This window comes from Athene noctua, chromosome 22 (genome assembly GCF_965140245.1).
Source record: "Athene noctua chromosome 22, bAthNoc1.hap1.1, whole genome shotgun sequence".
In the NCBI taxonomy this organism is placed as follows: Eukaryota; Metazoa; Chordata; class Aves; order Strigiformes; family Strigidae; genus Athene; species Athene noctua.
Genome location: NC_134058.1, coordinates 9176681 through 9317597, shown reverse-complemented (window position 1 = coordinate 9317597; position 140917 = coordinate 9176681). Strand labels below are relative to the sequence as shown.

At 52.3% G+C, this 140917-nt stretch overlaps 4 protein-coding genes across 6 annotated transcripts; all 4 read right to left on the bottom strand.

The window, feature by feature from the left end:
* Nucleotides 1-1844: 1844 nt before the first annotated feature.
* On the bottom strand, nt 1845-4409 carry C1QB (complement C1q B chain). Of its 2 annotated transcripts, none has more exons than XM_074924850.1 (3): nt 4239-4409; nt 2911-3070; nt 1845-2558 (listed from the first exon to the last, which is right to left on the bottom strand). In XM_074924850.1, exons 1-3 carry the CDS (start codon nt 4407-4409, stop codon nt 1984-1986), a joined length of 906 nt encoding a protein of 301 aa, XP_074780951.1. In that variant the 3' UTR covers nt 1845-1983. The 2 variants fall into 2 exon arrangements, with proteins under 2 accessions (XP_074780951.1, XP_074780952.1); XM_074924851.1 differs by having other exon boundaries at nt 2911-3073; nt 4239-4322.
* Nucleotides 4410-5366: 957 nt separating this feature from the next.
* C1QC (complement C1q C chain) lies at nt 5367-7552 on the bottom strand. Its single transcript, XM_074924849.1, has 3 exons — nt 7449-7552; nt 6589-6778; nt 5367-6352 (listed from the first exon to the last, which is right to left on the bottom strand). The coding sequence occupies exons 2-3, from the start codon at nt 6767-6769 to the stop codon at nt 5796-5798; spliced, it is 738 nt and encodes a 245-aa protein (XP_074780950.1). The 5' UTR covers nt 6770-6778; nt 7449-7552; the 3' UTR covers nt 5367-5795.
* Nucleotides 7553-8724: 1172 nt separating this feature from the next.
* C1QA (complement C1q A chain) lies at nt 8725-10957 on the bottom strand. Of its 2 annotated transcripts, none has more exons than XM_074924881.1 (3): nt 10845-10957; nt 9908-10076; nt 8725-9763 (listed from the first exon to the last, which is right to left on the bottom strand). In XM_074924881.1, exons 2-3 carry the CDS (start codon nt 10068-10070, stop codon nt 9195-9197), a joined length of 732 nt encoding a protein of 243 aa, XP_074780982.1. In that variant the 5' UTR covers nt 10071-10076; nt 10845-10957; the 3' UTR covers nt 8725-9194. The 2 variants fall into 2 exon arrangements, with proteins under 2 accessions (XP_074780982.1, XP_074780983.1); XM_074924882.1 differs by lacking the exon at nt 10845-10957 and adding an exon at nt 10626-10711.
* A 44991-nt stretch (nt 10958-55948) lies between these two features.
* EPHA8 (EPH receptor A8) lies at nt 55949-108183 on the bottom strand. Its single transcript, XM_074924497.1, has 17 exons — nt 108012-108183; nt 95543-95607; nt 85288-85951; nt 71982-72137; nt 70594-70929; nt 68195-68319; nt 67849-68011; nt 67285-67381; nt 66539-66606; nt 65868-65993; nt 64821-65006; nt 64132-64193; nt 63524-63733; nt 61468-61617; nt 60150-60340; nt 59613-59768; nt 55949-58210 (listed from the first exon to the last, which is right to left on the bottom strand). The coding sequence occupies exons 1-17, from the start codon at nt 108094-108096 to the stop codon at nt 58096-58098; spliced, it is 2955 nt and encodes a 984-aa protein (XP_074780598.1). The 5' UTR covers nt 108097-108183; the 3' UTR covers nt 55949-58095.
* Between the last annotated feature and the right edge of the window lie 32734 nt (nt 108184-140917).

The following is a 140917-nucleotide window of genomic DNA, read 5'->3' as shown; positions in this document are numbered from 1 at the left end:
AAACCAGCTCCACTCCAGGGGGGTCCTGAACAAAGACCTTTTCAAAAGTCAAAATTATTACAGCAATTACTCGGAAAGGCAGAAAGCTTTACCTTGCTGACCACCAGCATCCCAGATCCCATCCTGCAAAGCTTCCTTCTGCCCCCGGCTGCTCCTGTTTTGTGGGGTTATCCCATGCCAGAGGAAGAACTTTTCATTTGTCTCAATTAAACATCAGTAGTTTCCTGCCAGCTTATATCTCCAGCCTGTCAAGGCTCTTTGAGTGCCAGCCCTGTCCTCCAGCGTACTGACTGCTCCTTGCTTTGGCGTCTGCAACCTGCTGGAAACTGAACTGGTGTATGCTGCCCAGCCTCTGTTTTGGGGGTCAAATACCTACTCTTTTCCTCTACCCGCCCTGCTGATCCGATTTTATTTGGGATGCTGCGCCTCCACCTGCAGAACAGCATGAGCATTTCAGCTGCGTTTTAAGAGCAGCCCAGCACTCCCCCACAGGGGTGCGACATCGAACATCTCTGCCCTGACTTTCTGATAGGAGATAGAGGTCTGGGGACATGGGGTGACTGCGTCTCTGGGGACAGAAGCCGCAGATTTTGCTGTGTGGGAAGGACGAAGCAGTAAGGTGGCGAGGACGAGACATTAACCCAGGGCCGCAGGAGGCGGCACTAATCCTGCCCGGTGCCTCCTCCCAGACCTTGCAGGCAAGGCAGAGCTGAGCCTCGTAATTCTGCCCGGTCCCTGCAAATTTTGCCTTCCCAGCCGTGGGACAATGGGCGGTTGGGTGAGGGCTGATCCGGTCTCCAGTGCCACCTGCCGGCACATCATCTCGGACAGAATCTGGAGCCTTGGAGCTGGCCGCACCAGTGCCAGTCACTGCCCTGCACCAGGGCAGGGAGACCTGTGCAGCCCAGAGCTCTGGAGCCCTGGACCTGCAAGCAGACTCCGAGAGCTTAGTGGCGATGCTTCAAAAAAGCCAGTGCAAACCCCACGACCCCGCCGCCCCAATTATCATCATCCTCTTCATCTAGCCCCTTTCAAATCCCAGATCCCCACAAAAACTTTCCTCTTCTATGTCCTGAACGCCCCGTGTACACCCCCATGGGCTTCACACCGCACAGCTGCCACAGCCACTCCCCCACCCAGGTACACTGTCACCTGCCCCAGGGACAGGTACATCCTTGGGGTCTTCAGCTCTTATTCATCTGGAGGTCTTTGGGTCCATCAGCTCTGCTCTTAATAAAGACATCCCTGGGAGGGCTTGGCTGTGCTGTAGGACTTACACGTGCTGGTCCTCTGCTGGGGTTATGGGGCTGCTCTGGGCCCTGCCCAGCTGTGCCAGGGGACAGCCGTGTGTCCCACTCCTCTTCCATCGTGGCATCAAACTCTTCCTCACATAAGCCTGGCTCACCTTGTCACAAGCTTTGATAAACTTCTGTGGATATTCTTGTCACCACAACCCCAAGAAAAAGTCTGAGAGGTTGGTGTCCCCAGATCCTACCAGCCTCAGGACTCTCCAGTAGAGCACCATCTCCTGCATCTCCCCATCTACCACCAGGACCCAGTGGCCTCAATATTCCCACTATGTTGTGTGTCCCACCCCCTGCTAGACACCAGGCTTCCTCTCTGTGTTTTCCTAACCTTGGGCTGAGACTTTCTCTGGTTGGCTCTGGAAAGAGATACTCAGCAGGAACTGCATGAATTGTCTGGCTCTTCTCAGCAGTAATGAGATGCTAATGAGCCTAGGCTGCACCCAGGGGTGCAAAGGGCAATGCCCTGGTTCTCTGGGCATTATTCGGGGGTAAGGAGGCAAATCCAAAGCAGAAAGGAACCAGCAGCACAATGAGCTGTCATTTAATGTGCAAGACCGGCAGCAGCGTGCTTAGGGAACCAAATCCGGAGCAAAAAGTCATTTCCAGGGGTGTCTTCAGGCCTGCAGAGACCAACCAGCAAGAGGAGAAGGGCTGCAAGAGGGACCCATTCAGCAGGCTAAACCTCGGGGAAGATGAGAAAGCCAGTGAAGATGCTGTCGGACCCTTCGATCCCCACCAGGGAGTTCTTCTCCGTTGGCTCCAGCCAGACAGACTCGTTCTCTGCCATCTTGAGGACCACGCCGCCCGTGGTGACCTGGTAGCTGCTGTGCACATAGTCACAGAAGGTCACCACCTTGTCACCCCTGCTGCCACCCCGGCCCTTTTTCACATTGAGACACAGGTTGCCCCTGGAGGTGACGTGGTAAGTGAAGTAGTAGATGCCCGGAACCCGGCAGGTGAAGCGGCCGTACCGGTTCTCGTAGTGGCCTTTCTCATTGGTGATGATGCGGTCGAAGCGGATGGGCACCTCCCGGCGTGGGTAGGAGCTAATGGTCCTGGCAGCAGAGAAGGCGGACTTGAGGGTGGTCTTGTAGTCACCGGAGTCCCCCTGAGGGCCACGGGGTCCCATGGGACCTGGTAATCCCCTTGAACCTGGGGCCCCCCTGGGGCCGACCTTCCCAGGGTGCCCTGGCAGTCCTGGGTCTCCTTTCTCCCCCCTGTCTCCTTCATGTTCCACCCGGCCAGGGGGACCTAGAAAGCAGGAGGAAGAGTCATCATGGTTGCAGCTGAGCCCCCATGGGTCTGCAGAGGGCCACTGGGAATGAAACAGCAGGTACCTGTGCTGGAGTGTGGGTCAATGGAACCCCCTGCCCACCTGGCAGATGTGACACCCCTTGCTCTTGTGCAACCTTCCTCCCCAGGTTCCTCAGGGAACTCCAGCCTGTCCCCGAGCATCACCCCCACCTGGTAACACCCCAAAGGGACTAGAGGAAAATGGATTGCGTTCCCAGGACCATGTGTCTGGCCTTGCCTTTTCCTGGTCCTTCCTGTGTCCTTGGCATTCACAAGACAATGTTTTCCCCACCTGCAGCTTCCTACTTACCTTGTTCACCCTTTAGGCCATTCTCTCCATCTCTGCCGTTGCTGCCAGGCTGTCCTGGTGACCCTGGGATGCCTGGGATGGTGCCATAGGTCTTGCAGAGTGTGGCACTTGCAAGCTGCCCTCCAGCCAGGCAGATCAACATTGCCCACACAGTCTGCATCTGCTGGAGCACAAAAGGATGTTGAGAGGCTTGTGTTGGGCAGTGGGAGAGATGGGAAAGCACTCTGTGCTGCTCTGGAGGACAATGACTAGAATCGTATATACCATCAGGGAGAGAAAACATGCTGCTGCAGAGCTAAATCTGCTTTCCTGATAGTCTTGGAGGGACCAGCCCCTTTGAACAGGGGAGGGCTTGTCAGTCTCTTCTCACTCTTAAATTACTAGTTTGCAAGTTCCCAGAGCTTCAGCCACATGAATATCTGGGGACATGTTAGCCTGTCCCAGGGGTCTGATGTCCAGTCTGGCCGTGCTGCTGCCACGGGCATGGGCTGCAGGTTCCTACTGCTCTGAGTCCCCACTACCCCCTCAGAGGAGAAATGCAAGGGGATAGCTCTTGCTTTCTACCAGCATATCTGAGGGACAGCTTTAGTCTTTGCAGGTGGCAACATAACTTCCAAACCTGCCCTCCTAAACCCTGTGGGTTCCCATTGTGCACTGCCACATGCCTGCTTCATCCCAGCAGCACTGCTGTATCTGGGGACAATCATCTAGGCTTCCAGACCCAGGGTCCCACCTTCCTTCTGCCTTCCCTGCATCCCACAGCTCAGCTCCTTCCCCCAGCTCCCAGACAGGTGCGTGTGTGATAAGCACTGGGCATTGGGGGCTGTATCTGGACGTCACATCACCCCAGCCCCACTCCCCGGCCCCAGGTGGTCTTTCCCAGCACGGAAACTCTGGTGTCAGCAGGAAATGAGGTCAGTGAGTTGGATCCTCTAGCCCACAGCATCTCCAATTTGGATGTGGCAGGTACAAGGACTGATCTGCTGGCTCCCAACCCAAGTCCAGGCAGACAACAGGAGCATCTCAAGGCGGGAGATCACCCCCAGGGCACCTTTCAGACTGATGCTCAGTCCCTGATCACCCCTCCTGGCCTTTGACATCTCCCTATTCCCTCTCCCCCTTCCCTCAGGCAAAGCAGGAGGTGTCGGGGTCCCATCAGGTTCCTCCACCACTCCCAGCCCAGCAGCCTCCTTTCTCTTCCACCCCAAGCCACAGAAAAATGTCAGTGATGCAGAGGCTGACTGTCACCCTAGTGCTGCCTCGTTCCCTGTTTGCTCCTGTCTGCAGTGGGGAGCTGGGGCTCAGCTTTGCCGACATCTTGCTCTTACCTTGAGCTTCTCACTGCATGGATGGGGAGATGGAGCGGGATACACCAGCGTCCTGCCTGGAAATGACCACGAGATAAAGCAGAAGTTTTCTACGAGGGTTATTGTGAAAGGATCTGGGCCACATCCCTTTTTTATCTTTAGCTCCCACCCTTTCTTCAGTGGTACTTTCATATCCTCCACGAATGCTGTCCATCAGCTCAGCAGAACATGGTGTCCGCAGACACCACCCCGGGTCCCCCTAGGCACACAGCTCTGGCCCTGGGGAGAAGAGGGATGTCTGCTCTGCCCTGCAGGTGCCCTGGGCCCTGCTCAGGTGTGCTTGCTATGCGGAACACTGCCGTGAGCTTCAGACAAGTTTGGGGTAACCTCTTAGGACTGCAGAAATGCACACGCACTTCGCTAGCTTACCTCAGTCTTCTCTGCATGTGCCCTGCTCAGCTGTGAGGTACTGGCAGGCCCAGAGGATGCTACAGGGTGTTGCAGATGGGAAGTGATTTCACCCTGTGGTAAAAGAATTTCCAGTCCTGCTTTCTGCTGATGCTTTGTGGAAGGAAAGCACAGGCTGTTTGGGAGAGGTGACCTCCTTTTCTGCTGTACAATTTGTGACACCAGGAGGAATCTCCATTGGGTTCTGGTGGGCTTTGTAACTTCCACAGCCACGAGTCAGTTTGGTCTGGCTCTGGGAAGCCAGTGCTCCCCCTGCCCTGTCCCTGGTGAGGCTGGGACTCTGGAGATGTCCCAGCCACAGGAGGCATGGCTATAAGGCTTGCTGCGGGGCCTGTGGCCCTCTGCAACTGAATCATATCTACTTGGAGGGGAGTGGATATCAAAGCCCCTGCTTGGAGGAGTCTTAGTCCCCTTTAGGTGGGGGCTCTGTGCATGGACACAGGAACCGTCCCCTTCCTGCAGTCAGACGGGGCTGTGAGTGGTGTGTGGTGCCCACTGATATTAAGCACGACTGGGCCAGTGAGGGCTCAGGGATGTTCTGATGCCACGCAGATGTCCAGATGTTGTGCACACACACACATGCACGTGTGCACAGCACATCCATCTGGCCACACGTGGGCTACACCTGCAGAAAGACAAGTCATGGAGGAAAAAACACACTAGGACAGGCACACTGGGGATAGTTTTATTGACACTTTCCACAGGCAGATTGTGGCAAAGGTGCTTTGGCAAGCCTGTTCCAGGACACTTGGCTGTCCCTTGTGCGACACAGGTGGGAAGGGGAGAGATGCAGAGAGATGTCTGGCTCCAGCAGCAGAAGGTAATGTGGGGTTAGTAGGGTGAATGCATGTGGCAGTGCCAGCAGGATGCTGGGGACTTGTCACTCTGGGTGAAGATGCATCCAGATGTGCCTGTCCCCTCTGTTCAGTGGCTGCCTGCGCTTGGTTCCCAGGCCAGGGGGTTGTGTCTGGCAGCTGGGATTGACCCCCTCATTGGGGTTTCCCACCCAGCAGAGAAACCTGAGGCATCAGCAAGAGCCTGGCAGTGAGCAGCAGTGTTTTCAGGGCAGGGTGAAGAGGCCGGCATGCTAGGGTGGGCTCTGGAGGTCCTCTAGTCCGGGAAGAGCAGGAACCCCGAGAAGATGCTGTCAGAGTTGCTGATGCCCACCATGCCGTTGTAGTCATTCACCGCCAGCCACACCTCGTTCCCAGCACCCAGGTGGAAGAGGACCCCACCAGAGCTCACCTGCACGGTGTTGATCTTGTGGTCACAGAAACTGGCCATTTTGGTGTCATCCTTGTACAGGATGACACAGAGGTTGGCTGTCAGTGAGTTGTGGAAGACAAAGTAATAGAGGCCAGGGATCCTGCAAGTGAACTTGCCCGTGGTAGTGTTGTAATCGTGGTTGGTGTTGGTGATGACGTGGTTGAACACCACAGGGACGTTCTTCAGAGGATGCTCATTGGTCTGTCTCGTCACTGAAAATGCTGACTGGTGCTTCTGCTTGTAGCTGCCTGGTATACCTGGCTCTCCAGCCATGCCCATTATCCCAGTGTTTCCAGGGGGACCAGGGGGACCAATGGGGCCAGTCTTGCCTGCCAAGCCAGGGATGCCTGGTTCCCCTTTCATGCCCTTGGGCCCTTGTGTTGCAGGAGTGGCCGGGATGCCTGTGGGGCAGTGGAGAGTGAAAGGGAAACAGTGTCAATGGGAGGATGTGGGGAGATGCTCCTCCAACCCCTTCCTTGGGTCAGGAGAGGGTGGTTGCCTCTCTCCAGCCTCCTCTTCTCCTGCCCTGTCCACAGAGGATGCTCTCCACAGCCTGAAAACCAAGGCAGACTGGCCACAGAGGACTCAGTGGCCTCCAGTCCAACAGCCTGTGTGGTTCTCCTCCTTGCTCACTCACCTGGCTCGCCTTTGGCTCCTTTCAGACCATCCCGGCCATCCTTGCCCGGCACACCTGGCATGCCAGGCAGGCCTGGAGCCCCATAGCAGTTGTGAGGGGCATCTCCAGTCACAGCAGACTCTAAATTCAGGAGTAGGAGGGTGAGGCCCAGACCGAGCTGCTCCCAGAAGCTCTGGCCCATTTTGGTGCTCTGGAGCGTGGAAAAGAAAAGAAAGTGCTTAGGGTGAGGGGCCACAGGAGTGTGGCTTCCAGGCTATGGGGCAAAGGAGGTACTGTGCTATGAGACTGACTGCACCAGGAGCACCTGGCTGCAATGTTTGGGCCCTCTGTGCCCCCCGCCCCCCCCTCCCCGCCCCATGCCAATTTGCAGGTGGTGGGGAAGTGAATATGTGGAGATGGACCCTGAGCTCATCATCAACCCCAGGGCAGCCCCTGATGGCACAAGGGTGGTTGGACTTTCAGTCTGGATGGAACCATGAGATCCTGTGGCCAAGCCCAAAGCTCTCCCAGTCCAGTGTCCCGAATGCCGCGCAGATGCATATGCCACCGCAGACTGTTACACCACACAGCACTGAGGCTGGAGATCCCCGGACCCAGAAGATCTCCCCCCACTTCCAGCAGCAACCTGACGTTCCTGGCTCTTCCAGTCAGCTGGGGATCTCCCAGGACAGTGCCTGGCCCAGGGGACTGGGTCTTCTCCCAGCAAGGGCAAGAGTACATTCCCCTGCCATGACATGTGTGCAGCCTGGCAGTGCCTCTGCCTCCTTCTCCTCTCACATAGCCCAGCACTGTGCCATGATGCTGGACCCCCGCCCCCATGCAGCCCACCCAAAAGAGATGGACCCTGCAGCACCTCTTACCTCTGATGGGAGGAGCAGGCTACGGGATCCTGCTCTGCTGAGCCCTCTGGCTGCTGTGGGCACTGCCTGCTGGCACAGCACAGCGCGGGTGACTCTCCGTGACACTCTCCTGGAGGAAGTTGCAGAGTTAAGAAAGGGCCCTTGGGGACTCAGAACACCCAGTTGGCCCCCAGCCGAGTTTCGCATCCTCCTGCCTGCTTGTTTCCTCCAAGCAAGCACTTTTGTGGCTGTCCAGTGAGATCTGCACTCATGTCACTGCGGTAGCTCAAAGGACAGAGGTGGGATGAGCCTCTGCCAAGCGATGTACCACAAACCCTCCAGCCACCACAGAGTCTAGTGCTCCACAAATCGCCATCCTTAACTCATTTAGGAGGAGAAGGGCAGTGAGCAGATGTGGAGCAGAGCCTCAGGACAGCTACACTGAGCCTAGGCAACAGAGGGCTGGTGCGAGGTCATTGCCTGGCTCTGAAGGGAGATGCTGCACCCCTAGGCAATGGGACTGAAGGGTGTTTCTCCCTGAGGGTTTCTGACCTGCAGACTGGCTGGCCTCTCTGCACCTTGGCCTGTGCTCATCCAGCTCTGCTTGGTGCCGGATTTGCAGGGACCCCAGCACCCCTGGTTCAGGGTGTTGCCCTTCGCACCTGACCTGGCCTCCTCCTCATTGCTTCTGGAATCAAGACATTTGACTGCCCAGCATGCGTGTAGCAGCTCCTCCAAGTAGAAGTCCCAGGGTATGACATCTGTGTGGCTTCTCTTATACATTTTGGCTGCCTGATACCTGCCCAACCTGCTATACAGCCCACTAGTCTCACCCCAAGCCAAAGAGAGAAGAGCATAGTCTCACAACTCCACCACCATCACCCCACAACCCCATCAGTCACCCTGATATCCCCGCCCCTCCTTGTGGAAAGGCTGGAAGACCACAGCTGCCTTTCCTTTTCCTGAGTGAGTTTGGGTACTAACAGAGGGCCATGCGAGTGGGTAATCTGATCTACTGCCTGTATTTACCCTTGTAGAGGACAGCTAGCATGGGGTCATGAGAGAAAGGACACACACAGGCTAGTCCCAGAGATTTCCCGTTCCTCCCTGTAAGTGCCAGCTCTGCCTGTACACTCAGTTCCCTCCTGTCCTTCTGCCTTTGCAGTTGGGGTCTGTGCTTGGCTAGGGCAAGCTGGGGTTGCGCTTCTCCCTGGGCAGCTTGGACAGGGGCCCTGGACATTGGTGGTTTGGGGAAGATGCACAAATAAGAAAGAAAACCCAAGCAGCTGTTGTGGAAACAGGGTTTATTTATACTGATGGGGAGGATGTGAGAGGCAGTAGGGGCCCAGCACCAGCAAGGTATTGGCAGTGGTTAATGTAGCAGAAGCAGTGGCATGCAGTGACTGCCCACTCCGGAGCAAAGAGCCACAGCTGGTGAATGGCTCCAGTGACAACTGGGCCCGTCCGGTGTGGGGTCTGAGCACCCAGGAGCAGAAAGGACTGCTGGGGCCAGGAGTCCTCTGCCTCCAGGATAGAGCGAGCAGGCTCAGCATGGAGGTAACTGCTAGCAGAGGTCTCACTGCTGCAGTGGTGACCCACAGCCTGGCCCCTTTGTGACACCGGTGGAAGCACAGGACCCATCTGGTGGCTCAATCTGGGGCCATCCCCTTTTGCTGTGGTACTAAACCACACACTCACAGGGGGAAAACACATGCAGACACACCCCCTGCAATGCTCTGGTGCTAAGCAGGTCCGGACTGTGGTCCATCAGCCCATCTGCGGGAAGAGCATGAAGCCGCTGAAGACGCTGTCTGCCTCAGAGCCACTGTAAATCATGCTGCCCCTGGCACGGTCAGTGCTGATGGAGACCTGGTCGCCCACAACCAGGCTGAGCACACTGCTGCCCGAGTTCACCTGCAGGATTTCACGGCTGTTGTAATCGCAGAAGCTGACCACGTGCTCCTGGTTCTTGGTGATGCTCAGGCAGAGGTCCCCGCTGGAGACCACCTGGTAGGCAAAGTAGTAGAGCCCAGGGACGCGGCAGGTGAACACCCCAGTCTCGGGACTGTAGGAGTTCTCCTGGTTGGTGATGATGTTGTCGAACACCACTGTCCTGCCCGTAGATGGTGGGGACTTCCGTGAGGCAGAGAAGGCAGGACGTGGCTGCTCCAGAATATTGCCAACTCTCCCCTTGTTCCCCTTCAGCCCAGGCTGCCCTGCGGGCCCAGGGGGGCCAGGAAGGCCAGGGTAGCCCCGGTTCCCTGGGATGCCAGGAATCCCTGGTTCACCTGCATCCCCTTTGGGTCCCTGGATGCCCGTCCTCTCTGTTGATTTCCCTGGGGAGAGGTGGTGAGGAGGAGCAGTTCATGCATATCTCACATCTCCTGAGCTGCTCCCACATCCCATGACCCTCCTCCTACCGAGAGGAGGCTTGAGGATGCCCGGCCACCCCCACCACACATCCCCAGGCTCCCTCTTACCTGGCTCTCCCATGTCACCCTTCTGCCCTGGCCTCCCATTGAGGCCAGGGATTCCCGGGAAGCCGTCCTTGCCATCTGGTGCCCGACACATGTCCTGCAGCAGGGCCATGCCCAACACTGCTGCCAGGGTGCTGGTCGCCAACCAAAGCTTGGGTTTCATCATGCCTCCCTGCAAGTACAAGGGTGGGAGCATTGGGGATGGAAACAAGCACACAGCAAGCACACAGAGGCACCATGGACACAGACATGCAAGTGCTCTCATCAGATGCATACACGGATCTACCACACCACCTATATGTTGTCCGATGCAGATAGCTGGACACCACATGCAGTGGTGAAAATAACTTCATGGAAGGATTTTTTTGAGGATGTTTCTTTGTGTGATATGAAATCACTGATGTTACTGAAAACCTCTCACACGTGCTCATGACAGGGCTGTGGAATTGGAAAGCCCAGGATGTGGAGAACAGCATAAACCCTTTGGTGATGTGTGTTCACACATCAGATGCATGCAGAGGATGCTGCTTCCAGTGGTGGGGGAGCAAGCACTGATGTACAGGGCAGTGGTTGTGTATGAGAGAGAGCACAGATGAGAAAGGGATGCAAAGAGACATGACAGAGGAGGGATAAACAGGAAAGGGGTTTAAAGCCAGGCAAAAGGGATCTCCAACACACAGAGCTGGGAGAGAGGATGGATGTCCAGAGCTCACAGACCTACCCCAAAACCCGAGGTACTCAGCCTGGGATGAGCCTGCAGAGCCCAGTGATGTCCACAACCACATGGAGCAAGGACAGATTCCTGCAGCCCCCACCTCCCTGCAGCACTTGCTCCCCCTTTTCCTGCTTTAAACCCCTGTGGAGCGGGGAAGTGAAGAAAGCAGGGGGACAGGGTGGTGTCAGAGGAAGCATGTGTCCCCAGCTATTTGGGGTGACTTACCTTCTTGCTGGGGGTGAAGACAGACCAGTCTGAGCAGCAGCTCTGTTTGCTGGAAGCCCTTCCCTAGGAGCAGAGGGGAAGAGGAGCAGGGTGGGGGGCATCTACTTGCATGCACAGTGGTTTGCCTGGTTGGGAAAGAGAAGTGCCAAGTTTCACTTTGTCTACACAAGAGAGAAACTTGTTCCCCTTTCTGTGCTCGACCTTGGCTGTTTCCAGTCAGGGAAAAGCTTGGTCAGCAAAAATGCAGGACCCACAGCAGGGACTGGTGGTGACAGGGCACAAAGCAACAGAAAGGTGGAAGTGCCCAAAGGCACGCCACAGCTTTGTGGTGAAGGAGGGGACAGGTGACATGAGCAGTAGGTGGCATGGCCATCCAAGGGATGCTTGGTGAGGCCCAGGGGTAGCTCCTGGTCTGGGTGATGGGCAGAACGTGGCAGTCACCAGTACCCCGCCTTGTCATCGCGGCTGCTTGGGGCTGACCCCTCCAGATGGCCCCCTTGGCACCGCACCCTGATGGAGCAGGGCTCTGGAAAAGGGGTTGTCGGTGCCTGTGTGGCTCAGCAGGGCTTCCAGCATCCTTGATGAGACATCTCCTTCCCACTCACCTCACTTCCGTGGCTTGGGAACCATGTCTCTGTAATAGAGGAGGAGAAGGTGGGGGTCTCTGGCACTTAGGTTGCTCCCAGTTCCCTCTGAGTGTCTGTGCCTTGCACTAACCAGATCTGTTCAACCCCAGGAGCAAAACCCTCACCCAGACCTGCAAAATGTAAAAGCCAATCCCTCATACCACCGAGCCCAGGAACAGTGCCCAGGGATGTGCATTCAGCTCCGCCACAAAAGAGCCCCAAAATGCTGCCAGTATCCAAGCTCCACCGCGGTGGGGAGCAGAGGGATGGGACGTGCCCCGGTGACCCCAGCAGGTGAACATCCTTGGGACCCTGGGGACAAGCCAGGCCACCCCATGGGGGACGCAGTGTGTGGCTAGGAGGGGCTTTCTGATACATAGCCACTGCAGTCTCCTTTCAGGAATCCTGTGGCAGCTGAACTGACCTTCATGAGACAGTGGCATTTGGGTCCCCAAAGCAAACGCAGCAATAGCTGGAGCTCAGGGGAGGATGTTCAAGGAAAAAGAACGGTGTGCAAGCCTTGGGATCAGGGTGGTCCCAAAGCCAAGGGGGGCTGGAAAACCCTCTGTTCCCCCTGCTTGCTGCCTCTAGAGGTCACAAGGAAGGTGTTGCATTGTTTAAAAAACAGCTGAAGAAGGGAATGACTGGTGTGAAACCAAAAATCAGCCCAGAGACCCCAGCCAGATGAAACTTCACTCACCAGTGCATCTCCATTAATAATTACCTTTGGAGATTTGTCACTGAGCTGGTCTTTAATTTATTGAATATATGCCCTCTTAATGCAATATAATACACATTTTCAATCAAAATGTCACCCCATAATAAATCAGATGCCCAGAAGAAATGCAATTTTATTTTATCAGCAGAGTTCCTCTATCAACCAGACCTGTAATCGTGTCAAGAAAAGATGACAGGTGAGTTTGAAAAGACTTACCTTCCACAAAACAGTGTTTCTGGACAGTAATTGTATTTCTGCCCTATTGCCCTTTCTTAACATACAGCCAAAATGAGACCACTCCATCATTTCATCCTGGATTGATCGATGGCTGTGTCCTAGTGCTCCTGTGTCCTTTGTCCCTGACCGTCCTCCTAACCTTATTTAAATGCTGAGTTACAGGGGGCTCGTTACTGATTTTCAGCATCTCCTGGAAGCTGGTGTTGGTCCAGGTGGCACCTCCTCCAGGTCTTTGAGACTCCTGAGCTTTGACTTTCAGCGTTGCTGTGTTCAAGCCAAGCCTTCCTCTCCCATCCTCTGAGCATCTCCTCCTCCTCCTCCTGACCCGAGGCTGGAATGTCGGCAGCTCCAGGGGGCGGCTGCCTGCGGGCAGCCGCGGATGAGCCATCCCGGAGGCTTCCGAGGAGCGGGTCTGCCAGCACCCCCCGCTCCAGGCTGGCCCTCCCCGCGGGGTGGCTGCGGGAGCGGGGCTGCGGCAGAGCCGCGGTGACACACCGCGAGGTGGCACTGCCGCCCCGCAGCCGCCGCACCTCCCGCGCCTCGGCCGCGGGTACCCAGAGCCGGGATGTCCGCATGCACCGGAGCCCACGGGCACCCTGAGATCACCCGGGGCAACGCAGCTGCCTCCTGCCAACAGTCGCAGTGGGGCCACAGACACCCTTCCCCAGGCTGGGGGCGGCTCGGCACCCCCCGGGATTAGGGGAGATGTGGGGCTTCCTCAGTGAGGACCAAGAGACCGCGGGAGGTGTGAGGGGTCAGGGAGGCCTGGCGGGTTCTCCCTGCTGCGTCCCACCCGCACCACCCTCAGCAGGCTCCAGCAGGGAGAAGGGGCAAGGACACGGTGAAACAAAGAGCTTCACTCTGCGGTCAGAACCGAGTAGAACTGCTCAGAGGATTCTTTACTCGCAGTGCTGGGCAGCGCTGGGGATCGCTCCACCGCAAGTGCCGCAGCTACTGACAAAACTCTCTGACTAATATACACAAAAAGCACACATATGCATCAGATCTCTTAGAAACGGCAGTGTTATGCTAATGGTTAGAATTCATTTACATAGTCTGAGTGTGGGTAGTAAAAATTGAGTGAGGGTCTTCCCCCCTCCTTAGGGGTCCCCACAGCCTTTCTCACACCGTCCCTTAGTGAACTTTAGGTTTCTAGTGTCCATCTCTGGTCAGAGAGTTACTTCATCCATCCTCCAGCTCCTGTTTGTTCCAGCTCTCAGCACTTCTCTTGACACTGGCATCTTCTTAGGCCCTTGTTTTCTTTAGGTTCCTTCTATTAGGGATGTACTCAGGGAGTTTTTCAGAGTGTCCAAGGTCTGTCTTATCTTTACTAGGCAAGGACTTAAAGGTTTTAAAACATAAGTGGGTAACTGGGTAATGACTACAGAGGGTAGTTAGGAAAAAGTATAAATGAAATTATATACATTACAGTAAAATACAGGAAAAAAGAAAAGCTAGTAAGTGATGGCTAATGGTAAAACTAAATGTCCCTGTACATGAGCAATTTCAAGTATACGTGTAGCAGCTTCCCTTCAACGGAGAACACCCTCGATGACATGAAATTGGGCCAGGCCCAAGCAGAGGGGAAGGTGGATGTACGCTGGGGGAGCCAGAGGATGTAGGTGAGCTGCAGAGCCCCAGACAGCATCAAAACCAGCCCCAAAGAGGACAGCCCTGGGTCTGGGGGGAACCTGACCACTCTGATGAGCAGCCACGTCATTTAGGGCAATTGTCGTGGCCTCCTGGCTCTGCTGCAGACCCAGGACCAGCCTTGCTCTGGATGGATTTTACCCTGAGCAGCCAGGATGGGCCATGGGGCAGCTCCTGCAACTCCTTGCTGCCCTCCCACCTGGTGGTGCCAGGCAAGATAGGTCAGTGTCATCTCAGCCTTGCACCCCTTCATGGAGGAAAAGTGACCCCTGCAAAGCCTCCTCCCTGCATCGCCAGTGCCTGCTGGCACGCAGGAGCTGTCTGACAGCAGACAACAGTGAGAGATCCTCCTCTTCTGCCTTCCCTGCTGGGCGTCCCCTGGGGTGCTGAGCGGTGACAGGCAGTAGCTGCCAGAGGAGGAAAAATCAAGCGGCTAGCACCTACCTCTCACTGTACAGGAGACAGTGACAAAGGCAGTGGTGGGAGATGAGCAGTAGTGGCAGGTTCGGCACACACCTCTGCTGCCAGTCACCAGCATCCCAGTCTGCCACCTGCACCTACCAGGAGGTCAGGACAGCTCAGAGCATCAGTGCTTCTGCAGTCACTGGTGGCTTAATGATGCCTGAATAACCACAAAACTGATCTGGCAGCTGTTGAGCTGGCCTGTCCCAAAATGCTCAACCCATGCTGCTGACCACCAGATAAACTTCCTGTGCAATGCAATGGTGTTTGCATGAATTCTGGAGTCTCCCATGCTTCTATCAACAAAACAAGAAGCTGGGATGGTTCAGGTGACCCGGAAGGATTTCCTGAGACGTCAGCTACTTGCCATACAATGTCTAAAATGTTTTAATAGCTGTGGCAGGGAATTTGTTATTCCTATGACAGATGCTTGCACAGAGCAGGTGTGAGGAGCAAAGATAGGTATGGGGTTTAAAAGCCAGGATTTCACTCTCCAGCCCTTGCTCACTGTCTCCTGGCATTGATGCACTTCCCTGATGGCTCATAGGATGAGAGGAGATAGATGAGTGTTGGCCAGCCCTGGACAATGCTGGGAAGGCTTGTCCCATCCCTCCTCCTGTTGTTCTCTGTTCAGGATGCCAGGGCTGAGATGTGCCTGGCAGTACTGGTGTTGCTCTGAGGCTGGTTCCCCCAGGGGAGAAGGGCAGGGGAAGCAAAAGGCTTTTTGGAAATGGTAGGATATGGCTCGTGGCCCAGGGCTAATCACACCGGCCTCTGAAGAGGGCTGGTTAGCCCAGCATGGTGAAAAGTGTGAGACACAGGACTATGGGCTGCCAGGAGCATCTGGCCTGTTGAATGGGACACTGATTTGCTTGCTACCATGGCTCATGTTTGCCTTTTTCCCACTACTCAGGGCTCTATCAAAAGTCAATGGATGCATCCAAGATGCAATTCTGTCCATCTTAGTCAGTAAGAGAGATGACTCAAGATAAGTAAAAGAGATCAAAGTGCTGTAATCCTCCCTGCAGGCAACAGGCACTGTGGCTGGGTTGAGGAGCAGGGAGCCAACCAGGACTTCTGCAAAGCTAGGGCAGAGGTGCATGTACCACTGCATGGCAGGGCACTCCTGGCCTGAAGTCCAGCTGGGAGAAAAGTGATGGTCAGCAGGCACAGTGCTGTAAACCCCGGCAGGGCTGGTGAAAGGACCTCTGGGATCTCCTGTTCATGGTAGGACTATTCCCAACACTAGATCAGGGTGTCTGTGTCTTTGGTTACCTAAGTCTTGAAGCTCCCCAAGAACAGAGATCTCTCTGGGCACCTGTCTCAGGACCGTGCCATGCTCAGGTGAAGTCCCCCGCTCTGGAGTGGGGACTCCTGTGCACTTGTTTTGCGGCAATGCTGTGCTTTCCACTGGGCTGAGATGACCAGCACGGACCCTTCCTGCCAGATCCTGACAGCTGCCTGAGCACCACGTGCCCTTCCCAGGCTAATCTCCATGCCATGGTCTGGTTTCCATGATATAACGCCTCGAAAATGGAGTGGAAGTTTCCTGCAGGCAAGTGTTAGTGTTAACTGGGTCAGTGGCAGCTGGAGGTCGGTGCCGCCGGGAGACCGTTACAACTTATTTCTATTACAACTCACTTTCCACAGTGACTTCTCTGGGAACTCATCTTCCCTCTAACTGACCTGGCTGCTGGATCGATCCCAAGTTGCAGACTCACTTCTCACGTCTGGTCAATTTGGAGGCTGGCTGATTGCCGCTCCGAAGGCTTTGATTGCCTTCGCTTCTGGCCGGCGGGACCTCAGCAGGTGCCTCGCAGGTGCCATTAGCCAACCTTCGGCTTAGCAGATTTGCCAAGGAATATCCCAGCCAAGCTGCAGCACCGCCATGCAGAGCCAAGCCTGATGTTTTCAAGGTGAGGGTGTGTTCAGCCTGAGGTAGGCTGGAGTCCTACTTGTCCCTCTGGCCCATGCTTGCGCTCCTCAGCAGCAGCAGACAGGACATGATTTCAGCAGCTCTCTGGGCTCTGGTCCCAGGGCAGGCAGAGGGCAGCAGCACCAGTACCCTCAGCACTCGCCCGATCCTCACCCATACAACGTCCTCTCAGGCACTTTCATTAGCTCGATAGCTCATTACCTCTGTGGGCAAATCCCAAACTCTCTGCTTCTGCTGTGCTTCCTATGAGTTCACCCTCCTCAACCACCTCCACTGCTTTCCAACGAGGAGACATCCCCTTTTCCCAGCTTGGACGGACACTGTTCCACCTGCACTGGCATTAACTGCTCAGGATCCCCTCCTGTCAGCGCTGCCTCAAGTCCTCTCCCTCCTCTCCTCAGGCAGAGGTCAAACCCGTGTCCTTGCTGCCAACTCAAAAGCAAATCAATCAACATCTAGGAGGCAATTGCAGTCCTCAGTGAGTCTCTGTGTGGGGGGCAATCACGTGGCAGCCCCAGCACCAACTCTCTGTCCTGGAAGTTATTCTTCACTCAGACTCTTAATTTCAGAGCTGCACTGAGGGATGGGAAGACTCACGGCTTCTAATTAATTACTGAGTTCCCTGTAATTGATGCAATTTACAGCCAATGTATCTGTTTTATTGCACTGTGGAGAAGGTCATTCTGTGACACTGTTTTGTCAAACACCCTAGTGAGTGGCCATAAGCCATGCCCTGAAACTCATCTCTAAACCTGGGGGAAGTTTGCACTGGGAGGCAGAAGATGTCTGCGGTCCTGTGCCCTGTGCCTATCATCAGAGATGTCCACCCAGGAGATCCCCGGGGAACCACACGTGGCTCCAGAGGAACACAGCATGGTGGAAGGTGGCTGCCTCTGGACAGTGGGTCCTGGTCCTCTGGGTATGGGCTTGGTGAACACAGAGGTCCTAGCGTGAGGATGAGCATAAGCTGACACACGCAGGACCTTACAGCTGGGCTTGATGCAGAATTTCATGTTACACAGACTGGGCATTTTTATTTCCAGTTCAGATTCATCCTATAATAGGACATATTTATTTACATTCATCTTCATGAGGAGGTTTCAGGAACCTTGGGATGGGCAGATAAAGGCAGTGGGATTTCTAGGGAGCTCTTATCCTTCCAGTAATCCCCAAGCTTTTCAAATTAATTAATTTGAGGAAGCCAAATGGAGCCTCTCATTTGCCGCAATACTACAGAAAGATTAGCAGGTTGCCTCCTGTTCTCAGTCCAGAGCTGGACGGACCTCCCTAATCCCCTAAAAGCCCATATTGGTGTGACCGTGCATCTGTGTCTCCTCTCAAGTGTCACGGATCCTGCTCTGGTGTAGCATCCCCTGGTTGAGCCATATCCTTCCACTCGGAGCCGTGCTGATGTGCCTTGCTGGGGCTTAAGAAGGGATTTTACTGAGCCCTTCAAATTGTCTCACTCAGTAATTAATGACCAGGTTTCAGTTTCGGAACATGCACTTAGATAAACTGCAAAAGCGCATTTCATTAATCTTAATTAATGATTTAAATACTCAGAAGCCTCTGCTAAGGCCCTGTGATTGATGGCAGCTAGCTGGCTGTATCAGCATGCTTTGGTCCCTTGGCATCCTTGACTGTACAGTGGGCACTCACCCTCCTTGCTTTCCCTTTGCCTGCTCCCTTCAGATGGAGACAGGTTACCTTTCTGGAAGGTTTTAGCTGGGTGCTTGATCGGAAAGTGAATGAGTGACAATTCATACCTTGTGCTAGACAGGACTTCTTCCCTGAATTTAAACTGCGTGTCTCTGCGTGTGCAGCCATAGCAGCAGTGCATGACAATAGCCAGGGCCGGTGGAAAACAGGCTTTGGGAGGGAAGAGCTGGGCACGCTGGGCAAAAAATTGCACTTCAGGGTCCTGCAAAACACCATCCCCAACCCTGCAGTCTTGGACAGCAGCACAAAGGACATGAGGCACAAAGCATGTTGCATGCAGGTAGCACCAGGAGCGTTTCCCAGTGCTGACACTGAGGGAAGACCTTCCTTTAGATGCACACACGCAGCTGTGAAATTGCTCATGGAAACGTGAATTAAGGGGAGGAAAGAGCCTTCCTGCAGTGACAGAAACCTGCTTCTGAGCCTGAATTTGAAGATGGCACCTTGCTGCACCCTGCACCTGCACCCTGCCTGCTTGCTACTTGCTGGAGGGGGTCTGCCCGAGGTGGTTGGCTCACATTCCTGGCTCCTGGAGGAGTTAAGATAGAAGTATCTATCACACTTAAAGATGAGAGTATGCAATAAAAGCTCATTTTCACACTCACAAAAGAGCACAAAGAGGCAGTGGTAGGAGAGGGAGCCCAAACAATACCCTGGGGCTACTTGTCACAGGAGAGCCATCAGGCCATCAAAGGCCAATCTCCACAAGCCCAGAGGAGCACAGGGACACAGTGCCAGGTGCGAACCCAGATTACAGACTGCTGAGGAGCAAACACCTTGTCTGGGGCCCCTTCCAGCCCCAGTGTTGAGGTGTGAAACCCATCACTACGATTCATTGGGAGCAGCTCCCCAGGACACCCTCGACGAAGGAATTTGCTGCCTAGGGGCATGAGATCCATCATGGGATGCAAGGAAGAGCATTTTTTTATTTATTATGAGCAAACTGTGTGTCTGAGCCCAGCTGCTGGAGGGATCCACATGTTATCAGAATAGATACGTATATATTTTCTCAGTAGCAGACCTCCATCCTGCTCAGCCAGCCAGGAGAGCAGGATGAAGCTGTTGGTGCTCTCAGTGTTTGTGTGGGTGCTCTGAGTGTCTGTGACCTGTGTGGCCGGACAGGTATATAGGTGTGTAGGTATACAGGTATACATAAAAAACACGTGTGCTTTGCATGTGCGTGCCTGCTGGGAACACACATCTTCAGCCTCACTACTGGCTGGACCTGGGACAGGGGGTTGCAGCAGCCTCACCTCTCTTGGCTGTTGGATACAGCATAATATGTTTCCCACTAACAGTAAATACTGAAACCAACAATTTCATGATGAAGAGATTAGGAATCAGCGTAGTGACCACCTGCACTTGTGAATCCCACTGCAGACCCCGAGTGCTGCATCTGCTGGATATACAGACAGGGAGAGAAAAATCCCCTTTTGAAGACAAGACCAAGAATCTGCCCATGATGTTGTTTCTTCCAGGAGCTGAGCATCCTCCTGCTCCTGTGGGATCTCCCTAGCTCAGTGCATGACACGCAAAGCCTCTTTCAGCATCCCAGTTACGTCGTGGTTTGGATCTGGAGGTGAGGAGACTCTTGTCTGCACATCTGCGGTGATATCTGCTTGTCTTTTCATTGAGACCTGGCTCCTCAAAAACAAAATCATTTTTCCCTCTCTGGACATCCCCTTCTCTTAGAGGAGAATCGGGAAGGGATACCCCCTTTCTTTCAGGTCCTCTGATAAAGATGTATCTTTTAAAGACCCACTTCCTCATTGACATTAAGCATAAAACTTAATTAATTTATTACATTAAGCATAAAACTTAGTTTCCACCTAAAACAAGTACATTTTTGCCCGTCTGGTGAAACCCAAAAACGTTATGAAAAGGCTGCTGTCAGTTTTGACATCAATAACTGAGGATGAGAACCCAAAATCAATGATGGTTTTTAAGCCAGGCCTGGTTTGGAAGTCTGGAATAGATTTGGGGCAGAGCAGGGGGTCCACCAGCACCCCCAGGGTGACACTGAGGAGCATTTTTAAATTTCTGGGAGATTTAGGGGCATAGACTACAGATGTCACTTGGAGTGGCAACATTCCCCCTGTGCCTCTGAGGTCCAGACCTGTGCTGAGCAGCAGCTATGACCTTCTGCATGCCCTGTATGCCTGAGGCTGTGCCTGGGGATGGCGAGCCTGCCCTCCTGTTACGCCTCAGGTCTCAGGGCTGCAGAGATGACAGCCTGGCTCTTGGGCTGGCTGCGCTGCATATCCTCACCCTTTATTAAATATCACACTTTGCTTTGGATGCTGCTTAATTTCTAATCAAACCTGTTTGCCAGTGGTGGTTCCCAAGCCCCCAGGACTGTACTGCTGAGGGCTCCTGTGTTTCTGGTATCTCCAAGGCAGCATTTCTCTCGTGCCTTTCTGCCTCAGCAGTACTCTCAGCAGAGCCGATCCTGCTGCTTTCTCATCCAGCTCTACAGGGTCTTTGCAGGGGAGGAACAGATTGGAAGCACCAGCAGGACATCCACGCCAAGGGAAAGCTGGCAGGACTGCAGGCTGGAGAGAAGCACTCTGGGACATCCATCTTAAACCAGGCATCTCCCTCTTCACGAGCGCTGGTGATAAATTTGCACCAGTGCATTTCACTGTGCCCTCTGACGGCTCAGCCCTGCTGGCTGCACAACCCCAGAGCCCTGCAGGGGTGCAACTGTGGTCTGCACCTAGTCCTAAATGGTCCTTCATGGGATGACCCCTGCGAGTGCAAACTCTCACTCCAGTGTCCTAACAGCAGGCTCTGGAAGGAGGAGCTCTTGCTGTTTGATTGTGCTTAGGGGGGTGTTATTTGGATCAGACTGAGGACAGATAAATAATCTGCATGCAAAGTGCTTTCCTCATGCACAGCTGGCTCACATGACAGGTACAAGAATCAGGGAGACGGGAAAGGTTTATTATACCTGGGATTATAGAAGTGTCTGACAACTGCTTACTGTAAGACAGCCAGAAGTAAAGGATGCTCTGCATTTTGATGAGACCCCTGCATGAGTGCACAGCAACAGCAGCCAGGAAAAGGCACTGCTGGGACTTGCTTTCCTTGAGGACCCCAGGGCTTGACAGCATCAATGGGCCAGCCTGCAGCCTGCACTGAGTGGCCCGGGGAGAGCGAGGGAGGTTGCTGGAGGATGGGGGTAGTGCCTGCACACACCTCCCAGCCTGGATGGCTTGTGCTGAGGATGCTGTTTGGAGACATCTTTGTCATGGCTGTGTCCCATTCTGCGCCTAGTGCATGAACACTGAGTCACCTGGCTTCGGCACCTTTCACGGGTCTCCCAAACCTCAGCAAGATGCTGCCCGCACTCCTCCCTGCCTGCTCTCTCTGTGCAGTAACCCTCCTGTGACAGATGCAGATGCATCCTCTGTGATGACAACAGGGAGAAGAGCCAGCTCCAGCTGGGTGGAGTGGCTGGAAATAGCCTTTTAAGAACCATTTTTAGCAGTTCATTTGGAGTTGCGTTTTGCCAGCAAAACTTCCTCAGGCTGTTTATCTCTCTTAGTGGAAGGCTGTTATTATTGCAAAATGAAGCAGCATGTATGAAGTTCCTTGGCAGCACAGAGCCAGTCGTACAGCAGGAGGGATGCAGGCAAGCACAGAGAGCGTCTTCAAAGTGCCATTATTAATTCACGCTCACATTCATTGTAATAACACCTTGAATCGTGGCAGATTCGTCTGGTGTTAACCACTTGGTGCAAGCGGCTTGTGCAAAGGGGCACACAGGCTTTGCAAGTGCAGCTCCAGGCTTGCTCAGCAAAGCGAGAGTGCAGTAGTACTGGTTTGACTGGGTCCCTGGCAATGATGGTGGCTTTGCTTGGGCTCAGCCGCCTTCACATCCCCCAGAGTTCCAGCTGGTGGGCACAGAGGTGGTCATTGCGATCCCATAGGCAGAGATGGCCGGTGGATGTGGATCCTCACTGAAAGTCTCAGTTTATCTCCTCTGAGCCTCCCTCAGCTCTCATTTCAGGCACTGCATTAGAGGCATGGTTTTCTTTTTGGCAAGGATGGATTTTTTAACACACACCTGGCACTTCAGCCTGGCCCCTCCTCCTGTGTAGGCTGCACGGAGAGCAGGGTGATCCCCGCTACCCGGTTTGCAGGGCAGCGCGCTCAGCACAGCACTTTGTGGGAAAAGACAGATGCATCCTGGTCCTGTGCTGACCCCAAACCCCTTGTGCCTTGACTAAGGGATTAAAAGTCACTGGCAAATTGAAAAGCAGGGGAAATGGGAAAGCAGTGTTGTTTTTCAAGCTTTTATTAGACTTTGAAGCTCAATTCCCTACTCTGGGTCTGCTGGGAGGACTGGTCCTGTGCTGCTGGGAGGACTGGTCCTGGCAGCCATGGATTGCAGGGGGAAGAGCTGTCTGCAGAGCACACGCGTGTGCATCCACACACACACACGTGGGGTGCGGCAGCTCTGCCGCGCACGGCACCCGTGCAGGGCGCATACAGGCACAGGCAAACAGGGGGAATCAAACACACCACCCTCACGCGTGACTGATGTGTACACTCTGCACACACAAGCGCTGTCACCTGCGCTTGTGCACAGGGGGCACTATTCGTCCCCCCTAGGTGTAGGGCACAGCAAGAAGGGTTGCACATGGGCACGCTGTGTGGGCACATGTATGATGGAAATATGAAGAGTTGTGGCGTGCAGATACATATGTGTGCTGTATAAATACAGGTACAGCAAGGACAGTCACACACTCCTGTGCATACATACACCACACGCTTTTGTCTGGATCTATGACTCAAAATAGAATTGTTGGTTTTTTAAAAAAAAGTGTTACACCAGGGGAAAATGCACCGGTGACTGTGGGTGTGTTTGGCACAGGTATTTCTGCACCCGACCAGCAGCCTGTCTTCCTGACTGATTTCTGGCTGCTCTGCCAACAGATCAGGCTGAGGAGAGCCAGTCTTGGTGGCTGTCAACAAGTCTTGGAGAGAAAATTTAATGGCAGTGCTGGGAGCCAGGCTTCCTGGTGCTGGGAGTGTTTCTTGCCTGCTGCTGGGGCAGGATTATGGATAGTGGCAGCAGGGTGTTCATGTCCCCCCTCTCCAGGCCAGCTGTGGAGGACATCTTCTATGCATGCTTTGTTCTTTTTGCCTGTAGTATCACCCCAACAGCACTAGGGATGACCTGACCCGGTGTCCCATTGTCAGCAGCAACATCAGCATTGTAAATGGAAAGGGAGGAGTTTCTGGTAGGAGATTCCCAAACTGGTGGTGACCAACAGGACCAGGATTGGTGATCTGAGCAGAGGTATCAAAGGGGACGACCCAGCCAGAAGAGTGACGCAGCTTAGGGAGAAGGCAGAAGGAAAGGACAGGAAGCACCTTGCAGGCCCTGAGGGGTTAAACCTGTAGCCCCAAGGACACAGGCCTGGGAGCACACGTAAGCCACACATATAGCGGGGTTTGGAAACAGGGGAAGGGGACAGAAAGTCCCCCGGAAAGGCTCAGATGGAGCCCACAGCAGAGCTGAGTGCAAAGAGATGCCCTGGACCTGGCATAGCCAGGCGGGGACAGTAACGCTTTCTGAAAGCACTGACTGATCAGAATATTCGCATTGTTTTTCTGGCCTTTTCTGATGTACTGACGAAGTGCTTTGAGGCATAGCAGGAGCGAATGCGCTTCCTCAGCACGGCTACTCTGGGCAATGTCTGTTAAAGGAAGACTGCTCTGCGTGCTTAGTTATTAAGATACATTATTTACAGGGAGACAGAGAGAAAGCAAGACGTTGGATCAGTAATGACGGTGTAATGCTGCATCCTGGCTAAGGCAGGCTCATTTTAGAGACATGCATTTTAACAAGGCCAGAGGCAAGGTCACACATCAAAGGCTGAGAAGGGTAGGCCCACTTATCAGATGGAGGCTGCATCCTGGAAAGCAGCGTCCTTGAAAGAGGATTGGGGGTTGCAGCAGGCAAAGGTGCTGTTAGCTGTGGCTAATGGAGGAAATGTAGTGCTCGTGTGAGCTGGGGGTGCTGCGGAGGGAGATGGCCTCCCTGCCCGCCTGTCCAAGCCCTTGCAAAGACATGATGTGGCCACCGGCTTTTCTGGCATTAAGGAGAGGATGTTTATGGTGTGAGAGAGCAAAGGGGTGCCTATATCTGTGTGCTGTATGCAGATGTGCTGGTGAAGGTCAGGCACGACTGACTTTGTCAAGGGAAGGCAAAGACAAGCCCCCCAGACCCAGGTAGATGTCTTGCATCACCTGAAGTGTCACTTACTTAGCCACCAAGCCCACAGAGGTGTGATTTGAGACCCACTGCCCCAGCACAGTCCTATCAGAGGTGCGATTTGTTGTCCCACAGCACAACCAGAGCATTTCTGTGAAAGGCAAAGCAGATGCTCATTGATCAAAGTTGTAGCAAAAGGCAGTCAGGGAGAGGCCCACGGACCAACAACTAAAATGTGCCCAGGGGAACAAGGCATACAGTGCAAATATGGATATACCTATCTTTAGATACATCTGCTCATACAAACCCCATGTGCTAGTCACCCACTGCCACAGGTGGATGTGCTCTCCTCCCGATCCCACCACTCCTGCTCCACAGGCTGCCACCACAAACAGCTCTGCCTTGGGTGGGTGAGGGGAGGCCAAAGGGGCAGGAGTGAGGACAGGGAATGAGGGCAGGGGACAGCATCACCATGGCCGGATGGATGCAGGGAAACTCCTTCCTACTCCTTTATCTTCCCTGTGCCTGCGGAGGCCACATGCTGCGTGTGGTGGAAGGGAAACCATCTATGTGGCCAGTTGAGCATGAACGCAGCATTGAGCATCAGGATGGCCTCGGGGGGATGTGGGTGATGCTGATCAATGACTGTGAAGCTCTGGCTTGGCTTGAGCTTTGTCTTGAGGCACCTGGATCTGCAAGTACCCATTTGTATAGAGGTGCTTTGCTGTGGCGGAGTCCTTCCTCTGACACCAAGAAGGTTCTGCATCTATTCCTTCATGTGGCATCCATGTTAGGTCACTTCTCTCTCAGACCTCAGTTTCTTGCTGCATGAACTCTGCAGAGGTCCAGGTCTTGCTGTATGGCAATATGGCAGAGCTCCACTGCTGCACAAGTGGTGGCTGTCATGGTGAGCTAATTCCAGAGTCACTAATTTAATAATGATTAATGACAGGTACACCACCCTTTCCTTCCTCCTTTTATCGATTAAAAGAAAAAAAAACAGAGTGGAGCTGGAGATTAATTAATTCTCTCAAGTGGAGGGGAAAGTAATCAGACTGAAATCAGCCTGAATTTAGGACTTTTGGGGAAGCAGGAGGATGTGCTGAGTGACATGTAAATGAGAGATGCCCCAGCCCATGTTGGGTCAGGAGAGATGCAGCTGCTGTGCAGATTCCCCAGGAAGGGCTGGCAAAACTGTTTTTGCAAATGTTGCAGGCAAGGCTGCAAGGGACATGGCATCCAGGCTGAACCTGCCTACCTGGGGCGTGCAGTCAGGCCCCCAAGCTGGACCCGAGTGGCAATGTTGGTAATTCGGTACAAAGCCTGGCACTAGCGTAACCAGGGTGCTCAGGGCTTACCGCCTGCCCTGCCTCCACCCGGACTCCAAAGGTGTGTTTGTCTTTGCAACAGACTGCATTGCAGCATCACCAGAACTGGTTAAGACCTGCCACAAAAAGTTGCATTCTGCAAATCTCTATGACTGTAAATGTTTTTCTTTGTGTTTTTCATGTTTGCTTCACCTGGGAATCCCAGTGTAGGGCTAATCAAGGCTGTGGGGGTTAACCTGTCAGGTATCTAGCTGTATTAAAACTGCATATCCTCCAAGAACATCTATTTCACCTTGAGAAAATATCTCCTCCCCTCCTTTCCTTCAAATCAGTTCACTAGTAGGGCAGAATTGAGTCTTATAGCTCGCTAAGGCTCAGGGCTCCAGCAATCTCCCAAGTATTTAAGCATGACTAATTGGCTTGTGCCTACCAGACCAGGGATTTAAAACCTGTATCGTATTCAAGTACTGGTTCAGGCCCACAACTGCTTAATTTCTAATAGAGTGCACACTCAGCCATCAGCAGGTGAGATATTCCAGAATGCTTTTCCCTTCACAGTCCAGTGCAATGCCATCTCATATTAAGAATGGGACCACGAATCCTAAACCTGTGACCTCAGTGAAGCAGTCAGGGATACCGTGTCAAAATCTTTTGACATGATGATTCAAAAAAGAAGCTTAGAGAAACCAAACTGTCTTAAATGCAAATAAACGGTAATTTTCAATCATGAAGAGAGGTTACCAACTGGTCCCATTCTGGGGTGTGAGCAATCAATGTGTTCAAAAAAGGACCAGAGAAAGTTTTCTGGGGACACAGGAATCTCCAGTTTGGTCAAGGCTATGTGGGTCAGGTCAGGTTAGCCTGAGCCAGAAATGTACCTGTCAGTGATGAAGGCTGTCCTCAGATGGGCTACATTAGAAATACCACACCCGGCTGTCCTGGTTCAGCTAGGATAGGGTTAAGTTTCCCCAGCAAAGAAGGGGGAAGGGATCTCCAGGCGGGTTATTCGTACCATGCTGATGTCAGGTCCGGGCACGGGAGTGCGGGAACTTTTTCCTTTGTGGCTTTGGTGATGGGGAGCACGGGGCTGTCTGTATCCATTGCGGTATTTCTCTGTATATCTTTTGTCTTGTTTACTGTTATTACTGTTTATTGTTGTGATCATTGCTACTGTTGTTGTTCAGATTGCTTATTACACTGTTGTATTAAATTTCTTCTTATTTTAACCCGGGGTTTGTGCCCTACTTCTGTCCGAGGGTGGGAGAGGGACAACGGCAACGTGGTCTCTGGTCCCAGCAGGGCTTAAACCAACACACCAGCACATCAAGAAAAGTTGTTTTTCCCTCTGCTCAGCAGTCAGGGAGGCACAACTGAGCCCAGTGCCCAGTTTTGGCTACACTGCTGCATGAGAGATGCCAAGTCCAATGGAGGCCACCAAGAGCGTCAGGAGCTGGAGCACAGGACATATAAGGAGACCAAAAGAACTACATCTGTTCAGCCTCAAGAAGGGAGAGATGGGTGAGATCTAAGTGCATCTTTCACTGCCTTAAGTGGAGGTTTTAAAGGAGGCAGAGCCAGAGGTGTAGAGTGAAAGACCAGGAGGACACGAGGACAGCATCCAGCTCAGTGGGACATAATCAAAAACTTCTTCCCTGTGAAAGTGTAGCCCCAGGACAGGTGCTCAGGGAGCTTCTTGAATGTCTGTCCTTGGAGGTTTTCAAAACTGAGCTGGACAAGACTTTGATGCTGAGAAGCAATAACACCAATGGCTCTTGAGTTAATGGTTAGATATAGGTGAGATCTTAAGGACAACTGGACAACTCCAGCTCTGGGGAGGAGCACAGTCTTGAGAATGGTTGGAAAGAGAGGCAAGGGCAAGCCAGCAACCTAATTACTGCTTCTGTATGATCATCAGAGACTCATTTACACACTCACTGCCTTAAATGTCCTGTAGACAAAGATGTGGGAGTTCACTGGAAGCCTGTTGGGAGACCTCGAGGACAGGACAGGGAGGGGACAGCAATCAGGTGGGAGCACTTTCAGCAGGCAGGAGACAGGCATGAAGATGAGGAGAGAGGCACAGCATTTTGTAGGCTGGTACAGCTGAAACCAGGTCTGAGGCCAGACCCCTATGTCACATCATTTGATCTACCACCCTCAGAGAATTATGCAATATTTAATTAATCACTTTCTCCCATGTTTTGTGGCAAGAGCAGAGAAGGGTCAGCTTCCAAGCCAAATGCTGCTGTCCAGTCCCCAGACTGGCTCTGGGGGATGCTCACTGCTCTGTGCCACAGGGGATTGCCAGAGCAACCCTGACCTGCTAGCACATTGGCTGCTGAAGCAGGAACAGGAACTAGCTTTGAACTACAGTGCTCTCTGAGCCGCCTCACCAAGGCTGTGCTAGGTGACTTCAGCTGTAGGGTGCGGAGCATCCCTCAAGGGGATGCAGACTGGCATTGCCTGAGCTGGACCTGACCAGGAGGTGAGGAGGAGGGAGAAGAGGAGAGGATGGGATGAAGCTGGATAGGTGGAGAGAAGGACAGGAGGACCATCCCTGGTCCTTGCCAGAGATCCAAGCCTTCTGTCGAGGGAAGGCCACTGGAACCATGGCACTTAGGGGCAGGAGTAACAGCCCTCCTGGCTGCCTCTTGCAGTCTTGCCCTGATTAGGGGCAATGCATATCTTAGCAAGGCTAGCAGGGCACATGTGTCCCTGAGGCTGCTTGAAACCCAGTTCTGAGAGCTAGTCTAAACCCAGCTGTGACCAGTGAAGCTCTCTGAACTGGGACAGTTCCTCCCCAGCCAGCCTGTGCTGCTCCCTCTGCCCGCAGCACCATTTCAGCACGCTGTGCTGTGCCTACACCACGGGCAGGCAGGGCTGCCTTCCACCCAGGTCTCAGGAATAGCAATGAGTTGTCCCCAGCACTCACAGAGCAGCTCCTGCCTGTAAGAGCTGCCAGCCTGATGGGGTGCAGGCAGGGATGAGCAGCAGCTTCCAGGCTCCTGCTGGGAGTGACTGCTGCCTGCCCAAGCAGCCCAGATGCTCTCCTCCAAGGGCTCAGTTCCCTGGGGCTTGGCACAGAAGCTTTGGCCCTGCTCAGAAGGAGGATGAGTTTATCATTTATTATTGATTGTCAAGAGTGGGGAGTGCCCTGCACAGCACAGAGGACACAGGGAGGAACACCAGATCTCCCAGTGCTTCTGCAGCAGTGCTGCTTTGTGATAAAAGTTTAATAAATTGAAAGACACAGTTTCCATTCCATTTGTAATTAACTTCTGCTGCTGTGTTACCTCCTAATTGTCTCTATTACTCCAGATAAAACTGAGATCAATAGAAACCAAAGTCTGGAGGCTGGGAAAGTTGCAATTAATTAATTATCTCTCTCGTGCGTGCATCCTCCATCTGCTGGTAATCAAATCAGACTGGCTGTTCCTCACACAGGTCCTGGGCTCTCTATGTCCCGTGAGGATTTTGCAGTGGGCTGACTAGTGCATCCTGGAGCAAAGAAGGCAAAGGGACAGACCTTACTGTGCCATTGCATCCTTCACAGGTGCTTTGTCTCTCCAGGATGGTCCAGGATGGATTTCACAATGGAGCTCTTCTCCCAGGGTGGTGGCTGCACCTCCATCCCTAAGGCTCTGCAGTTTGTGTGGGGACACAAGAACTAGAAAACAACTGAAGACAACAATGCTGCCAAGTTCTGTCAAGACCCATCATTGCCTCTGGACTGTGACTATGAACAAGGCTGAGGAGAGCAAGAAAGTCTGTTTTGCAGCATGCTCCATGACACAGGGACTAAACCACCTTGCTGCCAGTCCCTAGAGTGAGCAGATCTCTGGATCCTCTTTAAAATCTGGAGTATTTCTCCCACTCCTCCTAATCCTGCTGCATGCAGAGTGCTTCTCCTGGATGCAGACAGCCCCACGCAATTCATGTCTGATCAGCTCTCCCAGCCGAAGCTGTGTCTGCTCAGAAATGCCCGGCTGTGAGCGAGGCCAGCAGCAAGTCAGCTCTGCACCCTGCACAGCGTTGATCTGGTTGCCAGACTTCTCCGTGCCCTGTGTCTGAGGCTCTCGCAGTAGGCAGCCTCAGAGACAGCCTGATATTGAGAGTCGACACTTGGTAAGGATTTGTATTTATACTGGTGTTCAGAGAAAATACCTTCCCCATGAGAAGGTGATCACAACAAACTTATGCAAGAGCCAAGCCATGGACACAATCCATCAGCATGTGGAGAGTCACAGATGGTGGGTCTACATGACCCAGACAGTGAGTCCTGCTACCTCACTGTCATGCGCTCCTTGAAAGCTGGTGGATTTTGCCCCTTCATGTACTAGTGGATACCGTGACGTCTGCAGACATCCAAGCAGACCTGAGCATCTTTCTCCATGCTTTGAGTTGCCTGTAGTTCAGGATGTACAGGCAAGCTCTGTGGGAGGGGTGATGCGTGGTTCCTTACCCCGACATCCCATCTATATTCTCCTTGTAGATCTGCTCACTGTGGTTTTGACATCATTTGCTAGGATGTGGGTGCTGCTAAATTGAGAATTTAAAAAGAAACACTCAGGTGTGCTGTACTGAATTTCAACACATCCTTCCCCTTCTACCATGTGCTAAGGACCTGCCTCAGCCACCTCTCAGGACTTCTCCAACAAAGGTCTTTTCAGGATGTGGCTGGCACAAAGCTGCTTTAGATCAGCTCCACAATGCCCTGCAGGGCCCTTTGCAGCATCTTCATGCCCAGACCATACCCATGGGTGGGGTGAAAGGTTCAGGAGTTCCCTGTTTTCCAGCAATCCCCCTGAGCTCAATCTGTGGTCTTGTCCTGTGTTTGGTGTAGACCCTTTTAGACAAAGCCAGTCTTGGGGTCACCCTAACTGTCTCTTTTTCCTTTGACAAGGCATCCCCAGCAGTATCAAGGTGATCCTTTCTAGTCCTGTGTGCTCATTTTGCTGTCTAATGGAGATGTGAGATGCAGACAGATGTTGGCTGGAGATCATCCACCCTCCACCCTCCACCATCTCTGGCTGTGAGTTGTTCCACCTTGTTGTCCACCTGTTCATCCCTGATTGCTTCATCCAGGTCCCATAAAGTCATCCTTTGCCCTCAGAGGTCCCTACATCAAAAACTACCCTGCCAGAAGAAAACAATGTACCTTGACCAGGGGGTCAAGGAGAGACTGGACCACGTGAGTCAATCCCAGCTCTCTACAGTCATGGTAATCATGGATGTTTGCTCCAAAAGCACATTCACTGCACATTCCCAAGACTTGGAAAATATTAAGGCAAAGACAGGGTATTTTTGCAATGCTAGAGAGGTATCAAGGAAGAGAAGTGACAGCAGGCAATCCCTCTGGGGAAAATTCCAGCTAATCCTAGGAGAAGGTAAACTAAGCCTCTGTACAGAGGGAAAACAACAGCATCTCTGCCTCTCTGGCTGGGGGACCTTCCCTTCTGACCTCAGTTATGGTGACAGATGTGTCAAGTCTGGCTGGTCTTATCTCGTACATTATTCCAGCTGTTTCTGTGCTCCTGCAGGGAAAACCAAGAGATTTGAGTTATGGGAAAAAGAAAATTATTAAGGAGAAAAATGGTTTCTGGCCCTGCAGGTGGTCAGCAGCACCTGACAAAGAGGTGCTTGCAGGCAGTGATGGACCATCCTTTTCAGCCTCTCTGGGGGATGCTGTTATTCTGGCTGCATAAGTACTCATGATGCAGACCTGCATTTCCAACACCAGGCTCACTCCTGCCTTGACCCTTTGCTATGGTATTAATCCCAAGCCTCTTTGTCCCCTTCTCCCTGCTTGGGAAACCATTTCCCTTTGTGTGTTTATGAATCTCTTAATTTTCTGTGTCAACGTTGTCACAGGCAGTTTATGCAGATTTTATGTGGTAACAGAATTGTCACTAAAATTGGATAATCCCTTTCCATATTTAAAAGATTGTGATCTCCTTTCTTGACCCTGGTTGCGTCAGGCCAAGGTCTCTGTGCTCCTCCACTCCCCAAATCCTCCCAGCACTGCTGGCAACTGCCGTAGCTGTAGATAATAATGTAAGTAAGATCTTAACACTGCCGTGTACGTTCCTGTCTCTACTGCAAATGCTCTGTCTGGTGCATTGTGTGCCTGCATTAGCCACAGACTATTGGGAATCAAATTAGATTAGAGGAAAAAAGAGATATCAACTACCCTTGATCTCTGAGGTTTGAGACCAATTGTTTGTGACTAAGATCTTTACTAAGCCTGATTTGAGAGGCACATATAATTTGCCTGGAGTGAAACAAATTAATGGAAAAGCCTCTCAAATGAGGTAAATCAATTTTGGGGTCTTGGTCACACTTGTTAGTCCATAACTGCCTCTGCTGTCTTCCAATATGATAAACCATACTTTTAGGGCAGTACTAGACTACTTTGCGAGAACCTAAAAATGTAAGTACTGTTTAAAAATTTGTAAAACTTCTGCATTGCCATCAGCTGTATATTAAGCTGGAGAAATGCTCTTTTAAACACTGTACAACAGCATTGCTAGGTTTTAGAAGTCTCCTATGGTTAAACTGCAAAGTGAACCAGTTTCTTGGAAACAAAAAGAAAGTAGTGTCCAAATGCAGAAAAGAGAAATGTGCCCAGACCCTGGCAAATTAAATATTTTTTAAGAGCAACTTGCTAGCAGCTTTAGGAGGCCACATTGTCAGGAGGTTCTAATTTCTCATAGATGACAATGTATTAAGGAAGACAGGAGAAGCTCATAGCTCCACAGAAAAATAAAGTTAGACATTTGCAGTGTCGTTTTGTACATCTATGATCAAGCAGGTTCCCACACCATGAGAGCTTTTCTAGGGGATAAAGCTGAGAAATTGCTTCAAAGAGAGATGTTAGAGCAAAGTGAGTGCCTGAAGAGTCGCAAAGCGCCGGGACTACATATAGGACTCAGACGTTACTTCCAGAAGAATCAGACCAGGTACAAACTCCAATGTGTAACCTCCAATTGGTGTGTAAGGTGTCAGATATGACATCAATCCATACAAAAATCTCTGTGACCATCTGGACAGCATGTAGTCAGTGGGTCTGAACACCACACCAAGCAATTGGGGCAAACTACAGTGTGGAACAGATTTAATAGACACCTGGATAAATATAATTTATTAAGAAAGTGCCCTGAGATTTTCTGTAAAGGGGAGACGGATCTTTCAGACCTTGGAGTGATCTTTAAATGGGTCAAAAAGGATGCAGAGAAGAACTGCATGGTCAACATCAGGTACTTGGATCTCAAAAGGCTGTGCCTGAGGTACCTCAGCAAAGACTCTTATGGATGATAAGGTGCCATGGTTCAGGTTTGTGGGCTGTTGACCAGCTTAAAGGAGAGAAAAAAAAAGCTAGGAATAGATGTCCAGATTTCATGATGGAAGAGCTGGTCACCAGAGGCCCAGGGATTTAGGCACTGTCCTAGGCTTGTTAGCATGTTTGTAACACCTAGAAGAGATGGTGAAAGCTGAGGCAGCAATGTAAATCTAGTTAAAATGTTCAGATCTGAAAATGACCATGAAAAACTGCAAAAAAAGTCAAAATTATGACTGAGAGATAAAATGATACCCTGAGTCCATGCCAAAAGACACAAAGTAAATCAGATAGAAAAGAAACCCAAGCTGTACACGATAATGGGCTCCAAATTGGCAAAGGCCACACAGAAAGGATCTTGCAGCCACATGGAGCTCCTTGATAGTCCCTTGAAACTATGCCCAGCAGAAAAGAGAAAGGCAAATTTATTAAGAAAAGTGTTGAGAACAACACAGAAACTTTGGTACAGCTCTCATGAGTTGAACAGCACAGGCAGTTCTGGCCTTTGCACCCAAAAAATGACATCTTACAGCTAGAAGCAGGGCCAAAGGGGAGAGGTGTGATGGTGGGAGAGACAAAACAGCTATGAAGAGAGACTGAACGGATTAGGGCTGTTCAGCCTGGGAAGGTGAGGGTGAGAGGGATGGAAAGGAGATTTGTACAGTCCTGCCAGGTGTGGGGTGATGGAGGGCTGGCAGTTGGAAATGGGAAGGGATGCATTTCTGGAGCACAGCTCTGCCAGAGGTGTTGGGCTGGCTCTGGGTGTCCTTGTCCTGTGGATTGCTGTGCTGCCCTGGGTACCTGCAGTGTGCACTGCCAGTCTCCGTGCCATGCAGAGCCCAGGTGGCTCCGTGCTGGTTCTGGGCTTGATCTGCACCACTGCTTCATGTGAGACAGGCTGGGCAGGCAGCTACAGCCTCTCAGATGCCACACCACGAGTTGGAAAGGGCCTGGGAAAACACATGCCATGACCAGGAGACAGTCCAGGCCAATCCATCCACTGAGTTTGCTAGAAAATTGTTTCCCTGAACTGCTCATTTGCTGCCAATAATGAAAATTAGAGAAGGGTTTGTAAATCAGTAACAAGCCAGGAGAGAAGGTCTAATTTCTTCTGCTTTTGATTGATGGAGCTTTCCAGCCAGCCTCCATCTCCTCTGCGTGATTTGGGAGTGCACTGGCAGCAACCTGGACTGGCAGATACGTTTGTAGGGCTCCACATGACAGTGGTCTGATCCAAGCTGAGTCATTGCCAGCACAGGACAACTTCTCACAGGCTGGAAATGGGTTCCTCAAGGACCTCCTTCAGCACGTAGATCCTGATCTCCCCTGGGCCAGGGCCCACCCCACTGAGACGCAAGCCAGGAGGATATAGTGGGATGTGATACATCCTGTGACTGCTGTGCCCACAGACCCTGGTCTGCTCAGGACAAGGTGCAAGGGTAGCACAGGAGGTGCTCCCAAACTTGGGCAGCTCCAATGGTCTGTACAAACCTTCCCTAATCCTGCCCCCATCTCTGGCTCTGTGCAGCTGGGTGGGCAGCAGCTCCAGATAAGAAAGAGAAATCACACATTTAAGACACAGTTGCTAGCATTGTGGGTTTTTTGAAAGCTTTCTTTATTTTAGTTTTATTTTTCTTTATTTTCTTTTTGAAAGCTCATATTTTTTGTGCTCCTCATTTCCATACTACTGCCAGCTGTACCCTAACCCCACCCAGCCTCTCTGCTCTCCCAGATATGACACAGGTGACAAGGATGCTACTGTGGCTGGCTGTGCCTGTGACCCCAGTTTGCATTATCCAACACCCCATCTCATCCCTGCTGACTTTGCTGGGTACTTCACCTTCTTCAAGGAAGACAGTGCAGAAACTCACTGTTGCAGCCATTCGCAAGCCCGCTATACCATACCTGTGTCCTTTCCTGGTCCTCTAGCTCTTCTCTCCCTGTATTTGCACTAATCCCCTCCTGCCCATCTGCTGCCAGACTCTGAATTCCTCCTTGTTCTCTGTTTCCTCTTCCCCTACGGATGCTCCCTCCTTTTGTCTCACACCTGAATCACAACCTCCTAATTACTCCCACTGTGTTCCCCACCTCTGATCTCTCATTAAAACACCCTACCCATGTCATCTTCTTTTTCTTCCTCACACTTTCTCCTTCTCTCCTCATACCCTTCCTCCCTACTGCCCCTGACAGATATTCCCTTCAGACCCTGGAGGTTTTGCAGGGTTTGCTTGGCCTTAACTCTCCTGTCCTCCCCAGCCTCTGGCTGCATGCATCTCTTTGGGGCCATCCTTCCTCCTGGCTGCCCTATCAGCAATTGACTGTTGCTCATTAAAGAAGTGGAGCTACACCCCTGTCAAGAAATGTCACGTAAAGAACAGGCCAAACTCTAAGCAGCTGATATGCTGGCACATGCACAGTGGATTTTGGAAACAGCAAAGCCCTTTGTTTTGTTTCAATGCCATAAATTGATTCCAGCCAGGGGCCTCTTGCACTGTTCTCCCTTTTCCACCACCCAGCCAGCATCTCCCACCGCACTCATGGCCCTGGTGTGTGGAGTCCCGTAGAGTAACACAGCCACCAACCTGCTGGGGATGCCACAGCATCCCTTGAGGACCCCAAGCCATGGTGCTTAGTGCTAGCTTAAAATGAAGTGATTCATCTCACAGCTGAAAACCCTCCACATTTCATCTCATTTTGCAAAAAAATGCTGATGAAGCCACAAACTGCACAAGGAAAAAGGTTATCTTGACAGTCAGCCTTATTCACTCTCTTCCCAGCAAACCCCCTCAGGTCTCTGGCAGGGCAGAGCTACATCTCCCCTGACACAAACATTTTCAGCCCTGTGGGAAGCGGGTGACTGGTCCCATCATGCCACTGACACCGTGATGACATTTTCCCTCAGTGTCAGGCAAGGCTGGAGAACTGTGGTGACACCCAGCCGAGCCCCTCTGTGTTGACAGGGAAGATGAAACCTCTGCAGCAAAACCAGGGTTGTTTGTTCACAAATATCCTAACAGCCTCCTATTTTGCAAAGGAGCTGAGCGGGGGGTGGGGGTGGGAGTACATGAAAAGCAAATGAACTTATGTTTTATGCTTTTTAAGATGTCTAACAGAGTACAAAAGTTCATCTTTAATAGGAGGGCAACACAGAGTGCTTAGAGCTGCGGTTTGACACAGATACAGAGCTCACATGCCTTTGAAGTATCTTCTGATTCCTCATTCTGCCTGAAGTAACTTTAGATTTATGCAGCAGATGGGAAATAGTCCCTCGTTACGTGGCTCTCTACTCCAGCACTGACTCCAAGATAAGGCAGCCTCACTGCATCTGCGCTCCTTAAAAGAGCTCTTAGACAGTGCTTTAGTCTTCAGGGGCCTGAATCTGTAGTTTGCATATTTTTTTTCTGTTTTTCTCTAAAATTAGTCTTGATAAGTCCAACATGTTGTGAGCATCTTCAAAGGAGAACGAGGGGGAGAAAAGTTTGTCTGTGGAGTAGAGGTGATTCATTTCAATTCGTTTGAAAACAGCTTTGTGTGTTTGGGGGAAGAGCTCATGGAGAAGCGATAGGGAATGGCCTCGCTGTGACCCCAGCCTCAAACACACTGGCTTTGAAGAAGTCGCTAAAAAAGCTTTCCTGCAACTCTCACAACTGCAAACCACACCCTGAGCTGCGCTGAGGTCCCTCGGAGGGGCTGCAAGGCAGGGGATGCTCCCCGAGGGGGCTGCAGGGAGAGGCCAGCGTGTGCTGCACGTGCTGGGGCTGGGGCTGGCTCGGGCAGCCAGAGGAGACGATGCTTTCAGCTCCGATTAGCCATGTGCCTGGATGCCAGCAGGCAAAGCCTCCCTGCCTGCACACAGGGGCTGCTCGCACGGTAGTGCGCACTCAGCAGTGCCAAAATCCATCTTTCTCCTCTCCAAGGGCAAGTGGGAAGAAGCTGACATACATCAGCCTTGTGGGCTTGATTTCTCCACCTGGACCTGACACCAACGTTTTCTCTAGGGGCTTCAACCCTCCCAGCCCTCCAACTCTTCCTTGCAAGGTGAGATGAAACCCCTCACTCCCCACCACACATTGCACGTGCTTGTCTCACCTGTTTGAACACAGCCCCTGCAATGTTTTCATGCACTGAAGCACTCCTTGTTTCATCCAGCATGGCCAGGACAAGGCTGACGAGTCCCGGGGGCTGGTCCCTGGGTCCCCAGTCCTAGCAACTGGTCCCAGCAAACCAGCCTGGCTCTGGGTGCCCCCATAAGATGTTGGCTGCTCCCAGGGGTAGTTTGGGCCACTCCTGTGCATCCCCAGCAGCCAGATCAGATCATGGTTGGTGGCTGCTGGATGGGGCAGAGCAGTGATGCTGTGCCAGTTGTCACCAGGAAACCTTGTATATTATATCACAAATTAACTGAAGTAATTGAGGTTGTGCAAATACAATTTATCCTAGCAGGATTCACAGCTGTGACTGAATTGGCTTTGTTTTCAGCTTTGAAGTTTTCCCCACTGACCAGGTGCTGAGCGTTGTCTTGTTTACTCTCCTGCAGAAAGGCATCATTTTACAGACAGCTTGGCATTTCTCTTTCTTGCAGATTTCTCTGGAATACCCCATGCTGGAGCATCGCCCTTCTCAGATCCTGCCTTTTGAAGTCTCCTAGCCCCTTGCCCCTGCAGGCACCCATCCAGGTATGTGAGTCCCCCTGAGATGGTGCTGGAGGAGCTGCTCAGCCTGACCAGCTCAAAGTGTCTCGCAGCCTCCCGAGGTCCCCAGGCTCAGTTACCACTGCGGAAAGCAACTGGTGCTGTCTGGGAGGAGGCTGCTGGGCGCTGGTCCTCTGGGGCATCCGCTGGCTGACCCCTCTCCTGCACAGCTTTGCAAAAACTCCAGTATATATGGCATGACATCATGCCCAGCTGCATGCCCTGGGCTGCAGGATGGTCACTTTTCCTAGTTATTGCTACCTTGTTCCTGCCTTCTGTATTTGAGCACCACAATGGAGAGCTGCTCAGACCAGGTACCCCACAGGCGTCCCTGAAATTGCTTGTGTGAGTGCCGGAGAGGATGGAGGGACTCACATAATTGAAACAATCCTCTCAATCCATCTTCTGCGATGTTTATGTCTCACGTTTTGTCTCTGATGTTCAGAGCAAGCTGATAGCCGCAGTATTAATAACTTGTGCGTACAATAATTGCTGCTTAAGATAAATGATTCATAAAGTCTTACCATAGTCTTGGAAATGGTGTAAACAGGGAAAGCAGCTGGAGGACAGCAGTGGGATGCTAATGAGGGACCACCACGGGGAAGTAAATGTATGAAGACTGGGAAGGAGGGGGATTAATCCAGCCCTTAATGCTGGAGAACATCCTGCTTCCAGTGCTCACCTGCAGAACAGGGACAGAGTCTGGGCTGTCCAGCCAAGCAGGGCATCAGTCCTGAAATAAGCTGTTTGCAAGAGCCACTATAAACGACGAGGGGCAGGAAGCATACGAGTACTAGAGCCAGAAGACAGTGTGAGCAGCTCTGAGATCTCAGGAATAAGGAAGGAGACAGAGGGGACAGGGCTGGATAACCAGCCCTGGGTAGCAGAAGGTGAACTGTCAGCTGGGACTTGCAACATCTGGCATGGGGGGGATGACCCCACCGACCTCCCAGCTCGGTTGAGTCCCTGAAGCAGGTAAGGAGGTGGCCTGCTGTTGGATGGGAACACAGAGACCAGGAGCACACAGGCCATCTGCTCCGCCAGCTCTGCGTGGCTGTCACCAGCTTTACAGCTCCAGGCTTAACCCTCTGCATTGCCAGAACACAACAGCTCGGGGTGGAGGGGCAGAAATAACAACCCTGGTTTCCAGGTGACCATAAAAAACTTTGGGAGGGGGAAATTGTTATTCCACATACCAGCATACATAGTCCTAGCACAGCTACTGCTAACAGCATGAGCCGTGGTGGATGTTGGGTGGGAAGTGCTCTGTTCCAGCCAAGGAGTCAGTCTGAGGACAGGCTGCAGGAACAGCCTTCTGGGGTTGTGTTCCTTTGGCAGGAGGCAAGAGCAGCATGAGGATGGGCTTCTGACTGCCTCTGCTTCACTGCTCTCCTCTGAGTGCCCAGGGAGTGTGGGCACTCCTGGGAGGTCTCCAAGCACTTTCTTCTGAGCACCACTTGGAAAAGACCAGCTGCAGGGCAGCACCTGAAGGCAGATACTGGAAACAAATTTGCAGGGCATTTACATGTGCTGAACATCCCTGGTGGCCCCCGTCAGCTCTGATGCAGATGGCACCCTGTGGGAAGACAAAGGGCTTCCTCTGCCCACTGCTCTCCAGGCACCTGTTTACTAATAATGCAGAGACCTCAGGAACGCAAGACGTGGTATTATTCAGCCTCTCACTCGAAATTAAAAGAGCTGTAACTGGTCACTCTCCATCTCTCATAAGAACATTAGCAGAAATAGATCCCTTTACTTCCCACACAATAACTTAACAAGGGCTGAAACAGGTAAGCACAGTCCTCTGCCAGCATCCATCGCTTTGCTGGATGTTGATGGGAAGGCAATGAAATGTTAGTGTCCTAGTAGCTTTTTAAGGCAAATTGCTGTTGAATAGCAGAAGTTACCACCTGAGATCACCTGGGAAGAGTAGCTTGGAAGTGAGGCACAATGATGAAAATGGCAGTGTGTGCACCCCCCTGACATCGCCTTTGACTCAGGCTCTGTGGGGCCCCTGTGGAAGGATCCTTGTGGGGTGTGAGTAGGGTGCTGCACTCAAACGCAGCCAAAAAACCTCCTCAGTGCTCACGCCTCTTCAGGCTAGCCCAGTGGCAGGATAACTGAGGGTGCAAACCAAACACATAGAGAAAGCAGGTGGACTACAAATTGCAAGTTCTCTGGGACACCCAAATCAGCGATACAGGGTAGCGCACCTGTCCTGCTGCAGCAGAGGACCTGTCTTACCTTGTGCTTCTGGTGTGGGGCTCCAAGAACACGATTTTGGGCTGCATCCCAACAGGAGGCCACACTCACGTCCCTGCAGCACCATCCTCTGATTGCACTAGATCCAGAAAGCTTTCAGTCCCAAAAATCTCTGTGCTGTGGCCCTTGCAGAGCAGCTGGTACCTCCCATTCCCAAAAAGAAGTCCTTGAAAGCTGCTGAGGCACTGAAAGAGCCAACAGGGATGATGACACTGTGTGTTTAACAGAGGGCACTCCTGGGCTGTTGTAGTCTACCAGTTTGGGTCAGGACACAAGCAGAGGAGAGTAGCCAAGGCACCTCTTGCAAAAAAGATCTTGCAAACCTGACCGGGGGATGGAGCTTGTATGTAGTGTAAGAACTGAAGTCACTTAAACACTTTCAGACTGATTCCCATTTTTAAGGGCTCATGCTGTTGGACAAGCATACACATGTGAGGTTCAAGGCAGAGGAGAGGGGTGAATCACAGGGTTGTGCTCCTGAACTGTGCTGGGACCCGATCTGGGAAAGGCTGAGACAAAGGCTTTTGATTTTGGGGTGCTCTGTCCTATGCCCATCTGAACGTGTTTGACCTCTAAGAACACAACTGCTCACTGCAGGCTGCATCCCCCTGCCAACACCAACCCTTCATGCCACCAGATGTGGGATTAGGAGAGGACAAGAGGTGGCAGCAGCCCTCACCACCACAAGGCCAGACTTTGTGGTCTCAGACTCTCCAGCCCCTCCAGGCTAGAGTAAAGGTGGAGGGGACACTGCGGAGGGGATGCCTGATGCAGGCAGGCACTGAGGCAGCTTCATGTCTCCGTGCCTAGTGCAGTGTCTCTTTCTGAAGGACTGGAGCTGATGCTGAGCTAGAGGAGCATCCATTACCCTGGGGCAGCCCTGGCCTGCAAGTTCAGGACCTGGCTGAGACTCCAGGGATCTGGAAAGCCAGGTGCCCAGACAGCCACCAGGATTTGGCCCAAGGAGAAGGGACTAAGCATCTTGCTTAGGACTGGCTCTGCTGAACCCCAGGAGCCTTGGGACAAATGAAGAAAATGACAGACTAGAGGGAAATTAATAGAGCAGAAAATTTGAAATGATGTGGAAATAATTCCCCCAGCTTAAGGAGAGCTCCTTGTATGCTTAATTTCAGAATGCAACTGTTTTCGTGTTGCTAAATTACAGTATCAAAGCGAGGGGCCCTGACTGGAGCTTATGGGACATGGGGCATTTCCAGGCATGTGGCAAGCTCTCCCATCTGGAGCAAGGTAAGGGCTGGGGTGACCTTAGTTTGCCACAGGGTTAGGGGCAAGGGGTGGTGGTGCCTGTCTTGGAAAGCCCAGTGTGCCTTACGAAGATTTGTCCCATTAACTTTTTGTCCCTAATTTGGGCCTGCCATAAGCATCTGGAGGGGGAGGACAAGGGGATGGGGGGGTTGGTGAGTTGTCTGCTGGCCCTTTCTTCCCCCACCTCCAACAAACTCTGCTCCCCCCTCTCCATGGGGGTTTCTCTCCCCTGTGCTGAGAGGCTGAGGCACAGCCAGGTTTGGGAGCTGGATGAACCAGGAGGGACGGAGGGAGCAGCTGTGATGGGAAGGGAGGAGAGGGACACCTCGATTTTATGGAAACCTCCAGAATCCACCTGCTGTGCAGGTCTGGTCCCAGCTGTGGGTATGCTGCTGATGCCCTAACCTCGCCCTCATCCCTGACATTTCCTTGGTTGGTACCTGGGACAGGCAAGGGCTGAGCTGGCCCTGCAAAGATTTCCCACTGCTTGCAGCCATCTGTGTGCCTGATCCTGTATGGCCGAGACAAAGAGGGAGTGAGCACCGGGGACCCTGCTCTGCCCCTCTACCAGGAACTGTAGGACTGGGATGAAATTCTCTCTCTGGGCACATTCCCCAACCAGGGGCCACAGAGAACATATACTTCATCCGTTAAAATGGTGCCCCCTGCACCCCAGCCCAGCCCAAGAACCCTCTGCCCAGGGCTTGGTGGCAGCCTGTGGACTGTGTTGGGGGAAGTGGGCACAGGGAATACGTTCTCTCAGATGCTGGAAATCTGTTGGGATGTCCCCAAGGAGCTCCAGGGAGAGAGAAATCAGCTTCTTTCCTGACAAAAGAAGTTTTCAAGGTGTCCTTTAGGCTTCACAGCGCACAGTGAGATTGATCTGTGCTCAGCCCCCCAGAGAAAATCACCAGTCTATGTTTTCTCTTTCCTCACACATAAATGGGCAGGAGCTGCCCACATGTCCCTGCCAGCAGAGCTGGGAGCAGGCAGCCCCAGGCAGCCAGGAGAAGGAAGGAAGGCAGGCAGGGCCAGCGTGGGTCCTGCACAGCCCTACGCCAGGCATCACAGCCACATCCAACTCTGCCCCAAAGTGAGGGCTTGGTTTCCCCTTCTCTTTGCAGCAAACACAGCTGGCTACAGACTCCTGATGTGCGGAGTGTGAGAGGCATGGGCAGGGAGAGACACAGCCCTGGGATGTGGGCAGAGGAGCAAGGGCATCCCATCCAGAGACATGGCCCCAAACTACCCTGGGGAGAGCACTGGAAAGAAGGAAGTCAGGTTCTTGCTGCCAAAGCATTGCAGACCTCTCCTGTGCATTGTCCAGTGCAGCCTCCACCGTGCAGGTGCGACCATGCAGACCTGCATCCCTGGTGGGACACTCCCAGTGAGGAAACCAGGGCAGCAGCTCCTCTGCTCAGTGGCACTGGGCATCCAGGAACCACATCTGCACAGAAAACTAATATATCACAGGGATGCTACAAAAAGCCCTGACTCAAGTGAGCAATGCTGGAAGGACCAGCTGGAGTGGCCTTTGTCCTCTTTCTGCTGAACTAGACCATTCCTGGTGTTCTTGTTAATCAAGCTGAGTGGAGGTTTCAGACTTCCTGGGAAATACCCGGGCTTCCCAAGGCTGCATCCACAGACCAGTTCATCCCTGCCTGCCCTACTTTCCTCCTGCTCACTGCTGAGCACTGACAGTGCTGTGTATTCCCCCAGCGCAGGCAGCTTGGTGCAAGCTGGGGAAATTTCACTTTTATTACAGCAGATGGAGTCTGAAGCCTGACGTCTGGTAGAAGAGGAGCATGCCCAGCATCTCCCACAGCCACAGTCTGCGTGGGGCTTGCCAGCCACCCTACTGGGCCACACCAGGGCACAGAGCATCTCTGGGCAGGGGATCATCCCTCTGCATGCCCCCAGGGTCAACGTTTCTGCTCTGATAACCTTGACATTGGCAACCAGATGTCTCCCCTAATCATCCTCTTGCACACATCAGCTATTTTGGACACAAATCTCAGCAGCATGGGATAGTGCTTCCCCTTCAGTTAAAACATTCCCAGTTCCAAAAACTCTAATTTTCCCACCTGGATTGAACCTTCTGGATGTTGTAGGGGGAAAGGCATCCCCACCCCCATCAAGGCTTCACTGGTGGCCTGCGGCTACCAGGCAGTGAGGAGCGGAGGGGCAGAGGAAGGCAGAGCAAAAGGAGGGGAGATGAACCTGCTCTGCCACTGTTCACCCAGACTCTGATGAGCACAGCCCACTCGTGACAGAGCAGCACCTGGTGGCTTTCGTATGGTGGCTGGGAGAAGAACGGGGCTGGAGAGCTACAGGGGAGCATGTGTACCAGAGAAACCCCTGGCTCCTCGCTGTGTTGTGCCAGCAATAGCGTGTAAAGCGCTGTCTGTGCGAGAGGAATCGCGTGTCAAGTGCTCCCCGGGGCTGCAGGATCGCTGCTCACCACCGCCTGCCTCCACCCCTCCCCTTCTCACACGGGAGGCAAAGGCAGAGCAGTGGAAAGTGTCTGGAAGGAGCGCCCGGACAGGCAGCCCACCCGCCAGGCAGGGAGGCAGCAAAGGCTGCTGCTGGGGAAAGGCTGCACCCCTGGGCACGGCCCAGACTCTCCCAGGCTGGTGATGTGCTCCCAAAAACAGCCACCTCAGGATTCAGGGCTAAGAACTGGGTCAGTCCTTTTGAGGCTGAAGTCAGGCCATTTAGGCTGTTTTATGGCGTCTCAGCTCTTCTCCCATGGCTGCTCCATTTATTTCAGCAGACTGGCCTATACCTGTTGTGCTTTGGAGGTCGTTCCTGCTCCATCACGTTGCCTCCCCTCGGAGCGTGGGCTGAAGAGCATGGAAACCCCCGTGCCCTTGGCTAAGGGCCAGCACAGAGGAGGCACGGAGAGCTGGCATACGCGATCCACCCACGTTAATGGTGCCACTACCGTTTCTCAAACTGCACCCGAGAAGTCACACCACATGTGGGCAGACAGAAAAATTAGCTCTGGAGCTAATTGCACCATCTCCTGAATTGCACCTGTTGAAGGTCAATGAGTCTCTGGCCGGGAACAGAGCCGGCGGTGCGTGGCTGTGATTGAAATCCACATCTATGAAAGGACAGAGCTTTTCCCAGAGCAAAGCAACACTAGAGAGAATGGACTGGATTGTTCCAGCAGGGAAGGAGCAAAACCACACAGCCTGGAGGGTTTGAGTTGCCAGGCCTGTCATGAAACAAGGCTCAGCCAAAGATTTAGGTTGGAAGGGCTCTCTGGAGGTCCACAGTCCAGCCCCCAGCTCCAAGCACAGCTGACTTCAAAGTTAGATCAGGTTGCCCTTGGCCAAATGAGAGCTGAAACTCTTCACAGATGAAGGTTTTTTGGCCCCCACCAGTACTGCCTGGGAAATTTTACGTGTGCAGATGATTAACAGCACAGATGCAATTCAGGGATGCAGAAGGCAGAGGGAAAGTTTTCATCTGCAAAATTACCCAGCCCTTTCCAGATACTCAAGCATTTAATTTTGTGCAAAGTTCTGGTACCTTTGATGCCTCCTGCAGCTGGTTGTGTGGGAAAGAGACAACCAAGATCCTGCCGAGCGTAAGCCATGTGCTCATGTGTGCAGATGGAACCAGGGAAGAATAGCTGTTCTCGCACAAAGAAAACTGAGGCAAGTTGGGATGCACAAAGTTTTAAAGCCAGTGGTACATATCAACTTCAAGGTTATCTTACAAAAACCACAGGGACAGACAGACAGATGCACTATGATCTTTGCCATGTCTCCTTCTCCCTGCCCCACAGAGCAGCTCTGGGGAAGCCTGTTACTGCTCATATTATCCCAGGTAACTGAAAAATTTGAACAGTAAGAATGTCCTTGCTAGGTACAATTAGCTGCCTGAAATAACCCATCTGAATTCTCAGGAGCCAGGCTTATCTTGCAGGCCTGGTCATTAAGAGAATCATCAAGATCTTGCTGAAGAGAGAGCATTTATCAGCCTGTTCAGGAGCCAACCCCACCTCTCCAGAGCAGAAGCAGAAGCTGTGTCCTTCATGCGGGATGTACTTGGTTGCACACCTTGAAGCGTAGCTTCCACACCAGGCAGGGTCCCACCACCTCCTCCCTTATCAGCGCTGCTCCGTGTCCAGCCATACCCATCACACTGTGAAAGCAACTCTGTGTTTGGCCTAGGAAGGACCCGTGGCGAATGCCAGCCTAGGAAGAGGGAGAAAGCCAGATGCTGGCAGCAGCGGCAGGAGCAGGCTGCAGGCAGTGGGGCTTGCTCCAGAGCGGTAGGAGGTGGCAGGGGACAGTGGCGGGCAGGGACAGGGACAGGAGGGAGGGAGTGGACGGCCAGCAGGCAGGCAGGAGCAGCAGGCAGGAGCAGTGGCAGGCAGCGGGTGGTTAATCAGCCGTCTGCTTCCGTGACTGAGCTTGGTGTTTGCAGCAAAGAGCTCCGGAGACGAGAAAGCCTCTTGCTCATGAAAGAAACATCAGTGCTAATCGAATCAGGGTCCAGCCCAGCAGCACGCGACAGGCCACGGTGGCTCATTCATATTTCATGCTTTGCTCCACTTTGGCAAGATAAAGGCCAGTGCAAAAGGTGGGGGAGCCCTGCCTGGCATGGGTGGGACCCTAGAACCATGGAGGGAGGCCAGGGGAGAGTGGAACCAAAGGCTGAGCTGCACACGGGTTGGGGCCAGGCTGTGGGAGGGTGGCTGGGACTTGCCAGCAAGTCAGTGATGTCCCAGGTAAGCTCAAGTCAGCTCTCACTGCTTTTCAGGTTCTGTCCTCTGAAGGTCAGCAAGGGGTTGCATGGGGCTTTGCTCCTTCCCTTCCACAGCTCCTAGAGGCTTTTCTTGGCCCCTGGTTGTGGGGCTGTTGCTCCTCAGTGCTGCTAGTGGTGGGTGGGAGCCCAGGGAAGCTCAAGGTAGTTGTGGCCAGCAGGATGAGAAGACAGCACCCGTGGCAGACAGCGACTAGGGTCTGGTTGCCCCCCAGAAACATCTCTTTAGAGGCTTTGTTCTTGTGTGGAAGATTCCAATGACTTGGGGATGGGGGTGTGGGGCACAGATCCCATCAGCAAGCTACACAGAGATACTGCCAGTGTAAGAGAAGCAGGTTGCAGGTAGGGTCCTCAGCCTATGGCAGGAGCTGAACCAAGGTCTCTGCTGCAACAGCAAGGGGATGTGAGCAGCTCTGTGGGGTACTTTGCTGCAAAGCTCCCAATAGGGATGGTGGAGGGGGCTGTGCAGGAAAGGGAAGGCTGATGGAGCCCATGATCAAGGCTGATAAGCAGGAAAAGATAAAAACAGGATTAAAGGACAGGCAGGCTGGGAGATAGACAAATGGGCGGGAAGCCATCTCTGCTCCTCCTGGAGCTCTGACAAGGGGGACATAGGACCAAGACAGGAAACTCCTGGTTCAGATCCAGAGACTTGACCCTTTAGTGCTGCCCATTCCCAGCGTGCCCAGACCAGTACACCGGCTGGCAGCAGCTGGTGAGCCTGTCACTGGGGGGAGCCCGCTGCCTTTCCCTTCCCTGTGTCAGGCTTCCATCTCCCAATAGCGCTCTCTGCTTTGGCCTTTTACGTGGCTCAGAGACCCAGCATGAAGAAGTAACTGGGTTTGGTGGGGATATCACGAGTGCTGGCTCAGAGCAATCTATGGATGTCTGAAGGATATTCCATCCATCCCACCACCCTTCCCTCCCTGCCTTGTTTCCACTCCTCCTCTGAGACCATCGACTTTGTCAGGAGCACCAAAAATAGCAGCAGTTCAGAGATTCTCACGCAGTTCAGTGGCAGCTGGTGGGTCCTGCCCTCCATGAAGCACGGCTTGGCCGCAAGCCAGTTGCCCTGACTGCTCAGGCTGCACTCCAGGAGGGCACAGGCTGCCTGCTGTGGCCAAACAGTGGTGCAGGTTACAGGAGCAGAGTGCAGGCAGACGATAGTGAAAAATATGGGGGCTCCTGCACCCCACTGCAGGCATCAGACACTGCTGGCTCCTCTGGACTGCCCACACTGCACCCTGCTTTCAGCCAGAAGCCGTATCCTGGACTCCCAAAACTTTCCATCTAAAACTGGTAAGATACTTCATCATCAAATAAAAAGGACTGGAAGCATTCCCAGGCATGTACCCCCCAGCTCTGTGGTGCCAGAAGGGTCACCAGAAGGGAAGACATCTCCCCAGAGCAGACCTGTCCTACCCCAGGAAGATGTGGAGGCAGGAATGTGGCTAATCCAGGCTCGAGTAACTGAGCCATGTAGAAGCAGAGCAATGCCACCATGGAGCAAGAGCGAAGGAGGGACTGGCAGCACAGTCACCGAGGCTGGGGCTGGTCAGGGATTGCCACAAGGCTGTGGTGCCCCTCACCCTCCTTCCATGGCCACAGAGGATGCTAAGATGTTCTGGGCTAATACCAAAAGGGTGAGACACTGATCAAACCTGACAGGCTCTGGGTCTCCTGCAGGGCTGGGGTGTAAGACAGCCTCCTGCACCGCTCAGCCCGCACAGCACTGTGTGGACAGCAAGTCCCACCGTGGGACCTGTCACAAGGAGGGGTCCAGACCTGGGGACCACATGTAGCCTAAGACAGCAAGGGGCTCAGTTGAGGGTAAACCCAACCTCCTGGAGGTGACCCAGGGCGGGACATACCTGTCTTGGCTCCCACCAGCGGGTTTGCATACCTGCTTCTGCCCACGAGGGAAGATACTGAAACCACAACAGGGAGAAGAAAGGTTTGGGGCAAACAAACAAAAATGTTAGCAATTTCCTGCACAATACTTCCAGATGGAGCCTTGCCTGACTCCTCTTACCGTCAAGTCTGTAAACTCACAACACCTCTGCCTGGATCTGCTCTCTTGTCCCACACTCTCACTCCCAGCACCTACACAAAAACACAGGCTCAGCGAGAGACAGCCACCCGGCAGAAGGGAGATCTGTGGGCAGTCATCACAAATGCCTCCCATGGACCCTGAACACCCTTCAAATCTGGGGAATCTCACCCCAGCTGTAATGCTGGCCCTTGAAAACCAGTCCCATGTGCCAATTCTGTACCTCAGGTGGTGTGTGCTGTTGAGTCCCTTTTAGCAACTACTCTTAATTTCCCCACCTTGCAGTGCACTGGGATTTTAGAGAGTATTGAAAGGTAAATGTGAATATAGACATGAATAGTAGGCTTGAAAAATAGAGCAAGAACAAGGGGATACAGGACACTGGAGAGATACAGCTGGCACAGATCCACTCATCTTCCCAGGGGTGTTTCACCAGGCTGGTGGAGAACTGGGGGTGGGCCAGGTTCAGCTCATCCTTGAGCTGCTTCATTTTTCCTCTAACAACTTGCTTATCCCCTCCAGCCCTTCTTCCATAGTTACAGGCTGAGAGAATAAAGTTTTTTGCCAGGCTGCACTGGAACCTTGAGATGGGGAAAGACTAGCAGCCTGGGGATGCTCAACAAGAGCAGGGCGGGCAAGGAGGGCTCTGCCCTGAGGGCAGGACTGAGTCCCTGTGCCAAAGGAGAAGCGTTGGGGGTTTGACTGCTAAAATGAGGATGTGTAAAATCTGAGGATTTTGTCAGTAGTGGGAGCAGTCCTGGGAGAGGATCAAACTGAAGGCGCTGCTTTGTGAGGGCAGAGAGTTAGCGACTGCAGCTGTCAGCACCGACACCAGAGGGTTTATCAAAGTGCAGGGAACTCCCTGCAGCCCACCACAAGCATTGCTCAGCCCATCCACGTCCATCTGTCCATCCTGTCCTCCCAGAGGTGGGCGTCTCTGACAGGCACTCTGCGGAGAGAAAATAAAAACCCAGGCTCCCCACAGCTCAGTGCCCCTCCTGACTCCTTGGTGTGCGTGTGCGGGGAATTTCAAAGAGGATGCAAGTCTGCTCTTCCCAGGAAGGAACTCTGTGTTACCATCCTCTTGCAGACAGGACATCATCCCCATCACAGCTGTCCTCCTTGGCCACTGGCTTGCTCAAAAGACATATGCAGGGAGGTGAAACCTGGTTATGAACACCACAAGATCCCCTCCCCACAAAGGATGCTTCCCCACACCGCCCATTGCCCTCAGCAAGCTGCGGGACCCACCCAGGGGGGCCCAGGAGGAAAGCGAAAGAGAGGTGGTGGGATGCATTCGGGGAGCAGTTGAAGATGCTGTCAGGAGAGCAGGGGACAAAGGTAAATTGTGGAAAACCAGAGCACACGAGCTACAAGTAGTCTTGGGGGCACTTTCCTTCAGGACAGTGTCTCAAGTTGCAAGTTGAAGAAGAGCGTTGCCTACAGGGAGCTGTCACAAGTCCCTCTTTTGTACCTTCTCCTGGGCATATGTGGATGCAAGCTGAGGCTGTCACTGTCTCGTCTGTGGGGACACTGCTACATCGCACACTATTTCTCTGGCTGTCACCTATTTCCACAAAGCCTGTAGAAACACGAGCTCCTCTGTGCTTGCTGTCCTCTGTCATGTTTGGCTGAAACCCACCACGGCTCAAGGAGGGCGACAGAGATGTTGGACAGGTACAGTCTGTGGGGGGATGCTGCCTACAACTGTGTTGCCAAACCCTTGCTGATAAAATAGGTGAAATGCCTTGAAATGTCTTGGAAAGCTGTATTATAACATTTTAATGCTTTATGTACAGTATTTGTTGTTGAGATCTGCTGCTTAGAGATATTTCAGTGCCTGGAAATTTCACAGGGACTGGTGAAAAGAGACCTCTAGGTTGTCCTGTCCATCATCACATTCACAGTAGGGCTGTCACCTGTCAGAGATCAGGTTGTCCCATAGCACCATGCTCCCCTCAGACTCTCCCAGAAACGTGGCGTGTCCTTGCTCTGCTTGGCTGGCGTTCCTCCAGCCTCTCCTGATCACAGACCCTTCTGCTGCCTCCCCACCAGCCAGCACCCTCGTCTGGGGCTCTCTGAACAGGCAATCCCAGGCCACTGCAAACACAGATGTCTGGTGGCACCTGCACAGACAGTGTGGACAAAGGACTCGCGGGGTGGAGGGGTGAGATCTGAGCTTCTGTCTCAGGCATGGAAGCCAGGCTTTGAAAGTACAAGGGAAACTGAAGCAAGAAACAACACTGAAGAGGCTAACATGTCAGGCTGGATGTCTCTCTCAGGCTTTGCTGGGAACCACGAGCCATGTCTGTGCCTATTTCCTTAAGTATTGTAGTGTTGATAAAGAAGTGAACTGGAATCAAAGTGCCTGGAAAAGTTAGGATGCAGGGAGGATAGGAGAAAGGAATGGGTTTTTTTCGGCATGGTAAGAACATGCACAGAAATGTGCCCATGGCTGGAGAAGGGGCCATGCACGCACAAGCAATCCCATCCTGTCTCCATGTCTCTGAGCAGAGGAGCCAAATATTTCACTAGAGCAATTTTTTCCTTTGCAAAGCTTATACTCTATAAGCCATTGCCTCTAATTATGAAAAGCCCTTTTCCACACCAGGCATGGCTTGCCCTGGCCTCTTACTTCAGCTCCCACCCTACTCAGACCTACCTTGGCAACCCTGTGCTCCTCAGATCATCCCAGTTCCTCCTCCTGTCTCAGCTCTTCCCAAGTCTCTCAGTCACATCCTAGTTCACCCACATCTGTCCTAATCACCCTCCTTTTCCCACCACCCATCCCTCTATTCTCTCTCAGAGAGTCCCATTGCTTGCGTAAGATGCTCCTGTATGATGGTAACACCCTCAGCAGGGTTCAGCAACAGAGAAGCATCTATGGAGCCAGAAGGACTTGTCTCTCCTCTGGAGCATCTGAAGCCAAAGAGACTGTTGTTCTGCTCCCAAGGCCCTGCAGAGCCCAGAGGTTTCCAGCTCCCAGGTTTGCTCCTCCCCACACCACAGCAGAGAGTCACATCAAAGAACACAGCCTTTTGTTTAGGCCTTGTTTGAAGTTTGCTGGAAATTTTTTGGTATGCATGCAGCAGTGTTTGACTCATGCTTGTTCCTGGAATAAATGCTCGTTGCGTTGCTCTTAAATGATTGGAGGCCCCCAATTTTAATCTTTTATTCATAATCCTCTTCCAGCTCAGACACAGAAAAAAACATGTAAATTCAAAACCTGCGAGAATTGAAAATTTCATAAGTGCTGCTGACCCTTTGCTGGCAGCTCTGAATGTGAGAGAAATAAAGGAATTGTAATGAGGAACCTCATCTTTTGATAACAAGTTTAGAGGAGCCCAGCATTAGATGGGGTTTCATCCCTCCCTGCTGTGTGTCTGTGTGGGATGAGGTCAGTCCCACTGGGCAGGGAGGTGTAAGGCTGCTGCTCCTGCCTCTCCATCACCTCCTGAATTTCCACCTCCTGTCCTCTGCACTGAGAGGTGTAAGCTCGCCCAGTGCCTGTGGAGTGTGCCCTTGCCTGTGTTGCAGCACACATCACTCCCCTTCAGTGCACCAAAGCACGTCCACCCCAACTGCCCGTGTCACTCCACGCTCCCTCAGCTCCTGTCCAGGCACAAAGACCCAGTGGCTCGCCACCATCTGCACTGCATGCCCTAGACTCTCCTCCTTGATACACCCACTTACCTTGCACCCTTCTCTGTGTTTGGGAAGGACATGTTACCTGCTGTTATCTGCTGAATGCCACCCCACCCAGACTCTTGGTCCCACTGCCCACTCCCTACATGGGCACTTTTCAGGACAACTTTGTGAGGGGAAGATGGGAAGGCGGGGAGGAAATGAAACACATATGATGAGTAATAAGAAATCTATGTGAGTGAAAGACTCTGGGGTCAGGAAGACATCAGTGAGTGCCTGGGAACAATTTCATTTTCTTTCAGCATCAGCAAAATGAAAATCTCTAATGTGCCATGGCTGGGAGTCTAAATCAACAGGTTTCAATGTCTTTACCCTTTTTGCATGTTTCCTGTGTGGTGTGCAATCCCTTTGTCTTTTTAACTCAGTAAAAAAAATCCTTGCTTTATTTACTTCCAAGAATAAGCAGCACAGTGTGTATAGGGGAAGTGTTGCCAGCTTTGCATGCAGAAATCTTTCTGGCACTTGCAGGTGGTCTGCAATTCCCTTCTGGAAGGACCAGCATAAGCAGAAGATGGGGCAACTGTGCACTGGGATTTCAACTGCCAGGAGTTTTCATCCAGGAAATATGAAAGGCTCTGTTGTTTGTCTGGATATTGTGGGTATTTGACAGCCTGCTCAGAAGAGCAGGTGTAATTGTGCCTGGGTTTCTGGATGAGGGACCCATAAACTGCCAAGAGTGCAGACAGCGGAAGATCCTGCTCACATGCTGCACAGTGAAATTGCACATCCCAGGCCACACGGGTGGTCTGGCAGGGTCACAGGTCCCTGAGGAGCTGGGCTGCGTGTGTCTGGGGATCCCCTGGCACTCCCTTCTGAATGAGATGCATCCCATGGACCAGTAGGACGACCCTGGCTGCAGGGATGGGATACATGTCATGGAACTGGAGGTTAAGTCAGGCTGAGCAGTCCAGGTTCCCTTTTACACCCAGTGGAGTGTATGAAGGCAACTTCACAAGGCAGGTGATGACGTGCCTTTCGTTTCCTTCTTTTCCCACTCAGTGCAGCAGGTGACTGCTCAGAGGGAGACCTAATCCAAGAGACCCGTGTTTGAGCTCTGAAGCCTGTCTCTGCTGCAGAACCCAGTCACGGTTGCTGCGGTCCTGACTCATCTCTCCCCACGCGCAGCTCACTTGAGGTGGGGAGACCCTGACCTGATTGCAGAACAGGCACTTCTGTCAGCCTCTGTTCATCCTGGGATCAACTGTGCTGCTATCTCACTCCTTGATGGTGGTTTCCAATATGTGACCTATGGGATACCTCAAAGCCCATGTAGAACTTAACCCATAACCCTTGGAAGAGTTAAAACAGCAGCTGTGGGTGATATTTCTATCTTACATCAGATTATCCTGAGTAATTTACTTGGACATGATGCTAAATGACTGTGCTAAAAGCAGAGAGCGAAGGTGGTTTGGGAATACAGCCTTCCTTGGCAGACTAAGCTGGTATGTGATCAGACAGGAATCATATCAGTAAATACGAAGCAGAGTTCACCATCTGTTAACACCATTCATGGAGCACATCTGACCCCTGCAAACCTGCATAAAGTTGGCACAAACTGAGCGTGGGTGCAGAGATAAGACGGGTGGCTCCACGCAGGGCTCTGCAGGTGCTCTGCAAGTCCAGACTGCCACCTCCAGGCACACAAAGCTCACAGAGCCTCACTTGCTAATGACACAGGCAAATTTGGCCTGGACAGCTGTGAATGAAATGCTTTGGAAATGAATTATTGGTAGTTTGGGGTAATATTGGGTGTGACTAGAAAAGAAAAGCTGTTTTACTAGGGAAGGAACAGCTCTCAATGGTGCAAGTTAGAATAAAAGTCTCTTGGAGGACATTTGAGAAGGTGTGAAAATCCCGAGGGCTATTTTGATACATGAAGGGGTTTATTTTCTGTCATACCTAAGGCAGAGTTTCCATCACCTCTCCGCAGATGGAAGAGTTTGCCTCTCAAGCACGTCCTTTCCCTGGACAGGTTCCTCAGTCCCCTCCACAAGGCGTTTGGTGCTGAGCTGTTTCCTCTCCCAGCCATCAGGATCCCTGGGTGGCAGCCCTGTCCCCGGCCTGGCCAGACTGGACACCCACTGCCTGTGGTGGGGCTCAGCTTTGGGAACATGGAGCAGTGCATGAGGTCTGGAAATGCTGCTGTGTCCTGGAGAGGAGCCCCGAATGACTACCTCTTGACAGGACTGCAATCTCATCACAATTTCTTCTAGAAGGGAAAGAAATGACATGTTAAAAATAACAACACAACCATGCCTCATCTTCCTGAGGTTTGTGACCAGGATGATGCTCTGGGCAGGGTCCTTGCAGTCTTTCACATGGTGGTGCTGTAGTAGCTGGGGAGCAGCTCTGAAACTGGCCACTCAGAGCAATGCCCAGCAGCCCAGATGAGTCCTTCTGCCCCTGTCTGTACCCAGGGGAAGGAGCCCGGCCACCAGCATGGTCCATCCTTCCACGGACCAAGTGTTTCCTTTGGGACTGAGAAATGTAAGAGAACTTTGTACATTCTGCACAGTGTGGATACTGGCTTCATTCATAACTGAAATAAATTAGTGAAATAATGGGTTTTCAGTGAACACTGGCATGTCCCAGCATTCCCAGGCTGTCCCACTGTGCCCAGTGCCAGCAATATAATGTGGGTGAGGTGTGACGTGGTTGCTGTGCCTGTCTGCATGATGGGGGGAAGGTCTGAGCAGAACCTGTCCAGCTGTGTGCACTGGGCATGCATGTGGAGGAGAGGGATGAGGTGACCTCCAGAGGTTCCTTCCAACCATATTTCTTGAAGTCTGGCAGATAAAGGCTCCAGCAAACTACAAAGGTGAAACATGTGATGCCTAAGGATACGTTTCGGAGGTGATGGGGAAAGGAGTAGAGTCTGGGACAGGACAGTCCTGCAGTCACGATGCGGGTGTCAGTGATGGGAAATGCAGAGACCGAAATGGGGTACATAAGGGGAAACGTGGAGTGCAGGGCTTTGGGCACAACCCTCAGCACTGGGGACACTGCCCAGGAGCAGCTTGCCCAGCCTGGGGGCCAGTGCTTTGGGCAAGGGGGCACCACAGAGAATGTTGAAAGGGGGACTGGGAGGAAGGAGGCTCCGGGACTGGCAGGATAACTCGATAGCAGGTAGACAACGGGTGCAAGGAGGGCTGGGGCCCCTGGGGGGAGAGGGCTGCCCAGCACCACGGGTGAGCCGGGCTGGCCTTTCCCCGCAGTGGCAATGTGAGCAGGGCTGCACTGCCTGGGGACGGTCACCTCCATCCCTGAAGAGCTACAAAGGCTGGGGACGTGTGAGCAAGCAGTGACACAGATAGAGCCAATCCCACCCTGTGCTGTGGTGCTCTTTCAGTTTTATATGGCAAGAAAAATATGCTTCTTTCCTGCAAATGCTGGTGTTGTCTTTTGTCCCTGCAAATCATACGCTGGCAAGACCTTCACTGAAGGGCAGCCGGAACCACAGCTAAAGGCCTACAGGAAGGGCTTTGCAAACCCTCCTACAAGATACTTCAGCTCAGATTTCAGAGGATGTGGGTTTAGGTTCTACTGGCTACTTTTTTTGCTTTTCTAAAAAATTCCTGAATTTCCAGGATAGGGTAAGCCTGGGTCTAGGAAAACCTGCAAGAGGTTCAGAGGAGCCTCTGCACACAAGGTACCCTGTGCTTGCATGATCTCCTGCGTGAGTTGTTCCTATGTGACAATGACTTGATGGTTTTGGGGAGGCTTCTCCTAGCCCACAGCACAGCAACCGCACCACAGGAAGCCTACAAGTGATCAGCCTCTTGGCCCGTTCCTGCACCTGTGGGCCCATCCCACAGATGCTCATGCTCCCCAGGGAAGCATTCTTCACGTGTGGGAGGGTTTCTGGAGTGGAGGAAGGTGGTGGCTAGCCAGGCATCCCAATGTTGGCCTCTCTGTGCCTCTGAAGCAGCCATGGAGGCCCCCATGGTCTCTGTAAGTGGTGAAGCAGCTCTGTGCAGCACTGCAACAATAACAGACAAGGAGATGGCCCATGGGAAGAAGGAGTTTTATTGTCCAGGAGGAGGTGCACACTCTGAACATAAAAGGAAAACCCTGTCCCACCATACCTGCAGCCAGAAGCAGTCCAAAGTCCCCACGCTGCAGGACCTGACCCATGAACCACCTGTAAAGGGGCCATCTGGCAGCTCCCAACCTCAGATCCTGCAGCCAATATTACCAGGGTTGCCCAGCAAACCCCAAGGACGCAGGTCTGTGGCACTGGCCTGATCTCTGCTTTCCCCAGTTTGTCCATGACAGACTCACCCTCTGGAGAGTCCCAAATTTTGGGAAGAGAGGACATGGCCAGCACCCACCATCCTGTGCTGCAGGGCTTGGACTGACCTCATGCTGCTGACTGCTGGGTGGGTGTGTGACAGGTCTGAGTGCAGGACGCAGGGTGCAATACAAATTAAACAACACATTGCATCTGTCCCCCATTACATAGAGCTTCCATAGGAAGAAGTAAAGTGCCCACCACAGTCAGAGAATCCATCAGGCCATAAGCACCCTGGATGGAAAGCTATGCCAGCCCCAGAAAGGCCAGTTTAGCCAGGATTATTGCAGCTGAGAAATGGCTTTAACCCTCCCCCCACCCCACCTTGTGCCCAAACAGCACTGGGAGGAACAGACACCAGGCCAGATCCTACCAGTACCTGCACTTAAGTGACACTGGATTTACTGTGACAGTGCTAAGGACGGGATGCTGTGGGCCAGGCTGGTCCCTGGCAGTCAGCGTGGCTCCCCTCCAGCACTTCTCCTTCTCCAGAAGCCCCCCTCCCCAGCCATGCTCCCAGCAGATTTTTTTGCAGTGAATTCAGCCCCACAACTGAGGCTTCTGTGCTTTGAGACCTTTTTTGTGTACTTAGCATGTTTTCAGTAAAACAGTTCCTAACCCCATAGAAAATTCTATTTACACCCAAGAGAAAGCTTCCCAGCCCACAGACTGCCCCCTCCCACCTCCCCAGCACATCTGCATCTCTGCATCCAGCTGAGCCTCTCAGACCAGCTCCACAAGTCTTTGGATGCCACTGCTCTGCACCAGGCAAGCTTGCCAAGAGATGCTCCTGTGGAGGAGAAGAGATCTGTAGAGGAAAGGCCAACCTCCCAGTCACCGGACTCACCAGCTGGATAGTGCTGAAGATCCTCTTTTGCCCAGAGCCCCTGTCCCCAGCCATAGGACTGCGATTGCATCTGGAAATGTTGCTCAGGTCCCCTCCTCTGCAGATGACATGGCAGCCCTGGGCATAGGCAGATGGCATGGTAATGGGACAGCTCTTGGGTTTCTCTAGAGCCATATAAGAACAAAGAAGAGTTTGGTGGAAGTATCTCTGTCCCTCCATCATGTGAGATGGGAGCAAATTCTCCCACTCCTCTCTGCTCTGATAGGGCTTTGGGGGAGGCCAGGATGGTTGTTCTGCTGGGGGAAAAACCTGAGCTTGTGGCCCTAGAAAACGTGCCTGGGCTACCCTGGATGCCTGTGCTGGATCCAAAGAGGAGCAGGGCTGGTGAATTAAAGAGGTGGAGAGCCTCTTGCAGCACCCTGAGGCTTCTTGAGGCTCCAGATAGCAGACCCTGACCAACTCTCCTCCATGCTCGGGAATTCTCCTCTGCATGCAACGTCAGCTGTTCCCAGTACTGCCACTTTGTACTTTGTCCCCTGCCCTCCTGGGCTTTGTAGAGGTGGACCATGATGTCACCTGCAGGCTGGTGCAGTTTAGGAAGTCCAGGCTGGAGTACACTGGAACAGGGAGTTACTGGGAGCAGGGTTGTCTCTGCTGCCTGTGGAGCCCTCCTCAGTTCAGAGACCCAACAAACTCCCCAGCTGTCGGGTCCAAAAGAGCTGTGTGCCATGGCAAGCCCGGTCCCACTGCTCATGGTATTGCTATCGCGACTGGTACCCCTCCATCTGCAGGTGCAGCTGGCGCCATCCTGCTGTGTGAAGGGGTTACCACCTGTCCTGCATAGCTGTGTGTGGACCCCCAGTCCCACAGTAGAGGATGTGAGAGAGGCATGACGTGTCCCTAGCCTGCTTGAAAGGCTGCTCCCCCCTTCAGATGGGGGAAGGAGGCAGCAGGACCATCAAGGTATCTGGAAAGACACATTTCCACAGAGACTGAAATCAAAGAGATGCTGGTGGGGCTCCAGGTCCTGATCTGGTGCCCCTTTTCCTGCTCACCACCCTGCTGCCCCTTTGCCAGGGTAAGTGTTAAGGAATGCCCGATGTGGATCTGCAAAGCTGGTGATCAGAGATGCCTTCTGGGGCCATTGGTATTCAGCAGCTGGGATCTCATGGCCTGGATGCTGCTCAAGATCTTCTTCTGGTGGCCCATCATGGTGATGCCCAGACTCCGAACGTCCCTGGAGAACAAAGACACTCTCAGACACCCCATGGGCTGGACCTGTGTCATACCAGAGAGAGGCACTGCTCCTCCCTATGTGTGCACCCCATGGAACAGCCCAGGATCCCACGCCTGGCTCCTCTCTGCTTGCCCGTCAGCACAGGGATACTGCTCTCAGGGACAGAGAGGCTGCCACTCCCTTGGACACATCCTCCTGACAGGGCCCTGTGACAGCCCTAAGGGAAGAAGGAACAGGAGAGGGATCACTCCTGACAGGCTAGTAGGTGACAAGATCAATGCTCTGAAATTGGATTCAGTTTTAGCAAGATGCCCTCAGATAACCCAGTCAGAAAGACAGATGGATGATGAGCCTTCCCCACTCAAAAGCTTCCCTGATGTGCATGAGAAACAAGTATCAGTATCAGCTCAATCCCGCAGCAAAGGCCCCAAGTAGAGCTCCCGATCAATGCACATGACAGCCCTCTGCCTGCATCTCTCCATCCTCCCCTTCACTGTCTCCTTCTCTACCTGCCACACCTCGACCAAGGCACACACTGTCACATCCTTCCTGAGTCACAGAAACTACTGTCTGGCAGCTCCATGCACTTTTGACAAGGAACAAGTCTCCTCAGAGAGAAGAGAGGTTGTTGCCAGACCTGGCACTAATGCTAACATCAAGGGATGGGGAACATAAGCCCAGGGTAGGAGCAGGAGTAGTTGACATTTTTTCTGGTACCCCTTGGACCATCAGCCACCCCAGAGACTCCCTAGACAGGTGGCAGAACTAGCTCCTTACAGCAGAAGGAGGAAGACTGGTGCTGGGACACATCTTTCTCAGATCTCCTTATTTAACCCAGCCTTGGTCACTTGGGCACCTTCCACTCACACTGAGGCCCTGGCTGGTGCCTCCCTGCCTAGCTGCACTGAGCAGGGAGCCAGTCCAGCACACCGGGGGCTGAAGAAGCTCTGAGATGCCCCCCAGCTCAGTTTGCTCCCCAGTGGAAGAGCACAGACACACTCTGGTCCAGACATGCCTTTTGCAGGGGAAACAAAGGTAAGAAGTGCAAGGCGACATCAACTTCATATCTGACCCTGCTCTGATCAGCAAGCGGGATTATATGACCTCCCGAAGCACCTTACAACCCTAATTACGTGTGAACCTATGATGACATTGGAGAAACACCACAGAGCACCGGAGGTGACTTGGTACTCACAACCTGTCAGTACAATTCCCACATCTTCTCTCAAAGGTCAGCACAGCCTCGGACACTGTACCAGGTCTCACACTGTTTCCTTAGGGGCATGTCTGTGGTGTCAGGGACCAACTAGGTTGATCAAGCCACGGCAGGATGATCACCGTTTGGGGCTAATGGGATGGTGCAGGGTGACCCAACCTGTGCTGTTTTTTCTCTGGTACTCACTCAATGTTCATGCGCATCACCATGCCCAGGGAGGAGTACCCTGCCATGGCAAAGTTGTCCCGGTAGTGCCCCAGCCGGATGGAGTCCAGCCAGTCCTCCACTGTCAGACAGCTGGCCATGTCGAGGAGACCCCTGTTGAAGGGTGTTTGGGTGAACCTGGGAGCAGGAAAGAAGAGGTTAGGCCGGGAAGCGATGGTCCTAGGTATCCAGGCTGTGAGGTCCACCTCAAAGAGCCTGTGACCCTGCAGGCGAGGGCAGGATGGAGAGGGCAGGAGGTTGACACGCTGCTGTGTGGGCACTGTTGCACATACTTGACCAGACCCTGGTGTGGGGATGCCCCAGTGGGAGCAAGGCAGTGAAGTGCAGGCTACTTTGCGCTGCCCACCACAGCCTGTACCCATGGGCCCTATGTATGTCCATGGTCACAGGGTGCTGCTCAGCCTGGACAGAAGTATTCCTTATGTGCTGCGACCCACATGCTCTGCCCAGCATCAGCTGCCAAGCCCTGCTCATCACGTCGGCTCAGGGAGCCCTTACCGGTTCACGGTGGCTGTGCACTTCAAGTTGTCAGGGTTGCGGATCAGCTTGTCCAGGATGCCTACAATCTGGGAGAAGCGTGGCCTCTCGCTGCGGTCCTTCTGCCAGCAGTCCAGCATGAGCTGGTGCAGGGCTGTGGGGCAGCCCATGGGGGCAGGCAGGCGGTACCCTTCCTCCACTGAGTTAATGACCTGGAAGGAAGCCACACACCCAAGTGGAGCTGCACCCCCACCCAACTCCCAGCACCCCAGGGGAAGATCCCTGGTGCATGAGCTGCTGGGGCCATCAGATCGGGAAGCAGGGGGAGTGTACACAAGATTCATGCTGAACGACAAGTGAATTGCCAGCAAGCTGTGTGCAGTCTCTGTGGAGAGCTGGAAGCAGGCTGGATACCACACACATACAAGAAATCACTGCTATGACAGCAGATTTATTAAGAGGTCCAACAGGCCTAAAATATTTCAGCTTCCCTCCAGCAGACAAGCCACGAGAGCTGCACTCACACTCAGTTTTTCTACAACTAGGGCTTGCCACCATTTAGCAACACTGGAGGAAACCCTGCTCGAAGGAACTGTGCAGAGGGTGTAAGCCACTGCATCCATGCTCTGTTGTCAATAAAGCCACTTTCTAAAATAATAAAAACACTAATAAGAGAGGGGATTCTCAGGACTCCATAGCAGGGAGAAAGCAGATAGGTTTATTGTCTCTGTAGGAAAAAAAAAAAAAAAAAAGGAGTCCTGTGGTTCTACAGAGTCAAAATATTCACTTTATTGCCTCCTGTTTGAAATTTTGCTCCCAGGCTGTAGTCAGGAATATAACCTACATTTTCCTACAGTTTTTATGCTACTCTGGAAGTAAGAGGGGCTTCACCTAACTGACAAGCCCAAAGCCTACTGCTGGGTGGTGCAAGCCTGGATGCAGGAGGGACTGTCAGGCTAAAGCAGGGGGGCTGCAGTAATCCTAGGAACCCCCTGAACCCTTCCAGGGAATGGGAAAGGTGGCACAACACATGCTGAAACTCTGCAGCATGCAGAAAGGCTTGTACAGAGCAGCAGATGGGGATGGGGAGAGCCACAGAGCACCCAGCCAGGCACAGCCAGGAGCCAGGAGCAGGGAAAGGCTGCGCAGTGTGATGATGAGCGACACACTGATGTCCCCACAGAGGGGACAAGCACACTGTGCACAGCCCCGGGAGGATGTGAGGAGAGGCAAGGGCTGCTCTTTGGGTCCCTTTCCCCCAGCTCCCCATGCTAGGCTGGCTTCAGTGCGGGCAGGAGGAGAGGCAGGCTTGCTACCACGTTGCCCTGTGTCCACTCACGTCCTGGTTGGTCATGTTCCAGTATGGTCGCTCGCCATAGGCCAGCACCTCCCACATGACGATGCCATAGCTCCACACATCACTGGCTGAGGAGAACTTGCGGTATGCGATGGCCTCTGGAGCCGTCCAGCGAATGGGGATCTTCCCCCCCTGAAAAAGTGAGCAACAGTGGAGGCTCAGAGCATGCAAGGCTCAGGCATCCCTACCTCTCTACAGCTGGGACAGCAATACGCTGGGATGGCATCTTCTGGAAAGGACTGAGGAGGCAGTCTGCACAGGATAAGTCTAGAGTCATCCTGAAGGATGACTTCAAGGTATTTCCAGTAGAGCAAAGAGAAAGCTGTAAAAGCAACAGCTGGTCGAGGACAACAGAGGAGGAACACTCTATACCATCTTATCACAAGTTTCTGAACAAGAAAGCATCCTTATTTTCAGGATACCCTGACTGAAACCTCACCAGAGATCCTGAGATCCTCACTCCTGATCCTGGCACTGCATCCTTGTGATTCAGCTTTATCCAGACTATGCACCTGGTCTTCCTGCAGAGCAACTGGCTCTGGTGGGTTTCACTGTGCCAAAAGGCCTCACATCCTCTGGTTGTGACATTCTGGGTGGCTGCTCTATCCTCTAGTGACCTCCCTGTTTGCATTCATACTGGGGACACGAGACAGCATCTCTAGAAACTGGGCAGGATTAGAAAGGGTCAGCAGGTAGGTCAATGTGAGCTCTGATCACTCAGGTTACCTTCCTGACCCAGTGTGGTCACTGACATACTGTCTCTGGAAACTTGTTCACAAAGGTTAAAAGCACTGGGGGAAAGCTCAGAGACTGTCTTGGTGGGAAGAAATCCAGGCTATGTGTGTGCTTGTAAGCTGTGGAGATGTAAAACAAGGAGATGAGCTGCTCTGTGTTCAGGAAGCCCTAGCTGATCTTGGGCCTCTTCCTACCCTTCCTCTGAGAGTCTCAAAGCCAAGATGCAGAAGACGCTCTATTTACACCAAGCAGCAGGAACCTTCCCCAAAATTAAAGAATCTGGAATATCAAGTTATTTCTTGAGATATCAAAGGGAGCAGCTGAATGCAAAGACACAGAAAGGACACATTCTTGTTCACTTCTCCACTTGCCAAGAGCACGAAGGCCATGTTCTCCAGGCTGGCACACTGTGCACTCACACCTCAGAGCTGCAACCCCTTTGTGCCATGATCTGCATTGCAAACAGCTACCCCAAAGTAACCTGAAGCTCTTTCTGCTTCTCTAGTCTTGGTCCTTCTGAAAAACGATGCTCAGACTCCTCAGCTGCAGCTCCAAACTGGTCTCCATCAGGAACTGTCTATCTACCACATTTTCCCAGCCAGAGGTGTGCCTGGGGAGCACACTAATTCCTTTCATGGCCAGAGAAGAGCAAAAGGAGCACATGCACTCAGTATGCTTCATTTTGCCCCTAATAAGCTCCAGTGGAGGAATACATCAAGCTCCAGAGCTGTCAGGTTATCCAGAAAAGTCTTCAAATGGCTTTACAGACAGAAGTGTCCTACATTAAAATAAAACCACCTAGGTCGTAAAACAAATTCCCACTCTTTCCACACTCCTGATTGAGGCAGAGTCACATGGAAAAACTAATGTGTAGCCACACTACTGAAGAGCGTACCATGGCACCCACCGGTGGCTCTAGGACAACTGAAGGAGTGGATGGAGCTACACAGTCTAGGGAAGAACTCCAACAGGAACATGTGAGTGTCCCTGTGCAGTGGGTCATGCCTGCCCACAGGAACTATTGGCTGGGGAAGTTTGACCAGCTTCCTGTTCTCCCACTCTGCTTCTCTTTATTTGCTGCACAATTCAGTTCTGGTACGTCCCTATATGAAGTACAATGCATTAGGGCTCAGAAGCTCTTTGGGTTCATGCTCTTGGTCCAGATCTCAGCAGTGAGGTGACTATCTCCATTCTTTCCCTGCCTATCTTGACTTGAGAGTGTCTAACTTTTCCACCTGTCAGTGGCCCGGGGCAAACACCATCAGTAAGGAGCAACAAGACTGCAATGCTAGGAGCCACGCACCGTGGTGGTGTACGCAGCATCGGGGTCATCCTCCAGGATGCGTGAGAGACCAAAATCAGACACTTTGCAGACCAGGTTGCTGTTCACCAGGATGTTGCGGGCAGCCAGGTCCCGGTGCACGTAGCCCAGGTCAGACAGGTACCTCATGCCCGCTCCGATGCCGCGCAACATGCCCACCAGCTGGATGATGGTGAACTGCCCATCATGTTTCTGGAAAGGAAATAGCCCAGAGTTCATTTGTGGGTTTCACCAGCATCCTACTGATTCTGCTCTCATTAAATTAACCCCCTAGTACCTCTCATCTTTGTTTTAGTACCTCCTCTCACCCCAGTGCCTCTCTCTTGTCTTGCCAGCCAACCTCCTTCCCTCCCAGCGCCTCTGACACTCTGGTCAGACAAATGTCCTTGCCTTTGCAGTGCTGCTCCAGCAGCCAGCTGTGATGCCCTGGAGCCCGTGCCTGCTGGAGAGTGAGAGCGCAGAGCGCACTGCTCTTCCACAGGGCCTGCAGTGGCAGTGGCCATGAGGCTGAGGAGCAGGAACCAACCTCTTCTACAGTCACTCAGCCCAGAGGGATGTGCAATGAATAAAAATACAAAAGAGCTCCTTACCCTGAGGAAGGTGTCTAGCGAGCCATTTTCCATGTATTCAGTAACAATCATTACCAATTTGCCTGTGGAAAACAAGGGAGGTCAAGTTAGCAGAAAAGTCACCATCCTCCAGGAAGCCCAGTGCCAGGTTTCTGCTGGGAGAGACATGAATCCAGGCCTGTGGATCTCCTGAAGCCCCATGGAGCGGTCTCATCCCTGCACCACACAGGACAGGCACTACGGTGGGGATGTGGCAATAACCCTGACACTTACCCCTCCCTCCAGGTGCTATTGATGTGGCTAGGTCAGCTTTGTTATCCTGCTGAAATTTGCATGCCATTAGCATAACACTTTGCATCAGAATGTGCCTTTTTGAAGAAAGTCTTCGAATTATTATTCAATACAGGCAGCCTTTAAAATAAATGCTAATGGATAGGACATCTCCTAAACCAATAACCCTGACCCGGGGTGCACTGCAGAGCAAGGTGAGGAACTGCCACATGGAAAGTTTGTCCTTTAAGAAAAGGCAAGGTCTGGGATGGGATCGGGGGGACACCAAGTAAATGGACAGCTGACAAGTGAGCAACTGGGGCAGCTGAAGGATGGAATGCACCCAAAGTGGTCCTTGACTCCCATCTCCCAGGGTGCCCACAGAGAGGTCCATCACCGCTTTGCCCCACCATAGGGTCCCGTCCCCACCAGCCACATACTCCTGGTCACCACCCCCTCCAAGTGGATGACGTTGGGGTGATCAAACTGTGCCATGATGCTGGCTTCACTCAGGAAGTCCCGTCTCTGCTTCTCCGTGTAGCCTGCTTTCAGTGCCTTGATGGCCACAGGAATCTCCCTCTTCCCTGGCAGCTTCAGGCGGCCATAGCACACCTCTCCAGACTCCCCTGCAAGGCAAGGGAAGGTGAGGGCATGGGGAGCTCCTCAGCTTCTTGCACTGACCCACCAGCACCATGGATCACCCAGTCTGCCGGTATGCTCACAGCATGCCCCAGCCCCTCAGGACTCCTGGGCTCTTTGTGCATTGCTGCCTCTGAGTACAGAAAGGATTGCCCATTTCTTCTTTCCAATGCTATCTCTGGGACCTGGGCAGAAATATCAGAAACCACCTCTCTTTGATGTATTTTACTGAAGGTGATGGGCCAAGAGTAGTGACTAACAGTGGCACTTGCCTTACTGCTTTTAATGAACAAATTTGGGAGTCTCTTGGGGCAGTGGGGATGTCTCTCAGCCAGGCTTCCTAATGCTACTCTGGGGTAAGCCCTTGGGGCACTGCTGGTGAAGTTCCAGCTCTGTCTCTGCCCCACGCTTCCCTGCAAACCCCTGTTCCTATGCAAAAATCCCTTTTGTTCTGAAAATTTACCATCTTGCTTGCAATTTCATTTGCATCTTGTCACCCCAGACGCTTGCTCTGAGGTTTGAAAGCAGGGTGGCCGCATTGGAGCACTCACGCGGGACAGGCTGCACCATCTGCTGCGTCAGCCTGAGCTGCTGGTGCCACGCTAGCTGAACAGCAACCCTCTGCACCAGGCTGCCTCCAAAGAGTTTATTTCACGCACCAAAAAAACCCCATTTTATCCATGATTTTGATCTTAAAAGGATAAGGAGCAGATGAAGCCCTGGCTGAGAACCATGCCAGTGCTGCACAGCCTGCTGTGGTCCCAGCAGGCCACCGGGACGGCACAGCCTCCGACTGATTTTCCCTGAGCAGATGTGATGCAAAGAGGCAGCCTGGCCTGGGGACTTACCAGACCCAATGACCTTCTCAATCTTGATCCGTGAGGCCTCAATTTCACGGGTGAACTCATGCACGGCTTGGCAGGGGTCCTCATATGTGTGTGGGTCCACATAGAACTTAGACTCTGGGAATTTCACTGCCAGGTTTCAAAAGGGAGAGAGTAGATTAGCTCTTTCAGGTAGCTCTGCTGAGAAGTAGGAGCACCCAGCAGCCAGGCAGAGTATGGGCAGGGGTGAGACTTCTTGGGTTAACACACTAAGGAGCCACAGAGGTTGCAGCCTCAAGGAAATCTAATATACGCTTTGTCATAGCAGTGTCACCAGAGCAGTCCAGGACCTGGCTGCCCAGGTGTCCTCCACATGATTGTCCCCCTTCCATCACCTTGCCACCCCTCATCCCCAGCCTGTGATGATTTTTGCACTCTTTTGGCCTGCTGCTGTCTGGAATGAACCCATCACAGTCCCATCTCATGCTGTTCAATCCTTTAACCCCATTACCAGGATGTCCCTGGGATCAGAGCCCCCACTCAGCTCTCTTAGACACATTCCCAGAAGCAGGAAGTGGTCAAAACTCTTCCCGTTGAAAACCACAGGAGTGCCAGGAGGTAATGGACCAGGTCACTGCCCATCCGCAGGGCTGAGGTCCTTCACACCCCAGGGGCAGCAGCAGGGAGGGTCCTACCTTGCCCATTCTGATAATGCATCTTCTCCTCGTCGGAGTCCTGGAAAGCCTTGCTGTATCCGCAGTGCCTGTCACAGGGACGCAAGGGTCAGAAGAGGTGCTCCTGTCCCTTTTTCCCACAGGCAGCCCAAAGGCAAGGTGGAAGGGAGTGCATACCAGGGCTGTAGGCAGCTCAGGAGGAGCCAGAGCTAACACTTGGCCCTCCACCAGCTGCATCCCTGCATCTTGCTAGACTGACACTGGCCCGGAGCAAGGTAATTTCCAGGTGCTCTCCAAGACTTGGCAGTGCTAAAAGCTGCAGCCCTTTTGTCTCCTCTGGGCAGCAGCATGTGTGCTCCACATGCCTGGCTCAGCCATGCTGAGATATAGCAGACAGTCCCCCTTGGACCCTTCTGATGGAGAATAGCCCTCTCTACTCCTGACCTACCCTCTATTCCATCCAGTCAGCCCTCATACTGCCAGCGGTAGTGGTACTGGTATTGCTATGGCTGTTACTTATCACTATTGCTATTTCTATTGCTACCGCTACTAGTATTCAGACTGCTGGTGATGGGAAGGTCTTGAAGACTGGCTCTGCCTCAGCTGAAAGTGAAGGCAAGGTGACCCCTGAAGTCTCATTATTGCTTATTAACCCAGGACCTATGGATGCTCTGGACAAACTGAGAGAAGAAATGTTGCATTCAAGTTCTGCCATCCCTCTTGCCCCGCTTGGTGACAAATCAAACTGACATCCAGAAAACACTTACCTCTTCTTGCAGATTAGGACCACCAGCAACGCAACGAGGCCAGTAATGAGTGTCAGGCAGATCCAGACAATTGTCATTGTGTCATACCGGAGAGAGACTGGAAGACGCAGGGTAGGAAGGAGGTGAGCTGCAGTGAGGAGTGCTCTGCTGAGCTCAGAATATTACCTACCCCACTGGGGTCATGATCTTCAAAGATAAAGCACCACACACCAACCAGCCCCAGCTCTGTGGCTCTCCCAGTGTATAGGGACAATTTACACATGGGGAAACCAAGCGCAGACCTGGGAAAGCCATGCAAACCAGTGCAGAGAGGAGTATTAGCCTCAGGACATCACCAGGTCTTCCCTGCCCTAACTGCTATGTCCTTCCACCCTTTTCTTTCTAATGTAGAAGCACATCTCATGAGGGCAACCTCAAGCAAACCCTGCAGGCTGAAAGCCCAGGAGGTGTGCCTCCAGCCTCCCTCCCGGCGTGCAAGAGGAACAATGGCCAGGGAGGGCATCATCATCATCCCGCATGTTCCCTGCCCCACACTTCCCACATCCCACAACTGCACACACTCACCTGGCTTCCCTGTTTCCACCTCCACGGTCTGACTGAACCTCCCACAGCCAGCAGAGGTACGAGCCCGAACCTGGAAAATGTAGCGGGTTGCAGGCTTGAGCCCAGAGATGGTGGCAGTGGTGCCCTTGGATTTCAGAGTCGAATAGCTCTGCATTTCCTTGTCCTGGGGAAAAACACCACCAAAAACCTTGCTGTACCAGCACAACAGCCACAAAGTCTTCCAAAATAATCTTTTGTGCAAGGCTGGCTGATAGCAGCAATTGCACCAGCAGGATTTAAACCAAGGCACACCCCTGTCTAAATCTGCCGCGCTGGGACCGGTTTGTGGCAGCGAGCTCGGTGTTACCTTCTCGTAGTACTTGATCTCGTACTCCAGGATGATGCCATTGGGCTGGTCTGGCTCCTGCCACAGCAAGGTGACGCTGTTCTGGCCTGTGCTCTCCTGGCGGACCACAACCACCTGGGACGGTGCTGGGGGTGCAGACAGCAGGGTGTTAGGTGCCTGCTGGCGGGAATCCTGCATGGGTGGGGGCAGCAGGACACAGCTGCAGGGAAGGGTGGAACTGGAGCCCCGTGCAGGACCCCTGGTTTAAACCATGTTTCTGTTTTAATTAAAGCCATGTGGAGATGAGTGCAGCAAAGGGTCTCACAAACAGGCTTTTGTTCGCTTCAGTTGCCTCCATCTCTTTCCCATGGAGTGAACATGCACTGAGGAGATGAAAGATGAGGGCACTGTCCCAGCACAGGCAGAAGGGAACACTGGTGCTTTGCTTTGATCTGGAGCCAGAAAGGAGAAGACACTGTTGGGCTGGAGGTTGTGGACATCTCTAGCAGGACCCTGAACCCTCCAGCCCCACCTGGGAAGGGGAAAAGGGGAAGGGGAAGTGATAAATGCCCAGAGGGGTGATCAGGGACTAAGCAGCAGTATAAATGTGCCCTGAGGGTGCTCTCCTGCCCTGAGATAGTTGTCATCAGCCTGGGCTTGGATTGGGAACCTGTGATTCAGTTCCTTTACCCTCTGTGTCTGAACTGGAGCTGCCACAGCCAGAGGAGCCAATTCACTGGCCTCTTTTCCCTCTGGGAAAATCATCCTCTCAAAGGACCCCAGAGAGTGGGGTGGTACAGCCATTGGGTCCAACTCATGGGAAGGGGTCGGGCACCCCTTACAACCCTAACTGCTGAATGAAAAGTTGGATGTGGAGGGAAGATGGAGCTGCTGTCTGCCATGGTTGCAGTGCAGAGGGGTTGCTGGAGCAGCACAGAGACCAAAAGAGGACGCAGGGGCTGCAGCAGCAGTAGTGCACCAGGGACAGAGAGGCAGCAGTTATAGCTCAGTTTATCTTTGAACTGGCTCTTCTGAGAAGCAGAAGTCACTGTTGGGACACAGGGTCCCAGGGAGATGGGACAGGGTGTGATGGTGGGAACCAGCTAAACCCCTTGGGCATGTGCAACGCCATCTCTCCAAACAGCCCCAGGGCATCTCTGCCGCACCCACACCTGCCCTGCTCAGGTGCCCAGGGCTGGGGGGAAAAGAGAGACCAGTACCCAGCATGGCCAACACAAGCAGTGAAGCAGGTGCGCCTCAGCCCCTCCTGGCAGGCAGCGATGCTCTGTGGTGTGCGGCATCCGGAGCACTGTGCAGGCACGGCAGCTGAACTTCAATCACTACAAAATTCCCAGCCCCGCTGGTTTCACAGCACCTATTCAGCATCCACTTTCCATCAGAGAATGTGAAATGGGAATATTCAGCACTTCCTGAGAGCACCCCTCTCCAAGGCATCAGGCTGATGCTGCTCATCAGCACTTGGAGGGATCATGCAGGAGTGAGCCAGCAGAACTGAGCCATTTTCACATGGGTTCAACAGAGTGCTGAAGAAGGGCTATGGGCAGGCATTAGTAACAAAAGGGCCTTATTCTCATGCCAGCCTTGAGCTAACCCAGCAAGGCTCCCCAGGTTTCTCCTGCTGGCACTGCTGCCATGAGAGCAGAAGGGGCTCAGCCTCGCAGGAAGTTCCTTTGGGCTTCTTTCCAACTGGGAGGATTAACAAGGGCCAGTTCCTGCCCTGTCCTCCGTGCCTACAGCGTGCTCCCTGGAAAGGGGCTTAGCCAGGCTCTGCTCTGAGGGGATGCCCAGGTGACCCTGGAGCAAGGTCGTGGCTCATCTGGGCTACAACATTGTTCAAAGTATTTCCTGGGTAAAGAGAATTTCACAGCAAGGGATGAGACATGCATGAGAGAGACTTTTCCCAGCAAACGTTGCTGTCACCTGCCAGGGCCTGGAATTGGTGTGAGCTAAGAGCAGGGCATGAACTGCTGCTTGGCCATTTGGGAAGGGACAGAAGGCTGGAGGAACAGCCTGAAAGATTCATGCCCTACTTAGTGTTCCTGTCAATAAAAAAGTGCTCTCTGTGCCCCTTGTCTCCTGCAGAAAAAGAGTCTCCACCAGCGGCTGCAGGCTGAAGTGGAGGGAAAGGAGGATGAAAAAGGATACTATGAACCAGAGAAGGGTAAGCATTACTTTGGGCAGCAGCTTGTGTTCAGCCCACCCTGGTTTCCTCAACCCACCTCCAGCAGCAGAGAGGATAGAGGTCACATCTCCAGGGGGTCCCATGCCCATCACCAAACCAGCCCTTGGCTGCTAGGGCAGGTTCTGGCTCCTGCAGATACTGGCTGGAGCAATGTTGGAGCAACATCAGCATCACCCACACAGGCAAAGCCTGGTAGGGGGGTGTCTGCTCCTCCTACCTGCCTGGTTTGTCGTGATGTTGGCAACTGCAGCTCTTCTGGACTCCAGGCTGAGGTCGGAGACACCGTTGACAGCCTCTACCCAAAAGGAGTAGTTAGTGTGGGCCAGGAGGTTGGTCACCGTCAGTGCTCCCTGCACCAGGCTCATCTGCTGGGGCACGAAGCGGATCCCACTGCCGCACGCCTCGCACTGGCCAGCGTCCCCTGCACAGCGCCTGCAGACCACGTTGTACACGATGTCAGCACGGCCCCCCTTGTCCAAGGGTGGGCCCCACTCCAGTGTCACTGAGGTGCCATTTACACTGGAGATCAGGTTCACAGGAGCAGAGGGGGGGCCTGGAAAAGAAGCAGAGGTTCAAGCAGAGCAGGGGCAGCTGAAGTGTGTTGGGACATGGGACCAACGGAGAGATGCACCTTGGACAGCATGTACCTGTGCATACAAATGATGGTACAGGGAATACAGAGCTGCCCAGAGAGGGGAATGCTCCAAACAGAAAAGAGCAAAGACACAGACAGGTGTCAGGGTGAAATGCCATGGGGGTAAGATGCTCTGGATCAGGATGTCAAATGCCAGACAGGCAAGAGTTGATGATTCTTCTGGGAGAAGCAGGAAGCAATGGGGATACATGAAGCTTTTGGGGGAAGAGCCAAGGTGTCGACTGGATGGACAGTGGAGAACAGGACCCACTCATCTAAAGGGAAGGGTAAATTCACATTCCCTGGGGAGATTAGCAGTCTTGGGTGGATATCCCCTAGGGAAACACTCTGGCTTCAGCTGGCAGCCTCACACCTTTCTGCCCTCCCGGACCAAGTACAGAGAGGAGGAGTCCTCCTGGGATGTTCCTATCCCCTTCAATAGCACTGTGCCCCTCAAAGCAGCCTATTGCAGAGAGCTGAGCTGAAACCACAAACGCTAGTGCCACTGTCCCCCCACAGCGAAGGAGAACACAGCAACACTTGCACTGCCCCATGGCCTCCCACGGGTCTGACTACTCTGGGCACTTCTGCAAAAGAAAGCAGCCAGCAAGTGACTGGCACTCTGAGTGGTGCATGAGCAGGTGAGTTTGCCTGCAGAGCCGTAGTCTCACCCTGCTCCATCACAGGAGAGAGCCCCAGGAGGGGAGCAGACTCTGGCCAGAGAGTGTTTGGCATGTTGGGAGAGCAGCAGGATGAGGATGAGGCAGAGGACAGTGAGGGTGTAGCTGCGGGGATCTCAGCTCACGAGCCAAAGGAAGACCCGAGGTTGAAAGGCCGCTCCAGTGCCTTGGGCAGCATGCACAGAGGCAAGGGTGCATGCTGGGCTCAGGCAGGGAGCATCTGCCGTGTCTGAGGATGTGCCGCCTGCCCGCTGCAGCGTGGATGGGCGCCTGGACAGTCAGGGTACTCACGCGTGCAGGCGGCCGAGGGGGGGTCCTGCACCGCCCTGTAGAAGCTGCTGTCGCAGCGGCACATGCGGGCTGCCCGGCTCTCCGAATGGCTGTGCAAGGGGCACTTTGCACATAGCTGGTCCCCGGGGGCTGACTTGTAAAATCCCATCTGGCAGGCTGCAGAGGAGGGCAGAGGTCAGAGGGAGTGCCGGGATGAGCAGCAGCCCACAGCTTGGCGAATCCCACCAGTGCAAAGCTGGTCCCCACTCTTACCCCTCTTATTCCCATCCCAGCGCGTGGGAAACCAATCCTTTTCCCCCATGCCTGAGTGAGTCCCCCTCCAGTTGGCCAGTTGGAACCAGTCTCTGTGAAAACTCCTTTTGTCTCTCGCCCCAGGCTGTGCTGTACCTGTTCCCCACTGTTTCATAAACAGACTTGGGTGCCTCTGCTTTTCGTGAGCTGCCTGCAAAGCTCGAGGTGCTCTCCTTGCACCCATTGCTGATGCTGAGAGCTCTCCCCACTGCAGACACTCCTCTGGGCCACCGCTTGACCTCAGGGCAGGGAGCACTGCAAAGATCAAACCAGGCAGCACTGGAAATTGCCTTGTTAATCATTCTAAGAACCACCATTTACGTGGTTTTTTTTTTAATTTTTTCATTACTTCACAGTGGTTGCCACACTAGTCATGCTGGGTGTGCTCAGGTGCCCAAGAGCACCCATGTGGGTGCTTTCAAGAATTAAAAGCTCCACACCTGGGACATGGTGCATGTTCCTCCGCAAGCCCCCGGTGTGCTGCTATACAAATCAACAAGTTTCCTTTCACAAAACAAAGGGCAAACCCCCTCTCTTGATTCACGTTGCAGCAGACTGGCAGTGCACACATGCGGTCTGCTCTCTGCAGAGGGACAGCAGGGCCGAATGAGCCAGCCTGAGGGATTTTTTTCTGACAACACAGCCCACCTCCAGTTGCTTTGCCTCCTCCTGGTGCTGGGGGTTGTGCAGCAGGAGCACGTGCTCATCCCATGTTGGGGCTGGCATCAGTCTGCTCTGTCCTACTCCCACCTCTCCCAGCAGCCCCTCGAGTGAATCATTTGTCACACAAACAAACAACTTGTCCCTTGTTAGAAAAATCGATTAGCTCAAGAGTGACGTGTGGCGTGTCAGGTGTCTGTCTGGGAATAGAAGGATTTGTCCTCTCTTGTAGATTTCAACTCCCAGGAAGAAAAAAGTCTCTGTCTCGGTCCCCATATCATCAAGTACTTCTAGGACCAGTTCCAGCGATTCAAGCAATAAACCTGGCTCTGACTCATTTCTGGTTTTCCCTACTAAGGCAGTAATACCTTCATTTTCCCATCTTTATGTCCAGTGGTCACCTCTACACACAGCCTCAATTTTTCCTTCCAAGCATGTAGAAGGGTTGTTTGCCATCCAGCATCCCTGGTGGTCTGGGTCCCTCCATCCTGGCTATTTGTTCTCCTTCTAGGTGATGATTTTCTTTTTTATTAGTAACACTCCTTTCTCACAACAGATCTCCCTGCACTCATTGCTAACAACGTATTTCACATATCACACGCTGCACAGTAATACCATGGCCTCTTTATAACTGAGCTACTTTCAGCAATGGCAGCTGAAGTCTATGCTCCAGCCACACACTTCCCTGTGGCTTTCTTCTCCCTCTTCAGACTCTGTCACCAGCATCTGTGGCAGTTTTGCATTGAATGCTACTTTACAGAGAGAGGGGAGAAATACCACCAGCAGGATGTACACGTGCTGCACAAACAGAGATGTTGGTATCACAGCTTGGTTTAGCAGGCTGGAAAAAGCAAAGGCCAGAAATTCCAGACTTTGTTCCCAAATCCCGGCTCCTCCAGCCCCAGAACAGCATCAGCACAAGGACCAGAAATGCCAAATGTGGGGATGCAAGGGAAGGGAGATGCGACTCACAAGGAAACTGCAGTAGCTCGGGGCTGGCTTTGCTCCCCATCTCTCATGACACCTTTCACCTCCTCAAGAGCATCAGAAGAGGAGAGAAAACAGGGGAGCTGGGAAAGGAGGTTTGCTGTCCCCAGCCAACCACACCAAGGAGAGTCTGGGACATTTGCTAAGCTCTGGTGCTGACTGGTCCCTGTTATGCCACAGACCAAGAGAGCCAGGGACTCTCTGCCTTTACCAAATGTGCTTTGCCTGATGCTGCAACACCCTCCAGTCTGCAACATCTTGGGTTTGGGTGTAAGACTGAAGCAAGTGCTGTTACACCCTGTTCTCAGGTGGGGACAAATTTGGGGGGTAGTCAACTGGGGAAAAAACCCCAAACCAAATCTTTAAGACAGAAAAGTTCCCAGTTCCTCTGTGTGGAAAAGGATTAAGACACAGCATGAGCACAGCCTACCAGATGGGAACCAAGCAACCAGACAGCCCCACAGTCCATGCCAGCCAGTACGCAGGCCAGGATTTGATGCCTTCAACTTGTTGTGTGAAACCCACCTTGTACCTGAAAATCGCCATCATCTCTACCCATGCAGGAACCAGCAACTAGGGACTCTTGATCAAGAACCAGTGGAGTTGTTCCCCTCACCAATATTTAATTAAGGTCAGAGAAATCACTGCTGTATCAGGTATGGACAGACACCAGCAGGAAGGATGGAAACACAAACCGCACCGAGCAATTGTAATCACATAGCATTTATACTGTAAAAAAACCCCGTTAATTACCTAGGGCAATGATTCACAATTGGTTTAGATGCACTCAGGGGGAAAATTATTCTAAATGACAAATTACAGATGAATTTGTGCACCAGGGCAGAGCCATTGAGAGCCACCTCCCGGCACCTGGACAGAACAAGCTCATGAGGAGTCCTGGAGAGCAGCTGGTGCTGGGGCAGGCACTGCTCTGGGTGGGGTCATGCATCTCCATGTGTCTCCGTGCTTGCTTGAGAAGGAAGCAGGACATGCATGCAAAGCCTTTCACAGGCATGGGAGACAGGGCACGAGCTTGGAACCTGCGCAAGATCTGGAATCCCTACAGTACAGGATGACAGGCAAATCCTGCTCTGGATCTCTGCTTTCATGCCAAGCCAGTGACGTGGAAGACCAGGACCTCCTGGGTTAACTCTGGTAAGATCAAACCATCAGGGAAGTGTCCAGCAGGAAAAATTCAAGCACACCACATCTAAAATCTACAGATCTCCACAGCCATGATTGTAGCACACACTGAAACCACCAAAATCTGAAGCCACCCAGAAGGGAGGTGCAGAACCGTTGTCCTGATGTTTTCACTGCAACCAGCTACTGGCACCTGCCAGGAGTGCTCTCCCAGGAGCCCTGCAGAGGTGGAGATGGGGTTTTTTATTATTATTTTATGCAGTTGATACCCTCACTATTTGTCTGAGGATCTCAGGTCCTGCTTCTTTGTGGACCACCAAAAATCCTCCTACTGGTGTCCTCCTTCTATCCCCAGTGCCTTTCCCCTGCAAAACCCAGCCAAGGCTGCGTGTCCTTGCAGTTTCACCTCACAGGGTGATTTTGCAGTGCACATGGGACAACAGTACAGCTATGCTTGCAGCCCAGCTCAAGATTTGCACATCTACGCTGTGCTTGCATCCCAGACACCTGACTGGTCCCAGTGTCACAAGCAGAGCCTACGAGAACCAACGTTAAACCTGTGTTTGGCAGAGCACATCGCCAGCCCTCTGTCACATAGGTGGGTCCCCAGTTATCACTCCAGCTTCTTAGGGTCAATCCCATGAGGCTTCCATGGATTCTCTGCCCCTCACAGAACATCTTGCCTGGTTTTCCCAGCCCACCAGTCCCACTCTCTCGTGCATCGCCTGCTCAAGGGGCCTCAGAGCAGCAGGCTTGTCTTGGAAACAGTGAGCGTGAGGAGGGCTCTGCCAGCCATCTGTAGTTCGGTCCATTTGTTTCCCTCCTTCTCCATCCTCTGGGGACAGGACAACATCTGCTAATAAGCTGGCAGAGCTCAGGAGATGATAGATGAACCTGTCGAGGATACACTAGCCGGGAACGAGCTGCTTTTCTCAGTCTGAAATTGCCGTCTGGGACCAGTGTTATGCGGGTGGCTCTGGTGGGACCACCAAGAGCTACTTCAGTGGGACTGCAAATGTGAGCATCAACCCTGTGTCACTCCCTCTTGGCTCCATCCTCAGCCCAGGAGGTTTGGGCAGGGCCAGGGCACAGCTAAGAGGGTGTCATGGGGCAGCTTCACAGCACCAGTGCCAATTGACCCCTTCCCTGACCCTGCAACAAAGATGGGCATCAGCAAGCACCAGAAGAGCGGCCATGTACCTCCCTTGGGCAGTGCTGGGAAGAGAGAGAGATGGAAATAAGGGTGTCATAGCCACCATGACAGCCAGAGGCATGCACCAGTCTCAGAGCCCTCCAAGCTGCAGGAGAAGCTAGCACAGAAAATCCCAGCTCCTATCAATCCAGTTTCAGTATGATGCCTCCAATCTCAGCTCCCACATGGCACAGACACTGAAACAGAAGCATGTTATTTACAGTCATGTCTTAAAAAGAGGCATCTGCTTCATTGGCCCAAACCTTCTGTGTTTGCAAGGCTGTGCTCCCCTTTCCCTGCAATCCCAGGTCAGCCCAGGCTCTGTCCCCAGGTTGGTCGGTGGTCTGGAGAGGGATCTGGGGATTGGCTGGGCTGGTGCTCTCAGGCAAACTTTTGGTCCCTAGATCACGCATCATCCCACAGCCCTGCTGATGCTCTGTGCATCCTTTGTGTGCTGCTTGTCCCTGTGCTGTTTCACACCACCGATCACTGTCTTACCTCTAGGCCCTGAGAACCACCTTGTAGCCCTTCACACAGCCCAATTCCCACCTCCAGCTCCTTTGCACAGCTCACAACCCTTCCCACCCTCAGTATTACCTTACAGTCTGTCACACAACTCTACACATCTGAACTTGTCTCATATCACCCCAAACTCCTCCTCACATCACCTCCCCACTGCTTGGCCCTTCTTCCCTCAGTTCAACCCGTCTCACACTCCTTCACACCCTGAATTTTGCGGAGAGTGGAACAGGAGAAGTTTTCACCCATGAAGATTTTGCAAAGCTACCAAACCCCTACTCATCAGGCTGCAAGCAAATGGCACATGCAGCAAAAGGCACCCTGCATGGCTTCTTGCTCAACACCCAGATTTCACAGCCACCAGGACACATTGTGTAAGGAGGGCTCTGCTCTTCCAAGTGGAGTAATTCCACTTGTATTGCTGGGAAAACTGGAACCATGGCGGTCCAGACTGGCTGCATCCCAAACTGGACATCTCCATGGTGCTGCTACAGAAAAATCAGCAGGTCTTACCTCTTGCCTTGAATTCAGTACTGTTGAAAGCACCCCTAATTCTGTCCTGCTCTTCTTCCCTACATCTTTAAAAACAAAAATAAAAGCAGGAAACATCCAAACAACAGTTTGCTGTGAGTGCTGCCCTGCTGCCTGGTACAGACATCCTTCCGTGGAAGCAGAGTCGAGGTAATGCTGTGTAGACTCATGTAGGTGAGGCAGCCTGGCACGCACTCAGAGTGAAGACTTTTTTATAAAACTTATCTGGGGAAATGCTACAGCTTGCAAGAGTTTGATGGAAACAGTTGACCTAATGCTAGAATTCAAAAAAAGCTGTTTCCTAAACTCAGTCTTATTGGAGGGGTTTAGACAGAACTATCCAAGGATCTGAAAAAACTCAGTTTTCACCAGACCAAAAATAAACCCAGAAAACACCGTGTTCAAGAAGAAACAGGCCTGAATGGGAGCCACCCCTGCAGATGACAGTGCTCGAGGTAACCCTGGGTCCCTGCTGCAAGGCTGCAGGGAGCAAAAATACACAAATGAAAAAGGACATAGAAAACACCAAGAATTTAATGCAGGAACCGGTGTGCAGCTTTGGAGGGTACATGAGCCCTCTCACTGCATGCGTATGTCTATGGATATATACAGGGGCTGAGCTTTAAAATAAGGGTGCCCGTCACTCCAGCAGAAGCAAGAACAGAGCATCACAGGGGCCAGAACAGCCCTCACCCCCGCACAGCTGAGCACCAACAGCTTTTGGATCCCTTTCTCCTCCATGGGGAAGTGGCAGCAGCAGCATGTTATTTTCAGGAAGGGGAAGAAGTTGTCACACAAGTAGCAGTGGCATGGGTGGGATCTAGGTCCCATGCCAAGTACAGAACAAATTTTTGGCATGATCCGACTGCTCTGTGGGATGAGGAGCCTCTTCCTCGTGCAAGGCGAGCACACCAGACCTCCCAATATGCTGGTAGTGAATTTAAACTCCCCAGCCTCCCATTGCATCTCCAGTGTAAGGACTGGTGGCAAGACACCAAGTCTTTCCTGCAGTCTGCCTGTTCCTAAACTCCCCAACAATGGCTTTCCAGGCACTTGCACACTGGGAATCCAGAGCAACAACCTGTGTTCATAACCCAAACCTGGACAAATTCTGTGGAAGATTTTGAACCCAAAAAACCACATTCCAAAACTGGTGAAGGTCTCTGAGTGCTGCCAGATCTGTCCACAGTTCAGCTGCTCTTCAGCACTTCTTACATGGACTACAGAGACCTACCAAGCACAAATGAAATCTGTTTCATCCTCATCAATACCTTGAAACTCCAACCTAGCATCATTCTCACGCTTCATCTATGTCAGCAGCTAAATACAGGAAGAGTGGTAAACGATAAAATACTCAGCAAGGAACAAAACCCAATATTGTTATTTTGATGTGAAAAGGTGCAGTCATCTCTGTCCTTTTTGTTTGTTCCTAGCCATAAAAAAAAAAAAAAAAGGAAAGAAAAGAAAGAAAAAGAAATAGTTTTAGATGTTGGGGGACCTGCTCTGTTTTGTTTTCCTAGTAAACTGCAATTGGCCGCTTGCTTGAGTGTTAGAGGAGGGAATGAAGGTGCTGGAGATACTGAGATCACCTTGCCTTGCACCTTGCCTTCTCCAGCATGCTCGCTGAGCTAGATCAGCCATGCACACACAAACAGGCTAATTAGCAGCCAGGTCTGGGACTATAAACTGGAAGTCCTGGTACAAGGCAAATGTAAATTCAAGGATCCCATCCCAGGGCTGGAGAATCCTCCAGCAGAAGTTTTTCCTAAAGTCCAGCCCAAACTTTGCAAGTAATTTTTATCTCTGACATTTTCTTTGCAGCCTGTACCCATCTGAAGTGTGATACCTGGATCCTGAACAGTCCTAGCTTATGTTCTAGCTTTTTTCTTTGTTGTTTTTTTTTGTTTTTTTTGAGGATGCAGGGCTTTGCATGGGGTAAACAGAAAGCAATATAATCTTACCAGTGAGTTTTGCCTGTATTTTACAAAGCAGCTGACTGGCTTGCAAACCAACAATGAAAATCTTCTAAGTCACTAAGTTTCTTTTATTTTCTTGCCTGGCAGCATGGAAGGGATGTTTGCATAACTCCCATAGCACATCTTTGAAACTATCACTGCTCCTGTCCTTGAAAGGTTTATTTTGGTACACTCACAGCAGAAACCCTCTGCAGTGGGCACCCAGGGCAGTGGTGCTGTCTAGCTCTGGGTATGACAGCCTGGTACTCTGCCAGCACACGTAGGAGACTCTGAGCAGGCATCACTGAGGTGCAACACAGACACCAAGCCTGTGGCTTGGAGATGGGATGTGCATGCTGGGACTTGCATGGGAAGTCTCCCTGAAATCCACATGGATTTGCAAAGAAACATGAAACATATTTCAATGTGTTTGTCTGGAGTTGCAGTGACAGGGTATTTTGATGCATATTTATCTGTAGCCTTTATATATTGTACATGTGCTGGCAGACAGGACCTAAGGGAGCTGGACCCCAGTCTGGTAATGGGTGCCCTGAAATCCCAGAGGTTGACAGAGGCACATGTGACCCCCATGCACATTTCTGGGGGCTCCGTGTAGCTCAAAGCCAGGAAAAAGGGGTTTTGCTTGGAGTCAGCCCAGCAAGACCAGTGTCCCATTAACAAGAGCAGCCTGTATCGGCTGTTTCACGTGAAGACACAACGCAAGGAGCTCATGGTTACTCTGTGATATACAGATGGGAAAAAAAAATCACTGTTAGCAGAAAAAGGAGAGAGAAACCTGAGGCTTCTCAGAACATCTCTGAGTGAGGAAGGGATAAGGAATTTGAGAAGAGAAGCAAATGGACCAAGGCTCTGGTGGGCTCTCCTAACCCACTAGCATACCTGCCTGCATGCTTCTCCAGCCTTTCTGCAAGGCTGCAGTCTCCCTGGGTAGGCATCCAGAGGTGAGCAGCATCCTCAGCTGCAGGGCACTGGACAAAGGGCTCTGTCCGCTCACACCTAAGCCCAAGGAGAGCAGGTCGCATGCCTCTGCCTTTCCTCCCCTCCCAACAGCAGCATCTGGACCACATCTGTTCACACAGCTGCAAAGGTTTGCTGCTGTGGCTGCAGGTCACTGCTCAGCCCAGCACAGCTGGAGCCCGTGTCTCTGACCTGCCTTCCCTTGCCAATGGCTTCACCTGTGTCATTTTGTCCCCTGGTGCTTCTAGGGCTTACCCTGGCCCTGTGGGGCCAGGATTGTGCCCACCAGCACAGTCCATGGGTGATGGGGTGCAGCTGGATGGGGTTTCCCCTCCTTTCACACCATATAGCTCTGCTTCCCCCTTGCCCCACCAGGTAGAAAGTCAGTCTCCACTGACATTCTTCATAAAGACCCGTGGATGCAAAACTGTATTCACAAGCACATAATTACCAAGCTGGGTATTTTCTCCTCTTAATTAGCAATGCTGTGGTGCTTTAATTGCTCGATTAAAGTTGCCCATGAGGAAGGTTTAAGGTACATTAAATTTGCTGATTGGTTCATCAGCATGAATCCCACAAACTGGAAAAAATTAACTGGCTTCCAGATTGCTAACCAGACTCTCCAGATCCATTTCCACCAGCCATGTGCCACAGGAGGCACGAGAGAGCCCAGCAGCAGAGGGTTTTGTCCATGAGGAGCCAGCAATCCTACTCCCACCTGTCCTTCAGTTTGGGAGCTGCAGGGGAAAGGGTCCCAGCAGTGACAGCCTCCCCCTCTTCTCCTTGTCCAGAGGACACAGGCCATTGTTTCAACTTAAGCAGAGCTGGGTGAAGTCTACCACAGGGCCAGATCCTTGTTCAGCCACACACATCAGACCCCTGTTTGTCTGCCGTTCTCACTCAGCCCTGGCAGGCTACAAACACCCATCCTCATGTGCAAAGGGGCTGATAGAGCAGTAATAGCTTAACTGTTACTCCCTCATCACTGTTTTCCAGCCAAAGGCAACAGCCCAGCTGAAGCCCCTGAGCACAGCAGAGGGAAAGCAGCCAGAGCAATCAGGACACCCAGAGGCTAAGATGCCTGGTCTCAAACATTAGACAAAACTGTCTGAGCCACTCCTGTAACCTAAGGATATACTTCAAAGATGTCCTCTGGGAATGGCATTTCTGCCAAAAGCTCATCCACCCGCTCTGACAACAGAGAAGATGGCCTGTCCCTTCTGTTTTACTCTTTTTACTTGTTTGTTAAAGAAAACGCTTCCTGGGAGATTCTGCATTCCTGGAGGTCTCCATGGTTGGTGGCTGGCTGGCTGGGTTTGTGTCAGCTCCCAGAGAGCAGCACCATGATCCATAGCTGTGCCACTGCTACTGATGCTCCAAACTGACTCTCTGTGCATGTACAACTCGCAATCAGCTAAAGACATTTTAGCCCAACTTTCCAGTTTGCTCATGGATGCAGCCCAAGGAATAATTCAGATCTGCCCCAAAAGGCTGACCCTGATGCAAGCACCACAAACTCAAAACCTTGCTGGCTCAGGAGCCTGGCAGCCCTCCCCAGAGAAGGTCTGGCTGGGGCTGGTAGGAGGGGTGTGGGTGGAGAGTCACTGTCCTCACCTGCCTGAGCCTCCCTGTCCCCGTCCCCATCCATCCATCCATCCATCCATCCATCCATCCATCCATCCACGGGACATGGTACACATGTCCTGGCTCCCAGACTCATGGCTATTTGAGGAGGTGGCTTATGGGTTTCTTCCCTTCCCTCAGAAGCAGAACCAGGGTTAAAGTGCTCCCTTTTCTCATTTCTCTAATTGCACTGACCATATTGAAATGGTTCCTTATTTGTCCTGTACGGCAGTTGCATATAAGTAAGATGAATTATGCTTGATTGTCTTCTTATCTGATAAATTGCCAGGACAGATCCTTTTCACTTGTGCTATTGCTTATTTTGCAATTTAGGCAGAGTGGTTGCTATTTGTAAGAGATACTAGCATGTCTTGCTGTGGACTGATGCATTTCAAGGAGAAAAGAGCAGCCCATCTGAGGCTGGCTGTAGATGACAGGGTAAGGGAAGTGAAGTCTTTCAGAGCTTTGAAAACAGAGGGAAAAAGTGAGGGCAGCAGGGCTGTGCTGCCTGGGGAGAGAGAACCCAAGGGGTTTCATCTTTGGGTGGCAAAAGGTGCCGTGGGACTAGAAACTAGGAATTTTAGAAGCTGGCAGACCCAGGACCCCATTAGCAGCTGTGGCAATTCATGCTCAGACCTGGTTTCTGCCCAATAAGGCACGGCAGCACCCGTGCCCAGCCACAGCTGGAAGAGGGGGCCCTGTGCCTCTGAAGATAAATCAGGCAGATGCATGAGGCACAGATACAGGGGACAAACATCTTCTGTGATGCAGGGCTGTGACACGTCTGATGCCAGGCTAGCTGGCATCCTTAGCATGGTCCTGACCCCCGATGCTCCTCCCTGATCCCATAGAAACCGTCCCTCACATCTTTACATCAAACACCAGGACATCACAAGAAGATGGAACATGTGGATCCTGCCAGGGTAAGTGCAGTGAGTTGGGGATCCCAGACATCACCCACCTGCCCAAACAAAGGGCATCCAAGGGGATGACTGACAGTAAAGGGGACAAGAGGTGAAGAAGGTCCCTAGGTTCCTACACATCCCCCACCATGTCCCATCTCACCCTGTCCTTCCCATCCCTGTGGCACAGCCTTCCTTCTCCTCTGAAGGTCTGGGAACAGCTCTGACCATGATCTGGTTTCCTGAGCTGTCTTCCATCACTCTGGCAGGTCCTTAGAAAAATGAATGGTAAAGAGGAGGGGGGGAAACCTCCACTGTTCAAACATCTTTAGCTTTGACAAATAAGGCGTCTGGCTGTGAAAGGCGGAAGGAAATTAATTTGGAATCACATTTTAAACACTGTCATAGAGGCAAAGTATCTTCTCTCTAATTTTTTTCCCCCCAAGCAAAAAATGAATTTCCCTGATATTTATAGAAAGATTATTAGGGCCACAAGGAGTGATTTATATCATCTCATCTCTGTGACAGAGAATGAAAAATTGCTGGGGCGACAGCCACTGGAATCCTGCTTTTGTCCGCCTGACAATTAAAACGGCTAATTTCCAACTCTGACAGATCCACTGGGGTTATAAATCATTCCAGAAAGGCACTTTTCACTGTGAAAAATGAACTCTGCCCCAATCAAGCACAAGAAGCTTAGATCAGAGATTTGCATCTGTTTGTTTTTGTGTGTAAATATATGTAGTCTTGCTCCACACCCACCCACCAAAGGAGATGCTAGGAAGGATGTGCTGCCCCTGCTCGCTTGATGCTGGGCCATCAAACTCCCTGCTCAAGGAGCCGGATAAATGGGACTGGGAAGGCAGGAGGGCGAGGCAACACTGAGGTCAGAGAAAGTCCCGTGACATTTCTGTCGTGTTTCTGATGTCACAAGCCCTGGAGAGCTTCACCTGGGAGCATTGCTAGTTGAGCAGCACGGGTCTGAGTCCATCTGCATGGAGAAGGGCCAGTTTCTGCCTGTGTCCCCCTCATCTGGGGAGGCAGGTTGGACCATACTTCCTCCTGTGCCCTGCCTATGGGTAGGGGCAATCCCACCAAAAAAGGGCAGAAGGGCAGAGAAGGAGCGATACCACAGCTTTGCTCCTAGGAGAGAGACAAACATGTCCAAGGAAACACCAGAAAGAGGCAGGCTGAGCACATGGATCTGTGGCCTTCCCTCCACCTCCAGGCTTTAGGGTGGTGATCTCCTGGGGCAGAGTCTGCTGTAGGGGACCACAAGGGGGAATACAGGGAAGGGGTGTTTGGCACTTCGGAATGAAACCTCCAACTCACAGCTTGCAGTCATGGGGCTCAGACCCAGGCATCCAGGCAGCCCCTGCCAGTGCCCCCTCCCGTGGTAGCATGTGCCTGGCCCCATGCACATTTTGAACCCACTCTTTAACGGGGGAGAAGACAACCCTTTCTGAATTATCAGATCTATCCCAGAACGACTTTCAAATCAATGGTCGCAGACAGGAGGAGTTTCAGATAGAAGTATTTATTCTGCCCGTCCTCCCCACTCTGTGTAGCTGGGGACCCACTGGGGCCAGCGCAGGTCCCAGTGGCACCTGGATCCATTCCAGTCTGGCATCAGACGTCCTAACCTTGTGTCAAGTGTCCCTAAGACAAACGCTCCACTTGACGTTTCCATGAAACTCAAACAAAGACCCCACACTTTTATTTGTGCTGATCCCCTAAACATATCCCATAAAGAAACTGAGAGCAAACAAATCTGTGTGGAGTGCTCTCATGGGGAGCCCTGAGCACCATGCTCTGTACACACACATCCCCATGCCTGGTGCACGGCTGCTGCTGGTCACCCTGCTTCCTTATCACAGTTTGTACAGTAGGCAGCTTGAAGTCTGCCCAGCGGCAGAGAGGGCCCCCGGGAAGGCTCTCTGCGCCCCCGGATGGCAGGGCTCTGCAGCAGCCCCAGGGAGAGGTGATGGATGGACGCAATAACCTTGTTTCATAAAAGCTCAGTACTTTTCTTTCTGCGTTCCTTGCTTTCAAACCCCCTGCCAAAGGGAAGCGAAAGGTGGGGCGTTTTGGAAAGGCCAAGCTGTGCTTTCCTGGAGCGCACCATCAGAGATCTCAGCACCAAGCAGGGCTGCTAGGGGCACCGGGCTGGGATCTCTGGGCCATGATGTCCATGGTAGAGAAAGATGGAGCCAGGGCAGCCCCTGTCCCAGTGCCATCCCCCGCTGCAAAGCCAGTCGCCATCCCAAAGCTATGCCCTGTGCACCAGAGCCTGTCATGGTCAGGCTCACAGGAGCTCCCAAGGAGTTTGCTGGTCTTACCAGCCACACAGCTTGGAAGCATGAAGCCAGCCAGCAAAGGCTTGGGCAGCCCTTGGCCTCCACCGAAGGTGGCTGTCCAAGTTTTTGTGAGCAGATTTCTGCTCTCAGCCCTTCCCCAAAGAGACAAGAGCCCCTTGCAGCCATCCCTCCCCTTGCAGGCACCACTAGCAAGAAGCAGGGACTCACCCATGCAGGAATCCCGCTGCTCTTCGTAGCCAGCACTGCACACGCACTTCCCGATGGGCACCAACCATTCTCCCTCAGCACTGCAGTACATTTTGGGGGTGTCCCTCTCCTCTGAATGGCCCACACACTCTCCCCGCACTTCCACCAAGGAGGACGAATCTGCCCCGGTCACAGCCTCAGAGAAGGACGCCAAGTTCCTCACCATTGCTGGGCACTTCTTGTAGTACACCCGCACCGAAACAATGGCAATGCAAGCGCCTATGTCCTGGAAGGCCAAGTAGAAACCCCTCTTGCTCAGTGGCCCCACGCCCCGCACCTCTGTGTTCAGCTTCAGGCGCCTCACCCCCAGGTCCACATTGGTGAAGCTCTCATCAGCTGCGATGGTGTCAATCTTCATAAACTGGCTCTCCCTGGTGCTGGTGCCCAGGTCCCGGTCGGACTCCAGGTAGTAGAGGTTGAAAGTCTCCTTGCAGGTGCCCAGCACGCCTGGCATGCTGTTACAGTCCCGCAGAGTGAATTTAATCTCTGCATAGACCCTCCGTGCACCATCCCGTTGAACCCAGTTGGTCCGTAGCCAGTTGTTCTGGTTGGGGGTCATGACATTACAGACTTGATAGGTGTGGATGGGGCTGAAAAATTCATCCATTTCATTGATAGAATCCCACTGCAGGACAGAGAGAGACCAGGTCATACCAGGTGTCCCCAAACACTGGCAAGCATGGGGCATGCAGGAGTCTGTGCCATCACCCACCCCGGGATGAACTCCCTCAGCTCTTGCAGCTGCATCTGGATGAGACATCACTGCTGCCACAGGCCAAAGGAAAATGAGGATGGGCAGCTCTAATGTGGTCAGTAATTCTTACGTCCACACTGATGCAGAGCTGGGTGAAGTGCATCTCTGTTCACAGACAGGAATCCTTGTATGAGTCTGAACCGATGGCAGTGTTTTGGGGAGGGCTCCAAAACCTCCAGACCATCTCTGCAAGTCCCTTTTCTTGATGCTCAACCTGCCATTCACAGCAAAAGCACCTGCATGGTGCTCACCTGGGTCTCTTCTGTTTCATGCAATCTCCATGCACAAAATAAACAGGCCACCTTCCAGATGGAGAATTATTTTTGGGGTGCCTACCATGGGGTGAAGGGGAAGCATGCAGTGAACACAGGGCTTCCAGCAAGAGAGGGGGGTCCATGGAGGCTCAGAGCCCTCTTCTTCACAGGAGAGATAAGGTCAGTGTGGTTCCTCTGTGTGAGCCCACAGTGAGCCCGGCTGAGAGCACTGGGCTGGGGGCTGGCTCTGGGAACCCAGGGCATTATGGCTTGACAGCTGTGGGATTAAAACTCAGCGTAGCAGCAGGGTGAGCTTGGGGAGAGGATGCTGGACACAAGCAGGTTGCTGTGAGCAGGACTGTGATGAAGGGGCAGTCTGGGGAGTCACTGGGTGAGTTAGGAGGGGACAGTGACATTTGTGTCATCAGAGGAAGAGATGCTAAGTTGTTTTGACTAACTTGAGGTGAGAAGTAGTGAGGTTTTGGATACAAATGAACTTAGTAGTTGAGGGACAAGTTGAACCTAGATGTTGAGGGCTACAGGACACTTCTGGGGGCTCATTTTTGCCTCACATGCCTCTGTCTCCACCTTCTCCAACCCCACCAAGCCCTCACCAGGACCCACAGGCCTTTCCTTCTCTGGGGGCTTCCCACCACCTCCCACCTCCTCAGCCCACATGCCTGGGCACCCCCATCACATCCTTCATGGAGGGGTCTGGGACATCTGAATTCCTCTTAGAGGAGAATGAGGATGAGGAAGAGGAGCAGAAGAGGACTTCAGACCTTCTGACTCTTCCCTGGTCTCAGCAACAGGTTTGAAGATGACTGAGTCCCACCACTGTGCCCAGGTGCTGTGAGGGGCAGCCCCAGCAGTGACACCTCTCCGGCAGCCCCACAGAAGCTGGGAAAGGTACTGGCATTCCTGCAGCACTCACTGTCCTGCCTGACAAACCACTGCCCCCACAGCCTCAGCACTCGGGCCGTCAGCTCTGCCTGCACTGCTGAAGACGAGCAGGGGGGAGCAGCTCCCCAGCTTGGCAGTCTGTGTGCTGTCTGGGAGGCTGAGGGACCCAATCAAGGCTCCAGCAGTGGTGCACAGAGCAGGAAAACAAATCTTTTAAGCAGCATTAAAAGTACATTAAAATAAATCTCTGGGTTTGCTCTGAGAGGGCAAAAATGGTGTTTTCTTATGCAAGTGGTGACCCGTGTTTCATTGTAGATACAAACTCAACAGCAGCATAGAGAGAAGGAGCCTGAAAACTTCACCCCAGTGACTGTGGGAGTTGATGAGGATGCAGATCTGCTGGGACAGGGCATGGCTAGGGGAGGGCATCACACCTCCAGAGCATAAGAGATATTGGAAAGAGGTTATCAGTGATACCTGTAAGACAACTCCCTTCTCCCCTCTCAGGTGTGAAAGTCCTTCCTCATTTAACCTCCTCAACCTGCAGCTCTGGGGGAGGTGTTGCTGTGACTTCTGTTAGCGCTATGGTGGTCAGAACAGTCATTTCAGTGATGTACATCTTCAGAACTCCCCCAGCATCTTGCATTTAGGAGAAAACTCTTGCTTCTCACTCCTAAAAAGCTTAAAACAGCCTGGAAAAGGCAGTAGCTCCAAGTGCAAAGCTTAACAAAAAATCATTCAAAGGGGAATATGGCAAAGGGTGTGAAAGTCAACCCACTGCCAGGAGAGAAAAATATTTCTGGTTCTTTCAAAAAAATTGTCTTCTGAATTCCAGAAATGCCCAGGTCATCCCAGGTCCTAGGGTCACAGAAAACCTGCCCTGTACCCCAGCACTCAGGTAGACAACATGGAAAGGGGCCAGGCTACCTGTGTGCTTTGCTGGAGGGGTGAGAAGCAGCACCCCTCAGCTTCCCTAACCACAGAGATGATCCTGTAGAAAGTGCCGTGACGCCCAGGATACGCTCCTGCCACTTGGCCAAGGGGTACAGGGGTGCCCTAGTGTGTGTGCTGCAGCAGCCGCGGCTCAGCTTCCTGCACACCCTGCACCTGGGCCGGAGGGAGCCAGCCAGCTCCCTGCTCTTGCATCAATGTGCGCACGCACTGCAGCACTGCGGAGGGTGTGGAAATCGTTGTCAAAATTAATCGAGCACAAATTAACGCAACATCTGTTTCCTGTCTTTTCCCTGCTGAGTTCCCTGGGGGAAAGCGAGGCAGAGCTGCATACGGGAGGAGACACGCGGGGCGAGGGCAGAGCTGAGGGTGGTGAGCAGGGACATTCCCCCAGCAGGGACCTTCCCCTCAGTGCACAGCCAGGTCTCCTCTGCACCTTCTATAGGGCTTGGGGCTCTCCAGGAGTGTCCAGCAAGCGAAACATGAGGTATTTTGAGCAGCAAAGTGCCTTGGCCTCAGCTCATGTGATTGCTTTGAGTCTCCAGATACTCACTTCTCTCCTGAATTTGTCAGAGGAGATGGTGCTTATGACCGCGGTGTCCCCACACCCCTGTGGCACTGCCAGAGCTGGCAGCATCCTCACTGCTGGCAGAGAGCAAGTGCCAAATACCCATCTCCAAGCACCAGCAATGGTCAGCATCAACCACCGAGAGGAACTTGGAAGTTTGGCATTTGCAGCATCGCTCTTTCAAACCTGGTGTTTTTTGCACCGTGGCTGGACTGTCAGCTCTTTCCCAGGGTTGTATGCAGCACCTTGGGATCCCAGTCTGAGACTAACCCAAACCCGCCACACCGGCACCACTGGCCTGCAGGGCAAGTGCTTTGCTATTGATGTAAATGCATGGAGGGAAGGCAGGCCACCTGAACTGGTGGCTCAGATGCCACAGATGCATCTTCCCATCATGCCACAAGGCAACACAGATCCCACAAGCCCTGCCAGGTCCCAGGACCTGTCAGGCATTTGGGTTGGAGGGATCTGCTTCAGGAATCCCCATGACTTGAAGGGTTTTTCTGTTTCACTTTAATTACAGGCTCATATGGCCAGGAAGAGGAGTCTCTGATGCTGAGTGCCATTGGTTCAAGAGCACAGGCACCGTGCACGCACCCAGCCTCCTGTCATCGCCTGCTCTCAGCTGACGGTTTGAAGTGGCTTTTATTAAACAAAGCTCAATCCGGCCCCCGTCATTGCGATAAGATCCCCTAGCGAGACGGAAATGAGGACATCATAATTAACGTGGTGAGCGCACCCGTTGCAGGGGGGACATGATTGCATCAGTATTCAGGGGCTTGCCTAATAGTTTAAATTAAAGTCAACACCAGTTATAAAAAAATCTGCTAGATTATGAAAGGCGAAAGATGCAAACACCAGATATCTGGGTGGCTGAGCAAGGTCTTAGAAGTCTCCCAGGGCCTGTGTGGCACAGCAGAGTGGGGAGGTAGAAGAGGAGGAGCAGAGGGGGCGAACACACAAGGAGACACTCCGTGCCCCTGGAGCAGCAGCTCAGCCTCCCACCACCCTTGTGGTGCCTATGGAGGGAGCCAAGTGACAAGGTCTCCCCAACCCTGGGACGGCTTTCAGGAGGGATGACAGGTCTGCCTGGCATAGCAAAGCTTTTTCTGCCACTGAGGTATCCAGAACTTTCCTTCTCCTGAGAGCAAGCACTGAGCTATGGCACCTCCCCAGGAGCTGCCAGGTCCCTTGCACCACTGTCACTGAGAGAGAAAAAAAAAGAGAAGGACGTTATTGCAGCTATAAATCATTAGATGGGAGGCATTAATGGAGATAATCCCCATGAAATCAGTCACTGCTGTGGCTAAGGAGGGATTTGTCAGGCAGTTAACTACCCTGAGCTTCACTGCAGGTGATTAACTCCTGGTAGTGACCATCATCTGAGGAATTAGCAATAACCCAGCATTTACTGAACAAGCACTGGAAGATGAGTTTTTATCTCAATTACTAGTCTAAATCTTTATTTTTCAATGTTCCGTTCCTACTCATCTTTTTTTTTTTCCAATAAAAGGAGTTTCACCGCAGCTTGCCCTGTAACTTGCAGGTGTTCCTGGATTGAGGCAGAGGCTCAGGACTGGAAGAGAAACACAAGAAATTGCACAAGGACATCGAGGTGATGGAGGGCAGAAGACATGGCCTGGGGAGATGGGACATGCTCCAAAGAGAAAGACATGACCCTGAAGGGAATTGAAATGGCAAGCACACAGCACAGCTCGGACTGGGGACAGGGTTTTTGCAGGATGGGCTCACTGGTGTGTCAGACAGGGTTCATCCAAGCCATCTTGGCTGCAGGACCAGAGCCAGGCAAAAAAAGTCCCCTGCTGCGTAGGCTTTGCTCTGCAAACAGTTCAGTCCCAGGGTGTTTACAGCAGCACCGTGCCCCAGCATGAAATCTCCATACTTGATGTCCAAACACTGCTGAAGGACTATGCTATGGGCAGAAATGTGTCCTCTGCGCTCTCAGCTGGTTGTTTAAGCAAATTTGATGCCTTTCTGACAGGTTGCTCTCTGAGCTACTGCAGACTGAGGGAAAAACACTCTTGGCTAATTGTGCCCAGGGGCCTTGGGATATGTTCCTGTACCAGGAGCAGAGGGGCTGAGTTTCAGAGGTGCAAACCACTTCTGAAGGCCTTTCCTAGCTCTCCCACCAGCAAAGCCAACATGAAGCATGCCAGGCATTGGGCAGATGCCCACCAGGTCTCTGGGTTAATCACAGCCCATGCAGGGAGGGGGATGCTGTGGGGCCAGACCATGGAGGTGCTGGTGGGGGGCAGACAGGAGGGTTGTGGGCAGCATGGGGGGCCTTTCTCTGGCACTCAAGGTGCTCCCGTTATAATTACCTTTACAAGGCATCATTCAAAGCTCCTTAGATACCCTGTGTCTGAACAAAATAATTTCCTGTTTGACTTTGTAAATCAAAGTAGACGATACAATAATTATTAATAATATGTTGACTTATCTCATCAGCGTTTTAATTAGTCAGTAGAAAAGCAATTTGCAAAGGGGCCAATCAGGCTCCCTCTCATCCAGCAGGTCACGTGCCCCACAAGGAGAGAGGAGAGCAGGGCACTGGGGCAGTGGGGCATTTTGCTGGGGAGCACTGGGAAACCAGAGGCATGGAAGGGGAAGGGGCAGCTTCTTTGACGGCACTGATAAGAGTTTAATTTTCGATGCAAAGGGAGTTGTTCTGGGGCTAGAGAGAGCTGCAAAGCTCCTGGGAGCCCTTTGAAGTTATAATTGAGAGAAGCCGCAGCCTGCGGGACAGGGATGCTCCCAGTGACCCTTCCGCTTCCTGCACGTGTCTCCAGGGTGGAGGTGCGGGGGGGATGCAATTAAACCCCTGAGCCGCAATTACAGCCAATTACCCCTCAGTTAATTGTCTGGCAAGAGGAAATGTCAAAACAAGCCACGAATGCTTCCCTGATGGCTTGACACTCCCCAGGGCTGACAGTGCTGCTGACCCCCGCTGTGCCCATTTCTCCCAGCCCCCTGATCCTCTGCTCTTGCTGGCCACAGCAAACCCAGAGAGGAAAAAAAACCTTCCTGTGAGGCAAGTTCACCTTGTCCACAGGTGTGATGAAAACATCAGGACCTTGCAAGTAGTACTCTTACAGTTTTGGTCTGCTGATGCTTTGGACTGTATGGGCAGCTCTTGGATCTCCCAGTCCAGAAGATCACAGAATCATCTAGGATGGAAAGGACCCTGGAGATCATCTAAGTCCAACCGTTCTCCTAGCACAGCTCCCACCTACAGCATATCCTTAAGCTCCAAATCGACCCTACTCTTGAACACCTCCAGGGATGGGGACTCTACCACCTCCCTGGGCAGCTCATTCCAACGCCCAACAGCCCCTTCTGTAAAGAAATGCTTCCTAATATCTAGTCTGAACTTTCCCTGGTGCATGAAACATGAAACATCTGAGACTGTTGCCTTTCCACTAGCACTCCCAGGAACCCCAGAGAGGTGGGACATGACTGCGGGTGCTAGAAAAGCAAGCTGCAGGACACTAGAGACTGAGCTGGCGGACACAAGTCCCCTCAGGCTGGGGACTGGGGCTCTGTGCTGTTTAGTGTCATGCAAAGACCCAGCCAAAGCTACCCACCTCCCCACTGTCACCCATGAGGTGGCCCTGGGCTCACACAGGGCAGGGGAATGGAAATGTGGATAAATCAAAACCAAGTGTGACTTCAAATGGGGAGGCAGGGTCAGCACCGTTGTCCCTTGGTGGGAGGATGATATGACAGATTTGTCTGTCCATGGAAAGAGCAGAAACATTGCGGGGAAATGCTGCACCCTCCAGCACCCAGCACATGCTCCTGCCCTGGCTCAGGCAGGACAGCCAGCAGACAGCAAGGGAGGATAGTGCAGGGCCGGGAGGCACTGCCACTGTTTTTCCAGCAGGAGTATCTGAATTAAGGAAATGGCAGCAGAAACAAGGGACCTAAAATAAAATCTTGCTTCCCAGTACACCACTTCCATACTACACCTGCAACTCGGCTCTACCCAGCCCAGGGCTGCAAAAGTCCCATCACAGCTACCAAGCCTGTGAGTCACCTGGCATCTCTCTCACCTGAATCTAGACCCAGTTGTAGTTCTGCTCAGGAGGCATCTGCTCAGGGCCGCATCAGCACTGAGAGCAAGTATCCTGCAGCAGCATCTCTGAGACACCAGCACCCTATCCCACCCCCTTTATATTTCTGCAACTTTACTATTCAGAAAGCACCTGGAGCTGAAGGACCAGAAGGAGGGTAAAGGAATGATATGCTCTTTCAGGATGATGTGATGCAATGGCCCATGGAGGAATAGCCCCAGTCCAAACAAATATTCAGAAGAGCCATTAAAACAACCAGCTGGAAAAAGATATGCAAAGTTGTGCGAGAACATCGCATCGAAACCCCAACACCATCCTTGGAGGTGTTCAAGACAGTTTTCACACAGCTCATGGTCATCCTCTTGACAACAAGGCCGCAAGCTGGGCAAAAGCACAGGGTAAATGACTTACCTAGGTCTTGTAGGAGGACACAGCAGCATGTCCAAGAGGTGGTTTTGGTGTTAGGTGTTATACAAGTCTTTTTGTTTTCCTTTTTCTCATGTGGCATCCAGTATTAACTAGTCTTAATAAACATCACTAATAAGGTGGAGACATGTATTACGGTTCAAGAGTTGCTGGGCTGCTGGAGAAGGGCTGCTGGGCATCTGCAGTAGTGCAAGAGAACAGCACAGCGGTGACTGCTCTGCGAGCCAGCCTCAGCACCCTATGGTCACATAATGCATTACACCTGACAGCCCTAATGGGCCAGGATCCAGGATTCATTCCTGGATTTGCACATGTACGATACAGGATTCTGCACCTTAACCGGACATGGAAGTTGGTGAGAATGGAGGTATGGTGACAAAGAGGCACCTGTAAGCTCAATCCCTTGTCTGCTTTGGGAGTGCAAGGCCCTGCCCAGTCACGCCTGTGTGTCCCCAGGACAGTCAGCTCGATTCATCTTCATCCAAGTCACCTAAGTGATGTGATGCATCCCATCTGTACGTCTGACAGCTAGCAAAGGACCTGGGGATGTGCTCACGCAGGTGTCTGGAGAGCTGGACTCATGGTGGAGGTTCCAGAAGAAGGAGGGTCTTGGGCAGTCTGTGAGCAGTGAAGGGTCTGGCTATGGGGAGGAATGCTTAGCATGCAGTGAAGGGCAGGGCAGTGGAAGGGGACAAAGGAAAACAGCCCTCACTCCCAGAAACACCCCAGAAACATCCTGCCAGGGGAGCAGAGGAAGCCCTGATCCCCGACCCCCTGAATGAGCATCGAGCCCCTCCAGGATGCCAGGATTTGGCAGCACAGCTGGGATAAGGTGGCAGCAGCAGGGTGACAAGACAGGGATCCACACAACTGAGGGCAGCCTGTGCATGACCGTGGAGAGGACAGCTTCTCCCTCACCCAGGGGAGGCAGAAGAAGGTCTGGTGGCTGGAAACTGAAGCCAGGCAAACCCACATAATGATTGTTTTTTTAACAGGGACCTGTTAACAGCATCACTACAGGAGGATTTACCACCACTGGCAATTTTGCAGTCAAGGATGTTTTTTTTCTAAAAGCTGGGCTTTTCTGAGATGCAAGTGAACTGACAGGTCTGAAGGCCTGTATTTATGCAGGAGATCACATCACATTAGCTCTGCGGTCCCCTCTGACCTTGTACCTCTGAATCTATTACATTTCCAGGATAGTCATCATTGCAACAGCTCACTGCTAAAATTAGAGCTGAGTTAATGATTTAATATATTTACATATATGATAATGTCTGATATAAATCTGATCATTGTTATTATTATGAATTCGCAGTTCTGATCACTCCTGCTCAAACAGCACGGGGACTGAAAGTCTCAAGCAACAGATCAATGAAAAGGATTAGAGGCCTGGGAAGATTTCTGTAGGAGGCAGAATTGAAAAGATTAGGACCGTTTAGTTCAGAGAGGGGATGAAAAAGAGTGGACATGAAAAATCAACACAGCAGCAAAATCCAGGTAAGCACCCCAATTTTGCACGTTTTGTGCATGCAGCAAGCCCCACTGTGCCTTGCAGTTGGTCCTGTGTGTATTTATGGTTTTGTTTCTGTTCACTAAATGAATGAGCAAAATCCTTACAGCCAGGTCACCGCTGCTGTCTGAAACTCACTATTTCCAGAAAGCTGCTGCAGCAGGAAAACCTGGACATGGAAATGTAAGTGAAGGGAGTGTGGGGAGAGGATCCAACCAGTAGAGATGGCAGGCTCACATGAGGGTCACCACCCCTACATCCCTCCCAGGCACGCTGCAGGGCTGTGCATTTACATCCCCATTCCTGGTAAGAAACCATCTGCAGGGGATGCTCCCCTGCCCCTCTTGCCCAGTTCCCTCAGCAAACTCCTCTGATTACAGGTGGTTGAGAGCTTCCCTGTCATTTTGGGTTGTTCCTCCTGATGGTCCCCCAGTGCAGCAAGGAATGAGATGCTTCTCAGCGTGAGTGCCCATGGGATAACCCAGCTTTTGAGTTCCTGCAAAGCTCAGGACCCAGTGACAACCTGGTCTGTACCAGGGAACATGGAGATTTAAACGGCATTTTCAAACCAGACACATCCCACTGCTAGTCTTTCAGGCTCTCCTTTTCCCAACAGACCTGGTCTCTTTGCCTCATCAGCACTGACCTAGGCACCAGCCCGGGGCTGAGATGTCCATCCACGCTGCCCACAGGGACACCTGGTGACCCATCCCACTGGGGTCCCCCATGTGTCAACAGCCGCTTCATACTTACCCCATGTGAGGGATAAGTCATCCAGCCCCAGTCCCCCGGGATTGTTGACGTGTCTAGCAAGTTCACTGGAAAACACAGGAGCAAAACACTGCATTAGAAAGCTTTTTCCCCGTCCCCAAAGGGCAAGGAACCAAGTCACCACAAATGACCCCTCCTCACACCCCACGTCTTCTCCACACCCATCAATCCATAAGGCTGCTGCCAGGGACCTGCCCGGCTGCAGCTGAGGCAGATATGGAGCAAGGGGATGGCAACAAATGATGCTCCCCAGAGCTGTTTGTTTGGGGTAGAGTTGGGGTGGGGCTGTATCAGTCCTGGCCATAGGACTGGGAGCAACATGACCTTTTGGAGGACAAGGGGCTGCAGACAGCAGGTCTGAGGGGATGCAAAACAAAGGGGAGCTGGGGAACCAAACTCCTAGCATTTGGTTGTCCATCAGTCCCTGAGCGAACACTGATGCAACTGGAGCATCGTTCCTTGTTTGAACACCTCTCCTCTGGAGGCTCTGCTGGACCCTTTTAGGCTCACAGCCCTCCCAGCATCACTGGTTTGAAGTCTGCACTCCAGCAGCCACTGTAATTATGCACTGCAGTGCCCAGCTCGAGCACAAAGTGACCTCCCGTGGTCCTGGCTGACGCCCCACTGGAGAGGCCAAACCGTGGGGAACAGGTTGCATGAGGAGGCCCATCAAAGACAGCACTTCAAAAGCTCTGCCACCGCCGGGAGCCCAGCTTAACGAGGAGACACAGGCAAATCTGCAAGGAGAGGGGAGCAGCTTCTGCAGGGGGAGAGGCGAGGATGCCTTTTAACATGTGCAGGAGCTTCCCATGGAAACCTGTGCAGTGTCAACAGGAGAGGGGAAAGCGGGATGCCATGGCATTGCTGCATGCTCAGGGTGACCTTCCACTGAGTGTCATCTGCTTCCCGTGAGCCCCACACCCAGATCCCACAGCATCAGGCAGAGGAAAGCCTTGTTGCTGTCTGATAACCACCTGAGTTGCTCGGCATCTGGGGAAGGAGCCCAAACCCCAGCTCCAGAGCACAGATCCAAAGGGAGGGGGTGCCAGCAAGGTGCCCTGACCCTTGGGAGTGAATGCAGTGGACACCTACATCAGCAATCCCATGACTCGTCACCCCTCATCAGCACCAGACTCCCTCAGGGACCGCCAGTGCCTTCAGCTTTCCCCAGCGCTCTTTGCCCTGCAACCACCCAGTAAGGTCAAGCCCACACTGGACGCTGTGTCCATGCTAGCTGCTTTTCCTCACCCTTGAGCTGCATCCAACTGGACCTCAATGCAACTTGGTGCAGCACCCCTGCTGCAGCACCAGGTCTTGGCTGGTCCCTGGGCTCTGGAGGGATGGTGGTCTTGGTGCAAGGCACCGGCTTGTCACGGTGGGGATGGGCACATCAGGACAGCGACTGCAGCCCCAGCAGAGGCTGGGCTCAGTGTGATGCTGGTCCCAGCAGCCAGAGGAACGGGTGCCACTTTCATTTACTATTACCAGGCAGGGAAGGAGATGGAGGGGAGAGAGGAGCAGAGACGTGAGCTGGCTGTGAAATACCCAACGTCATGCTCCTGACAGAGCAGATTAGGAGCTTTTGAGGCATTTATTAATGTTAGCAGAACAATTTGAAAGAATTTCCAGGGTTTCTTGTGTGACTCCATTGGCCCAACAGCAGGCCGAGCCCCTCTAGTCCCGACACGGCGCTGCTCCCACTGCTAAAGAGGCCCCTTGCCCTCAGCACGGAGTAATTACCTCGGAGATCTCAAATCCATTTTTATTTGTTATTGTTAATCTGAAGATTTTCTGCCTATTTTCCCTGGGTAATTCGCCCAGCAGGAGCCTGGGCTTGGGAGTTTCCCTGCTCACAGTGCAGGAGCACAGTCCCGGTGACCCTCAGCAGGCAGGCTGCGGGGAGGGGACCGCTTTCGCAGACCCTCTCCCCCCCCTGCCGTGGTCTCTGCATCCTCTTTCCCACGCTGAGATGCTCAGTGATGGACACGGCTGCCTCTCACTGCTTTCCAGGCAGCACGAGGAGCCTGCACAGACTGGGGTCCACCTAGAGCATCGTGCCATGGGGAACGATGCTGAGATCGGAGCAGGTATGGTGGGACATACCCCAGGCTTGTCTGCACAGAGGTGTGTGGGACCTGGAGCAGCATGCTACACCCCATCCCAACAAGCGGACAGTATGGCTGTCACCCAACCTTATACAGATGAAGGAGCCGTCTCCTTGCTGGTGTGCCGGTGCACAAATAACGACACAAGCTTGCACTCCCTGCAACACACCTGTGGATCAGATTGCTCATGCCTCTTTGCAAGAAGAGAGCAAAGTTATTTCTTTTATTTCTTAGCAAGCATTCCAACCAAGTGCATAGGAGTCCTACGCATTAATCCCACTGCAGTGGGCATTGCACAAATACAAAGACATTGCGTGTCCAAGAGTTCTTGCATTAACTCATGGTATAGCACACACGTCTGTGGCTATGAGCATCCATCTAGCAGCACTACTACATGCTGTGCTTGGATATGGTGAGACCAATACTCTCCTGAAACCCAACTGTCCGTTTCAGGGAAAGGCTACACACAGTGCTGAAGGGAACCCGCCCATTGCCTGCGACAAGTGCCCTGTCCAGCCCCTTGAAGGTGATCTCCCAGCTGCGTCACTTCTCCAGGGGTGATGCTCAGAAAGAGCCCTCCCTCGACGCCGCAGTGCAAGCAAGACTGCCACAAAGGACCCCTTTCAGCTGAAATGTTTCTCAGAAAACGTGCCAGTTTGGGAGACCTCTGTCCTACAGCTGGGCAATTCTGTTTGATGTTATGGACTGTCTGCACGTATCAATCTCAAACTGTGAGCTCCATTTTGTTTTCCTGAGCACCATTTTGTATTTTCCCTATTCTGTGCCTTGACTCGGCGTATTGAGCCAAAACACCAGGAGGTGTCAGGGGAAATTCTCGCACTGGTGGAAAAGCTGTCAAGCATGATTGCCCGTTCAAATGGAAGCACCTAGGAGCAAGCAGGTTGCTTCCCCAGCTCAACTGGGGTCTGGAGACAGAGTCTGATGCAAGGCAGACCTGTTTGCTCCTTTATAAAGTTGCATTGTGTCATGTTGCGTGAGCAGCACACATTGCAATCTCACAGATTCAGATTATGCAGGAGTTGAAGTATATGTATATGATATATAATTTATTTATACCGATGTCTTTATTTTTATGTCTATCTATATCTATATATCTATATCTATATATCTATATCTATCTCTGTCTCTGTCTCTATATCTATCTATAGCTATATCTATACCTATATCTATATTCATATCTGTATCCGTACCCGTAGCTACCAAATTGTAAACCGCTTGGGATGAGTGAGGAAGCCAAGGCAGGGACTAGCATCCAGAAGATGTGTTTTGCCTGCATCCATGTATCTCTTGCCACATATCTATATCATCTATATCTATATCTATATCTATATCTATATCTATATCTATATCTAGAGTGAATGCTCAGAAACCATTCCCAGCACTGACACTGGTGGCCATGGCTCCTGCAGGGGTGTATTACAAGTGTGGCACCTTGGGGTCCCACATCCAAGCATCCTGGGCTCAGGAACGGTGCCGTGGGAGCCATGGCTGCCAAGCCCAAGGGATCCTGTGGACCCTCAGCCTGCGCAGGGGTGCATGGTGGGGTGGTAGGACAAGCCTGGAGTGATGGGGGATGCACTGAGACACTAGAAGAGCAGTGGGGGACCAAAGAGGGCTCTGAGCTCCCTCACTAATTGTTAACCCACTACAGTCCTCATTCTAACTACTCCACTGTCTCCCTCCCAGGCAGGGGCTTTGTAGCGCAGGCGTGGGGAGGAAGAGTCAGCGGGAGCAGCCCTGTTCCCTTGGGCTTCAGTTCCTCTCCAACACAACTTCAAAAGCCTTCCACAATTCACAGCAAGGCTCCCCCCCATGCGACAACGCCTTTTGCATTGATAATGAAACTCTTATCAGCAGTTAGGTGCTCCTGCTCCTTGCTACCCAAAGACTGACAGGCTCATCCCCCACAGCCACATGTGGGTCTGCACACCCTACACCGGTCCCACAGCCCCACTTGGTGAGGGGAACAACACAGGGAGGGTTATTTGCAGCAGGAAGAGAGAGTTGGGGTATGGGAAAGAGGCAAGGAGAAGGTCCCTGAGAGGAGGGGAACAAGGGCTGGCTATTCATTTCCCATAGCTCAGGCAGGACTTTGAAGGGACAGGTGGGGCCGGGGCAGGTCAGCTATTTGTGTCCCACTATTTAATCGAGGGGCGTGCTGGATAGCCAGGCATGACCTTTCCAACTCAGGAAGCAAATCTGAGCAACAAAGCTGTGTCTTACTGGCCTTGGAGCATCGCGGGTGGACAGGACAGAAAGCTTTGCTTTCAGCTTCCCCTCCCAGGACAATGTTTATCTTTAAAGAAAGAAAAATAGTAATTTATTCACCAACACACAAGGCCAGATACTGGGGCTTCAAGGTAAAAGCAGCAAGCCTGGAGGGTAGATCAGCTCTTCCCATTCGGGATCTGTGCGCAGGGGATGTGCCCCATAGCTCCAGGTCCGTTCCACGGCCGTGGGGTGCTGCACACCAGTGCTCTGCCGCGCGAGCAGGCGGATCCAGGCAGGCTTTGTCAAGCAGCTGCTTCTCCACGAGGCTGCACGTACTAAGGACACAGCGGGGATGGTGCTCGCATCGGCACCCGCTGGCCTTGGCTGCCCACAGAGGAAATTTAGGAAAGCATTGTAAGCAGATATAAAAGATGTCACCAAATCCGGCAGGAACAAGAGATTTCCACATTTCTGGAAATGCCAGAATGAAGCTGAAAAAAAAAATAAATTAAAAAGAAACATTTTCAAACAATTGCCGTGAAAAAGCAGTGCTGCTTTTCGGATGTGCCCTAATTCCCATTTCAGGATTTCTTCTCAGACCTCTGGATTGTTGCTGTGAACTTTCTGTATTTAATTTTATATCGTTTTGTAATGCATCAGGAGTGGTAATGCCCATAAGGACTGCCCAGAGGGTCACCCCTTTTCAGTATACCAGGAGCAGAAGATACTTTGATGTAGGAAGAAAGCTTGTTTGTTCAATCAGTGCTAACAAAAAGCTGCAGTTCAGGTTTTAAAAATAAAATGATCAACCTGATCCTTCCAGACCCTGCATGATATCATGTAAGATAATGTGCAACACAAGAGCATAACCTGTGGTAGGACTGAGGTGTCATGAAATAATGTAAAAAATGAAACAAAACAAAACAAAACACCCTGAATAAAGTATTTCCAAGGCTAAAAACCTTGAAATTACAGGGTAGCATTTTTTTTCCCCCAGAAAAAAAAAAACAAAACCCCACATCAGAAGCCAATCAACAAAAAAATGTTCCCTCTCAGAAATATAGGTGAGAAAATATAGATGCAAAATGCTTGTGTTTCCTATTTGGTTTGAGACTCTTGATGCTTGTGTGTGGTGGGGCCAGCCAGGGCAAATGGGGCATGCTGGCTTAGGCTACCCAAATTAAAGCACACACACTACCCACCGCCAGACAGGGTGTTACAGCACCACTGTGCATCCCCACACTGTGTCACACACAGGTTTCAGTGCAAACTGTGTGTGGCCAGAGCTGAATATAAATAACTGACTGGAAATATTAAAAAAACCACTGGCTGTCCCAGGGCTCAAGGATGGGCTATATGGGGCAAGAATGGAGGCTCAGAGGGAGGGGTGAGCATGTATCCCTGTTCCCGGTCCAGGAGCTCATGCCAGTGGGAAAGGAGCTATTTCAGGCTCAGGGGGTGGCTGGCTTGTTGTAATTCAGGGCAGAAGCCAGAGGAGGAGGTGGGAAGGCTCTGCAGATGGGGGGAGTGAGAAAGGTCAGGGAGACAAGAAATTCCATGGAAATATCCAATGCAAACAGGGGAAGGGACAGGACTAAGGCAAGGCTGCGGAGGGGGCAGGCACTGGGGAGCGCCAGCTGAAGGGTCCCTGTAGCCCTGGAGGATGGCTCTGCAGCCCTGGTGTCCCCAGGTCTGGATTTGGCCATCTGGAAGTCATGCAAGTCCTTTCCATCACAATGTCCGTAGCCTAAGGGACGGCAAGACAGACATCAGCAGAGAGGAGCCCACGCCTTGTACAGCCACCCCTTGGCACCTTCTTTCGCTAAAGCCCTGCAAGTCCTAATCCGTTCAACCCACACACCAAGGACAGCTTCCTGCACCCCTGACCAGCGCCCCAAACCCAGAAGCTCAAAGAACAGGTATGGCCTGTGCCCGAATCAGGACTTCCAGCTTCCCACCAGGTTCAGGGACAGGCTGAATATCTCATGCCACCACGATAATGCAATATCGTGACAATCTTTTAAAATTATGCAGTAGAGATTTCTAACGCAAAATAGACCGTATTTTGTGGCAAGGAAAACCTGTGTGGTACAGACTTGAAAAAATGGGAGCCCTCCTTGGAGGGGTTTGTGCCAGTGTCCTCACACCAGCCCTGCTTCCCTCTTCTCTTTTCTCACATTTGTTTGGTATAGCAAAATAGACACAAATAAACGCGTTTTCAGCTTTGGCCACTGAGGTTTCTGATTTCTGCTGTGGTTTTTTGGGAATCAAAGCTCATGCCAGGCAAGCCCCTACTGTCATGCCAGGTCTTTATCCCAGAGCATCTCAACGTTTCCACCTGTAAACCGCATGCCCACTCGGTTATGTACTGCCTGTTCAGGATTTTGCATGTTTCTTATCCAAAATCATGACTCCCCTGTGTCACTTCCAGACATTTCCCATGCACAGCATTTTCACAGCACTGAGATGGACCTGGTGCTGGAAATCTGTGTCTGTAGCAGAGCCCATGAGTCTGTCAGCAGGACAAACCCTGCAGCACCCTGAAAAAGACACCCTGCCCTTCCCACTGACTCCTGCATCCCAGCAGTCCTGAGTTTTATCCTTCCTGGAGGATTCACTAGGGAAATTTTTGCAAATGTGCTAGCTTATCTGGATTATCTGAAGGGGCTTTGGGTGGCAGTTTTTCAGGCTGCTGGATGCTTTTTCCCTAATTTCTCTGAGGATGTCTTTTTGCTCTCACACCAGTTGGCCACCCTAAACCATGCTTAGCTGTTTGTACCCCAGTGACATTTTTAAAGCAAGTTAATTTATTTTAAAGGCAATTACTTTGCTCTTTTAAAAATAGATTTCTAAAATGGAACGTTCTCATGGACAAAAATACCAATACTAAAAATGTTTCAGGGGACAGGCTGAATATCTCATGCCACTGGTAATGAAATACCACAAGAGTCCTTAAAAATTCTATGGGAGGTACATAACACAAAAGGTATTTCATCCAAGGAAGGATGTGGTGACTTGTGCAAGCCCGTGATGCTGGGATGGAGCTGGTTTATCCAGCGGCAGCCAGTGCTGTTGCCACTCACATGGTTAAGGCATTTTAAATATGAGAAACTGGAGATAGAGCAGAAGATACCACAGGAAAAACCATGATACCAGGACTGGAGGAAAAAAATTATGAGAGAAGGGAACTTACAAAGGCAAATCTGCTTGAGCCCATGACCGGCGCGAGGCACCTGTTTGCAATCAGCGTGCTTTCACAACAGAAAAATATGGGCTCTTTAATCTAGCAAGAAAAGCCTAACAGGAACAAATGACTAGTAGGTGAGGCCAGGCAAATTTGTATTAGGGAAAGGAGATGTCTTTAAGGCTGAGGCTGATGAGCCCTTGGAACAAATTATTAAAGGCAGGGATGAGTCTGCCTTTGCCGATGTCTTCAGATAAACGTTGAATACCTTTCTGGCTGGTATCCCTGGGCCAAACACAGTTCATTAGATTATTTTGGTGTGCCTGGACCTGATCCATAAAGAAGTTACATCCTTTATGTGGTTATTTATGACCCTAACTCTCACACATCTACACAGGCAGGACATCGGGGTTTTTTGTTTCTTTTTGAAGGAAACGCAACTGCACGATCCCACCAGTCACTTTTGAACTACTGGGGCCGAAAGGGTTAAGCTTTTCTCTATGGCAGAGGAATAATTTTGAGTGTTGGTCATGCAAACACGCTGGGGTTAGGAGAATGAACTATCAAAAACTGTCAGGGTATGAATAGAGTTATCATATGAATGGATTTGCCCCTGGAGATAAAGACAGCACCAAGGGCTGCCAGCAAGGCGAGCAGGGACATGCGAAACTCAGGACCCGGCCGAAACAAAGAGCGGAGGTGTCAGGATGTCTTGATGAAACCGGTGCACCCGGGAGCCTTGGCTGCCGGGACCTGTGCGCCGATCCCAGCCGGATCCATGGGATGAGCCGCAATCCCTCCCTCCCTGGCTGAGCATCTTTTGGGGCTGGGGTTCATTGTTTTTTTCCTTTTTTTTTCCTTTAGGTAAAATATTTTTTCTAATCATTTCTCAGCAGTCAAAAACATAGGGAATTCCTTTATCCCTGTAGTAATTTATCAGATTTTCAGTTGTACTTAAATTTAGATTCATCAGATCTATTTTCACTGTCATCAAAATGGGTGCCAATTCATTTTCCCTGTAAATAAACCCCTCATGATTTCAGGAAACAAGAATTCAAGGAAAACGAAAAAAAGCTCATAGAGTAGGTGCATTTTGTGCACCGCTGTGTTATTATTCTGCAAATTTGGGGGTTGATTTTCCAGAAGTTTTATAAGCTATTAATACAAGAAGAATGGAAATGAAGATGAGATCAAAAACATATCCCCATAAGCCTACCTAAAATCATGAAAGTATTAGCTTTATATCAGCATTTTGGGAGCAATCAAAGAATTAAACATCCCCAATTTTTTTTTTTTTTTTTTTCCTGGCAAATATAGCCCAAATCAACTCCTTCTTTTAAACTAATGCTTCTCCATCCCCCCATCACCAGAAGTCTGTATACCTGAAAGCTCTTGTTTTCTATTCTTACGGAGGAACACAACATCCTCACAGTCTTTTTACAGCTGAAAAAGCTATTTCCTCTCCCTTTCAGCGCTTTGCGTCTCCCGCAGCCCTGACTTCGGCATTGCTGTAGAAGGGGTAGAAAAGTAGCGTTGAATAAATGCACAGATTAGTTTTTACCTCTTTTTCTGTTTGAGCAGAGGGGCAATTAATGAGATTACAATCGAGAGATTAGCAGGGGAGATTGCCACAGACCCTTCCTCTGGCCCCCGTTTCAGCAGCGCAGCAAGCTGTTGGATTTTCCCAAGGACTCTGGTGCTCTCCCGCACCCCATCCTTGTTGCAGGGAGGAACAAAACATCTCTATCGTCGACCCCGTGGTGTGGGAAAAAGGTGAGCGTGCCTGTGTCATCAGCTCTGCATCCTCCCCAGTACGCTCCCTGTACATGACCCTATCCCTGTCACCCGCTGTTTGCCTCGGCCATCCCTACGTGCCCTGAAATGCTGGGGGAGATGCCCCCAGGTCTCCCTTCCCTGCTGCACCATGTTCCTCACCGAGGTACCACCCAAGATCGCTCGTGGGCCATGAGGTCCATGCTGTGATGGGGAAGAAGGTCACCCGCTTCATGGATGGCAGACAGAGCTGAGCTGGAGGCACCATCTGGGAGGGAGAAGACCCCAGCAGCAGTATTTGAAGTGCCATTTTCTGGCAGAAAAATATAATTTTGTCACCCCCTGCCCAAGATCCAAATGTGGTAATTTCTGCTTGTCTGATTTTCTTTCGATACAACAAAGATATTTCATGTTTTATTATTAAACTTCAATTTGTGGTGTCATATAAAATATCTGCTTTAATATTTTTGCCCGTGCAACTCAGTGTGCAATAGTGTAAACATTTTAGCTCATCACATTATTTTCGTATTATTGAAAGTAACTTTTCTACTTCCCTGATCTAAAACAATTTAACAATTTCAGACAATTTTTTTTCAGTGTTCCAAATGAAAAATCTTCCACATCCTGCAAATTTTCACCCATCTAGAAAAAATCTGAGTTTTGACTTTCAATGTATTTTGCAATGGCTGCCGCGCTGAAATATGGGGATTTCCCACAGAACGGCAACTCCCTTTTCCTCCCATTTCCAGGGCACCCACTGCATGCAAGACTGAAAGGAATAAAAAATCTAAACTCAAAACTTCTTGGACCATATCGTTCAGGAAAGTGAAAGGCACTGGGAGATCTTGGAAGGGGAAGAAAATCAGACTGAAGCCATTTCTTTAGGCATGTCTTTATATACCAATTGCCTTGCAATATGCGCACGCAGAATGCAGCACACACCGGCCTTAAATTTGCTTTGTGGCTGTAATTTTCTACCCTGCAGCTCTCAAACAAGCATTGGTTTTGCTGGGTAGCATGGCCAGGGATGCATGGCAAGAAGCGGACTGTGACAGCGGCAGCACGCAGAGGTCACAGTCAGCAGCAGCGGGGCACCTTTGTACACCACAGCTACACCCTCACACCGTATCCGCACATGCCACGCGCTCTAGAAACGGGGTAGCAAAACCCAGCATAACCGGAGTGCAGGAGACACCAGGGCTCTGCTGCACTTTCCAACATGTCTCAACATTTCTAGTCCCAACACCATGACCAGGAGCTCAATGACCAGCACCGCAACCACGTCGGCACAGACCCTGCCATCAGCCCATCCCAGCACCCTGAGATGCCGCGTGCTGGCAGGCACCTGCAGCCACATCCCCAACCCCACTCCCTGTACCACGGCACCCGTCCAGCACTGAGCTGCCCCATGCCACCACAGAGCAGTGCCCCAATACCCGCAGAGGCATGAGAATCCTTGGGGGCAGCAGATGAAGCACCACTGGCTGACTTCAGTGTCCCATACTTGGTCCTGATGCAACCCAGCACCTTCTGCCTGGTCTAACCCAGATCCAGCCTGCTTGGTCTTCCCCAGAGCTCAGCTCATCCCCAGCCCCACACATCCCCCTAACCAAGGCTGTTACTGAGACTAGCTTCCCTTTCCAAAAAGTATCACAGAAAACCCAGGTATTTCACAGCCAGGGACAAGCAGACAGCAGTCCAGGGCCTGGCTCTCCATACAGACACCATAAAACCCATCCCAGCAGCCAGCAATCTCCTCCGCAGAGGAAAGAAAAGAGGCCTCAGCCTCACTTGTCCATGCCCAGGGTTAGCTGAGTTCAGGCAGGGCTGTTTGGAGGCTTTGCAGAGCTTCAGTGCTGAGAGTCCAGGGCACTGCGGGCAGCATCCTGCACCATGGGGGTGTTGGGGTACTGGGGTCCCATCCTGCACCCACACAGCCTGTCCCCAGTAGTGAGAGCCCAATCATCATCTTGCAAGGAAATACAGTGGGGAAAGGAGCAGGAGGAGTGCCAGGAAGCAGACAGCTGGCAGAAAACAGGGTTAGGACTAGCAAATAGCTGGAAATGGGTAATACAGGTGAAGAAGACAGGCTGGGTGGGAGGGGAGATTCAGGGGGTGTTGGAAGATGGCATTAGGAGCAAGGACCTAGCCCAGCAGGCTGCCATAAAGTGCATGAGGTATTGTGGTGCCAGCCCGTGGGCCTCCACATGCCGGAAGGAGGGCAGGGATGCGAGGACGGGAGAAGGGAGGAATGCCGCTGCTGACACCAGGTAGGGGCACCAGCACCGGGGCTCACTGCAGAGGGCTGTGCCGTGCTGGCCGCGGCTCTCAGGCATAGCAGAAGGGAGGAAGGATGCTGCTGCCGGTGCCAAGGACATGCTCGGGAGCAGGAATGGCAGATCTCCGGGTGATGAAGATAAGCAGACCTGGGAAGCAGCCGTGCCACTGCTGCCAGTGCAGACGGAGGCAGGCGAGCAGGTGGGTGGCAGGCAGTGGGAGCGGCGCTGCCGAAGCTGAGGGGGGCCCAAGATGCTGGAGCAGGGTTGCACTGCCAACAAGGGCCAGGAATGAGTGCAGCTGGCAGCAGGGTAGAGTGGCTGGGCAGAGGGAGCAGGCCTGATGTCAGGAGAGGGGTCCCTGGCTGTATCCCTGCTTTCCACTTCAGAAGTTTCCAGCCCTTTCCCCCACACCAAGTTTCCCACCTTAGTGCCCTTCCAGCTCCCCGCATACTCTGCACACCTTCCCGTGTCCACATGCTCACTCCATCGCAGCGCATGCCGCCTGGCCGGAACGCACGGCTGCCACCAGCTCTGGTGATGGGGATCGCCATGGCTGAGCTGGTGCCTGTGTCCCTGTCCCCTCTGCAGCCACCTCTGCACGCTGCAGCAGAGCCCTTGCAGGGGAGACCAGGCAGAGGTAGCAGGCATTGCTGCAGAAACCAAGTCCTCCTGCCCAGCTCAGAAGTTTAGCCTCTGGTGCAAAAGCTCCAGGATCAGCAAACTCAGGCAGGCGGGAACCTGAAGCTGCGCTCCCCTGGGAGGAGGAAGCTAAGCACAGCAGAGTGAGGAAGCCCATGCAGAGGCATCCAAACAGCCGCAGTGATCCTGCAGGTCCCCCCAACACTGCCCCATCATGCCAAGGCCACCCCAGTTCCTACCTTCGCTGGTGGTGGCAGAGAGGCAGGCAGCCAAAGCGATGAGGATGGAGAGCGAGGATGTCAGAACCCCTTGTGCCCATGCCATGGTCCAGCGGGGCCACCAGGAGTGGGACAGGGCCACCTCAGTTGTCCCAGCACCTCTGCTAGCGAGCGCCCAGAGCTACGGCACACGCCGGCTAATGCAAAGGCACTTTGCGCACATTGCTCGCATCCACACAGGCGAGCGGCTCGGCAGGGAGGGAGCAGCCTGCCTGTCACCGCTCGCAAGCCAATGGGGTGGGTGGGCTCTGCAGCAAGCCCCCCTTCCCGTGCTACACGCGCACGCTGGACCCAGCCTGAGCACCCGGACGGCCGGCTCCCGCTCCCCGCTGCCATCCATCCTCCCTCCCTCGTGATGCTCAAGCAGCCCCCACTGCTTCTCGCGTTCTCCATCCCTCTTCGCTGTTCTCACCCCGTTGCTGTGAGAAGCCAAACTTGCAGCCTGAGCCGCGGCCCGGTGGGGAGTTCTGCACTTGGTTGGGGTCGGGCGTGACGGAGCCGGGCTTGCCATTTAGTTCTGGTGTGCACAGAGATTAAAACCCCTTGCACATGCTCCCTGTCGGGGGATGGGGAAGACAGGCAGAACCCCCCTGCCCCTTGATGCTTTTCGTGACACATTGTCCCGGGATAGACACTCTCCACTCACCCTTGAGCTGGGACAGCGGGAGCAGGGGACAGTGTGGCCAGGGCTGACAACACCCAGCCTGTTTCCAGCCACCTGAGAGAGGGCCAACCCCTTCAAAAGCAGAGTTTGGGAGGATGCAGCAGTTGTCCCAGGGTGGGCAAGGCCAGGCGCTGGGCAAGGGTGCCCTGTGACAGGGGTCTGGGCTGCCTTGGGAACACAGAGCATCCTCTCCACAGCCCTGTTGAGGAAGCCGCTGCATCCCCCTTGCTTGGAGCTGCCAGAATTGCCAAGCTGGGTGAGTACCTTGCTCAGCATTAAACACTAACATCTAACAGACCCCCTGGTGATGAGTGGTGCAGAAATGTCCCTGCAAGCACAATCCTCGAGTGTTCTGAATGGGGAATTGTTGCCACCATGTGCTGTGAGACGGGCAGGGAGCCCCTCTCACCCCAGCATGTAGGAAGCTGCTGGCAGCTAACAGTCTAACAAACCCCCTGCAGTGGCCATGACTCCTTCCCCATCTAAATGCTGAACAATCACGAATACCTGCCCATGGTAACCACAGATGCTGACTCCCACCTATGCCACGTGTGGTGGGGTTTTTCTCTCTTCCATGCGCTCATGTCCAGGGGACTGATGTATGATTGCAGCCCTCCCCCACCCTCAGCAACTCCCCACAGAAAAAGGCACGTGAGGGAGGACAGGCACCTCTCTCTTGACTGTCAGGCTATCCGTTGGATAAAAACTACCCCAGACTTGCTCAGTGGGCTCGGGACAGGGCAGAGAGTGTCACACCCTCCATTCCACCCTGGATCCCAGCATGTTCGCTGGAGATGCTGGACCCCATGCTGGCACACTCCATGGCACTGCCAGCAGCTTCCTGCAAGCTGGGGTGAGAGGGGCTCCCTGCCCGTCTCACAGCACATGGTGGCAACAATTCCCCATTCAGAACACTCGAGGATTGTGTTTGCAGGGACATTTCTACACCACTCATCACCAGGACCTGGGAACAGCCCAGGGAGTCAGGTCACTCCAGGTTTTTTGCTCTGCCTGCCTGGGAAGCCATCCACCTGGAGACAGCACTGGAGAGATCCTGTCATCAGTGGTATCACAGGATGGGCTCGACGAGCGGCTCAGGCAGAGACACATCTGTGGCTCAGGGAGGACTCCAGCAGTTCCCAAGGCAGCTGGCAGAGGCTGAGCAGTGCTGTCAAGTCCAGGGTGCAGCTAAGTGCTGTTTTTTGCAGTGGGCCTTGGGGCAAAGGGGTCAGGATTGTTGGTTTCCTGGATAGCATCAAGCCCCAGTGAAGCCCCAGGGCAGTGCTGATGCCATGAGGGTTGCACCCCTGCAGCTGGTGGGAGGAAGAGCTGCTATCACATTGCTAATCCAATCCAGCAGTCTCTTCGTGCTGGAAGGGCTTGTCGCAGCTCCGTAGTGGATCCAACTGTCACCCAGTGCCCAAGCAGAGCCAGATGTGCCAGAGGGACACCATCCACACTGCCACTGTCTCAGTCACAAGCTCTGGAACTGAAGCTGTGGGTACGCAGGAGCCAGCTTTGGCCTTGCAATACTGCATGATGCCCACTTCCAGTGTGATGCTCTACTGCAGGGGGTTAACCCTGCAGACCTCCAACACAATCCAGGCACCCATGCAGGCTCTGCGTTCCCCTGGTGCCATCCCAGCCCCATGTGTCCCAGGAATGTGAGGCCCCAAGTCTCACAGAAGTGCCCAGAGCTACCAGATATTGCACCTCCCCATAGCTTTGTCATGACCCAGGATCCCAGAGAAGCTGCGGTTACATGGGCACTGTTACAGAGTGTAAAGTGGCTTTGCCAGAACCAGGACACAGTGACTCCAGAAGAGTGTGCCCCAAATCCCTCCCAGGGAATGGGAGGCCTCTCAGTTACACTGTCAGCTTTGGGAAGAGAGGATGATGTGTATTGGGGGTGCCTGCATGCAGTGGTGGGTGTATCAGGGTGCTGAGCCTCAGCGGAGGACTATGCTGGCTCAGTGTGAACTGCGGACGGTAATGCAGCGCATGCAGGCAGAGCACCAAAGGGGTGTGGGGGTAGGGGCAGGCATCTCGGTTTCACTGGACACTTGATTTTGCGATCAGGATGTGCCTCATGTGCATAATTAGTGCATGTGTCTGGAGGAGGCTGGGCACTGTCAGGAGTGTGTGAGCTGGTACAGGATGCAAACACTTGAGAAAGAGCCTGGGATGCTCCTGTCTGGAACTGCAGACCCTTTACGTACCAGGATCCACCTGCAGCCACAGACACGTTCACAAGGCATCCCAAGAACCCCAAACAGCACAGGAACCAGACGCATGGAAGGCATCATTCCAGGATCCCTGGCCCTCCTCCCCACCAATATCCCTCCCCAGGCTCCCAATCACCACTCCCCAGCCTGAGCTGGATGGGGCATGACACACAACCACCAGCTGCCTCCCCCGTCTCACCGCATGCTGCTGCTTACACTCCTCGGCAAGTCTCTTGCCATCACCACGTCCCTCAGACATGGTCCCACACCTGGCTGTCACAGAGATGGGAAGGATATTTATAGATGCTGCGGAGAGAGTAAAGTGCAGCTCAGATGGGGAGGATCAGCAACGGAGGGGAGTCAAGTCTGGCTATACGTCCTTTTAGCACAATACAAGTCATTGTGCATTTTTTACCAGGGAGGCCACAGCCTCCTTGCTAATTCAGCAGCTCAGACCTGAGTGGCTGTTGCCCATTTCACTCAGCTTTGCACCCAGGGATTTCCTGCTGCAGCCCTGCAAGAGCCAACCCATGCCTGGGGTAGTGGGGAGGGCAGCCCTGCCTGCCTCCAGTGTCCCTGCTCCTCCCGGGTCAGGAAAGCAACCTCCAGGCACTTCTGTTCTCCTGTACCACTTGCAGGGCCAGGCACTCCTGGGCCAGGACTGGTGCAGGCAGCATGCGTAGCAGACATTAAGGGAATGGCACCATCTCCAGGACCCATGCCACTCCATGTCAGGTCACCAGCAGACCCAGCACCCCCACTCCAACCCTTGCAGAGAAGGGGATGGTCAGGTCAGGGAGCAGAGCCATGTTGCAGGTCTCCATAACCCCCTGACACCTATCCATCCATCTCTCCCCTGCTGTACATCCCTTTCCCAGGAGGAGAAGTGCCAAGAGATGATGGGGCATGGGTGTCCTCTCCCAAACCCAGTGTGCATCCCTGTCCCACTCACAAGGTATCTGCGAGAGGAGGAGGAGGATGAACTGAGTGGGGTCCCCAAGCACAGGCTACATGGCACAGAGGCCCAGGATCCTCCTGGCAATGCAGTGTTCCCCTGTGGGTCGGGGGACAGGAGCACTGGGGGGGGCTTTCCCCACACAAATGACTATGCACAATGCCCCCTCCATCTCTTGCACAGGCAACAGCCCTGAATACAAGGACCTTTTAAAACTGGGATTAAACACATCAGGTTCCTACTGCCTTTCCCACTCCAGCCCTGAGCCCTCCAACCTGGCCTCCCCAGCAAAGCCCCAGGGGGTGCAGGTTAAGAGGGGTGTGCTGGACCCATGCAGATGGTACATACCCCTCTGCACTTTCACATGGCTGTGGCATCCACCAGAAGAAAACTTGCATTTGGTGCCCAAGCTAAACTGTTAGCAGTAATTCCCAGTGAACTTCAGCGTAACCCATGTAATGATGCATGTGGACAGCCCTTTAAACTGGCATCTAATATATAAACATGCCAACAAGTTATCTACACTGATATAACAATTCATCTGGAACAATACCCATGCTACATCAGTATCACTGTAATTTTTTGTGCTGTATCGGGGCTGGAACAGATTGCTCAGCAGCAAGGGCAGGCACCACAGGGACCACATCTCACCTCCTCCTTGCCTTCTGGTCAGCCTGCACTGGGTTCTTTTCCCTCTCCACTGCCCTGGGGTTTTTCTTTTCCTAATGTGTTGGACCCCCTTTTCAGCAAGGTGCCTGCCCCAAGAAGCAGGTGGATTGGTGCCTTCCTTGCTTACCCCAGCACTCCCTGGGGCTCACCAGTATCCCCATCATCACCTGACCTCTTCCCCACAGAGCAGCCTTCGAGCCAGCATCTTTCACAAGATGCCATGGCCAAACATCTCTCCTAGCCCTTCACCATGGCCAGGTGGAGGATGCTGCTTCTCTCCTTGTTACCACAGGCAGGTACCTGGTTCCTTCTATTAACATCAGCGAAGAGGGTCAGCCCTTGGCATCAGTTGTGATGAGGTATGACTGTGGGAGGCCCTTGGCCAGCTGAGCAATCAGCATCCAATTAATTCAGGTCAAGGCTGGGGAGGCCTGGCATGCTTTTCTTCCTTGTCATTATCAGAAATGCTGTGTATTAATATCCTTTATATTAAAAAAATAATCTTATCATAATTTTCCTCATTGAAGAAGATGGTTTGGAATTGGAATTGAGACAAACACAAGCCAGGAGCACTGGCTGCAGAAGGGGAGAGTTTAAGAAAGGCCTTTTGGTAATATCCATCGTTCCCTTATCAGTGAGGATATTAAACGTATTGAAATGCTAAGCAGCTCTTTAATGGCTGTCTCTGATTTTCATTAAACAAGCAGGGGATGAGCAGGAGGGAAGGGGATGCAGCACTGTTCTCTCTCTAAGAAATTCTGATTGCTGGATATTAACAGCATTAATGTTCTTTTATCCAAGAGCGCCGGGGTTGTGCTTGCCTTCTTGCCTATTTTCTGTCTTGCTGAAGTGGAACTAAGTCTCTGCTCCCTAAGGTGGGCGCATAGTTGCTATGAAGCTGTTAGGGACCAGGGTTGTATAGAGATGCAAAGCAATAGACTCCCAGGGACAATTTTTTTTTGGTACCAGCATCTCTAAGCCCCACCATGTCCATGCTGCCCCAAAAGAGATATAAAATCATGCCTTGATTGGGCAGTGTGGTCCTGAGAAGAGGGGATGAGCAGTTAGAAGTTTAGCCCAAGTGAAATCACCACAATATCCCCAGGCCCAGGCTGGAAGCATCACCTGCAAATCTGGCAACAGCGCAGCCCTTGTCCGGAGGGATGGGGAGGGCTGGGCTGCCCCTTTGAAATGGAGATGGCAGTAAATCCTGGCCATCCCCAGGCTTCTCCCGGCATGGAGAAGAATGCTTCTGTGTCCTGTCTGAAGGGAGGTCTGGGGAACATCTCTGCCCTGCTCTGCATCCAGTGCTGTAATGACCTCAGGGACCATCCCTCAGCTTCCCAAATGGGGACATAGCTATGGGGAGTGTTGGAGGAAAGCCATCATAGCACGTAGTGTCACAGCATGAGCACACAGCAAGAGCTGGGGCCACAGATTCCACAGCAGAAGCTTTGGGGTGCTCTGCAGAGGGTCTCAAGGCTGGTGTGGCCATCTGAATGCTTGCAGGAGTTCCAGCCTACACTCACAACTCTGACACTCAGACAAGACTGAGACAGGCTCTAGGTTCCTCTGTAGACAGCCCAAGCAATGGTGATTTGCTAGTTGAAGAAGCAGAGATGTAACACTGTCAAGTCCAAGCACTTCAAAGACACATCAGTAAACAAAACCCATAAATCAGGTGCTAAAATATCCCGAGAGCCACAAATATACCTCGCTGCTCTCCTTTGCCTTCCAGTTTCTAACCTTGGCATGCACGTGGCTTCATTCTGCATGGTCACAGAGGCCAAATGCTTCCAGGAGCTGGGGCTTGAAAGCATCTGGAAACAACACAGGCTGCCCATGGTATTATAAGAGTCAGCAACAGTGGAGGAAGGCAATCAGCTGGCCAGCTGAAGTCCCCTCTCCCCATGCAGTGTACATGCATTTGGAAAAGAAAGGGACACAGGGACAGCCCCAGTGCTCTCTCGGGAAAGGCTGGTACAAACAGACAGAAATTAGCTGGAGCTAATAAAACAGGGGTAGCCACCAGCCCAGGCTGCACTGTGTGTATTTAATCCCAGTCTCCAGAGCACAGCAGCTCTGATATTGCCAGAGGGAACGGCTTTGTGGGCTAAGCAGGTGGTTTGAAATGCTTTAGACTTCAGGAAAACACAGGGTCTCTGCAGGGCAGCTGAGCCTGCAACCCAGTTCACCACCCCTCCACCACACAGGACCCTGGCATCATCCTGCTCTGAGGCATCCCTTGCATTTCTTGGGCCCAGATTGTGCTTCTTTCCTCCCAATTTATTCCACACCTTTTTCTTGCTCTTTCCTTTCTTGTGAATGGCTTGTTCTCTCCTGTTGCTGGGGCTTTATCCCACATAGACAAAGGAACTGCTCTGTGTCTGCCAGACGGCAATGCCACCTCAGTCCCCATCCCCTGCCACCCACCTCCGCCTCCTCTGTTTGCACAGCCCGTTACCGCTTTTCCCCCTGATACTAGCTTTGTCTTTCAAAGACAGCACCATCAGGCTTCTCTAGTAGCAATGAGTCGAGTGCTATCCAAGGCACCCAAAACCCCCTTTAGTTGTGCTATGGGATACAAATCCTCCATAGGATCAAAGAAGGTCTTCCATGGGTGTTTCTTCTTGGGGCTCCCAGAGCAAAAGTCACACGTGTCTCTTGACACTGTCAATGAGATGGAAAGCAAGGAACAACCCATACCAGTCACCTCCAGGTCCTGCAGCCTCCCTTGGAAGCACATCACAGCAAATCTTAGCATCCTCCAGCATCCCCAGCCTCTTCCATCCCAAGAAAAAGATCTCTGCTTGGACCCAAACACCTGTGCTGTGGGCATAGCCACAAAACGGGCAGAAAAGACCTCCACCCCTGTCTCAGGCATCCTTTGCACTGCTTACAAAATGCACTGATAGCTGCCTAAACTGCCTGCTTTATTTCAAGAGCTTTGTTTCTGCTGGAAGTGGAAATCTCAAAGAGACTTAATTATAGAGCTGGGCAGACACAGGCCTAATCCTTTTGAAGGCTTACAATGAGACGCTCTCCAAAATTAATTTTGACACTCCAAAAATAACCAAGCAAAGCTCCATTCAAAATGGGGAGAGTGACTGGGGAACAACAGTGAAACAAATGGGAACACACGCAGCCACTTCAGAGCTCAGCCAGGGTTCCCCCTTTGCAGAGAGGGGCACTGGTCGGGCACGAGATGCCAACATATTGGCTCCCGGCCAGCAGTACCTGGGTCCCACTTCCCTGGGCTCTGCTTTCTCAGAGCTGAGCGCTGCCTTTATTATTTATCACCTTAGGAAATTTGGGAAGAGGCCACCAGTGTGCAAAGGTGGAGCTGGCAATGCAAAGGATGGTCCCAAGCCAAGATCTTCTCCCCTCCACTTTCAGTTGCACATCCCACAATCCCCAGCTGCAGTTTCAGTTTAATATTTACTCTTTCTGATAATGAAGTCCAGCTGTATGAGGGACCATGCCACCAGTTGGGACTACTTATTACCCAGCATAGATCTCTGTGTATGCAGTCGGGAGCCTGCCTCCTGCCCAGGAGCCGTGTTCCTTTGTGCGGGTTGCTGGATGTAGGACTATTTAGGAAGAAGTAGAGCTACCCACCCAGCCCCGGCTATTATACAAAGTTATAAATAGCTTGATTTCCTTGGGTAACCTTGTACAATTGCAACCTAATTTATTCAAACATCCACCTTTCCACTTTATTTCACTGAGATTTAACTCCCCGTGGGGTGTGAGAGGTCAGTGAAAAGCCCTTCTTTAGTTCAAGGGTCAGCCAAAGATGAACAAACAAATTGAAATTTTGTAAAGAGCGTGTATTTAATTAATACTGTCTCAGGAACTAATTAATAGACTCACTTAGAAATTGTCAGGTATATAATCTATGTTTCAAGGGTAGGTGTCAAAGGGTCAGGGAGGACACATTATGTGTTTCACATGGAGAGAAGGACTCAGATCCAGGAATCAGATGTAGTCAAAACCCAGCCCTTGACCGGGAGCCGACACATCGCTGCAGCAAGGACCACAAGTGACCACGTGGTCGCTGGAGACAGAGAAGCCACATCTCTCTTCAAGAGCCTTGCTTGCTCAGGATCAGCAGGAGGCTGTTTGCTTCTCCTGAAGGTCAGTGTGAGCAAGTCCAAGCTGCACAGAGGAGCAAGGAACTGTTTAACACAGTTGCTGTGCTTTGGAGAAGACAAGGCTGGCAGCATGCAGCATCACCAGGTGGCTCTGGCTGCCAACCCACAAACTTTTTACAGCTAAACCAGCCACGATGTTGCTGTGTCATCTCACAGCTCCAGGTTTAGATCTCAGCTTTGCCCCTGGACATTCTCCAAAGGCTTGCCCAAAATATGCTACTGCCTGCTCGTATGAAGACAATGACATCAGCAGGCAAGGAAGGAACAAGAGGTCATGTTGCCAGATACTGGCATCACTTTTCCTCATGCCATGTTGTCAAACATCATGAGATTCATCTAGCCCCCAGCATGGATGAAGTTTACTTGTCTTCTGGTTTAGGAAATTTGGGCTAAATTGAAGTCAAGCAGCTTCAGAAAGGAGCTTCATCAAAGCCCAGATATAACAGGGCCTGAGACAAGTTCCCAGGAACTGGCAGGACAGACACCCAACAGTCATCTTCTTGCTTCAACTGACAACAAGCTGTCTCTAATTTTAAAATAGACATAGTTTTTCCCATTTTGTCTTTGAAAACAGTCTCTAGATAAGGCAAAGTAAAAAGAGCCCCAAGCAGAGCTGATTTAATCATTCCAGCTTCCCCATGGATTGTTCTCCTCTCCAGTACCCCATCCTGAGGACATTGCAGCAAAACTCCTCACCCATTGCTAACAGCCCCCTCATGGGCCCTGTTGTGTTGTCTGAGGTCCCATGGGGCACCAGGGACTGGCAAGAGACCATCCAGGGCTTTGGTCTGCTGGCAAGGCAAGACAGTCTCCTGCTTGAGCATCTCAGCCCACCAAAGCACCACCCCTAGAACCATATCATCTTTCCAAGTTATCTTTAGAAATACTTCTCAACAAGCTATTCATTCTCTTTCATAACAGTGTGGCTTAGGTCTCAAGGTGCCCTAAGAGAGTATTTAGGCAATGGGCTCCCTTTGAAGGCAGTTCTGCTGCTAGTTGCAATTGTCCTGACTATGCCATGCCCTGAGACCCTCCCATCCCAGTCTAGCCACTGAAAGCTTTGTGATGGACTCCATGCCTCTTTGTTCCTCTCATCTGGCCATGCAGGAGGACATCCCCTAACATCTTCCACTCCTTTGGTCTCCAGTTACAGTACTCAAGTCTTGGGACACTTGACTGGGTGATGATGTTAGCAGAAGTAAGTTCTTATCTGGTCAGTGGCACACTCAGGTGATGTCTACGGGTAGCAGAGAGAAGTCTCTTCTTCTCTCAGGAGGTGGCTCCTTTTGTAGAGATACTTCCTGGCTTGCTCTCAAATATATGTAGTCAAAGTAAAGCAAGTTGCCTTGGCCTGGAGATTTAGAGTCTGTTTGCATTCTCCTGCAGCAGTGTCCTTCACTCCTTTGAAGAAATCCTCTGAGCTAATAGCATGGTCACTTTCTTCTTTATCCTTCCTGTGCATCTGCTGGTGCTTGCAGACTCCTGCATTTGCTGCCTCTCCCCAATATGCAGGGCGCTTTGCTTTCACCTCTTATCACAGTACATGCAGCATCCAGGTGCTGTGCTGGATTCATTCCTGCTTTCAGATCTGCTCTCCTCTTTGCCATGGGTCAGTCTGGTGGTGTCAAGTGTTTTCAACAATGTCTATGAAGGCTACGTGCTACTCACCCTTCAAAGTTGTCACTCCGGATAGGGTGACTTCTGCTGCCTGGAAGATTCTAATTGCACAGCCTAGAGTTAGCTCTGCAACCAGACCTCTCTCTCTGTCTCTCTCGCAGTTGCCTGTTCACCAGCCACAGATCAGTCACTAGCTCTTCTGAGATTTCTCTTTCACTCCTCTCTGATTAAACCATGTCTTTTATATGTTCCATTTTTTTCCATAGTGTTCCCACATGCCTTGGATTTCTGTGCCTCACTTCCGTAATTAACTTCCTCAGCCTCAGTCAACTGAAAGCTACCAGAGAAATCAAATGCTTCAAAACCAGCCAGTGTCAAAAATAAGGCCTTGACACCTTCCTTTTTATTGCAACCTACTGCTTACAGTGACTGTGAGAAAAGCTGCCTAAAGCTCCTTCACTGTGCCAGGGGAGTCCAGCTCCAGAGGAGCTCTGGAATCCTCCCATGGACCAGTCTGAACCCGAGCAGCTGAGGACCAGGGCAAGAGGAGAAACACTCCTGTTACAGAGCAACCAGCAAACTCACCTGTGGTACGGGACAGAAGCACCACACCTCCCTCTTCCCAAGAGGATCAAAACCCCACCTTCTGCCTCTCCAGAGTGTGCCCCAAACATTGGCAGGAGATGTTTATCCCAGGGTACACGACTGGGCAGCCCTTGGTCAGTGCTTGCACGTACAGATGTGGACCCTGCATACAGAGCCTCTTGCAGCAGATGAGCCTTCTGAAGGGCTTGGAGAGACAGATTTTGTCTCGGTGAGGTCCCTGAGAGGTCAGGCATGGAGACCAAACTCAGAAGATGGGTCTGAAGTTGGATCATACCTGAGAGGTGTGCCCCAGCCTTAGAGACAGTGGAACTTTTGGCTCCTCAGCTTTTCCCAAGCTCTAGAAGACTCCAGTCAGTCTCAGTGTTATATCAGGTGCCTTGCACTGGGAAGGTGGACTGCACCAACCAAGCTGCTTTTGTGGTCCCCAAATCCCACTAAAGATGTTGCCTATATGGCTGAGGTGCTTTGAAGTGAACAGGCTCTAACCCACCAAGTAAAAATTACATCTCCCTGCTTATTTGGGAAGCTCAGCCCTTCACAGCAGAACATCCATAACATGACCAAGGCTGAGGATTTCCAGACCATTTTTCTCCTCTACCCAGAAGAAAATGCTGCTGCTCCAAAAGCTATTAAATCAGGTGATTGAAGATCCAATTGTATTGAAGAGGGAACAGGACAGAGAGGACAGGACTGCCTTCGCCAGCAGATGGAGACCTGGGCCCTGTTCTCTCCTTTTCTTGCAGGTTTACACACCAAATCTTGCCTTGCCTTGAAACCCAGACAGGCAGATGTTCTGGCCAGGCTACTATCTCTCAAGTTCTTCCACATGCACATTAAATGTAATGCCCTTGTCCTGCCCTTTGTGTGAGGTCTGACCCATGGGCTTGGAAAATCATCTTACATGCTTATATGCTCCCAAGGACTTTGCAAGTACTTTACATATAGCAGAATAGAGGACCTGAGAACTACCCATATCCAGGTGTGGCAGATTTCCTGAAGCCTGGTCTCCAGCCTGGCACAGGGGGAATTGCAACAGGGTGTCCCACCCAGGGACAACATCCTGAATGGCCAAGCTTGAGGAGAAAGGTCCTAAACCTAAGCAGGAACATTTCTCTTGGCTAAATCATTTAGTGAATATGGATAAGATGTACACATCATCAAGGAAAAGGCTCAGAAATCCATGAGTGAAGTCAAGGACTGGGCTAGGAACAGCCTGCATGGGCCTGATGGATGCACTGGTCACATCTTCCCTCCAGCAGAGCTGATGCCAGCATCCCCGCCGTTATCATCCTGGGGCAGCATGAAGGCACTGCAGCAGGTGTTACTGTGTGTGGGAACAGCAACAGAAAGCAAACAGCTTTAGGCTGAGGTCAGAATTGTGATTTGGAATCAGTATGAATATCCCTGTAGCTCTGGGATTATCTTCAGCCTGTCCCACTTTGGCACAAATCCATTGACCTTCCCACAAAGGTATTCCCTGCTCCAACAGGCAGAGGAGAGCAAGGACAGGGGTTGCTAGGGCTCTTTGGAGACACTCCCCCAGCTTTTCTGAGCCCCTGTGAAAGCAAAGCAGCACCCCCACAGCTCAGAGCAAACTGTTTCCAGAAACCCAAGGACCCTGATAAGCTGAGGAGGTGATGATGGTAGAAGAAAGCAGCACACCAGGCAAGCTGGGCCTCACTGAGGGTTTGCTCAGGGTCTGTCAAGTTGTGCTGTGGGTGCTGAGCTCAGCTCACAACATCTCTACAGACTCAGCAAGGTGGGGGATTGGGGTCCCACATGGGATGTGGACAAGTGTTTCACGCACCTTAGCGAGATGCTGTGCCCACCCCCACTCCCCTGCCCCCTTCCCCTGAAACGGGCTGTCAGACCTCCACTGCAGAGACTTGTCAAAGGCTCTGCAGCAGGTCAGGGCAGCGAAGTCCCCAGGGATGGGCTGACAGACAGATGCTGGTGTGGATGCGGGGGGCAGACCTCTCGGGGTGTGCGCCAGAATCATGCTGGGACTGCAAGGCTGCCCTTGCCAGCCCCATGGCCAGGGAACGCCCACCCGGGGCTGTCAGCAGCCCATCAAGCCGTAGCACAGGCTGGAGGTGATGCTGCCAGCCCTGTCCCGACACGCTGCCCTCACTGCAAGACAAGCTCCGTCTGGTCCTGCACAGGCAATGACGTGTCTTGCGCAGGGGTGCCTGAGCACCGAGGGTGCTCTCAGCCCCATCCATGGCGCGATGCCGCTGCACCCTCTCGCTGTCCTTCACCTCCTCACACACAGATGTTGAAGGTTTGCCCCAGGGCATTTCTGGCTGCCCAGGAGATGGGAGGTCTTCATGGGATGGTCCCTCAAAGATGTCAGGGATCCAGCTCAGGTTAGGAGGTTATGCCTTGTGCTCTTTGCTGCTCCAGCTAGCAATTAAGATAATTACAACCGATTATTCATTATTGGTTAACCCGTTCAGTCTGTCTAAGCCTGCTTCTAATTAGAAAACGAGGACTAGGCTGCCTGTCCTCGGTGGCCTCTTTCCCTAAAGAGGCTTTTCATCAGCAATGCCCACTGCTCCCAGGACGGAGCTGGCAGGACCACGGCCTTCCCACAGCCCAGCAGCACAGCTGGGCAGGTGGGGCCCGGGGGGGGGGGTCTGGCTGGTCCAGGGAAGCCCCCAGCAGGACTGTGCACTGAATCAGAGGGGTGCACAGGAGGTACTGAATTTCATTGCAGAGGCATATGCAGCTGCACTGGGATTTTGCAAACAGGAGAGGCTGAGACAGGCCCAGTCCATCACTGACATGGTTGTCAGCTGGCACAAGTACGCCAGGGAGGTCCTCAGCCCCCGTGCCAGAGCAGCAAAGCTGGCACTGCTGCATGGGCTGCCGCAACCAGAGCTGAGCCCGGTGTCCCATCCGAAACAGCACCTACCTTCCTCTCCAGGAACAGGGAGCTGCCCTGGAGCAGTAAAGTCCAAGGGCAACACCAAGACTCCCTTCTCCTCCTCACCCCTTATCCGTCCAGCAGCACTGCAGGGAGAAGGAGAGCTGGCTGGATGCAGCGGAGCGGCAAGGGGCCGGGGATGAGGGCAAGGTGCCTGTATGGCTGCCCGTGTGCAGGCAGCCCGCAGCCTTGCGTGAGGCCACTGCAGTGCAGCCTGGCCCCGAGCAAGCTGCACACAGCTGCTCCCGACTGCCGGGCCTCCCGCTGGGCACCAATCTTCATCTCTTTGAAATACACATTAAAATACATGAGCCACACTCTCTGGCCAGGGTTCCCAGCACTGGATAATTGCTTCTTAAGTGCTTTCTAAATGCAAACTGCATGTCATTCTTACCACTACTGCCACCTCCCCTGCACCCAGCCTTTGATCTTCTGCATGTCATGACAATATTGCAATTACCCCGTCAGTGTCCGGACGTGGAGGTGCTCCTAGCTGGAAAGCACAGGGATGCACTGGACCACAGAGTCCTGCTCTCCGGATAGATATATATGAAGGGCCAAGAAGAGTCCTCCGAGCCGTGTGCTGGCCAAGCCCCAGCCTGGCAGTGGATCCAGAGAGCACTTGGGAGTGACCAGAGAGGAGCACAGGTGCAGAGCTCCTTGGTTAAAGAGATGATGTGCAGCAGGCTGTGGCTGGCAAGAAAATGCTAGGCCTCCCCTTGATCACCTGCTGCATGAAACTTTCTGGGTGTGTGCTCCCCTTCCCCCTGACAAGGCATCTGCAAAGTCCATAGCCTTTAAAACTCAACTCCAGCTCCCTGCTTGTGTATCTTCTTTCCTGTGGCCCCTGAGCCTTAAATGATGCTGAAGTCCCAGAAACACTCACTTCACCCCAAAACCAACTTCTTTCTGACTTTCTGATTTGTGGGAAATGCTAGGGGGGAGAAAGAAAAAAAAGCAGGGGAAAGAAAAAGCGCACCAATATTATTCTGTATTGGCCCCAGATGTTGGTTTAAAAGCACTGTTTTCAGACCTGGCAAAAAAGCTGAACTCTGATCCACCTGCCTCATCCTGGGGAGACACAACTTTGGAGGCAGCAGCCAGTGAGGGCTGACCCTGAACTCTGCAAGCACGGCTCCTCCGTGCTGATGGGCTGCTGGCAGGGACCTGCTGCTGCAATTGTCCACAGCTGCCCAGCCCCGCTGTCACGGCCCGGCTTGACCATGGGGCAGGGAAGATGCTTCGCGGCAAGGTGAGACAACAGGGCAGTGTTGTTTAGCAGAGCATGGCTAGGAGAACCTTAGGAGATGCCATGGGGATGCAGCGAGGAGGAGCAGCCCTCTGATCTTTTCCATCCCCACCTGCTCCATCTGACCCAAACAGGGATGGCGAGGCTGGGACACAGTCGGTCCCCAGCAGGGGCACGAATTGGGATGGAAATGCTGTGCAAAGCACTTTCCTGCAGCAGCAGAAACTTTTGGAGTGTCATGCCAGCAGCCCCAGTAAAAAAAAAAACAACATCAAATGATCCCAGTGAAGCTCTGCGGGAGCAGTGCGCATTGCATGTGCACCATGGCACACAGCATCAGCATCCACTGCTACTGGTACTGTCACCATGTGGGTTCAGGGGTACAGGACTGTGAAGTGGCTCCTCCAGCAGCCTGATAACAGCTTCCAGCACACCCAGTGTGCCCAGCACAGCAGCACCCCAGGGAGAGGGTGCAGAGACCTGCGGCTCCCCTCTCTGCAAGGACAGGACATCCCAGGAGCCATGTGGCTTTCTGGCACTTGGGAAAGGTGACAGAAGAGACATACAAAAAGTTAGTAACACTGCTTTCCTTCCCCCTTCCCTCTGGGTGGGTAACTCCCTTCTGACCACTCCTGAATCCTACAGGGAACCTCTGGATATAGATGCCCACATCATGCCCTCCTCCAAGCCTCCATGCAATGCAGCTCCCCTGCAGACAGCTCCCCATCGCCCACCACCTTCCATCTGGAGTACCAAACACCATCTCAGGGAGTATTTTCCAATTTCCTGCACTGAGCAGCTAGGACTCAGCAGGGGACCGCCTTTGAACTCATCCTAACCTGCATTCACTACCTTGGGGTGAGTTCAGCATGGTGAGGTGGGAATGGGCAGCTGGGGTTGGGGCATTCCAATCTCTGTGGCTGTGTCCACCATGTCCTGGGCACACAGTCATTTTGGAAGGTTTTTTGAAGGCCCCACACTGCTGAGAGCTGTTGCCAGAGGGAATCCAGGCATTTCACATCTGTCCGACTAATCTGCAATGTGTCAGAACCCTGTGGACATCACCATGGCCTTTGTGCCCATGAGCAGCCACAGACACAACCTGCTTGATGCAACACCAGGGGGAAACACCACACCAGCAAGCTGCTGGGAATCACTGCAAATTCATGGAGCAAACAGAGCAGATCAGAGATCCTGCCTTGCTCGATGCTGGTGGGAAGGTGGAGGGAGATGGAGGCAGATGAGTTGGTCCTTTGCCCTCTGCTGCCTGCTGCCCTGGATCCCACGGTCAGATTGCTTGAACGCTGCCAGAAAGTGCTTTCTTGCATCCATTTGCATCTTGCATCCAGGCATCTCTTGCTTTGTCGAGTGTGACTGGTGGATGCATCTTCCCTGTCCCATTCATTATTATCTCCATCTCACCATGTTCTCTTTCATTCATCCCCTTTCAAACTAAATAGCTCCTTTCTTCTCTCTTCTCATGTGGAAATCGTTCTCCACCCATTATCATTTTCATGATTTCACTTTCTGCTGTATCCTCTGTGATGAGACACCAGGACGCAGCAGTTCCCCGTGCATTTCTGGGCATGTGGAACATCTTCCTTCACGCTGGTGTGTCTTGTCTTAATGCATGTGGAAAAACTCATTCCCTCCCTTTCAGTGGCAATACCATCCCCTGGTGAGAGCTCAGTGCTGCGGTTCCCAAGCCCTGTGTCAATGCGGGGCCATCAGAAACACATTGTGGGGGTCTTGTTCACAGCTTTACATGATCCTCTTCTCAGCTGTTGCATCACTGTCTTTAATTTCCTTCTTTTCATCCTCTCTTGCCAGTATATGAAGATGCACCACGCATCTCTCCCTGGTTCTCCACCAATTTGCACAGCACAGCACAGCAGCTCAGAGGCTGTGGTCAGCACAGCAGCTCAGAGGCATTTCCAGCTGTGGGCCAGGTGTGGTATGGTGCTGTCTCAGCCATCAGAGAACGGCCAGCATCATGCCAACAGCACTTTCCTCAAGCTAGGCTCATGCTGCCTGGATCAGCCTCTCCATTACACTCAGAAGAGCAGTGTTGGGACCCACCTCCACTGCAAGGCAACATCTCTCCCACCTGCGATACAGTAGGCAGCCTTCCCCAGCCATAGCCAACCTGACTACTTGCAGAGCCAGCTGCTTGCAGAGCTGAACAAACACTCAGGCTGGCACATTCCTGATAAGGCTCTTCTTTATTCTGCAAAACAATGTTGCACTTCTTATCTGACATAAATCCGTAGTGTTGCTCCAGTAGTTTTCCAAAGCAGCAATTTAACCCCAGACATGTTGGTGTGCACTTGGGTAACTATATCTGGAGCTGCCTCCAGCTCTGCAAGGTCTGTAGGTGTTACAGGTGCTCTGTCTCAGCAAGGTTAGTGGGATTACATGCATCATCCTCCCATGAGATGGTAGCTCAGTCCTGGAATATAAATCAGCCTCTTCTCTAGGCTGATATGTGACTTTTTTCACATGACTCCCAGAGCATGGTGCAGTGCTTTACACCACATTTTCCCTGTGACTGACTGAAGCATTAGCAATTGCAGCCGGTCTTTGTGGCACTTCCAGTTTGTGGCAAAATGATTACTGGGTATGGAGTCCAGATTATGACCACGTGTCACTCCAAACCTGACCAGCACCACCAACAGAGCCTGGAAATGGTGGGGCTTAGCGTGGCTTCCCCTGCCACTCCCCTACCTCTCAGCAAAACTGAAGAATGAAAGTCCAGGATTAACCATTTCCACCCTGTCACTTTCCTGTAGAACCAGGCTGGGTAATGAAGAGGCCACTGTTAGATGACCAAAGCAGAGAGAAAGTGCCAGCCTTGAGGACAGTCTAGGGAGATGCTGTCCTGCCCGAATGCTTGCTTGGATCATGGAGCCTTTCTGAAGGACAGATCTTACAGTGGGGACCATTATGGCACTTCACAGGTGATTAATGAGCCTAACGCTTGTCCCACTTCTACACAGAGTGGAAACAACCTAGATAGCTGTGCTGTTTGTTCCCACCAGTCCCCCCATGCCTAAGCCTACAATAGTCATGGGTGAGTACCGGGGCTGGACACAGTGGAGAAGGTGAACAAATCCACGGAATGGTCACTGGGGTGAGTGTAAGGGGAGAGACATCTGCAGTAGCATTGCCACACTTGGCCATCCAGCTCAGGGCAATGGGCAAGGGGAGCAGCGTGGGGCCACGCTAGCTCTGCCTGTAGACCCACAGGCGCTCAGGCACTGGCTCCTGGCAGGGGCAGAGGGGGACATGCCCATGCTGGAGGAAAGGAAGTGATGACCATGGTGCCATGGTCAACATTTGCAGACTGCGCCCAGGAACCTTCTCAAATCCTGACACATCCCATAGCAACCATCTGGTGGCAGACCTTGCTGCTGGGGAGAAAACCTGCTCATCCCCCAGGCTATGGTGGAGAAATGGGAACTTCCCAGGGTCGAGGACAAAAGCATGTATGAGGACCCTGAACATCAGCACTGTGCATCGGGCTGGGGCAAATCTCAGGCCTGATCTCTGCATGTCTAATGGAAAGAGATGCCTCCCCACACAGGCTGTTCCACTGCAGCGGCAACAAACTCAAATGCACGCCGAGGGATGCAGGCAGATGCCAGCATAATTAGCCACAAAATAGACTTTTCAGTATCACACAATGACAAAGAAAAATAAAAAAGGCCTGCATGCTGATAATTCCTCAGCGCGCCTTGGTGACAAGGAACTGGGACAGACCTGAGCTTCCATTGAGCCAGAGGAAAATGTATTTTTAAAAAGCAGATTATCTGGTTAAACAGAGGGCAGGGGGCTGAGCCAAGAGATAATGGGGGTGTCTGTGACAGCTTTATTAGGAAGTGCCTAATGTCGGAGTGATTTCACGGCAGATCTCAAAGCGGCAAGCTGACTCCAGGAGCTGCAGTCTCCACCATGGAGCCTCGGCGGCACTGTCAGATGGGTTTAGACTGCAACTGGCCCCAGCTTTTTGCTGCAGGAGACAATGGAAGCAGTAGGGATGCTTTGCAGCAGGTCGCCAGCCCGTGCATACTCCTGGGGTATCACCTGAGGGACGGGATGGGCAAGCTCTGTATTTGTTAGCCGTTGCTATTAGTAGGATCAGCTTTGTTAACCTGAAAAGAGGCGCGTGCTTGGAAACACAGGGCAGTGTCATTGCCTCTACCATCAGTACTGGCAGCCCTGACCCTGATAGCTTGGCTCAACAGACACAGGGTACAAGCCTTCCTGTGCCTCACAGCTGCCCTCCAGGATGTTCACACGTCCCTGCTCTCCTTGTCTTTTATTCACGGTTTCCTCATAGCTCCTGTTTAATTCCTTGCCATGTCATGTTCTCATATGGCACAAAGACCCCTGCAAAGCTGGCAGGGCATCCCGCAGATGATGGTCCCCATCACATCCCCAGGACATTCTGCATCCTGGTCCTGCAGATACCACCTCCAGCTCTCAGGGTTCTGATGCCCACTCTGGCAGCATAGCATGCCCCACATGAGCATCTTCTGGCGCTGACCCTGCAGTTCTGGGCTCCCAGAGATTTGGGAATGCATGCCTCCAGGGTGCACAGGATGCATGTGTGTGCACAGGGCACGTATTTTCCTTCTGCAGGCTCTTCTGCCAGGGCAAGGGCCCAACCTGGCATCAGTGTTGGATGGAGCATTAGCGGGGTGCTCACCACTAAGAAACCTGAACTGGGAGCATTCCATTCCCAGGGATGAGTGAGCAATGCAGGATACCAGAGAGCATTCACGAAACAAGGCTTTGCCAGTGTGACTCCTGGCCTAGGTCTCTGGGAGCAGCTGTAATCAGGTACAGGGGGCACACAAACCAGTCTCTAATCCCATATTTTACATGAGCTGAACAGGTCCTGATCAGCTTGCCTGGGGCTTATGGCAGGATTGACAGCTGCTCCCATGCTGGCTGGATGCCCCGGCCAGCCAGAGCAGCCCTGAGTGGCTCCTGTCATCCGGGCCAGGGCTTCCCTGTGAGAGGAGGACAAGCTCAGATGCTGGGACTGGCGCTTAAATGCACCCAGCCGTGGCTCTGTCCACGGGCATCAGACAGCGAATGTAAATCCAGGTCTCCGGGAACAAAAGGCTGTGGCGCCTCTGCCCCCAAAGCTGCCAGCTCAGCATGAGAGGACTCCCCAAGGCACAGGGGAGCCAGCAATGAAGCTGTCTCTGACAGGGGAAACTAAAGATGTAAGAGGGAGCATGAAATCACGGGTGACAACCATAACAGGGGCAGTTCCAGACATAAGAGGGGGAGCAGGAGCTGTGCTGCACGCACCCGGGAGGCTCTGCCTCCTTTGTACAGAGCAGTGCACGTGGTGGTGGGGTGGAGGGCCAGCATATGAGATGAAGACAGTCCCTGCATTGGCCCTGCTGCCTGGTGGTGCTCTGTCCCCCGTCTTTCATCGGCACTAGGACTGGGTGACATCTTGCCCCAATCGTGGCCATGCTGCAGCTTGCAGACTCCAGCTACTGGAGCTCACCATCTACTGCTGTGACCCGCAGTTAAGTGCATTGAACTACAAAGGGTATCGTGGCACCCAGGGTGCAGGATTGCAGGGGGGGCAGTTGTTGATACACAAGCCCAAAACTGCCTGCCATTTTCCCCTGCTGCAAGAGCTCATCTTCCCTGGGCTGCCAGCCTGGGCAGCCAACTTGGACAGAAAACGCTTGCTAATTTCCCCGTGAAAGCGTTTTCTGTACCATTATCAATTTAACCTGGATTGTCTGAGCCATTAAACCATTTTGTCAAAACCCCTGGAGCTGTGGAGTGCACTGCTTGTGCTGGAAGGGATACTGCCCCGCAGCCTCCCATCACCTCCTCCCACCTCCCAGCTCCACATTTCCCCTTTGTGCGCCTCTGCACAAGGGCGCCAGAATTTAGCCACCCTCTTTCAACTTTTCCCCTCTCTCCTTTCCCCCCCTCTGTAACAAATCAGTGAAAAGAGGGGAGAGAAGAGGCTCCAATGACAGATGGAGCTGGCGCTATCATCTCTCTTAACTGTCACCGAGAAAATCACACGGCAGCCACTGAAATTCAAATTAGAGTTTTGCTGAAGCTGCTAAAACTCATCAAAAGATATCTTTGAAGTCCACTGGCAGGCTGGTCATTTCTTTTAAATTAGTCCCTGTTGAAAATGAAATTGCAGGGAGTTGGTGTATTAGCATATTGGAGTGCGAGAGACAGCATAATACTGCCTTTCCAGGGAGCAGAGACAGTTTGCTCCTGCACAAAGACCTCACTCAAATCGGGCTCTTATTGCATTAGGATAAATGAACGAGTCATTTCAAAGCTCCCCATTAAGGGGGACGGGCTGGCACTCGGAGAGAACACGGCAAAGACAGGTCAGTGCTGTTTTGTGCCCTCGGAGCCAACCTCCTGGCTGCAGCATCTCAAGCCCATGCAAATGAGGAGCTGCCTTGTTAGCAGAGCCAGCTTGATGACGAGAGGAGAGGAGCTCTCTCCAGTTCCAGTCCAGGGACCGGTGGTTCCCAGAGGTGATGTGATGATGTTCAGGACATGCAGCTCATCACAGTCCTCTGAGGGGGATGCAGAGCCAGGATCAGTCCCATGAAAGCAGGTCCAGTTCCCTGAACACTGGCTTTTTCCATGCTGTGCTTACTTCTAGCACCTTCCAGACAGACTGGAGTCAGCATCCCACTGCCCCAAGGGTAGCTGAGCTCCGAGGAAGGGTCCTGAAGACCCCCAGACCATCCTTGGGAAGCTGTATTGGAGCCAGTGGGAGCCCAGGACAGACCACCTCTGATCCTTTGGCACTGGTCTGAAAAAGAGGGTCAGTCTTGGTAGTGGTTCCCCCTAACATGAACCCCATGTGCCTTGCATCTCAAAAGTGCCTGCTGGAGATGAGCACAGGCATTCATGGCCTCTGAGGCCCTCAGGAGCCAAAGAGCATGGTGGGACTAAGGGAAGTACACTGAGATACTGGAAAGCAGTGGCTGGTCACAGTGGGGTGGTGGCCAGTGGCCCCAAGAACAGCTGTAGTATCTCCCATTAGTAAATACTTCTCTACATGAACAAAACTGGGTTGACATCCAGCTCCAGTTCAGTCTAACCCAGGCATTTGCCCAGAAATAATGCCCCTTAGGATGAATACCAAACCTCTTCTCCCAGGCTTTGCACCACACCATCCTCCCCTCTTCTGAGGGGCTGAGCACAGCATTGCTGCTACCCAGTCATACTAGCCCAGGGCATCCAGTTTCCTCTGCCTGCCCTGAATCTCTAAGCAGAGGTTTCTCTGTCAGCCCAAAACCTTGAGATGTCAGCTGCTTTTGGATAGAGCTGTTTCTTTCGTTATCAAGCTGATGTGATGGGATTTTGAGTGGCACTAGTTACACTCCTGTGTTTTTACACATAATATCATTGAGCCAAGAGCTATCAGCTACAGATTTCGTATGGCGCTGAGAGGGGTTGGGAGTGGGTCAGAGATAGGAATTGTGGCCAGTTCCCTCCTTGAACTGCAGGATAAGACAGAGCAGAACTTGCCCCAGAGCATGTAACCTGTGACATTTTCCTGGACTAATGCAAACTGTATCAACACAGACGGAGAGATGAGCTCCCGCCATTGTCAGCACACATGGCACTTGCTGAGCAGAGACTTTTTGCTGCAGGTTTTGTTAGAAAGGTTGCTATAGTCCAGGGCTGAATGTCTCTTCCAAATTGTGAGCTGCTTACTGTGGATTTGCCCTGGATTTCTGACAAGGGGGCACTAGGAGTCATGGATCCAATCTAACAAATACACCATCAAGCTTCATAGTGAGAAGGGTTTTTTCTCCACCATATTGGTTAGTTTGTGGCATTTAGCTGCATTTCCCAGCCTTGGTTGGGTCCAGCACCAAAGTGACTGGATCGGGTGGGGACTCTCTGGGGGTCATGCAGACTGTGCTGTGTGTAGCCCACCACCCCACTTTCCCAGGTAAGGGAAACTGATGCCAGGGTTAGGAGCACATGTTTCTGCTGTGCAACTCAAAATGCACTGGGCAGGAGGAGGGCTTGAAGCAGCAACTGAAGTTTGCTGAGAGTCATCAGTCTCCATCTTGGAAGAAGAAGCAGTGCCCAGGGATCACTGGGCACATCCACCGCTGTTGCTTTTGGCAAGCAGGTGGCCAGCTGGTGGCATCACATCCTGGTCACCTTGGGCAAGGCACTGACGGAGCTGAAGCTTCAAATCTCTGATCCAGGTTTTCAGTGTTTCTCCTCGTCCCCTTGCATTCCCCCAGAAACCATCACTTTGGCTGCCAGTAGCCTGGATGGAAAAGGAGTACGATGGCCAGAAAGCCATGCCAGAAACAAATTTTCTCACCCTCTCTAAGATGATGGCAGAGGCTGGGATGCTGCAGGCTCCGCTTGCTTTGCTTTTCCCTTGGCAGCTCACCGTCCCTCTGCAGGCACTAGCAGTGCCAGTGGTGTGAGCCCTGGACAAGGGCATGCCTCCCAACTGGGGCATACATCTCCATCGCTCACCCCAAGCACCAAAACTCACCAGGCATCGATAACAATAGCTGCCATGCTCCTTATTACTGCCATTGTAAGGCTCGGCTCCCAGGACACCAGCTGCAACAGGAGAGGAGGAGGCAGTGCAGGGGCCTCTGTTCCTGTATCAGACACACAGAGGATTGCTCCTTTCATCTGTGGCATGCTACGAGAGAAGCACCTGGTGCCTCCTCTGATCCATCCCTGCCCTGCTGCCTTCTGTCTTGGCAAACGCAGCCCAGCCTGGCCGTCCAGCCGTGGTGTTAATTGGAGAGTGGAGAGGATGGCAGGGAAAGGGAGAGCCCAGGCTCGGCAAGGCACAGCCACCGTCATTAACTTTTCATTGCGTCTGCCACTTCCTCTTAGAGAGAAAGGCTTTAAACATCACCATTTTCTGCTTTAATGACCTAAGAGGCAGCCACGTGCCAAGCACTCCTTGCATTGCAAATCCAGGCCAGGGGAGGTGTCCAGCTCAGCCCTTGCAATGGGGATTGCAAGAGCACAGGATCCCACAAGCCCGGGTGTCAGCTCCCCAAATACCTGCTTGTACATCACGTGTCATGGGAGACCCTTTTCAAGACATTTCGTCAGCAATTTGGCAATTTTTTGAGAAAGTTGGGATCATTTTCCTGTGGGATCACACGGGATCAGGAAGTGGGCTGGAGAAGGGAGCAGGGACTGCGTGTCCCAGACACAGTGTCAGTCCAGGGACCAGTGTGATGGCTACAATGTCCCACTCATTGAGAAATATTCTTGAGACTTCCCCATTTAAACATGCTTGGTTTTGCTGATCCTGTTGATAAGCTCAAAATGCATGAAACTGATGTAAAAACCTCAGTGGGAGACTTCATGAATGGGAAGGGGATTTTATTTAATGCCGTTTCCAAGATGACCTCAACCACTCACCCCCAGCATCCACACGAGTGTTCAAGTGGTCTGGCCAGGATCACTTGTTCATGACAGAGGGGACCATCAGTCAATGATCCTCTCTCCAGCACTACTGATAACAAACTGGCTTTAACACCTTTGGGAGGTAATGGTGAGGTTGGGAGGTAATGGTGAGGTTAGGAAGTAATGGTCAGGGTGATGTCTCCCCTCAGGATCTTGCTTACTTCAGCCCCCACAGATCATGGGCCAGGTTGCTGCCTATTTCTTCATCAGTGTTTCCTTGTGTCCTCATTCTGCATGTCTATGACTACAGCTTTCCTTCTGGAGGTCTTTCCCAGATCTAGCTCAACTACCCTCCTCTGCTGCAGGCTGCTTCCCAGGGAAGGCAGTTTTGCAGGACAGGTATGGAGGGAGAAGCCCAGGTCATGAGCTGTTTGCAGGTGGGGGTCTGCTCTGTGCCCCATGGGGAAGAAAGAACTAGTCTGAATTTCTGCAGACCAGTGAAGATTTACCATCTGCTCCTTCAAGGGGACCTTCAGACGAACATGTACAACCTGTAGAGAGCATCCATTCAATGTCTTGCTCAAAGAAAGGGTTTGTCAGAGACACATAGTTTCACAGTGTTCAGGAAAATCTTTATTTGGGTTTGGCATCAGCTTTGGTGTCTGGTAGTGAATAACCCAGGGTCCACTGGGGCAGCTTTAGAGGCAGAAATTGTGTGACTGCACCATGAATGCAGATACATAACTACAAAACAAAGATCTCTTTAATGTTATCCAAGAAAGGAGCCACATTCTCCAGAAGGATTAATAGCAAGAGTAGCTCAGTCTGTGCGCGCAGAGGGAATCACGTGCTCGCCTCTCTCTGCTGGGGGTCTGACATTTTGTCTGCATAGGGACAGTTGGGTCTGGCTTGACGGATGGCCTTGCAGCAAGCTCCCAGAGCTCCATATCTCTTTGGGTTGGATCCCTGTAATGAAGTCTGACAGCAGCACTCAGATCTGCTCTCCTGCTCAGCATTATGTTAATGAGGGGGCAGATGAAAAAGAAAACTATATCTATCTTATTTGCCCACTCAAGAGATAAATAAACAACCCACTAATACAAGTGAGCAGAGTTTGGAAAGGCTGGTGAAGAACCTGATGCTGTGTAGATCGGCTGTGCAGCACATCACAACTCTTCTCACGTGTACTGGGTGACTGTTTTCCTTCCAGAAGCAGAAATAACATCTTCAAACAGGACGGGCTCAGCAAACATGGCCCAGTCCCCACAAGCACATGAAGGACTGTGAACAAGTTTTGTATCTCCAACAAGGAGAAGAGGAATCACCATTTACCTGCCAAAGAACAGACTAGTCTGAAGGAAGAGATCCTGAGATTCTCCAATCTGACAGCGTCCCAAGGGGTCACTTACAAATGTGGAGACCCCTGAATCGTATTTTCTTCCAAGGAGGTATTTTTGTCCAAGCCAGCCATTTCATAGTAATGGCTTTGAGACTAGAAAATTCACAGTACTTTCTGTGAAGAAAAAAAAAAAAATTTTTTTTTTAAAATCACTGTCCAGCCCCAGTCATCCTCCCACATCCTTGATCCCACTGAAGACACTGAAGCCTATCAAATCCAGCAGGAACAAAGCATGAGCTGGAAGGATCCACACCTCTACCACATACCTGTGGTGAGCTCATGAAGCATCTCCTCATCTTCCAAATCCCTGGACACCACACCATCTTGGTCTTCTCCTTCCCGCTCCGGCACTGCTGAGGGTTACCTCAGCCATCCTCATGGTCTGGCTTTCTGGGGCAGGAGTTGCTGGCAGCCATGAGCCTTAGCCCTGTCCCTGCTGCACCTGCCGGGGATGGAGACCTTGGTGGCCCTTGATGCAGCCGACATGCAAGCAGACTGCTAATGCCAGAGGCTGTTCACAAGAACACATCCCTCAAGCGGTGACAGGGCCAATCAATACGGTGGCTGCTCTTTAGCAATCCCCGGCAGGGAGCAACAGCCCTCCCAGCAATATCTGCCAGGCAGGCAGGCAGCAGCTCATCTGCAGGATGGATTAGGGACGGACTGACAACGGGTGGCTCTTCCCCCACCACTGCCACCCACACATACAAATTGCAGCTGTGGAAATAGATGGGGATGAGGCACAGGGACCAGGTCACACATCCTGTGCACGCAGATTTACACCCAGCTCAGGGATGTGCTGGAGGGCTTTCACAGGGCCCCCCTGATCCTGAGGCCCCACGGGGCAGCGTGTCCTCCCTGGACAATGCACAGCACAGTGGGACAACCCACAACTGTAGCTGTGCTGGGCCAGCCAAGCAGCCCTGTGCACACAGCATGATGCCTCCAGCATCCATCCATGCAAGTTGTGTGCAATCCCACTGATAGGAAGGCAGATGAACACCAGGAAGGTGAACATCATGGTCAGGAGCAAGAAAAGGTTGTAGCTCAGCACCCTGGGTTTAAATTGGCTTAACCTGGGTTTAAATTGACATGTATACCAATGCACACAGCATGAGTAACAAACTGGAGGAGCTTGAAGCCGTGATGAAACAGAAAAATTATGATGTCGTGGCTATTACAGAAACACGGTGGGATGTCTCCCATGACTAGAGTGCGCCAGTTGTTGGCTACAAGCTCTTTAGGAGGGACAGACGGGGAAGGAGAGGTGGTGGGGTGGCGCTGTATGTCAGGGACTGTTATGATTGCTTTGAGCAAAAGTGTAGTGAAGACAGGGTGGAGTGTCTCTGCGTTAGAATCAGGGGGAAGGCCAACAGGGCAGATGTTGTAGTAGGAGTCTACTATAGGGCACCCACCCAGGACAGAGAGGTGGATGAAATATTCTATAGGCATTTAGGAGAAATCTCATGATTGCTTGCCCTTGTTCTTGTGGGAGACTTTAACTTCCCAGACATCTGCTGGAAATACAACACAGCAGAGCGAGACCAGTCCCGGAGATTCCTGGAATGTGTGGGAGACAACTTCCTGACGCAGCTGGTGAGAAAACCGACGAGAGAAGGTGCCCTGCTGGATCTCCTCTTTGACAACAGAGAAGGACTGGTGGATGATGCGGCAGTTGGAGGCTGACTAGGGCACAGCGATCATGAAATCATGGAGTTCTCTATTCTTAGAGAGCCCAGGAGAGGGCTAAGCAGGACTGACATCCTGGATTTCAGAAGGGCTGACTTTGTCTTGTTTAGGCACCTGATAGACAGGATCCCTTGGGAGAAGGTCCTGAAGGGTACAGGGGCGCAGGAAGGCTGGGCGCTCTTTAAGAAGGAATGTTAATGGCTCAGGAGCGGGCGGTCCCCAGGTGCTGTAAGAGAAGCCAGAGCCAGAGAAGGCCACCCTGGCTGAACAGGGAGCTTTGGCTGCAACTCAGGGAGAAAAGGAGAGTTTACAGCCTTTGGAAGAAGGGGCTAGCCACTCACAGTGGTTGCAAAGAGGCTGTGAGGCTGTGCAGGGCAGAAATCAGGAGCTGGAAATTAATCTGGCTTCAGCAATCAAGGATAACAAGAACTGTTTCTATGTCAGTAGCAAAAGAAAGACCAGGAAGAGTCTCCATCCCCTGATAGACGCAGGAGGAAACATGGTAACCAGTGATGAGGAGAAGGCCGAGGTGCTTAATGCCTTCTTTGCCTCAGGCTTTAATAGCAAGACCAGTTGTACTGAGGGAATCCAGCCTCTGCAGCCAGGAGACAGAGACTGGGAGAACGGCCCAGAGACCTGCTTATTGGATGAGGGAAAGGCTGTGGGTGTTGTCTACCTTGACTTTAGTAAGGCTTTTGACACCATTTCCCACAGCATTCTGGTGAAAATGGCTGCTCAGGGCTTGGACGGGCACACGCTTCGCTGGGTAAAAAACTAACTGGATGGCCGGGCCCAAAGAGTGGTGGTGAACGGAGTTAAATCCAGTTGGTGGCCAGTCACGAGTGGTGTCCCCCAGGGCTAAGTTTTGGGGCTTGTGCCAGTTGGGCTGGAAGTTAGAAACAGACCCGGGCTAAAATAAGAAGAAATTTAATACAACAGAGTGATAGAACAATCTGAACAACAACAGTAGCAATGATAACAACAATAAACAGCAATAACAGTGAACAAGACAAACGATATACAGTGAAATACCGCTAAATGGTTTACGGAAAAAAAGGTTCCCGCCACTGAGCCCACCAAAGAGCCCGGTAAAAAGGTTCTGCCCCTGGACCTGACGCCAGCATGGTATGAATAACCCGGCTGGAGATCCCTTCCCCCTCTCTCTCTGCTGGGGAAACCTAACCCTATCCTAGCTGAACCAGGACAGGCTACTCCTGTTTAACATCTTTACTGATGATCTAGAGCAGGGGATGGAGTACACCCTCAGTCAGTTTGCAGATGACACCCAGTTGGGTGGGAGTGTTGATCTGCTCGAGGGTGGGGAGGCTCTGCAGAGAGACCTGGCCAGGCTGGAGCGATGGGCTGAGCCCAACTGGGGGAGTTTCACTAAGGGCAAATGCCGGGGGCTGCCCTTGGGCCACAGCAACCTCCAGCAGGGCTACAGGCTTGGGGAGGAGTGGCTGGAGAGCTGCCAGTCAGAGAGGGACCTGGGGGGTTGATTGACAGCTGGCTGAACAGGAGCCAGCAGTGTGTCCAGGGGGCCAAGAAGGCCAATGGCATCCTGGCTTGTGTCAGCAGTAGCGTGGCCAGCAGGGACAGGGAAGGGATCTGACCTGTGTGCTCAGCACTGGTGAGGCTGCCCCTTGATGAGTGGGTTCAGTTTTGGGCCCCTCACCCCAAAAAGGCCATTGAATGACTCGAGCGTGGCCAGAGAAGGGCAACGGAGCTGGGGCAGGGTCTGGAGCACAGGTCTGCTGGGGAGTGGCTGGGGGAACTGGGGGGGTTTAGTCTGGAGAAGAGGAGGCTGAGGGGAGACCTCCTGGCCCTCTGCAACCCCCCTGACAGGAGGGTGCAGAGAGGGGGGATGAGTCTCTTTAACAAAGTAATAAGCGATAGGACAAGAGGGAATGGCCTCAAGTTACACCAGGGAAGGTTTAACTGGTTCTTAGGAAGTATTTCTTTACAGAAAGGGTTGTTAGGCGTTGGAATGGGCTGCCCAGGGAGGTGGTGGAGTCCCTATCCCTGGAGGGGTTGAAGAGTTGGGTCAGCATAGTGCTTAGGGACCTGGTGGAGTTGGGAACTGTCTATGTTAGGTTAATGGTTGGACTGGATGATCTTCGGGGTCTTTTCCAACCTAGAGGATTCTGTGATTCTGTGAACCTGTCTTGCTGCAGACCCCAAACCAATGAACTCCTTTACAACAAACCAAAGCTACAGAGACGCAGCCAGCTGGGTCAGACACTGGTCCCAGAAAGACCCATGTCCATCCCATTGTGCAATGGATCTGGATAACTCCAGCACTCTGGCTGCACCCTGTTGCTCAAAAGGCCCTTTGGGATGGTGCCACCTCTCCACAGCACTTGCTCTTTGTCTCCATGGACCACATCCATCTCTCCTGCCCCTGGCTGCACAGATGCTTGGTACCCAGCTCTTCTCCACCCAAAATACCTGTGTGCCACTGAGCTGTGCTGGTCCAGAGACATGAATCTTCCCTGGGGCAGGTGATCAGGGCCAGCAGCAGGGCCCTGAAGGACTATGCAAGGCCAAGGGGAGCCCAAGCAGCCCAGCAATCTTGCTGCTGCCCTGCCCCTGGGGCTCCTGTGGGCAGGATCTTCAAAGGGCCCAGGGAAGAAAGGAAAGATCGCATGTCCCGCTGGAGTAAAGGACCAAGGGCTTGACACAAAGTCTGTGGGACTGGCAGCGTACTCAATCAACCACTCATGAAGCAGAGATGAGCCAGGGAAGGCAGCCAAGCCTGTCCCAAGAGAGCCCATCCCTGCTCAAGAGCAGAAGCACATCGGAACCTCTTTGTTGTCTGCTGATGGGAGGGAGCACGACGGCCCCATGGAGGTGCCACTGCCAGTGCAGAGCTTGCTAGGACACGATGCAGAGCTGCACAGTGGGACATCAGCATGGTGGCAGAGGGACAAGATGACTGGTATGGCCAGGACAGCAGTGGGAGCTTGCAATGGTGCCGTTTTCACCAGTGCTGTGCTCCTGGGGCAAACATTGCAGTGTGGAGGCAGAAGTGTCGGGAAAGTCAGTCTCTGACCAAGTGAAAGTCTCTTCCTTGGTGGGAGAGATGGGGACGAGATGCTGTAGAGGGTGAACCAAAGAAGTGGGACCAGCTCTGGAGACTGGGAGAAATAGCTGCAGATGCTAAATGTTGGAATGCATCTCGCAGTACAAGTGAAATCCCAACCCAGCACCAATACCCAACAGAAAATACACTCCTGCCATTGCTGTTGCTGGGTGCAGGCAGGAAGCAGCAGCGACAGCATGAAGAGGTGCCCAGAGCAGGTCCTGCTGAGTAACAGCCTTCAAGCTGATAAGAGGCTGCGAAAAATGCCCGAGAGCTCTCCTGTGGCTCTTAGCAATCATAAAATTGTTATTATTTAGCAAAGATCCACAGCTTTTCCACACGCCACAGAATGGCACAGGCCATCCCAGTGTTTAAGGGATCTGCTGCTGCAGACCTGCTTCAGTGGAGAGGTATTAAAGTGCCATTAAATGGGACAGTTAAACTGCACCTACAAGACTCCCTCCAGCATCCATGAGCCATCAGAAGCAAAATGTGTTGATTCTGGTGAAACTGAAGTAAATAGTTTAAATGCAATAGAGGCCCCTTGCACAACCCAAGGTAGAAGAGAGGGTTTTGGACACCAGGTTTCCAGGCTGCCTACAGCTCGAGAGGCAGAGGCATCTTCCAGATCCAGAGTGATGCTGGATCTCAGCCCCTCTGGGCAGGGAAGAGGGAGAGCAACATGCATTAAGCCATGCAGCAGGTATCATTTGACCCTCACTAGCTGGGTACTCTATGTCCCCCCCATCATTTTACAGAGACAAAGAGAGGACACTGTGTCTTTCTCCTAAAAGACAAATGTCTCCAGACTGGAGCCACTCGACAGGTCCACTGAAATTCATCAGTTCTGACTTGAAATGAAAGCTGTAATAAATCTCCCCATTGAATAGGAGATCAAAGGCAGATCATTAGAGCTCTTGGATTACACAGTGAGAGTGCACTTCCATCAACTGCAATGCCGCTGGTTCCCCCGTGTCCAGAATGACCCCTTCAATGGTAGAGCTTTGGCTGTGAAGAAAAGGACAATTTCCCTCGGAAGAGGTCTGGGCTGCGCCCCTCTCCTCTGCCCACCTCTTCCCTGCCTGCTCTCGGACAGCTCTGTATGGCTTGTGGCCAAGTCCTTGGCACCCACGCGGGTACAAGCTGCTGCACCGCATGGAGGAGGACATTGCTCCACCACAGAACAGAAGAGCTTGGGGTTGGCCCAGCCCTCAGAGGAAGCTCTTCCCCACATTACAAACCTCCTGCATCTTCTTCCCAGGGAAGAAAAATCCTCCTCAAGCTCTAGGAACTACCCTAGCTCAGTTTCCCTCCTTTAATTAAAAGACAGACCTTGAGCTGCAAGGTAGAGCCTTGCAACATTTCAGTGGGACCAAGTGTCTGCATCACCTCTGGAGAGGTCTGTAAGGATGTTGTGCTGATTTTCCACTCCGCTCTGTGGGAGTCTCAGTGAAGAGTTTACTGACCTGTAGCCACCAGAAATCAGGAGCAGTCCCTATCTCAGCCTCTCCAAACCCATTTCTTGGTAGCAGCCTATGATATGGCCATGGTCTTCATGGGCTGCACAGGAAAAGTTATCCCCCTTTCCTAAACCTGTGTTGGCTAAACCTTTCTCTCTGTTCAGACTATGAGATCTTAAACTCAGCCAGTCCCTGGTCTTCCTCTTTGCCTCATTTCAACCTCAGTAGCCTTCCAAGTTGGCATCCACTTGTGGGTGCAGGGGCAGGTTGTGTAGAAGAAGCAGAAGGTAAAGGAGGCTTCAGACTGCAGGTGGTGACATTCTATCAGCTACACAGATGATTGTCCACCCTTCCTAGGGCCTTGGTCCTGCCAGGGATGATCTTCTCCCAGTTTAATGCTGATCTGGTGAGACAGTTGTGTCTGAGCCAGCTGGAGGGATGCTGGAGAGCAGATACATCAGGGTCAACCCTGATTCTCTAAATGATTTTATTTCTCTAACAGCATAAGGCGAGTTGGTCTTTACAAATGCCCTGGCCTGTGGGCCAACAGATTTTCACCAGAACAAGCTGTCAAACATCATCTGACATCCCTCGCTCAGCCCAAGTGGGACCCACTTTGCTTCAGGTCTGGGTGCAGCAGAGTTGGGACCGGGCTCGTGGGCTACCTGCCCAGCAGTGCCTGGAGAGCTGAGGAATACATCTGAGGGACTGGTCCATGCAGAAGCCACACAGAGGAGCGAGGTTTA

Bases quoted from the DNA above. Each gene is read 5' to 3' on its own strand.
- C1QB (XM_074924850.1), bottom strand. From the start codon at position 4,409: ATGAAAGTACCACTGAAGAAAGGGTGGGAGCTAAAGATAAAAAAGGGA. The intron at 3,071-4,238 runs GTAAGAGCAAGA...GTGCTCCAGCAG, and splicing joins CATGCAGTGAGAAGCTCAAG to ATGCAGACTGTGTGGGCAAT. The intron at 2,559-2,910 runs GTAAGTAGGAAG...CCTGCTTTCTAG, and splicing joins TGGCCTAAAGGGTGAACAAG to GTCCCCCTGGCCGGGTGGAA.
- C1QA (XM_074924881.1), bottom strand. From the start codon at position 10,070: ATGATGAAACCCAAGCTTTGGTTGGCGACCAGCACCCTGGCAGCAGTG. The intron at 9,764-9,907 runs GTAAGAGGGAGC...ACCTCTCCCCAG, and splicing joins GGGTGACATGGGAGAGCCAG to GGAAATCAACAGAGAGGACG.
- C1QC (XM_074924849.1), bottom strand. From the start codon at position 6,769: ATGGGCCAGAGCTTCTGGGAGCAGCTCGGTCTGGGCCTCACCCTCCTA. The intron at 6,353-6,588 runs GTGAGTGAGCAA...ACTGCCCCACAG, and splicing joins AGGAGCCAAAGGCGAGCCAG to GCATCCCGGCCACTCCTGCA.
- EPHA8 (XM_074924497.1), bottom strand. From the start codon at position 108,096: ATGGCATGGGCACAAGGGGTTCTGACATCCTCGCTCTCCATCCTCATC. The intron at 63,734-64,131 runs GTAAGGAGCTCT...TTTCCTTTCCAG, and splicing joins CGCTAGACACCTTCCTCAGG to AAACATGATGGGCAGTTCAC. The intron at 58,211-59,612 runs GTGAGTACCAGA...TTTGTTCTCCAG, and splicing joins GTGATGCGCATGAACATTGA to GGACGTTCGGAGTCTGGGCA.